Consider the following 130,000-nt stretch of genomic DNA (forward strand, 5'->3'; position numbering starts at 1 on the left):
TCTGCTTTCCTCTGATTGGCTGCCCATCACAGACAGAGGGTTTACTCCCACATCACTCCCATACTGCCCCCCAGTCCTCAGCAGCACATGTAAGCGTCCGTGTGCCTGTCTGACATGTTTCTGTGTCTAGGTGGAGACGAGGGGCCTCGGCGGCAGCGCAGCAGCGTCTCCGGGGGGAAGAAACCTCCCAAACGAAACGCCCTCTACAGACGCCTGCAGAACTTCCTGTACAACGTCTTGGAGAGACCCCGAGGATGGGCCTTTATCTACCACGCCTATGTGTACGTACCTGTCCGCACACCTGCGTGCGCGCACCAATGTAACGAGCAGGAGAAAAGTGGGATTTAGCAGGTGGGGACAGCTGGGCGGTCCTTAATATTCCCGCCCTCTCTTCCCCACAGCCGTCTCTCAGAGTGAGGTCACCTCACTAATGTTTATTTTCCCTGAAATGCAGATCTTTCCTGTTCTGTGTTCAGGTTCCTGCTGGTGTTCTCCTGCCTGGTTCTGTCTGTGTTCTCCACCATCAGAGAGTACGAGAAGAGCTCCGAGGACGCGCTCTACATCCTGGTAACCACGCAAACATCACGCTCGACCGTCGCCAGTGTGCTTACATTTGTGTCCACATATGTCCATGTGAATATTTTAGATCGACCAACTTTCAGGCCTTTTTCTCAAACACTGAAACTCGAGGCAATGTTTGAACATGGATATTTCCAAAGACAAAAGCCTGAAATTTCCACTCGGAATGAAACTGAACCAGGATCTTTGGAACAGACAGGAAATGTCAGAGTGATGCTAATTATAATATATATAATGATATTATGATAATAAAACTTCATGTAGCATCAGACTGTGCTGTGTGTTAAATATGTGTTCTGTTTTTAGTTTACAGTAATACTTTAAACTGAAATATTAGACTCAACAAAGTAGGCTGGTAGAGTCAGTCTACATATTTAACACGGTTAAACTCCAGAATTTGGACGATCTAATAATATATTTTTGTTTTTGTGGTACAACAAAGTCGTATTTACTGATACACAGCATGAAACCTGAATGAAAATGTCATTTTCTTTATGACCAACAAGTTCTTGATGAAAATCATTCTACACACTTTGTTTTTAGTATTGTGAAATATTTATATAAAAATCACAAATGTTACTAGTTGTCTTTTGCAGTATGATGCAAAAGACAACTAGTAACATTGACACCCTGCCCCCCGAGTCCTCAGCAGCACATATATAAAGTTTTTGTCATATTTGAACTGCAGATAGTTTGAATGTGTCGGTCCCAGATTAGAGATCCAGGCAGGGAAAGGGTCACACTTCCATCTTTTTTAAGACCGTCATGTTCAAACACTGATGCAGATTTCACTGTTAAAAAAACGTCTGAGAGAGACGCACCATCTTTCAAAAAAATACAGCTTAAAAACTTGTGAAGATATAAGAAGTGAAAAAACCCCAAAACAATATGTTTTCAAATTTTGTACCATATTTTTTATGCAAATCACAGAAAGCAGAGCAGAAGGCTTAGCTCAGTGGTGTCCAACTCCAGGCCTCAGGGGCCGGTGTTGCAGGTTTAGACATGTCAGCTGATTTAATGACCTCCTCAACATGTCCTGAAGTTCTCCAGAGGCCTGGTAATGAACTCATCATGTGATTCAGGTGTGTTGACCCAGGGTGAGATCTAGAACATGCAGGTCCTCGAGGCCTGGAGTTGGACACCCCTGCTTAGCTAGTGTCTAAGGTTTGGCTCAGCGTGGAGCTGATCGCACACGTGATGGTGCTTGAAGCGGAGATGAAACGAATATAAAATAAAGTTATTGATGGTTCTGTTCAGCTGCAGTGTTTCATTCTTCACATAAAGCTGGATATATTCTTCTGAGCACATACGTGCTGCTCTGATCTTTAACAGCGTGTTGTTGTGGTGTAACAGGAGGTGGTGACCATCGTGGTGTTCGGGGTGGAGTACATGGTGAGGATCTGGGCTGCCGGGTGTTGCTGTCGGTACAGAGGGTGGCGAGGTCGACTGAAATTCGCCAGGAAGCCCTTCTGCGTCATCGGTGGGTCAGAGCTGAGTGTGTTTGTTGGTCACGTTCAATCTGTGTCACGTCTGCTTCATTATCTCTGAGCTTCATCCACAAATGTCCCCGAGGACCTTCTAAAGGTCTTTACTTCCTCTGCAGAAGGTTTGTAGAGTTTAAAAGTCACGCCGAAGTCGATCCCACCGCTTGTTTGCTGTGTAGCCTCTGCTACTCTGTTCCTCTTCTTCACCCTCAACTAGAGACAGTTCAGTTGGTGGTGAGAAGGACCTGTGGAGGCGGAGGCTGTGGTTTCACTTCACTCCCTTCAGCTCAGCATCTCCAACTGTGTTTAGGGTGGAGCTGGACCATCCAGCCTTACTGCTGATGAACTCATGAGCTGCTGATGAAATCAGCTGCTCTGCAGCATTCAGGCGTGTTAACACAGGAGGAAAGACATCAAAGTGATCTTAGAGAAGCAAATGTTGCCCATCAGTCTCAGAAGGGTTTTAACAGTATTGCCAAACAAACTCCATCGTTGTCCATCGTTGTACAGAGAAAGAGATTATCCACAGGTGAAAAACATTAGAGACAGGAGGGGACCTCAAGGTCAGAGCGTACAACAAACCCCAGAGCTCTGCCTCACAGCTAAGGCCTCTGTTGGCAGGGACAGCACTGCACAGCACACTTTTATACAGCACATCTAAACACAACAGATGTTCACCAAGTGCTGCACAGCGAGTACACAATGCAACACAAATGATGTAGGAGTTATCATAGGGTTGGGGTAACTGGTCATTCGCCCATAGGTGTGAATGTGAGTGTGAATGGTTGTCTGTGTGTTAGCCCCCCCTCAGGAGTAAAAGTACAACAAAATAAATGAATAATAAAAATTTGAATAATTAAAGTTAGAGTTATAGTTTAAGTTAGTCTGAAGCTGAAACAGCTGATGAGAGGAAGTATGTTTGCAGTTGGGAAGATGATTCCAGAGTTTCGGGGCTGGGAATTCACGGTTGCTTGTATGAGTCAAGCAGTCAGTCTGGAATTATTAGAAGGTGCTGATCAACAGAACTAAGCTGGAAGTTTAAGACTGAGCTAAACATGCATGTGCCAGGAGTCCAGCTGCTGCAGTCGTGTTACGGATGTTTTTTATACAACATGTAGGTATGGAGGGACAGTGGGAAATGTCATGGTCTGTCAGTGAGTGGGATAAATCACTAAAACATTGCTTTCATTGAGTTTGAGGACTTTTTGTGAGAGCCAGGTTTTAACATCAGCTCAACAGCAGGTTAGAGAGCAGGAGGCGGGTTTAAGAGGGAAGGAAATCTGGGTGTTGTCTTCATAACAGCTTCTTCGTGGGAGTGAACGCTGGTGCGACTAGCTGCTGCTGGCATGTTGGTGAGCCTTGTATTACCTGTTGTTAATGTTTGTTAACTCCCACCCATAACCTGTGTTCTCACTGGTCCGAAGCCCTCCCGTGGTTCATCTTCAGCAGCTTTGTGGATTAACGTGTTGTTTTGGGGGTCTGTGCTCATCTGGACTACCCTGCTTTTCCTACGTAGTCCACTGGCCACAGTCGCCCTCTCCGACTCTCTGCCAGCGTTCTGTTGCTGTCTGGATGTCATTGGTCTGTGTGGGTTCTCTCCAGGTACTCCGACTTCCTCCCAGTCCAAAGACACACAGTTAGTGGGGTTAGGTAAACTGGGGAGTCTACATTGGCCGTAGGTGTGAATGTAAATGGCTGTCTGTGTTAGCCCTGCCTCTTGCCACATGGTAGCCTGGGTAGGATCCAGTCAACAACATGTCTTGTAGTTCTCCAGAGGCCTGCTAATGAACTAATCCTGGGTGACACAGAGTGATATCTAACACCCGGAGGACACCTGGAGTTCCCCACCCCTGCTGTACAACAGCTTATCTCCCCACCTCTGACCACATGTGAATATCTTTAATGTTAATTTAACTTCATTTGTCATCTCATTTTGCAACATCAGGGGCATTAATTTGAACACTCTTTTGAGTCGTACTGACTGCCTCCCGAGTATAAATCCTCTGTCCTTCCCTGATTAAACGCTCATTTAATGATGGACTTGATGACATTTTAGACGCCTTGGCTCCTTCTGTGTTGCACCATGGTTTATTTCAGTCAGCTTAAAGCTAAAGGTTGTTGCCTGGAACATAAAATCTATAAAAGATCTCGACTCGTCCTCCACAAACAAATCAAACCCTATCAAATTGGTATTTATGTCTGTTGTTGTTTTATTCAGTTCAGTTCTTTTTTATTTCAAACATATACATTCACCAACGTTTCATAAAATCATTCCATACAGTTGTTTGAAAAGGAGGTTTACAGGTTTACATCCTCATCATCTAAATTTGAACAACAAAAACGTATACAATGCCTTCAACTTAGAACATAACATCTCAAAAAAATATTTTCACATGTTCAACTGAAACTATATTTAGATTTGCTAATTTGCAGAAGAAAATAAACATGAGTTTGACTGCTGTCTTGGGTTAATTGCATTTTCTTCATTCTTATACTTATTTAAAATTTCTTTTTTGAGTTTTATTTTAAACTGGTTTATATCACTGCTGACCTTTATTTCTTCTTTTAACTCATTCCAGAATTTAACTCCCGCTATTGAAATAGACATCCTTTTCAACGTTGTTCTTACTCTTTGTAATTTTAAATTCCACTTCCCTCTAAAATTATACCTCCCTTCTCTTTCTAAGAACCATTTACTTATTTCGATTGGGAGCATCCCTTTCCTTACCTTATATAGTTTTAAACTTCACCAGATCCTGGAATTTTATAGCTTGCGTCCTAATAAAGAGTGCGTTTGTGTGAGCCCTATACCCCTCCTGATTTATTAGTCTAATGGCCCTTTTCTGCATTATGATTATAGTCTGAATATTACTTTTATATGTATTTCCCCAAACCTCTACACAATAACTCATGTATGGTAATAGCAAAGCACAATATAACATATACAATGTTTTACTCCACATTCAATATCCATCATTTTAGATTTAATCTCATTTATTTGTACATATTGCTGTCGATTCATCACATAGCTGTTTATCCAATCCAGTAGCACACCCCTGAACCCATATTTTTCCAGTTTGATTTTTAGAATTTCCTGGTCAACAGTATCAAATGCTTTTTTTAGATCTAGAAAGACTCCTAGTGCATACTTCTTGTTATCCATACATTCTGTTATTTCTTCCATTAAATCCATCAATGCCAAAACTGTTGATCTATTATTTCTAAACCCATACTGGCAATTTGCCAACAAATCATGTTTATCCACAAAGCTATCAAATCTTTTTAGAAATAGTTTTTCCAGTATCTTAGAAAACTGGGAGAGTACCGACACTGGCCTATAATTTGTAAAACAATGCTTTTCACCTGATTTATAAATGGGAATAATTTTTGCAACTTTCATTTTTTGTAGAAAAACCCCGTCCTGGAAAGACAAATTAAAAATATATTGTAGTGGTTTTACAATACCATCAATTACTCTCTTTACCGTTACCATATCAATATCATGACAGTCAGTACTCGTTTTGTTCTTAAGTCCACTGACAGTATCATATATCTCCTTCTCTTCCACTGCTCTTAGAAACATTGAACTTGCATTCCTTTCAATGTTTCCTCCCTTCCTATCATACCAACCTTTATTTCTGCAGCCAGTTTTGGCTCTATATTTACAAAAAATTTATTGAATCCATTTACTATTTCGTTCATTTTACTAATAGTATTTGTCCCTTCCATAAACTACCCAGGGTAGTCATTAGTCCTTGGTCCATTTTTTATTATACTATTTAATACCTTCCATATCCCTTTCATGCTTTCTTTATTATCTTCTAACTTTTTGATGAAGTATTCTTTTTTACAAGTTCTCTTAATTTATTTTTATACTTTTTATATTTCTTTTCCGATTCTGTAGTTCTCTTTTTAATGAATTCTCTATATAAGGTGTTCTTTTTTTACAGGCATTTTGCAGTCCCTTTGTCATCCATGGTCTTCCTGCATACTTATCTTTCCTGTTGACTTCAATAAGTAGGCTGTTTTCCTCTAAAAAAGCCATGAATATGCTTAAGAATGCCTCATAGGCTTTATTGACATCCTTGTGTTTATATACAATGGTCCAATCTTGTTTTATTAACTCATTTTTGAGACACTGCATTGTCTTTTCTTCTGCGTAAGGTGACGTTGAGTGTTTTGAAAGGTACATAAAAGAAAATGTATTATCATCATTATTATTAAAAGTGATAAGTAACATGATGATTTCAAAGACAGACCCAAGCTGCAGCGTCTGTAATGAAAACAGAAAACCCCGTGGGTTTGTGCCAGTGGGGCAATGTTAGAAGAATAACTACCAGTGCTAATGGAAAGGACCAGTTCATGATGGTACAATTAGAAAAGCCATCTCTGACCTACCTGTTACCTGTCTGTCTGCAGACATCATGGTGCTCATAGCATCCATATCAGTCCTGGCTGCAGGGACTCAGGGAAACGTCTTCGCTACGTCGGCCATCAGGTCACTGCGGTTCCTTCAGATTCTCCGAATGATCCGTATGGATCGCCGAGGAGGAACCTGGAAGCTGCTGGGATCGGTGGTCTACGCTCACAGCAAGGTAAAACTCGTATGTCTGAGTGACGCCAGCTGACGTGGCGCTGACTTGTCGGTGGTTACAGATCAGCTAATGCTCACTGTGATGAAACACTGAGAATCTGGAACAGGACACGAAAGTTTAAAAACTGACTGAAATCAAAGAATCAGAATATTTACAGATCTAAGATTGGTCCACTATTTAAAGTATTTATGACTTTATTGGATGTTGAAAGTGAAGGTTGAATAGAAAGGGAGGAGATGGCACGCAGCAAAGGGCCACGGGTCGGGCTCGAACCCGAGCTGCTGCTCTGCAGTTGTGTGGTCGCCCGCTCACCCACTGAGCTCAGCTGGCACCCAGACTGATGGATGTCAAAGGTCAAAGCTTGTGCTTAACCCCACCAGGTCTACAGTATTAGAGAAACCACAACACTGAGCTGCAGTATTGGTTTATTACTTTCATCTGTATTGATCGGAGTTATTGATTAGATCAATGTTTCACATATACCTCAAAATAGAAAAGAGTATAAATAAAATTTAGAGTCAGTCTATTTTTGTTGGTTACCTGTTTACTAGGGGTGTAACGATACTCGTACCGATATTGAACCGTTCGATACAGTGCTTTCGGTTCGGTACGCATACGTATCGAACAATACAAAATTTGTAATTTATTTTATCAACTTTTCTTCTGACGATGCTGTCTGTGTTGAGTGCTCAGTGGATCTGCGTTCGACTACTCCGCCTAGGCTGCACTGTCGAGCACAGATTCACTGAGCGCAGCGCAAGCTAGCAGACAGAAGCTAAGCTCATTGCAACATGGCAAACTGAACCTCCCCCACCCTCATTCAGATCTGGCGTTTGGAACTATTTTGGTTTTCATGTGACGTATGACCCTGAAGGTAAGCGAGTCATGGACTAAAGTAAAACAGTATGTCGGATGTGCCACGCAATGCTCAATTACATGGGTGGGAACTACTGCGTTAGCGCAGTTAGCTCGTTAACGCTCGTTAACAGTGAGTGATTTCTCGATCAGATAGATTTATTATTTTATCCCTTTGTTGTTTCAGCAACATTAAATTTAAAAACTGTACGTTTGAGTTAAAATATATATTTATAATTTTAATAAATGATAAATTCAAAAAGCATGAACATTTTTTTTTGTATCAAAAAAATATTGAACCGTGAATTATGTGTTTCGCTGCGCCCCTACTGTTTACCTGTCAGAGTATCCTGGAAGATGACCAGATCTCAGGAAAGTTTGGTCTACAGCAGGGGTGTCCAACTCCAGGCCTCGAGGGCCGGTGTCCTGCAGGTTTTAGATCTCACCCTGGGTCAACACACCTGAATCACATTATTAGTTCATTACCAGGCCTCTGGAGAACTTCAGGACATGTTGAGGAGGTCATTTAGCCTTCAAATCAGCTGTGTTGTATCAAGGTTACATCTAAAACCTGCAGGACACCGGCCCTTGAGGCCTGGAGTTCGACACCTGTGGTCTCCAGTGTTAGGAAGCAGGCTCAGAGTGATCGTTGGACCTTGGACTTTGGAGTGATCGTGGGGGTTTGACCATCCAGTCTTTTGGATTTGGTTTGTAGACATGTGGGGACGCAGGACAGTGGGGCTGCTGTTATGAGCCATTAGGTGTATAGCGAAAGTGCGAGCTGTGACTGGGAGAACTGACAAAGGACTTAAGAACGCATGAAGACGTTCAGCCATGTGTGGATCCGAATGCGTGATTGTGCGGACCAGAACCTGTGTGGAATGGAACCTGCTGACGATGCTGAATTATCTACGTTCTGCAAAGGAATCTGACTTCGTATGCGTGTTCATCAAAGGATGAACGTATGGCCAGTGCTCACTTGTCTGCTGCTCTGAACTCTGATCGCCTCATGCAAACTCACTGCCACACCCCCAATTCCTTTTGGAGTGATCCTCGACACGGAGCGGACCAGCCCAGTGTTTCTGGGTGGAAGGCCCCACTGACAGCCTTCAAAAGAAGCACGCCAGTGGAAAGCACCGGGGATCGTCTGGCTCTGACGCAGGAGGATTTCTTTGTGGATGGAGGTGGCAGTGAGGCGCTGCTCCAGGCTGTACTTTGTGTGCAGCTGTGCACAGCTGGTTTGAGACGCCTTTCGTTTGTCACTGCAGTGGACTGGTGAGCGATAAAACGTGGACCAAACATGAGCCGTGAACTACACTTAGGTTAAAGGATGAGTATTTTCAGTGTGTGAATCCGTTTGAGTTTTATGAGAGAAACCGTGGTTTGTTTCATGCTGAGGGTGGTAAGCTCTGTTACATGTTTACATCCTTTGTGAGGTTTGCTGTACCTGACTGCTACCCCCACACCTTCATTATATAAACTGACAAATAGAAAAATGACACCTCGGATGGGACTCATTCATTAATTATAAACCCATTAAATAAAGACAGAAAAAACTTTATTTGAAACAACCCAACAGAAACACAAAACTGCTCCCAGTGCTGGGTCACCCTTGGAAATCCAGACGGTATCAGCAAATGAAACTCTCCTCCCATAATTCACTGCGGGCTATGGATCTGAGTGAGCTCGGTGCTCCTTTAAACTTGTCCAACTCTCCTCCTGGAAAATCGATTAAAGAACACAGGAAGTGAATCTGTTCACGTCATCAAATATTGCTGATCAGGATATTCTGGAACGGCCTAAATAACTGTGGAGAACCAACACGACTAGGAGGAGGAGCTAAAAACGAGCACTGAACACACAAAAAAAACAGTTTTTCAAATGGAACAAATGAACACAAATCTCACAGAAAACAACTTGTCAAACGAGTGAAGTTTAAAGGACCAGTACACTCAAATAACCACAAAACTCATACCTGATGTCATCCAACCGATAAAAGAGGATCCTTCTCTCTGTCCCGGCACCTGGACATGCAGGGTTGCAAACCTATTCAGACGACATATTTGGAGAGAAACATCTAAGAGTGGCTGGCCAACCCAGGTTGTAACCAGCTAACCGTCCGAGGTGAAACGAGGAGTAGAATGGGGGGAAGAGGCCTATCAAAGTGCCTTTTCCAACATTTGGAAAAGCTGATGAGTCTGATCCTCTTCAGTACGTAGAGAGGGGGGAAGACTTCTTGGGCCTCAACCCACTCACTGACGAGGGGCTTATGGCTACTCTTTGTAATGTTCTACCTGGAACTTCAAGGGATCCCATAAAATCCAAACCTGGAAATAATGCGTTCCTGTCAGGAGACTATGAGGATGAGCTGGCTGAGAGAGTGCGGAGCACAGTCCAAAAAGAGGCTGAGAGCATCAGAGACTTTGCCTACACGTATCAATCACTCTGCAAACGCTGGAAGCCAACTATAAGTTATTTATTGTTTACTCTATTTAATTTGTAAAATATGTGTACACACACACACACACACACGTAGAAAAATATTTAGTATACACATCCAGAAATGCATATACTATTATATATTGTAGAGATGGACCGATCCGATATTACGTATCGGTATCGGTCCGATACTGACCTAAATTACTGGATCGGATATCGGCGAGAAATAAAAAATGTAATCGATCCATTAAATATCAAAAAAGCACCTCACAAAACTTGCGACATGGCGTAACTCGTCTCATAACCGTAGCACGTCGGAGCAGTGTGGTCACGTGATACAGCGGCTGTGTGTATTTGTAGTCTCGCTACCAAACCAGCATTTCATCTCCGAGGAAGTGATCCCAGAGAGAAGTAAAGCAAGTGTGTAAGTTCCTCTCTGAATGTTTGTAAAGCATTCCCACGTTAAGCTTAACAACTGATATATGGAGCAAGTGCCTCTCTCTCTCTCTCTCTCTCTCTCTCTCTCTCTCTCTCTCTCTCTCTCTCTCTCTCTCTCTCTCTCTCCTGCCGCTACTTCATGAAACTGCTTAATGATCAGCTGATCGGCTTTTCTGTCGGGAGTACGTCTCTCTGGTTTGTTTTTGGCCCACTTTGCACCAGAAAGAGGAAACCAGCGGCTGAACAACAGCAGCACGTTTAAGCTTGATAAGCTGTTGTTAGAATTTATTTAATATTACTTTCTACTCCAGGATCTTTTTCTACGCAGCTGACGGCTGGTAACTGTGCAGGGTTTAGCCAGGGGGGCCGATAGGGCATGAACAGGGAAAAGGGGGCACAAAGACACACTTTTCTTTCTTATTCTCATTTAAAATGTCTAGCTTTTAATAAATAATTATCTGAATCTTACACCCAAAGTTTTAATCTGATGTAAAATGTATAGAAGTCCATTACTGCATATAGTAACTGTTAAGTCTAATATACCCTAGTAAGCTATAGTACTTTTTCCTTTGGGAAAGTACCATCTGTGCAGTCTGCAATTCTGTTGAAGAAAGATGTTGAATCTATTTAATTATTCTTGAAAAAATAATTTATTTCTGTGCATTTTTTTTTCACACTGCATCAAATTAAAGTTGATTACATCGATTAAGCATCACAAAGTGGAGGGTGGAGGGTGGTTCCCTATTTTTTATTTTTTTTTGCTGGTAGTTTGCAACCCTATTAGTTAGGTTGCTTAATATTTCTGCTAAGTACTCTTTAAAACACCAGAATAGGGAGGATGGAGCAGGTTTAAGTTTATTAGATTGATCAGTGTTGCTGAACTATGAAATATTTTGGGCGCAGTGTACTTTTTACACACAGGTATAACAGAATAGCTTTAGTGCTGTTGTTTATTTAAACTTGACTATGAACTTATACAAAATGCAGCAAGATATTAAAAAACAGTTTTATTGATTAAAAAACACACTATATCGGATTCATATCGGTATCGGCAGATATCCAAATTCATGATATCGGTATCGGTATCGGACATAAAAAAGTGGTATCGTGCCATCTCTAATATATTGTACATATATTTATTAGTTTCAGATGTAGCCATTCTTGTATTTTGCTTGTTTACATTATTGTATTTTGCACAACTCTGTTGCTTGTGAAGCTCGCACACAAGAATTTCACTCACATGTGCTGTACCAATGTACCTGCACATGTGATGTGACAATAAAAGTGATTTGATTTGATTTGATTTGAGGTGATGCTGTTAAAATGATTTTGAAAAACATTAACCCTCAACTAGCCAGTCAACTAAGGAGCATCTGGGTTAGTTACATCTGGGGATGAAGTTGTCCACCTCAGACGCAACAACTGGAGAAGGACCAACACAATCAACTGCAATATGTACGGAGAAAAGGTTTGTGGAAAACAATCCAGAAACCTTCTTCCAGTGAAACCTTTACACTGCCAACCAGCAGAGCCCAGCTACCTCCAGCCCATCATGTCCTGCCTCCACCCTGATTTAACGTCGACTGTGCTGTTAACGTGTACGGACATTTTCACTGTATTTATTATAATGGAACCAACATTCCTACCTCTGGTCTCTCCCTGTGTGCACTACCACCGATCATCACGCTGCTCCTTTATATGGCGTATATAACTTGTACAGATCTGTGCAGGAACATCGTTAAGTCTCTTTTTTGGTTTCTCTGAAGGAATTTCAATGTAAAAATCTACAGGCTGCTAACACAGAGATTCCAAACTGTCTTTTATTGTTCTCGTAACAGGACAATAAAGATCTATTCTATTTTATTCTATTCAAGTTGGTGCTGCAGAGGTCACCATGCACCAGCTTCATGTCCATGGTGGAGAGCTCATAAACGCAGGGCTCACCCTTCAAATTCATCAAGTCCACAAACTTTTAGAAATTCAGGGTGCACTCTCTGACCGGCACCTCCAAAACTCGATGTCATAAACGGTCAGGTCATGTAGTCGAAACTTTTTTCTTACTTTTAGACTAGTTCACAGGTGTAGTTGTTTTTTTCTCTTAACGGACGAGGAAATTAGTCTTAAGGGAATATCCTTAACTTTCAGTGTGTCATAGATTCTGAACCTCGAGCTGTGGAGGAGCTTAAAGTAGCTGCTGTGCTACTAGAAGCCAGTTGAGGCGTTTCAGCACATGAGCAGGATGCCTCCCGGGCTCTCCTCTGTCCTGACTTTACCCTCTAGTCTCTCGCCCACTGCAGGAGCTGATCACAGCCTGGTATATCGGCTTCTTGTGTCTCATTCTGGCAAGTTTCCTCGTTTACCTGGCAGAAAAAGAAGATAATGAACAGTTTGAGACATATGCTGACGCCCTCTGGTGGGGACTGGTAAGATGAATGCACATACACACCCACACCTCACCTGAGATCAGGTGAGGTGCTGTTTGCCTGTGATTAGTTATCTGAGCTGCAAAGCAGCAGGTATAAACAGCATCACTTGCTGATGGCATGAGGTTGGCTTTACTGAGCTGTAAAATCTCGGGATTGATGTTGTTACAGCATCACCTTGATCACAAATGACGCCACCGTCGAACTCAAACACAGCATAAAATTCAATGAAATAGTAAGACGGGTGAAACAGAGACATAAATGATCTACAGCAGCGGGTGTGAAATTTATGGTTTTCAGGGTTTTTATCGTTAACTGTTTCCCTGGATCTTTCCCGTGTTATAGTTGTGTGTCTTATTTTGAAATAAATATTTATCCATTACCATAGCAACCGGAGAGCATTAAGGGGCAGAGAGGAGGATGTTACTCTGTGTTGTTGGTGCATTTCAGGAGGACGCTGCTAATAAAGTTACACAATTACACAGTGAATTCACGCTTATTGTTACAAAATCCCACTGCTTTTGTCTCGGTTGTATTATTTTATTTTGTTGTATTTATCCGCCACACCTTAAAGGCCGGTCCGTGAAAATATTGTCTGACATTAAACCGTCCGTGGAGCAAAAAAGGTCGGGGACCGCTGTACTACAACATACCTCGCTGGCTGACCCATGCTTTGAGCACGTCACACATACTTTTAAGAACATTTGAACTTCCTCCAACTTAAATTGGCCTCTCCTGCTTCAACATGGCCGTGCACCTCACTCAGGTGCACCAGCAGAACCAATGCAGTACAAAAGTTCCTACATGAGAATTCCCGCAATAAATGACCGAATGACATATAAAATATGCATAGTGCAAAACAAAATACATGAACTAAAAGCATGGCAGTAAAAAACACGTTCACCTAATCAGTACAGACAGAACATCCAGCACAGGTGTGGTACAGGTGTGTACACCTGAGCTGAAACAACTGGTGTTTCCTCCTCCGTGATGGGACGATGTAGTCTGTTTGTTTGTGTCTCAGATCACCTTGACAACCATCGGTTATGGAGACAAGTTCCCCATCACCTGGAATGGACGTCTGCTGGCTGCAACCTTCACTCTGATTGGAGTTTCATTCTTTGCTCTGCCGGCTGTGAGTCAGTTTTTTATCTACCTGGGTTTACCTGAGACACCTGTTCGTACCAGCTCACCTGTCTGTGTTTCTCTTCAGGGGATTCTGGGTTCTGGCTTTGCTCTGAAGGTTCAGGAGCAGCACAGACAGAAACACTTTGAGAAGAGACGAAATCCCGCAGCAGGACTCGTACAGGTGAGCCCATGCTCTGACATCACACTGACTTTGTGCGGTGAGAATCTACACTGGCACCCTCACGTGAGACCTTTTAGGAGTCAGCTGCTTCCTTCCTGTGTCGACAGGCGGCCTGGAGGGTTTACGCCACAAATCTGAGCCGAACCGATCTGACATCTACCTGGGATTATTACGAGAGGACAGTGTCTGTCCCCATGTATAGGTAAGACTGCACCTGTGCACCTGCAGCCAATCACTCCTCAGGGATTCTGAAACTGTGTGATTGTAAAATTTGTGTCTGCAGGTTGATCCCTCCTCTCAATCAGTTGGACTTACTAAGGAACCTCAAGAACAAATCCGGACTCTCATTCAGGTCTGAAAGTTTCCACACAACGACTGCACCATAACTGCACCAGTGAGCCAAAAACCCTCCTCGAACTAACCTGAGAACACCTGAGAACATTTCAGGAGCTAAAATGCTAACAGACACTTTGCATTTAATAGTTATTATTAACCTCTGTCTCTCTTCCACAGCATGTCTTTATCCTGTCTTCCTTCTCTCACCCCAACCAATCACAGCAGATGGCCCCGCCCCTCCCTGAGCCTGGTTCTGCTGGAGGTTTCTTCCTGTTAAAAGGGAGTTTTTCCTTCCCACTGTCGCCAAAGTGCTGCTCATAGGGGGTCATATGATTCTAGAGTCTTGACCTTACGATACAAAGCGCTTTGAGGCGACTGGTGCTGTGATTTGGAGCTAACTAAATAAAACTAAACTGAATTGAATTTAGAACATCCAAAACCAAAGGGTGATGTCATGCTGACCATGTCACTGTTTGGCTCATTGGTGTTTAACTGAAGAACAATAATAATCTTTAATAATCTGATGAATAATCGTCTTTAAAGTCAGTGATTAATGGCAATCTTTATCTCCCTGCAGGAAGGATGTTCAGCCTGAACCTTCTCCCAGGTCCGTGGTCTCTTCTCCAAGGACTCACATCAGATTTCCCAACATCTTATTCAACCATTGCTTTAGAAACGTTCAGCTGTCACAAAAAGCCTTTTAGATCCATGTTGCCTTACATCCTTCTATTTGAATATTTCCTTTGGTGAAGTTCAAGAGGTGAACCCTCTGTTGTCTAAGTCATCAGCAGCAATCACCCTAAATTTGTTTTAAATGGTTCCTCTGAGTCTCTGCAATCAGGGAACAAAGAAATATTTCCAGGTTTAACACCTGAGTGTCTGTCATGGTACTATGAGGAGCTTGGAAAGAAAGCACCTGGAATTCTTACATGTTTGTGATGACCATGCACCTCTTATCAAAGAGGTGTCTTGGTTGAGATTCGTTGACCCATTATTAATCACGTTCCTCATCTCATGAGCCAAGGAGTGAAAAAAGGTGTCGGTCGTTATCACCAGAGGTTTCGGGTGAAACCACTGTAAGACCAAACCTGATGGGGTGAGGTCTCACATCTGAATAACACTGTTGAATGAGACGTGAAATGTCTTCCAGTCTTTGTCTTTCCAAGCTCCTTAGTTTTTATCACCTATGAGGACTAAAGTGTATCTGTTTGGTTAGTTATGTAATTATATGACCATAACCCAAAGGGATTTAAGAGCTGATCATTTTCCAGATGTGACTAAAATCTCCTGGTCTTTCTCCTCCCTCCCACAGTCAGAAGGTGAGTCTAAAGGAGAGGGTCTTCTCGTCTCCTCGGAGTTCAGGAACCAAAGGCAAAGGTTCTCCTCAGCACGGTGGGTGTTGATATTTTTTAACGTTCATGTTTTTGGTCTGGGAGTAATCCTGATACTGATGTCATCTACGTGCTAAATGAGGTTCCCCGGAGGCATCTTCCTTGGGGAGCTCAACCCGGGGTAGCGGTCACGTCCAGTTGGGGGCTCTGTTGGCTCTCAGGTGACTGTTTCCTTGCGGCTGCGTGCAGCGGGGCTAGGGGAGGGTCTGTGCTGACGGACGTGGGTTACTGACCTGGCAACCTGGCTGCCCCTGGGTGGGTCCGGGATGGGCGTGAGGTTCTGGGGGCGCTCCGTCTCTGGGCTGGGGCCCGGGCCGGGCCTCGGGGGCTTGGGTCCTGGTTGGTGTGTTGCCGGGGTTGTGGGCGGGTGGGTGCATGGGGGCCCGGCCCTGGAGCAGGGTGCCGCCGGTGCGTCGAGCCGCCTGGGGGGCTCTTCAACTGGTGGGGGGGATGGTCACATCTTGCAGGAGCTTTCTTCTCTTCAGGAACTCTCTGCAGGAGGGGGAGATACAGGAGAGGTGGAGGAAGATCTCAGCCTGGGCGTTTACCGTCTTATGTAGTCTGGAAGATGTGTGGATGGTGGGGTGGGTGCAGTTTTCTCTGTGGTGGGGTTGGGTGGACTGTCCAGGGCTCTGTGGAGCCGGGCGGCGCTGCTGCACTGGGCCCCGGTCTGATGGGCCTGGGCCCCCCTTCCCTGGCGGGTCGCGGAGGGTGGGAGTGCCTACTGGGGTCAGCGGGGGAGCTGGCCCCAGGGAGGGGTTACCTGCCCCTCCCTTCCTTCCCTCCCCATCTCCAGCTGCCTCCCTCTTCCCGCTCCTCCACAACCACCCACACATGCAGGGCCTTGGAGTAGGGGTATGTCACCAGGGTGCAGAGGAGGCTACCCCCCCCCCCCCCCCCCCCCCCCCCCCCCCCGTCCCCTTCTGGCTGCCTCTGCCTCAATTTTATCCCACAACTTAGACATTCACATTATTCACACTCTCATTACACATACATATAGGATCTTGGGGGTGGGCACAATCACGGAGTCCAAATCACCATCAGGGTGTATACCTCACCCCTGACGTCGTTGCCCACCTCTCAATTTTAAATACACTTAGTCATTGAGGGCTAGCAGGAGGGACTATGCGCTTACCTGCTGCTCCTTGGCAGGTAGCTCCATGCCCTCCTGGGTTTTAATTGCACCTTAGAACACATATGCATCAACACTACAATGAGCGGGTGGAGGGAGGTTTGGAGTCTTCTCTCACCCCCATTCTCTGCGGCCTGCTGGAGCGGGAGGGCTAGTAGGAGGAGTTGGCCGTCCGACTGCGGTCTGGGGTGTGGGGCCTCCCTGCTGCTGCAGAGTCGGGGTGGTCTGCCTCTCCCCACCGCAGGGAAAAGGGTAACACCACCTGGGTCTGGGTGCAATTCCCCCCTCCAGGGGCAAGGGTACCTAGACCCGGTTTGTAGAGTATGATTGGGGAGTGTGATTGTGTGTACAGCGTCTCTTTATGTCTGTCTCCACGTTGGTTGAGTGTGGAGTGAGTGCATATGAGAGCATGAGGGTGGGAATGGATGTTTGTGTCTGTGTGTGCCTGTATGTCTGTGTCTATATGTCAGGTTGGGTATCAGACGCCACCTCTCTGGGGACACCTCAGGCCCTCCAAGGTTTGGAGGCCTATCTCCACCCACCACCACTTCCCCTGCCGGTGGCGGACTCCCTCAGGTGTCGGTGTGTTGGTGGTTCTTTGTGTCTGGGGGTGGGCGTCCGGGTACACACCGGCTCACTCCTTGGCGGCCGCTTGTCGGGGCCTGGGGCTCGCTCGGGCCCCTTTGGAGGTGGGGTGCCCCCGGCCTCTCGGCCTGGGGCTCGGTCACTCAGGCACAGCTGGGGGCCGGCGGAGCTCACGGGCGCGTCACTGCCACTCCCCCTGACTTCTGCTCCGCGGCTGCTGGGCGAGCCCTCATCTGGGACTCTCCTCAGCTCTTACTGGAACAGTGGCGCGGCTGCCCCTCTGTTGGTCTTCCATGGTCTCTTGTGTTCTGGGGGCCTCTGGATGTCTGGAGTTTTGATCTCCTCCATACCCGCTTCACACCCTGGAGGACGGGGCTGTGGCCCCCCCACACTCCCTAGCAGATCATTACATGGAGAAACCTTTGGAATGCAAGCATGCTGATCCACACAGGTATGCACACATGGGTATTCACAGACGCGGACTAAAGCTTTCTTGGCTGCTGCCTCAAAGCACACTGTGCGCTGTCTATCTTGCGTGCTGCACAATATCGTTTATTATTTAGTAAATATTGATATCTATGACTAGCTAGTTTATTGTGATGGTGCTTTGTTTTCTCTATTATTATGTTACTCTTTGTTGTTTGCTGTCTCCTCTGTTTGTTTTTTTTGTTTGTTTGTTTTTTTTTCTCCATACAGGTGACCCAGGAGTTCTTTTTTTTTTTTTTTTTTCTCTCTCTTCCCCCCCTTCTCACCGTCTCTTCTCCCCTTTGGTTTTCTTTCTTTCTCTCCCCCTCTTTCTCTCATTCATTCCCCCTGTCCTATTTATTAAAAAAAAAAAAAAAAATGACAAAGGATGAACTGAAGCTCTGCCATCACGTAATGTCGCATACTGCTGTTTCTGATGTCATTTAAAAAAAAAATAAAATAAAATAAATAAATAAATAAATGAGTCTTTAAACACAGAGTCAGACAACACGCCATCCACTGATCGTTGGTGGTGATGGGGGGGGGGGGTCGGCCTATTTCATAGGATGGGTGGAACCCCAGGACTCTCAGGCTGTGAGGCAACATAGGTAACCACTGCACCCCTGTGAGCTGGTGGTTACTGGTTTGTGCACATCAAGGACTGGCAGTCATATCCAGGAGGAGCCATTTAAGCAAAGAACGTTACTTGTAATCAGGACCTGAAGTAGCACTCTGTCTTCCTTCCTTCTTACTGGTTCCTCCCGTTCGCCCAGGAGTTGCACCTGGAATGGGTCCTGCTCCTGGCATTGGTCCTGGAGTACCTGGAGGTCCTGGGGGAGTCCAGGCCTTGCGGCGGTCCCCCAGCATAGAGCCCAATTTGGAAGAGAGTCCCAGCAAGGTTCCAAAGAGCTGGAGCTTTGGAGAACGCAGCAGAACTAGGCAGGCCTTCAGGATCCGGGGAGCAGCATCCCGTCAGAACTCTGAAGGTAAGACCGGCCAATCACACTAAACACTAAAATCACATGTTCAGAAAAATCAGCAGCTTGTCCTGTTTGCCAGGACACTCTGTAAGATGTGGTCTGTCTTTACTTAAGCATTAGTCACTAAACTGCTGTTATTTTGAGATTAAATGTTTGGTTTAAAAGACTTCATCATCATCATCGTGTTTGTCAGCCTGGAACCGAATCCACCCGAAGGAATCAGCGAATCAGGGTTCACCTGCATGGCAGGACAGTTTTTATTGGATTCAAACTGATCCAGAGTCTGCTGCTGTCTCACCTCCATCAGCAAACTTCCTCTGATCTGTCCGGTCAGAGTTCGATCATCAGATTAAAATCAAAGGTGAAATTAGGAATCTGAGCTCCAGTGATGATGACTCAGGGTGAACAAACTCTTCTGGACCGGACCGATCCGATATACAGCATCGGTATCGATCCGATCCTGACCTAAATTACTGGATCGGATATCGGGGACAAACCCGCCGCCCCCATGCTGCGAGCATTCGCCGACACGGAGTGCGGATCCAGTTTAGTCTGAGTAAAGACATTAGATGTGGAAGTAGTGTGTTTTAGTTTTGTGAAAAATATTTGTGGTTACATTACCATTCAGTTTGAGGGTTACAACAGAAAATTATTATTTTAACAAATGAGTGATAATTATTTTTATCCTGTGACTTTACTGTATAAAACCCTCCAACGTTTCAGGAGAAGTTAGTCGTTATAAGAAGTGTCTGTGAACTAAAAATCAGGAATGTGGGATACTGTTTGTGTGTGATTTGGAGAGCCCAGCATGTGCTCCCGACGCAGGGACGACACATGGCCAAACAGTTTCATGGTTCAGAAAAAAACTATTAAAAATAAGTGTTTATATGTATGTAAATGACACAAAATTTAGCCTCAGGTTAAAAGTGATAGAAACAGCTCACACTGACATCCATCCTGATCAAAGGTGAGTGTCATGAAGTGTTTGCATTTATTTGCACTGTTTTCCACTCTGGATGTCTGTTTATGTTCAGCTTTAAGTGTAAAAGGCTCCACTTTTTTAGTTGTTGAATATAAAGATTATTTTGTGCTGATATTGCACTTTTTTCAGAACAAAGACCTTTTTGAAATCTGCATAAAATTGCAATTTAAATTATTTTTGAATTTTACTTTAAATACTTAGATTTAAAGTTCTCCTAAATATGTAAATACAAAGATCATTATTGCTGAACTGTGAAATGTTTGGGGTGTGGTGTATTTTTTGCATACAGTGTAACAGAACAGCTTGTTTTGTTTTTTAAAATGTGAGTATGAACAGCGAGACATTAAAAAAACAAATCATATCGTATCGGCAGATCCATATTTATGATATCGGTATCGGACATAAAAAAAGTACCATGGCGCCATGTGTGGGCTCACAACACTACAATGGTACAGGTGCAAATGTGCAAGGCTTCACAGTGGATGTGAGCATGGCCGGAGCCGTTTCCACACTGCTGTGGGACGAACATTTGTGTCAAATAAAGAATTTCTTCTACAAAAATGGAAGAGGAACCCAGCTCTTTGTTTTCATTAGACATCACCTGAGGTCACTGTGACACATGCAGGACAAATGAGAGAGGGGAAAAACAAAGAACGAGGGAAGAGGAGAAGGTCGTGAGAGGAAACTGGAGGTGTGACTGATCCACGCTCATCATCTGAGCATCAGTGGAGTCTTGGTGTGTGAATGATTCTGACTGGTTTAACTGGTTCTAGCTACAGTTTCAATGGTTTTTATATCAGCATTTAGAGCAGACTCTCAAACCTTGCCCACAGTGGATGCATTTGTAGCTGACAGTCGGATGATCCTCTGGTGGACTTCCCCCTTCTTCTGTGTCAGTCAGTGGTTCCTCTCTGTCCTCAAAGCTGAGATCAGTTTAACCTCCTAGGACCTGGCGTCCACATACTGTATGTGGACATCACATTTTGGGTCGTCTAGACTAAAATACTAAATGTTGCTCTACAAGTGCCTGATATCCACTTACGAGGACATTATACTGCCACTGCTCGATCGAAATTTGAAACTAATGTTCTCTTATGTCGATCTCATGTTTCTCAGAAACAAAAATCCAGTAAAAAAAAAAAATCAGGTAATTCTTTGTTTTTACATTCATCAGGTCCCAATCAGCCCAAATAGCAAAGAGAAATTAAAAATGCTGCCATGAAAGAGTTTGGGTTTAGGCGGTTAACAAAAGGACCCGCCCACCTCGAAGTCATTTCACGTGTCATTGTTTACCTGAATGCTTTTGATATTTATGTTCTCCGTTGGCTGTGCAGCCTCTTCCTGTGTGCACGTCCCTTTAATGAGCAGTTAGCTATCCGGTTGTTCAGTGATGACGCGACGAATCCTACTTCCGGGCCTAAAGTAGTCTGCGTTTAATATGGCTTTTGTGTTGTTAACATAATTAATGTTTTGTATTTTCTTCTATTTAATCTCAAAAAGCTCCTAAAACAGTCAGTGATCACTGTTGACCTCCCTCGGCTTTTATTACCACTAATCATTTATTTAAGCTCAGTTTTTAAAACCTTAGGATGTAACTACAGCCCAGCCCATGCAGCAGTATATGAATGACTAACCTCGTATTGTGGATGGATTATCTCAGTTGTTCTCCTGGCTGAAGTTTGGTCCTTTTACAGCATCCTGCCATGCGATTACATTTGTTCCTGACCACCGAGAACACTCACGTTAACTTTTATCGAGTGGAAAAAGTTAGCTTGTTTATATTATGCTAACATAGCTGTGTCGCTAGCGGTCACGTAGCACATCATTATATACCAGCTAGCCAAACTTCAGTAACCCTACAAACGTCACTGCTGTTTAATTTTCTGTCTTTATTTATGCTGGAAGTGATAACAGAGCTGTACGTTTTAATTTGTTTCCAAAACCCCGCAGTCAGGACATGCTATATTGTATTTAGATAGAAGCTAGCGAGCTAACTCCCTGCTAACTTCTAACTCTGTTAAATGTCATAAATTCCGTTTTCATGGATGCCTGGATGTTAAACTCAATTGTTACACCTGGTAGAGCAGAACGCTGATCATTTTATTAAAGATGAAAGACTTTAGACAGTTTTTCAACTCTCAGTAATGCCATAGTGATCGTTTGATATATGGACCTGCAGCGGAGTTTAGGTCCAGACACGGCTAGTGACGTCAGACTTAACGACCGGATAGGATGTTTCAGGAACTGTAATCTGAGACGTGATATCAGACTTCTAGCATTCAAGTTCAAGGCGTTCATGTAAAGTTCACGCAAACCCTCTATTTCCAGCGTTATAGAAAAGCTCGTGGGATCCCTTTGGTTCTGCTCTTCAAATAAACTTCCCTCTGCTTCTAATATTTACACATTCAAATTTTATTTATCACATACACAATCATACTCAGTACGACATGCAGTGAAATGCTTGTTGCTGTGCAATGCCCGACCATAAAAAACTAAACATAAAACTAAACTAGCCAGAAATTTTCATAATATACACGTTTAAAATGTAAAAATTTACAGTAAAATTGAAGGTAAAAAATTATAAATAAAAACAAATAGAATGTGCAGATAAACAAATTTAAGAAGTTATAAAACTGTGCAAATAAACCGTGTGGGAATAAACAGTTGCTGATGTACAGGAATGAGAGAGAGTCCAGTCCTACACCTGGTTGAGGGACCAGATACCTGAGGGAAGAAGCTCCTCCTCATGCTCTCTGTTTTGGCCTTAAGGGAGCCGAAGCGCTTCCCATAGTCCATTGTTGGGTCCATTTACCATACCACCTTTATAAAGCAATTTGAAATAAAAAATGTGTTTTTAGAAGAGTCTTAAAGTCAGAAAGAGAAGAGGCCTGCCTAACGTGCGAGGGCAGATCATTCCACAATTTTGGAGCAGCTACAGCACAACCACAGCCACCTTTAAATTTATAGTTAGTCTTTGGTACCTTAACGAGCTGCTGATTGGCAGACCTAGGGGAGCGGGCAGGTGTATATGGCTGTAGTAGTTTGGGGGAGGGGGGCAGTCAGGCCATTAAGAGATTTATAAAGGATCCTGAAATGAGTTAATTAAAAATGTGCTCAGATTTTTATGTGCCAGTTAAACGTCGCACTGCAGGGTTAGGATTAGGCGCAACCTGCAGATGCCTGATGGATGCATCACTAACCCCACAATAAAGTGTGTTACAGTAATCCAGCCTTGATGTATCAAAGGCATGGATTACCGTCTCAAAAAGCTTCCTTGATAAAATAGGGTCTATTTTAGATGAAGTGCCTCACATTAAAAAAAGCTAGATCTTACAACCTGACTGTCAAGTTTAAGCTCTGCATCCATTTCAGATCACAGCGTTCCTCATCTTCCAGTCACACTGAGCTAGGCTAGCACATTCTGTGTGTGCTAAGCTAGGCTAGCACATTCTGTGTGTGCTAAGCTAGGCTAACACATTCTGTGTGCTAAGCTAGGCTAGCACATTCTGTGTGTGCTAAACTAGGCTAGCACATTCTGTGTGTGCTAAGCTAGGCTAACGCATTCGATGTGCTAAGCTAGGGTAGCACATTCGGTGTGTGCTAATCTAGGCTAACACTTGCAGGTATAAAATTTGGTAATTGTTTGGTTTTCTGGGTGACTGTGATGATGAGTGTGATCTTCCGTGATGAAGGTGTTTCCTCTCTCCTCTTCCTCCTGTAGTGCTGATAGAGATGCAGGATGAAGAGTTCAGACAGAAGAGCTCCCCAGGTCAGCACACACTCACACACACCAGAATACACAGAGGGAGGCCATCAGGGCAGAGGTAAACAGGGACATGGGGTTTCAGTCTGTGTGCAGAGCTTTGGTTACCATGAGCGTTTCAGCAGGATAAAAGTGAGTCACATTTCCTACTTTGTTTACATGCAGTGGCGTCTTGTTGGGCATTATGACGTGAGGGGCTGTATTGCCACCTGCAGGTCATGTTTGTGACAACATTTTAGTTTTGTTTTAGTTGTTTGTTTGTTTTTTTTGTCCAGACATCAGGTGAACTAGTTTGAGGTCTCTGGTTGTAATGACATGTTGGGTCCCACAGGTTCTGCAGTCCCGTGTGTGTGTGGTCAATTACACCCATTGTGTTTGTTGCCGTTTTAGAGGCCAGCCTTCCTGGAGAAGAAATGGCTGATGACAACAAGAGCTGCCACTGTGAGTTTGTCCCTCAGGACCTGACCCCAGCGTTAAAGGTTACCATTAGAGCCATCTGGTACGAACAGTTTCCTGCAAATATTCGTTTTTCTGCCACCATTCATCGCTTTGCTCACCCTTTATTTGCTGTTTATTCTGCACTGAATCATGTTTTTATTCACATTACTTTTATTTCTTTTTTTGTATTTTTTTTTAAATTTCTACTCACCCCAGGGTCAAAGGTCCCCATCAGCTGTTGGGTAAGAGCAGTCAGTCTGACCTCAGTTAGCTTCATTGCTTTATGTTGTTTCACTGTGTTCTGTTGTGTTGTAAAAGCACCTCTGCTAAGACATTACAATTATTATTGTTATTATCATTTCTCATGTGTTTTTTGTTGGTGTATTCAGGCATATCAGTTATCTGAAGTTTCAGGTCTTGCCTCAGCAGCTCTCCAGCAGTCCAGCTGTCTGGTTCTGGAATCTGGATCAGAACTAAATTCTGAGACATGCAGCAGCTCCAGTAGAAATAAAACCTCCTCAAAGAGAACCAGCTTCCCTCAGGACGTACGCTGAATCTCCAGAAGTGTTGGCTGTCCTTAGTTTGCTGTATGCTGTATGCTACCCCCCTCAGCTCACTTCAGAGCAGAGACTAAGAAACAGCATGTAAACAAACAAGCTGTGGGCTAGCTTCCATGTTTGTTTTGATCCTGAAGCATGTGGGAATGGAGGGGCCCTACCTCTGGGACTTCCATGACCCACCTTCTACAAGGCACAGAATAAAACCAACATTGTAGTAAGATATAGAAATATCATGGAGCAGCACGGTGGTTAGCACTGTTGCCTCACAGCAAGAAGGTCCTGACTTCAATTCCACCATCAGGCTGGGGTCTTTCTGTGTGGAGTTTGCATGTTCTTCCCGTGTTTGTGTGGGTTCTCCCACAGTCCAAAGACATGCAGTCAGTGGGGATAGGTTATTCGGAAACTAAATTGCCCATAGGTGTGAATGCAGGAGTGAATGTGAGTGTGAATGGTTGTCTGTCTCTGTGTGTTAGCCCTGCGACAGACTGGCGACCTGTCCAGGGTATCCCCGCCTCTCGCCCTAAGACAGCTGGGATAGGCTCCTGAAAAGGATAAACGGAAGCGAATGGATGGATGGAATATATAAATGTCTATAAAGTGTGATAAAAGGATGAACACAATGTGGCCTACCCTAACGTTACTGTTCTTTCCCAGGTATCGCTGACGTTTTTAAAGATAACCATTCAAAGTTCTGGTTGACTCGACTGTCAGAGAACGAAACAGTCTTTGCCTGCTCTTTGTAGATTTGATCTGGTCTTCATCTTTGGGCCAAGCTCAAACCGTTACTTTTAACGTGTTTCTCCATTGTGGTGACCCTGAGCCCAGAGCTTACCAGCAGGACTGTGAGCCACAGTTTTCAGGACTGAAGCAGAGATATGGACCATTCCTTATCTCCATTCCACAGACTGTAGATGGATGTGGTCAAGACTTGATTGACCTCATTAGCAATCCAGGCACTCATGCCAAAGCATGCCGGTAAACTCAAACTAGTCACCAGGACTTGGATAAAGAAACCACACAGCACCCTGTACAGAAAAGCCCCAGAATATCTTCTAAGTATTCAGATTCGGTTTTTTGATTTCAGACAAGTGGTGTGACTGCTGGCTGTCTTGTTTCCTCTCTTAGCATCATGCGCTTCATGGTATCCAAGAGGAAGTTTAAGGAAAGTCTTCGTCCCTATGATGTCATGGATGTGATTGAACAGTATTCAGCCGGACACCTGGACATGCTCGCCCGTATCAAGAACCTCCAGTCTAGGTAAAACTGCGTGAAGTAAGACTTTATGAGGTTTTGAATGGCTTGACTCACTCTGTCTCCTGACTGGCAGGGTGGATCAGATCGTTGGCAGAGGAACACCAATTGCAGATAAGGATCGTCCCAAAGCAGCCAGTGAGGAGCTACCTGAAGACCCGAGCATGATGGGACGCCTGGGGAAGGTGGAGAAGCAGGTAACCAACAGACTATAAAGAGTACACCTGGTGGCTTTTCTGCTATGGTTTCAGACATGAGTCTGTTTTGCTGGTGTTTTCTCACTTAGGTCCTGTCCATGGAGAGAAAGCTCGACTTTTTGGTTAATATCTATATCCAGCGAATGGGAATCCCTCAGGCTGAGACCGACGCCTACTTTGGATCCAAGGAGCCAGACCCAGCACCACCCTATCACAGTCCAGTGGATCAGCTGGAGAAGAGCCAATCCATCGCCAAGATCATGCAGTCAGTGTCTTTTTATTCATTCATCATGTCATTAATGTAAATGAAAATACAAGTAAAGGGTAGCGTCATCAAAGTCACAGTAGTGATGAGAAAAATATAATAAATATTTCCCAATTTTAATCTAACTTGAACCTGACCTAAAGGCCCGACCATCCAATTCAATTAAATTCAATTTATTTATACAACGGCAAATCACAACAACAGTCGCCTCAAGGTGCTTTATATTGTACAGTAGACCCTACAATAATACATACAGAGAAAAACCCAACAATCATATGACCCCCTATGAGCAGCACTTTGGCGACAGTGGGAAGGAAAAACTCCCTTTTAACAGGAAGAAACCTCCAGCAGAACCAGGCTCAGGGAGGGGCGGGGCCATCTGCTGTGATTGGTTGGAGTGAGAGAAGGAAGACAGGATAAAGACATGCTGTGGAAGAGAGACAGAGGTTAATAACAGATATGATTCAGTGCAAAGAGGTCTGTTAATACATAGTGAGTGAAGAAGAAACACCCAGTGCATCATGGGAATCCCCGGCAGCCTACGTCTATTGCAGCATAACTAAGGGAGGATTCAGGGTCACCTGGTCCAGCCCTAACTATATGCTTTAGCAAAAAGGAATCTGTTATCTTCCACTTGACCTTAGATCTAGCTGTTCATAAACAACTTCCTTTTGATAATCTCAGAACTTCCTGTTGATAAAATGGCGGTTACTTACTAATGTGTTTACATTTTGCACACACAGAGGGTTGCCAGTTGAACATGTGGAGAAGGCTCGGGTTGTGACGAAGATGGTTCGCTCCAGCAGTTCCACCGGACACAGGAACTACAATGCCCCCACATGTCCTCCCTCCACCTCCTGGCAGCCCATCAGCTCCCAGCTCCACCAGCAGGCTCCGCCCCCTCCTCATCGTAGCCAGGGTAATACTCCAAGTCCGGTGGGGGATGGGTCATTGGTTCGACTGCCCCCTCCTCCATCTGGGGAGAGACACAGTGGGAACCGATCGAACCGTCACAGCACCGGAGACCGAGGGGGGGCGGAGAAACAGGAGAGGGCAGGAGAGGGGTCCAATGGGATGGGAGGAGGAGGCGAGGAGGGGAAGCCTGACAGTGACACCTCTATCTCCATTCCATCGGTGGACCATGAGGAGCTGGAGCGTTCTTTCAGTGGCTTCTCCATCTCCCAGTCCAGAGACAACCTGGACTTCCTCAACAATGGATTCTACTCCTCCAACAACCTGGGAGATCGCCATGGTGGGGGAGGAGCTGCCTGCTGCACCGCCGTCCGGTCCTACATCGCTGAGGGGGAGTCAGACTCCGACTCCGAGCTCTGTGCCCCGTCGCCGCACTCGGACCGGGCCTGGACTGGAACCAAATGAAGCTGCGAGAAATCCAGAGTCACAACCAGCAGAACATTTAAAGTATTCATCAAAATGTGAATAAAAAGTAAACATAAAGATTTAAACCACCAGCTGGAGGCTCACAGCAAAGGATTATTGTGTACAGAGCTCAGCGGCCGCACCCATGATGGTACGATTTACGTGACAGATTCTGCACGGCAAACATCTGTCCACACTGTCACCAACTGGCACACTGCTGGGACACGCTTTCACCTGATTGGTTGCTTGTTTCTATGTATAAAATAATCACATAATCTCAGCTCGCCAATACATTTGTTAATCGTTTAAACAAAGAAAAGTTGGAAAGATGGACCAGACTGCTGTTTGTTTATCTACTTCCTGTCCAAAGTTTAGGAAGTAGATCCGGAGCTGCTGGGTTTTAACTTTCAGGTGAACCACGAGCTTTCAGGTAACTTTGGCTATGTATGGGATCTGTATCTTATTCTGCTCTCTAGAGGCTGCAGCAGTATCAATGAACTCTGTTTATATGTTTTTTAATATTCTGGTTATTTAACTAAATGTGACTCTGCACGGTCACTGGAGCATCTTCTTACTGTGACACTATCAGCTTGCACCTGCTCATCTACTACATGTAATCTTTAGCAGGTTATTGTTTTTTCCCCAGGTGTTTGTGGAAGACTGTATGGACGATTTGATAGGTCAGTGCTAACACACATGCTTATGTATTTTGAAAGATAATAAATAAGACATAATCTTCCAGTAACTCCATGCTTCACAGACCTGCTGCAAATTTACTGCTGCTGTGATTTCAGAGTAGACATCAGGGGAAGATTACTTTTAATGCTTGTTGCCAATCGGGCTCTCTAAATATGGTAAGCATTGCTGAAAACTTAAATTTTAGCGTTTTTCAGCTTATGAAAAACAAAAACAAAAATCATACAACCTGAAAAGGTCATCGGCCAGAATATTTTCAGTTCCCTTTTTATGTTGAATGTCTAGAGTGTATTCCTGCGTCAGCAGAGCCTGTCACGTTGAATATACGTGAAAGGAAAACGATCAGTGTGCACAACGATAGGCAAAATACTGGACTGCAGGTAAACTTGGAGGTGCTGAAGAGCCAACAACAAACCCATAGTTTCCTTTTCAATAGTGGAATAATTGAGCTGATTTTTGTTAAACTTGCAGGAGAAATAGCAAACGGGGTGGTCCAAACCCTGCACATCTTCCAGCAACAGCACTGCTCCAGCCCCAACTTCCAATTTGAAAGGTCAGGTCAACTCAGGTGCAGCGAGCATGGGGTGTGGCAAAGGAGGGATTTAGCACTTTCAAAAGCACCCTGACACTCATCTGACAAAACAAAATCAACCTTTGGACAGTAGATTAGAATCAGAAAGACTTTATTTTTTATATTATTATTCCCAAGGGGCAATTAAGACTAGTTAATGGTTAATGGTTGGACCGTGGAGGAGAAATTTCTGCAGATTTGCTGTAATAACCAACCATTCCCAGAAACCTATGCAGCTCACGCATTGTTTTAGTTGTGGAATAATCTTTAAGCGCAACAAAGTTGGACTTCATGGGCTGTACCTGCCCATGTCAAATGATCTTGCCGAGTTTCCGGATAAACCACCAGGTCATCCAAATAGGCACTGCAGTTGGAGAGGCCACTCAGAACTTTATCAGCCTCTGAAAGGTAACATGAGCATTACTGATATCAAATGCTATGAGAGTATAAAAAGTCATCTGATGATGGCTTAAATGTTGGAAGCATGTTCAGTTAAGGAGACTTGCTAGTAACCTTTAAGGTTTTCCAGTTTGGGTACAGCTCCAGGGGCTCTGATCTGTTTCAGCAGATATTCAGTTTCCTGTTTTGTTAGTGAGTGCTTTACAGGCAGTGTTGGAGAGTAACGGAGTACATGTGCCGGTGTTACGTATTTAAAATACAAAATATGAGTAACTGTATTCTGTTACAGTTACCGTTTAAAACGGTAGTATTCAGAATGCTTTGCTGAAATAAATGGGTTACACAGCGGTATTTTCCTGTTTCATATGTTCGGCTATGTCCTCTCTATTTTTGGTAATTCCATGCCGGTGGAAACCCAAACAAAACACGCATTAAGAGGCGTATTAGCCAGAGGTCCCTTTACTACGGTTCGGAGCCGCGGACCTGTTTTATATACGCGCCGAATAGTTTTTTATACGAGATCGCTGCAAAAAGTGCAGTCTTACCTAATGTCCACCTACTGTTACTCATTTATATTAAGATTTTATATAAAATGAGTGTTATAGAGTCTGACAGCTGCTGGTAAGAATGACCTGCGGTAGCGCTCCTTCCTACGCTGTGGGTGTAAAAGTCTACTGCTGAACGAGCTGCTCGGTGCTCGTCCAGTCTCACGCAGGGGATGGGAGCTGTTGTCCATGATGGATGTTAGCTTCGACAACATCTTCTCCTCCCCAACCTGCTCGATGTACTCCAGCAGACAGTCCACAATGTCAGTGTTGTCTGAGAACTTCTGGATATGGCAAGTGTCTGTGTTATAACTGAAGTCCGCAGTGTACAGGGTGAAGATTAAAGGGGCGAGTACTGTTCCTTATGGGGCCCCCGTGCTACAGACTACCACCTCAGACACTCACATACTGGGGTCTTCTGGTGAGGTAGTCAATAATCCACGAGGACAGCTGATGGTCCATTCCCACCAATCCCTGCATCTTCTCCCTTAGCACTGAGGGTTGGATTGTATTGAAGGCAGGTGACCGCTGTTAGATTTGTATTGTTGATTGTCATTTATGCTTAGAAATATTTACTTATATATGCTTAGAGTTTTGTAATTAGTTGTAGATTGGTAGAGGTTTTGATCCTTGATAGTCTGCAAACTTTGTGTGTATTAGACAGCACTTTGGGAGCATGAGAGGTCATACCGTGTCTTATTATTTTATGGTAGGATTAACGTAGTTGCGTCTGTTCTAGTCTAAGTGCTCTTTGTTTAGATGAACTGCAGGACTTCCTCACCGTGTTATCTAGGATGAACCATCTAGGGTGAGGGGGAGGCTACCCTCTTCCTGACCAAGGATGTTTGACCCTTTGATCAGCAGTCCCCACACACACACACACACACACACACACACACACACACACACACACACACACACACACACACACACAGGCAAGGTACTCTTTGTGTATGTAGACGTCATATGTTAATGAACTTATGCATATTCATGTAACCTCAATAAAAGGACAGTGGTATGGAAGGGACGGACGAGACTAACTGGAGTCAAGCGGTTGTCCAGTTCTCTCCCGTGCACGAGAAACATGAAGAAGTTTGCCTACTTGTGTCTTGCTTGCAGTGTAATTATGTTGTCTTAACGTTCCAGCGAATAGGTTCAAGCTACAAACCTATCATTAATTGGTCCTTCGAGCCGGAGGGTCAGCGCTCGTTTGCATGTATTAGCTCTAGAATTGCCACAGTTATCCAAGTAACGGATGAGCGATCAAAGGAACCATAACTGGTTCCCTGGTGGTCTAGTGGTTAGGATTCGGCGCTCTCACCGCCGCGGCCCGGGTTCGATTCCCGGTCAGGGAACCAGTTATGGTTCCTTTGATCGCTCATCCGTTACTTGGATAACTGTGGCAATTCTAGAGCTAATACATGCAAACGAGCGCTGACCCTCCGGCTCGAAGGACCAATTAATGATAGGTTTGTAGCTTGAACCTATTCGCTGGAACGTTAAGACAACATAATTACACTGCAAGCAAGACACAAGTAGGCAAACTTCTTCATGTTTCTCGTGCACGGGAGAGAACTGGACAACCGCTTGACTCCAGTTAGTCTCGTCCGTCCCTTCCATACCACTGTCCTTTTATTGAGGTTACATGAATATGCATAAGTTCATTAACATATGACGTCTACATACACAAAGAGTACCTTGCCTGTGTGTGTGTGTGTGTGTGTGGACTGCTGATCAAAGGGTCAAACATCCTTGGTCAGGAAGAGGGTAGCCTCCCCCTCACCCTAGATGGTTCATCCTAGATAACACGGTGAGGAAGTCCTGCAGTTCATCTAAACAAAGAGCACTTAGACTAGAACAGACGCAACTACGTTAATCCTACCATAAAATAATAAGACACGGTATGACCTCTCATGCTCCCAAAGTGCTGTCTAATACACACAAAGTTTGCAGACTATCAAGGATCAAAACCTCTACCAATCTACAACTAATTACAAAACTCTAAGCATATATAAGTAAATATTTCTAAGCATAAATGACAATCAACAATACAAATCTAACAACCGCGTCATCCACCCCGATGTTAGGCTGGTAGGCAAACTGCAGCGGGTCTAGATCTCTCCCAACTGGTGGGCGAAAGTGGTGTAGTATGATCCTCTCCATGGTCTTTATCAGGTTTGAAGTCAGGGCAACGAGTCTGAAGTGGTTTGGCTCCTTGGGTTGCGTTGTCTTTGGGACAGGCACCAAACAAGAGGTCTTCCACAGAATGGAGACCCTCTCCAGGCTGAGACTGAGGTTAAAGATAACCTCACAGAGTTGATCTGCACAGTCCCTCAAAAGTCCGGAGCTGAGTCCTCTGCCTCCTCAGTTGTGGTCCCAGCTCTGCCAGCGAGAGCTCAAATTGCCCCCCTGACATCCTGAAATATGTCTGTAAGCTTCAGCTCCTGGATCAAACCAGGAAAATCCCCCTGCTGCTGCCTACTAAATGGTAAATGATAAATGGCCTGTATTTATATAGCGCTTTACTAGTCCCTAAGGACCCCAAAGCGCTTTACATATCCAGTCATCCACCCATTCACACACACATTCACATACTGGTGATGGCAAGCTACATCTTGCAAACACATATTTGTGCTGCAATGTCATGCACAAACTATTGGACCCTTAAGATCAAACCTACGTCATTCTTTTGGTCCATTGCAGTGCGGTAAGCCATCAAACACCCTTATTTGAAAATCAGAATTACATAAAATTGATTGTTTGGCCAAAAATGGGTAAATGACGTAATTAAAAAAAAAATACAATTTACATGTGTTGAGTTTAGAATGAAAGCAGTTTTACCTAATTTATATGATTTAGTACTATCAACAGCAAGGAATTAAAAAAGGTGGTTATAATGGGTTTCATTACAAGTTTCATTACATTTGCACAACACAGCAGAAATGGTCACAAATGGCAAACAATGCAACAAAAAAACCCCCAAACAACACATTAAAAAACAAAACAAAACAAACAGCCGGGGCCTTCATCTGCCCATTAAATGTCAAACATCGCATTGACCCGTAGTCCCTGCTCATCAGCACATGCTTTTAAAAAGAGCTCCATGTCCTCTGCAAACTGGAAAACAAAGAGGAGGAAGTCCCTCTACACAAACACAGTGCAGATGACAGGCCAGGCAAACATTGATGTGTTTGAATGCCTCCTCATCATGTGAGCCTTGAAGTTTTTTTTAAGAACACTAAGACCACAGTGAGGGCGTTTCATTTTCATGGACTTTCTATAAGCCGCAGTTTCATTTAGCACAGAGGGAGGAGCACATGAATGTTCTACTGAAGATTCAGGAAATGGTTTAGATGCTGGAGACAAGACATCAAGAGGGAGGCGGAGGTCCTCGGAGAGTGCAGCGGGAGGGAGGCGGGGCTCCTCGGAGAGTGCAGCGGAGAGCAGTCCTGATAGTAGTGGCTGACTTGGCATTGAAGAATGCTGACATGACAATAAATGCCGTGCCATATCCCCACGCCGTATGGTGGTCATGTTACAGACAGGGCAGTGAAAGTGTCCTGCATCAGCATAACATTTTGTCTGTGAGAGAGGAAAACCCCCACATGTAATTTAAATGCAGTTGTATAGAATGCAATCAGTTTATCCAACAATCAGATTGTACATATTAAGAAAAACATCCAAGCCATCCTCAGTAATGAAAGCAAAATGGTGTGGATCACAAGAGCTGTCAAGAAATGTGGTGAACAGGAAATAAAAATATTCTTAATAAAAACACACTTTATTCTCTTGCTGATGCACTGAACTGTACAATGTGAAAAGCAACTTGTAAGTCAACAAAGAGACTGCAGAAGTGCTGAAAAGAAGGGCATATTTATAACTTTAACTATGAGGTATATTTAACACCAACATACCTTTAAAGGCAAAGCATTTTTAATGTGTCCATTTATTTGCTCCTCAATCTTTGCCCTGACAGCAGGGCTGAAAGTGGGGCACAGAGGGCAGTGAAACAGGCAACACGTGGTGCATTTCTGCAATTCTGGCTTGGAGGCAGAACTCCAAATTGATATGTGCATCTAAAACAGAGAAAAGTACACACATTCCTTACTAAAGTTTAGATTCCTCTGTTTAAAAATACTCGAGTAAAAGTAGAAGTATTCACTCAACTTTTTACTCAAGTGGAAGTAAGAAGTACAGGCTTTTGTACTTTAAGTACAAAAATTCTAAGTAATCTTGCTTCCACAGTGCGCGGGGGGGAATAATGTAATGACCCTGATTTGAAAATGTCGGGAGTACAAAGTGCAGGTACTTGTGCTAAAATGTAAGAAGTAGAAGTATAAATTAGGCACAAAAAAGTACAGCGGTAAAGTACAGATACCAGAAAATTCTATTTAAGTAATGAAGTATTTGTACTTCGTTACTTTCCGTCTCTGAAGCCAACAAAAAAATCATATTCTAATGCAAAATGTGTATTTTTTTGGCTTGTCGCCCACAGAAGCCCTTAATCCAGCTCTCTTACTTTAACCAGGGCCAGTAAACGGACACATCTGTGTTTCTCTGCGAAGCACGATAAAAAAAACACAATTTAACAATGAGTGTTGTTGTAACGCAAACAGAGTGCCAACATGATCAGTGTAAGCAAACTAGATGATTCCTAGAATTATGAAATTACTAACGGCAAATGTACATATGAAAGACTCTGTCCCAACCTTTACGATCCACTTGCAAGGTTTCCACTGTATCCACGTGTTTCTGGCTACTGTGGAGGTTGCAATATGGCGCTCCACAGTGGCTGCAGCCAGACCCTTCTCTATTTGCCTGAGCTCCAGCTAGATGAAGAGTTTGAAAAAAGTTTAGTGCATCAGCTAATTGTTCTGCTCTGATTGGTTGATAAAAGTCACCTGCTTTAACACAAATGGAGGACTGAATGTAAAAACGTTGTTTGCTGTTTAAGTGGACGCTGCTAAGCCCATCATCTTTGTTTCCTGTTTGAAAACCAGGAAATATTTTTTGATATGATAAATTTTGGATTTGTCCTTCGTTAATGTTCAGTTAGGAAGGTAAATGTTAGGAAGGTAAATGCTGGACATCAACTATCATCTAGGTTCAGTTCCATAATCAATTTTTCATCATTGTTTTTATTGCAGATTTTCCTTTAACAACACAGTGTCTCGACATTAGACACAGAACAACAAAACAGTACAAACACAAAACGTACACAACAGCTCTTAAATAAGGCATAATACAAGATACAAAATATAACATACAAGAGGTGGTGAGTCAGTCTTACAGCGCCCGGGTGATGATCACGTGCGTAGTAGTCCTTTGAATAAGATAGCGGAAAGGTCCGGTCCAATATAGTCCAAAAAGGGGTGCCACATCCCGTAGAACTGACCCACACTGTGGTGTATAATGTGTGTGAGGTATTCCAGAGGAATCAGTTCGAAAATTATTTTTGCGCCAGCCACAGACAGTGGGAGTCCTATCGTTGATCCATTGTAAGAGGATATTTTTCCTGGCTGCAAATGTTAGAGTGTTATACAATCTTTTGTTGGCCGCCGCTTTTAGGCGGTCACTTGGAAGACCTAGAATCAGGGATAAAGGGTCCATCTCTATATCAACGTGGAAGATTTTCCCCAGTTCACCTGTAATGTCAGCCCAGTATTCTTGAAGCTTGAAACAGGACCAAAAACAGTGAGTTAAAGTCCCTACATCAGTTTTGCACTTAAGACACACAGGGGAAAGAGAGCGGTTGAAGAGGTGTCTGCGGTGAGGGGATACGTGCAATCCCTCCGGGGTCCGAGGGATTGCACGTCCGAGGACCCCGGAGGGAAAGCAGGGTTATTCATTATAGGGGTAAAGGTTGATGTTATTCTCGATCTTCTCGATGACAAGATGGCGCGGCCACGTCCAGACGCCTTCCTGACCGCGCCGCTCCGACTATCCACTTTTCGTGTTTTTTACTTATTTTTTGCTCTGGTTTACATCCCAAAATCCTCTAGTCTTATAGTATACGACAGCGGATCATTTGTAAACATCGATGCCAAGGTTGCACATCTAATCTTGGACACTTTTAAACCTGACCCTTCCTGGCCGCCAGAGATTCTACGCGGCGCGGAGAACAACAAAGGACGGGCCGCTCATCCGAGGCGCAGAACAAAGAAGCGCCGGGGAAAACGCGCTGGTATTAGGAACAGACTGAGACAGCAGGCGCATCGCGCACCACTGCCCAGTATCCTACTGGCCAATGTACAATCCATGGAGAACAAGCTTGATGACCTAAGAGCAAGGGTCACCTTCCAACGTGACATGAGGGACTGCAACATTCTGTGCTTCACGGAGACATGGCTGACCCCCACCGTGCCGGACCAGGCCGTAACTCCGTCGGATTCATTCTTTGTGCTCCGCGCGGACAGGACGGCAGAGTCGAACAAAACCAAAGGTGGGGGAGTGTGTTTCATGGTAAACAGAAAGTGGTGTGATGCCAGGAGCATTTCTACTCTCTCCAGCGGCTGCTCGCCACATCTGGAGTTCCTGAGCATTAAGTGCCGCCCTTTCTATCTGCCCCGTGAGTTCACCTCAGTCATCGCCACGGTGGTCTACATCCCACCCCAAACGGACACAGGTATGGCTTTGTCCGAATTACATGATGTGCTGAGCTCGCTTCAAAACAAGGACCCGGGCGCAGCCCTCATTGTAGCAGGAGACTTTAACAAAGCGAACCTCAGACAAGTCATGCCAAACTTTTACCAGCATGTCTCGTGTCCAACGAGAGGGGATCGGATTTTGGATCACTGCTACACGCCATACAAGCAGGGCTACAAAGCTGTCTCACACCCGGCTTTTGGGAAGTCTGACCACAACGCCATCTTCCTCATCCCCCAGTATAAACAAAGCATACGGAGGGAAGAAGTAACCACGAGGGAGGTAAAACGGTGGACTGCCCAATCAGAAGCTACGCTACAGGACGCACTCAACGACGTAGACTGGGACATGTTCAGAGCATGCGCAGTCGACATCAACGAGTACGGAAGTAGCAGTATGCTTCGTCAATATGCTAGCGGAGGAGATTATCCCCACTGCCAGAGTCACCACATTCCCAAACCAGAAACCGTGGATGGACAGATCGATCCGCACTGCAGTAAACGCCAGGACCGCCTCCTACAACGCGGGTCTCGCCGCTGGCGATATGAGCGCCTACAAAGCGGCCTCATACGGCGTGCGGCGCGCGGTGAGAGATGCCAAACGCCGGTACCGGGAACGCGTGGAGTCCCGCTTCCACCAGGGCGACACACGGAGTATGTGGCACGGACTACGCACCATTACGGACTACAAAGCCAGGGACACTGCGCCGATCAACGCCGACTCTGCATTCACCAACGAGCTGAATCGGTTCTACGCCCGTTTCGAGGTTAGCCAGGCGGCTAATGCTATCTACCGCCTGACTACCGAGGACAGTGACCTCATCAGCGAGAGACCGGTGACCAGCATCGCGGAGCATGACGTCCGAGCGGCACTGAGGAGAGTGAACACAAGGAAAGCGGCGGGGCCAGACGGCATCACCGGCCGTCTGCTGCGCTGCTGTGCTGACCAGCTAGCAGGTGTGTTCACTTACATCTTCAACGAGTCCCTGGCGAAGTCTGTGGTCCCCACATGCTTCAAAAGATCCACCATCATCCCTGTGCCCAAGAACAGCAAACCCTCATCCCTCAGCTCTACTCCCTCTACACTTCAGACTGTGTGGCCACCCATGGCTCCAACACCATTGTGAAGTTTAAAATGACTGTTCAGTACAGAAATGAAGCCCAACAATCATGTTTTACAGTCCTGTGGTCTCAGCCTCAGATACTCAATAAATCACACAGAGTTCATGTAGAAACAAATGAACAAAATGTGTTCTCCTTCATTTCTGTCAAACAAAGCTGTATGAAACGTTTCCAGTGGTTTGTATCATGGTTGCTAGGCAACCTGGGCAGCGCGACAAAGGCTAGACCGTCCCATTTCACAAGCCTCGCACTTCCGGCCTTAGCGGTCTTTGAGTACGCCCCTTGAGGACCGTTAAGGCTGCGTACTTTAAGGCTGCAGACCCTGAATTGGGATACAGCCGCAGTTTGTTGCTGTGACTTCACTCTGAGGTAGTGATGGTAAATTTGATTCTTTTTACTGAATCGAGTTTTAATGAGTCACTCACCAAAGTGAATCGTGTTTTTTGAGTCATTTGATTCACTGAGTCAGTTGACCAGAGAGTGCAAAAAATGTACATTTTCACTCAAACTTAATTTGTTTCTCTTTTCATGTAAATCCTACTGCTAAGATGAATGATTCTAAAAGAAAACAACTATTTTATAGAGAAAAAAAGAGCAAAAACATTTCTAAAATTAAGCAATTTCCTATCAAAATTGCTAAATAAACATTTATTTTGTTTATTTTTATTTTATTAGTATTTTCCTTAAATGCGTTAAATATATATTTTCTCATCTAAATGTCCACTGAAATGTGAGCCAGGGGGCGTTAATGCGCCTTAACATTGGTTGCCAACCAAGAAGAAGAAGAAGCTGTGAGCCAGGAGGGAGGGGGTTAGTGAGTCCTGAGTGATTCGCTTACGCTTACGATTCGGCACAGGAAGGGAGGGGGTGAGTAGCTCAAATGTGCTGTTAGCATGTTAGCAGAGCGATGCTACTGTGAACCGAGGAGCTATTTTCTTGATGTGAGCTTCTACTCAGGGTTTTTTCTTCCAGTTCAGAGCAGAAAATTTTTTGTTAAGATACTGGATGTTGTGTTTTTCTCCACAGTTTTAATTATAAGCTAGATACATTGCTGCTAACAGCAACAGGGATGAGTCAGTGAGTCAGTTGGGCTTGTGAATCATGATTCATGAGTCAGTAAAGTGATTCTCGAGTATTGAACGATTCGTTCATAATTCGCGCATCACTACTCTGAGGGAATCATGGGAGGAAGTGTTTCAAAGTCCACCTGAGTGTGCGTTTCTAACACCCTCGGATCACAGAGAGTGTGTGTGTCTGTCATTGTGTGGACCAGCATGGAACAGCAGAAGAAGATTCTGTGTGTGGGGCTGGTGTGTCTCGACATCATCAATGTGGTGAACAAATACCCTGAAGAAGACACTGACAGCAGGTTAGCATCCAGGCTAACTCTCACAGCAGGTTAAGCTGCAGGCTAAAGCTGACAGCAGGTTAGCCTGCAGGCTAAAGCTGACAGCAGGTTAGTATGCACGCTAACTCTGACAGGTTAGCATCAAGGCTAATTCTGACAGCAGGTTAGCCTGCAGGCTAAAGCTGATAGCAGGTTAGCCTGCAGGCCAATTCTGACAGCAGGTTAGTATGCAGGCTAAAGCTGAGAGCAGGTTAATATGTTAATATGCAAGCTAACTCTCCAGGTTGGTACAGCTTATGTTGAACCAGCTGTTTAGAGAAGTGGATCTCTAAAAATTGATTTACTGTGACATTGTATACAGTCAGGATTAGGGGTTTACGGGTAAGAGGTTTTGGTGATGTTTAGGTGTCGGGGTTGGCAGTTTTTTTAGGTCAACGTGTGGGCAAAGGTCACACTTTCATTACGTAACAGATTTCAGTGCAACACTATCGACATTTGATACTCCATTTATTTTTTTATTTTAAAAATGAAAAAGCCAGAATATGATGTAAATGCATCTCCTTGGTGCTGCAACAAGCCCTAACCCCACAAACAGGGGTGTCACTAATCTGAAGAAGAGAATTCATCTTTTACCTCTCTCCTAACATGAGGACATTAGCATCACTGGTTCTCCTGTTCTCTTCACTCGTGTGAATGAGGCCAAGCGGACTGATCTTCTATTATCTAAGTTTTCCTGGCTGAGGCCCTGGCACTAACCTGACTATGACCCAGCTGTCCCCCAACCCTTTGCTTTTAAGTGTGGTCGATAACTGTAGCAAGGATTGCAGGCTGACAGTTTCTCCAGCACATGAACGTTTTTATATGTGTAAAACAGCATACAGCATACTGAGTGGCAGGCTTTTCAGCCCCACTCTCTCCAGCTCAGTGCTCCTCACTTCTCCTGTATAGCACACACCTCACTTCTCTGAGATCCTACTCATAGGGACGACATGATTAGGCCTTGGGGAACAGCTGTGTGCGTGAGGCTCCCCTGACATTGTGAACCCACTGCTCTGCCACAATGACTTTGTTTGTGATGCACTGGTGCTTGTTTCTCATTGGCGATGAGAAACACACTCCTTTGACTTTAACGTTAGCAGCTTCTTTTTGTTTCTGTGTGTAATGTTTGACTCCATGAAGCCTTTCATCACTCCTGCCATCAGACTAAGACCATCAGGTACCGGAACAGCTTCTTCCCCACAGCTGTCAGACTCCTGAACTCTGCCTCCTGACATCTGACCCACGTTAAACTCATGGACTGACCATACACACACACACAACCACCTACATACACACACAATGGACAACTGTACCCTCAAACACACAATAATAACATGGACTGAACCACCACTCACAACCACTAGCACTTTATATAGCCTCTGTAGAAATTATCCACACCCTCACTTACCTTAACTGCACTACTGTGTAGCTCTGTGTAAATAATCATTCTGTACATACGATAATTTTTAATCCTACAACTGTTTATAACTTGCATAGTTCACATTTCTGTATAGCTGTATATCTCAGATTTCTGTAAAGTTATTTATTTCATATTCTGTATAGTTTTTCATATTTATATCCTGTTCATAGCCTGTACATAGTTTGTACTCACTACAGCCTGTACATACTTATAGTTATAGAATATTCATAACATACTTCATACCATGTACATTATAACATACCATAATAGACCCATTTCTGTAATATACTCACATATCTATATTATTGCTAATATATATTGTAATATATCTATATCACTAAAGCACTTCTGGATGGATGCAAACTGCATTTCGTTGCCCTGTACCTGTGCATGTGCAATGACAACAAAGTTGAATTCTATTCTTATTCTTATTCTATTCTATCAGTATTGAAAATTAATGATTGCCCCTCTGATGGATGATGTCATTACTTTGTACCTACAGATGTCTGTCGCAGCGTTGGCAGCGGGGAGGAAATGCTTCAAACTCATGCACAGTGCTGTCGCTGCTCGGAGCGCCCTGTGCCTTCATGGGCTCCTTGTCAGCTGGTCCTGTGGCCAAGTGAGTCCTTTTCAAATGCTCATCAATAAATCCATTTGTTCAGAAATACAAGAAATACACAGTCATCAATGTTTGAGGGCAGAATCCAGACTGTTAATACCACAGTTTTTTACTGAAACTGTGGTATTTTGGAGATTCTACACACACATACACAGAAATGAACATTATCAACCTACTGAAATAAAAGACTTTCTGCTACTTATCTGGGATATTTATCTGCTCAGTTGTTTAACTGACTGTATTCTGATTAAAAAGTATTGCTTTAATTTTTAGCAGTATAAAGAAAAATGATACTGGCAGCCACCAGTCTTTAATTTGGTGTTTGTGTGATGAAAATTAAAAAATTCGAAGTTGATTCCTTCTTATTGCATTGACAAAATTCATTAAACTTCACCTCATACTTTAACCTCGATATCAAGTCGGTGAGACTGGAAAGTGTTCACAATGTTTAATAACTGCACCAGTGGCATCAGTTTGAAAGTGACTTCCCTTCTTTTTACATTCATGAGGAAACTGGACCTCTTACCTTAACCTGAGATTCAAACTTGTTAGAGAATTTTAGCAAATGCACGCGAGATATGAATTTTAAAATCTTACGATGCCTGATTCTGAAATTATCACGTTAACAGACCTAGGCGTCCATGCTGCCAGCCTGGCAGGGTGACAGCAATACCACATCAGAGCAGGTTAAAGGTGTGGAGATGGTTCTTGATGTTTGAAGCTGTGGTGAAGTACAAAGGGGGAAACTCCTCTGGTGCTCACATTTACAAAGTGCTCTTCAAAGGGTAAAAAAAAGGCAGCTCTTTGTTCACCAGCAGTTTCACCTGAGCACTAAAAACAGGAGATTTATCATCTTTATTTAACATCCAGTCAGAAAGTGCATTACTAACATACTTGTTACCACCTCTGACTTTAATTTTTCTGTCTGCCATGTGGAGGATCTGTGTTTCAGGAAGCCAAGTCAGTGTAAACAGTTACCTGTCTGTAGTTTTATTTTGGAAGATTTTCAGAAGTACTGCATCGATGTGTCTCTGCTGTCTGAGCACCCTCAGTGCTTCCTTCCAGCCTCCATGGTCATCAGCAACACCAGCACAGGAAGTCGCACTATCCTGCACATGAACAGGTGTGTTTGTGTCACTAACGGCATCTGTTTCAGGGTCATCATAGAGGAGCTCCGCCCCTCCCCTTCTGCCAGTCAGAGTTCGGGTTTCTGCCAGAGTTTTATTTTCGAGGGGACATGATCTTTCCTGTCTGTCTTTCTGTCAGTTTCATCATGGCTGACTTCTCGCAGCGGGACATCGATGTGTCAGCGGTGGTTTTGCAGGTCGAAGGTCAAACTCCATGTGCTTGTTGTGTGGTTTGTCCATCCACTGGAACTCGAACCGTCGTTCTCTCCGATACGTAAGGCATCAGGTCGTCGAAGAGCTGCGATTTTCACAGCTCACGTTAGATATTAATTAATAATGATTATTACAATGATCGAGGTTTTCTTCCAGCCTGTTTGATCAGTGTGTTATTTCTGACATTATGCCCGGCTAATCAGCACCGCAGTGAAATAATCAGTCTTCCCTTTGTCAAAAATACATTTTTAAATAAAATTCTGCAGAATCTTTCCCGTTTCTTTTGATTCTCTTTCTGGTCACCTGAACAAACCCATCAGTGGTTCAGGTGAAGCTTTACTGATTGGATTGCACCACGCCCTCTCAGACTCTAAGCTCCATCCATTGGCTGCTGAAGGTGGATGAAACAAATACACTGATGAGTTTAGAGAATCTGTCATCAGGAAGCATGAAAACCTAAATGTCAGCCTAAATCTGGTCTAATGACAACTGGGCACATGAGCCACTGCAGAGCAATGGCTCCACCAATCAGATGAGGTGAATAACAGATGACTTTTTATCAGGTCAGAGGCGAAGTTGGAAAAAGTGGACCAAACTCTTTAAAGGAGTTAACTAGAGCAGTTTGTGTGAAGGTCGCGTAGAGGAAACTGATGATGTTGGTATTCTTTTCGTTTTGACCTCAACAACCACTGTAGCTCATTCATTTCCAGTTTCTGTTAAAAAACGTCCTGGTTGAGATATCCACATCGAATGTTAGGTGAGCAAAAGAAAAGCGTGAAGCAGTCAGTAAAACCTTCAGGCAGGTAAACTGTTTATAAAGCAGCTTCCTTTTTCTCGCTGAGCCTTGTCACAAACTTTTCTGTTAGCTCTGCAGTGGTTTCTAGGGATAATTCATCATAAATTATTTAATTTCTCCCAAAGTATAAACAAGTTTATTAATCAAAAGTCAATCTGTATGGGTTTTCTTCCACTATAAATAGAATAAGCAAAGATAAGCAAAACTGTGCAGGTGTTGTTGATCACACTTGAAGCCTAATATGGCGTCTTGTTGCAATAAACACCAAAGTATGCTTTTCTACAGTGGGCACCAGAGATGGGCAGTAGCGCGTTACTGTAATTCGATTACTTTTTTCAAGTAACGAGTAAAGTAAGGGATTACTATTGCAAAAAAGGTAATTAGATTACCGTTACTTTCCCGTAAGCACCCCACGTTACTGTGTTACTAAAACCGTGATTTTTTTGCGAGGGTGTCTCATGACAATGATGTAAGCGAGTGCGACGTTCGTGGCAACAGCTGTGTGCAGATCAAGAATGGATAATATATCGAGTCTGGGAGCGAGTATGACCGCGCAGCATTTAAAGCGTGGAAGTACTGACCTTACTTTGAGTTTAATTCTGTAAAAAGTGACAAAAACATTAGCTTCTGCTGTTCACTGCGTGGGAAGAAACTTCTTTTTACAGCGAAAAAAAACCCTAAACATCCGAGCAAGCACTGAGTACGCTACCAGTGAATGGGAAGGAAATTCACAGACAAACTCGCAGATTCTTCCACTGACCGCTGAGACACACCTGCACCAGGGCAAACATCCGCCTACCCCACTTTTTACTTGCACCTATTTGAAAGACTGAGTGTAAACACAAAAAAAAAAAATTATTTTATGTGCTGGAATGTGCAGAAAATAGGTTTAAATGTTAAACAAATTTCTTCCAGTCAGAGAATGTTGCAGATAATTAAATCTTTGCTTGATGCATAAAGTTAAAAGATTAAAACTAATAAAACAAATTTTAAAAAGAGCCTTTTCCATTTGATTACATTTTATATGATGGATTAGGCAGAAAGTAGAATTGGGCTGAAAGATCTATCGCCTTATTACCTATTCAGGTTGTAAATCGTGTTTTTAAAAAGTAACTAAGTAATTAATTACTTTTGAAAATAAGTAATCAGTAAAGTAACAGGATTACTTTTTTGGGGAAGTAATCAGTAATTAGTTACTGATTACTTTTTTCAAGTAACTCGACCAACACTGGTGGGCACTGAGGGACAAAGGCCTGAATATAAGAGATATTCATGGTTTAATGGTGAAATTTTTTTACATTGTTGTAGGAAAATACGAAATGAGTGGAGTGATTTATTGAAAACTGTGCAAACATAGCCACGATTCCACTGTGAGTTTTCCTATCCAGGTATCCATTTTATTGCACTGCCAGTGTGTTTGGGCAGATATTACTGCATGCTGGATCAAGATTCAAGATTCTTTATTTGTCACATGCATAATTATACAAGTACAACACACAGTGAAATGTGTCCTGAAAACGCTCCTGGGCTGTGCAAAAAGAAAACATTATACACAGTAAGTAAATATGTGCAAGGAAGACCTTACATGCAGTAAATGGGGCGACCATGGCTCAGGGGGTTTGGAAGCGTCTCTGTAACCGGAAGGTCGCCGGTTCGATCCCCGGGCTCTCTGTCCTGGTTGTTGTGTCCTTGGGCAAGACTCTTTACCCTACTTGCCTACTGGTGATGGCCAGAGGGGCCGATGGTGCGATATGGCAGCCTCGCTTCTGTCAGTCTGCCCCAGGGCAGCTGTGGCTACAACTGTAGCTGCCTCCACCAGTGTGTGAATGTGAGAGTGAATGAATAGTGGCATTGTAAAGCGCTTTGGGTGCCTTGAAAAGCGCTATATAAATCCAATCTATTATTATTGAGTGAATTATATAATTAAGTAAATTTAAATAAAATAAAACAATCTGGAAATTTAAGTTGAAAAACTGAGAATGTACATTGTGCGAGAGGGATGCTGATGTGTCTTGTGCCGTAGTGTGGCAAGAAAGATCAGGCATGATATGAGGATATGGTAAGAAAAAGTCCTGTCTCAGTCACTTATGGATGCTGTGAGTGGGGGGGCATGTCCTGATTTAACACCAGGATGGCCTGGGGAAAGAAGCTCCTCTTGAGTCTCTCTGTTTTTGCCTGGATGGTGTGGAACCTTCTGCCTGATTGCAGAAGTTGGAACTGTTCCTGGGATGGGACGAGTCCTTCAGTATCTGAGCTGCTCTGGACCAGCATCTCCTCATGTAAATGTCCTGTAAGGAGGGGACAGCAGCCCTGCAGCAGTGTTTTGCCGTACGGCTCACTCTCTGAAGAGCTTTTTGGCCTTGACAAAGCGGTTCCCATACCAGGATGTGATGTTCTCTGTGAGGATGCTCTCCACAGCGCCTGTGTACAATACAGTACAATTTTATTTATATAGCACATTTAAAAAACCCACAGGTATGCCAAAGTGCTTCACAGAGTTAGAGCAATAATAAATACAAATACAAAATACAAATAAAATATACTAACAGGCGGGTGACATAACTAACCAATAATACACCAGGCATAGTAGGCACAACCCGAAAGGCTGAAGGTTAAAACATTATAAATATTAATAAAGCGAAAAAGATAACTTACAGTACACCAAAAATGCGGGCTCTAGGAGGCGGGGAAAGCAAGGCTCTCCCCGCTCTGAACTCCTTCAGTTGTCGTAGGTGGTACAGGCGCTGCCTAGCCTTTTTGGACTGGACCTGAATGTGTGCAGACCATGTCAGGTCTGAGGAGATGTGGACACCAAGATACTTGAAGGACTGCACCCTCTCCACTGGAGCTCCTGATGATAATGGGCTTGTGGTCTCTGTGCTGACTCCTGAAGTCCAACACCAGCTCCTTGGTTGAGCTAGAGGTGGTTGTCCTGGCACCACGATGCCAGATTCTTCACTTCATCCATGTAGGCCGCCTCATCGTTGTTGGAGACGGCGCCCAACACCACTGTGTCGTCAGCAAACTTCGCAATGGTGTTGGAGCCATGGGTGGCCACACAGTCTGAAGTGGGAGTAGAGCAGTGGCGAGAGGACACGCCCCTGTGACGCTCTGGTGTTGATGGTGATGTTGTCAGAGACACACCTACCCACCCTCACCACCTGAGTTCTGCCAGTGAGGAAGTCCAACACCCATGCACTCATACGACTGTTGAGTCCCAGATCCCTCAGCTTTTTGAACAGTCTGCAGGGCACTATTGTGTTAAACACTGAACTGTAATCTACGAACAGCATTCTCACATAGTTACCCTGTTTCTTGTCCACGTGGCTGAGTGTGGTGTGCAGGACGTGGGCGATGGCGTCCTCTGTGGATCTGTTGGGTCGGTAGGCGAACTGGAGCGGATCTGTGGTGTCTGCGATGGAGGAGGAGATGATGTTCTTCAGCAGCCTCTCGATCACCTTCATAACCACCGAAGTCAGTGCAACTGGCCGGTAGTCATTCAGGAATGAGGGCTTGTTGTTCTTGGGCACAGGGATGATGGTGGATCTCTTGAAGCATGTGGGGACCACAGACTTAGCCAGGAACTCGTTGAAGATGGAAGTGAACACACCTACTAGCTGGTCAGCACAGCAGCGCAGCAGACGGCCGGTGATGCCGTCTGGCCCCGCTGCTTTCCTTGTGTTCATGCTCTTCAGCCCCACTCAGATGCTCCGCAATGCTGATCACTGGTCTCTCTCTTTCTCTCTCTGATGATGTCACCGTCCTCAGTTGTCAGGCAGTAGTTAGCATTAGCCACCTGGCAAACCTCGAAACGAGTGTAGAACTCATTCGGCTCGTTGGTGAATGCAGAATCAGCGTTGATCAGTGCAGTATCTATGGCTTTGTAGTCCGTGATGGTGCGTAGTCCATGCCACATGATTCTTGTGTTGCCCTGGTGAAAGCGAGACTCCACGTGCTCCCGCTACCAGCATTTGGCATCCCTCACCACGTGCCGCACACCATATGAAGCAGCTTTGTAGGCGCTCATATCCCCAGTGGTAAGACCGGTGTTGTAGGTGGCAGTCCTGGTGTTTACTGTTGTGCAGTTCGATCTGCCCACCCATGGTCTCTGGTTCGGGAATGACACAACTCTTGCAGTGGGGGATGATCTCCTCCGCTAATATGCTAGCGAAGCTAACTGCTACTTCCGTTAACTCGTTGATGTTGACTGCACATGCTCTGAACATGTTCCAGTCTACGTCGTTGAGTGCGTCCTGTAGCATAGCTTCTGATTGGGCAGACCAGCGTTTCACCTTCTTCGTGGTTACTTCATCCCTCCATATATTTTGTTTATACTAAGGAATGAGGAAGATGGCGTTGTGGTCAGACTTTCCAAAGGCCGGGTGTGAAACAGCTTTTTAGTCCCGCCTGTATGGAGCCAGCACATTTCCTCCAGCGCTGCTTTGTTCTTCGACTCGGGTGAGCATCCTGTCCTTTGTTGTTTCACGCGCCGCTTAGTATCTCGGTCAGCCAGGACAGATCGGGTTTAAAAGTATCTAAGACTACATGTGCAAACTTGTTACAGATGTTGAGGAGCGATCTGCTGTCGTAAACTATAAAACCATAAGATTTTGGAATGTAAAACAAAGCAATAAATAATTAAGCAGCTAAAAAAGTGCATAGTCTGTGTGGAGCAGTCAGGAAGGCGTCCGGACGTGGCCACGCCATCTTCCATCTGTCTCTGATGGAACTTTTCTAAGTTTATAACTCATCAGTTTATCAAAGATCTGAAACACCACTGACTAACCTGCAGCTGAAACCATGACAGAGCCTCCTTCGTGCCTCAGATGGTTGCAGACTCTGACTGTCTGACCTCCTGACCTCCTCGTACATACTGACCATGATGTGGATCCATCGCTCCATCAGACCTGTTCCTCTGATTTTCAGTCCAGCTCTTATGTAATTTTCATGCCTTGGCCATTCCTCCTGTGTTCCTTCATTGAGAATAATTTCCTGACAGTTGCCCTTCCACTGAGACCATTTCTAATGAGACTTTAATGACAGTAGATGATCAGCTGAAGTTCCAGATTATCTGTCAGGTCTTTGCTTTTTTCCCCTTACTTAAGGACGTGACTTTCAGATACTGTTCATCTTCTCTGAACAGTTCTTTTTTTGTCCTCCAAGTTTCCTCAGCTTTTTAACACTAGGGATTATTTTCACTCTGGCCTGCAACAGTAAGGGCAACAGGCCTTTTTTTTTTTCTTTTTTTTTAAAGAGGCTGAGTTCTCAGTGTATTTTTATTTTGACAACATTTTGAAACTGACCTGCAACAAAACTAATGAATTCATTATTGTGACATGATAGGGTGGGGCAAGGTCTCACAATGGATTCACCCAAGACCTTGGCTGATGGTGACCCATGCTCATTTTTCATCTTGGCTCATGTGATTGCGTAGATGATCAACAGTGGGTCCATCACCCTCTTAGGGACACTACCAATAGGTCTTAAAAATCACCAATTGCTCTTAGAACTGAAGAGGCATCTCGGATGAGAGGTGAGACGTGTTGAGAAACGTAAAGAAGTCCACACGGTTTTCTTTCCAAGCTCTTTAAATTATTGTAAATGTACAAGAGTGAAAGTTTATCACACCATCCACCTCTGCCTGTAATCCAGCATTCCCCTCAGCAGATATAAACACGTTTACAGCAAATACAAAAATTGTTTCGGTCTATTTTGTCTTCCAGGGGTCAGAGCAGGCAACATTGAGGGAAATTTAAAACTGCTGGCTAAATGTAAACATGAATTCAGTAAAATTGTAATTCACTTCAGCAGTAATGACACCCGTTTACGTAATTCCGAGGTCACCAAAATCAATGTTGAATCGGTGCGCAACTTTGCCAAAACAATGTCAGACTCTGTAGTTTTCTCTGGTCCCCTCCCCAATCAGACCAGGAGTGACATGTTTAGCCACATGTTCTCCTTAAATTGCTGGTTGTCTGAGTGGTGTCCCAGAAACGATGTGGGCTTCATAGATAATTGGCAAACCTTCTGGAGGAAACCTGGTCTTGTTAGGAGAGACGGCATCCATCCCACTTTGGATGGAGCAGCTCTCATTTCTGGAAATCTGCCCAAATTTATTAAACCCCCCAAAATATGACTATCCAGAGTTGGGACCAGGAAGCAGAGTTGTAGTCTTACACGCCTCTCTGCTAGACCTCAGTGCAGCCATTAGAGCGGGACTCTCCTGGGAACAACAAGCAGAAGCGGAGGTGCAGCAGACGTGGAGGAGCTGACCGAAGGCGCTTGGTTAGCAAAAGAAGGTTAACCCTCCCGGTCATACTCCTTGCCAATGTTCAGTCTTTGGAAAATAAAATAGACAAACTCCATGCTCGAATTTCCACGCAAACGTCAGGAGTGCTCCATACTGTGTTTTTGCAAAATACTGGCTGGGGGAGAGAACACCCGATAACACCAGATGGCTACGGGGTCTTCAGAGCGGGCGAAGTGCTCCGGGCAGTGGCAAGATACGCGGCGGAGGAATGGCCGCCCTCATCAAACAATCGTGGTGTACTGACTGTAAGATCATTTCAAAATCCTGCTCTGAAAATGTGGAATTTCTGACTTTGATAAAGGCCTTGCTATTTGCCCAGAGAACTGCAGTGCATCATTGTGTGCAGTGTACATGCCTAAACTACATCAGTTTGTAACCTTCCCCACCACAGGAAATAAAATACTGGATCACTGTTACAGCAAGATCAGAAATGCCTTCTCAGCTGAACCAAAACCTAATTTCAGAAAGTTTAATCACCTGGCAATCTGGCTAAAACCCATATATAACAAAAAGCTCAAGACAAAACCAGTCACAGTCAGGCCTATTAATACCTGGACTGACAGTGCAAAAGCCAGTCTGCTGGGCAGAGCTGCTTAGAGACTACAGACTGGAGCATCTTCAAAGGAACAGCTAACAATATCCACGAATACACAGAGACTGTAAGCGACTACATAAACTGGTGTACGTGTATTTGTACCCCTCCCAGGACTGTGCGCAGGTTCCAAGGCCAAAAACCCTGGCTTAATGGAGACATTAAACTGGAAATAAGGGAGAGGAGGGAGGCCTTCAAGGCAGGAGATCAGATGGAGTATAAGAGAGCCCACTACGAACTGCAGAAGTCCATCAGAGTAGCAAAGTGAGCCCACTCAAAAAGAAAAAGAAACAAAGAAAAAAAACATCTTGTCTTTATCTTATAAAAAGTGTAACTTGACCTGGAGAGCTCTGCACAAGAATTCCAATGTGCATGGACTGTTGGTCCTGTGCACAAATGGCAAATAAAAATCTTGAATCTTGAATCCTACAGTATTTAAAAGTAGAATGGGAGGCAGAGCCTTCAGTTTTCAGGCCCCTCTTCTGTGGAACCAGCTTCCAGTTTGGATTCAGGAGACAGACACTATCTCTACTTTCAAGATTAGGCTTCAAACCTTCCTTTTTGCTAAAGCATATAGTTAGGGCTGGACCAGGTGACCCTGAATCCTCCCTTAGTTATGCTGCAATAGACATAGGCTGCTGTTATTAATCTCCGTCTGTCCTCCACAGCATGTCTTTATCCTGTCTTCCTTCTCTCACCCCAACCGGTCACAGCAGATGGCCCCGCCCCTCCCTGAGCCTTGTTCTGCCAGAGGTTTCTTCCTGTTAAAAGGGAGTTTTTCCTTCCCACTGTCGCCAAAGTGCTTGCTCATAGGGGGTCATATGATTGCTGGATTTTTCTCTGTATGTATTATTGTAGGGTGTACCTTACAATATAAAGCGCCTTCAGGCGACTGTTGTCGTGATTTGACGCTATGTGAATAAAACTGAATTGAAAGTCTCTATAGGAGGATGTTTCTATAATTCACCTGTTTCAACTGTATTAAGACTAAAAGTTTGCATTATAAAGGTGGGGCCTCTCTGACTGACTGGTGGATGGCAACACAGTCAGCTTTACAGGGAGTGCAGAATTATTAGGCAAGTTGTATTTTTGAGGAATAATTGTATTATTGAACAACAACCATGTTCTCAATGAACCCAAAAAACTCATTAATATCAAAGCTGAATGTTTTTGGAAGTAGTTTTTAGTTTGTAGTGTTTAGTATGTTGCTTTGTTGTTGTTTTTTTTGTCTTTTTTGCTTGTTTTCTATTCTTCTCTCAACAGGTGATCCAGGAGATTTTTATTTTTTTTCTCCCCCCCTTTCTCACTGTCCCTCTCCCCTTCTGTTTTTCCTTTCCTTCCTCTTTCTTTCTCCCTCTCCTATCCCTCACTCATGTCTGTCCCGTCTGTAACATCTGAAAATAAAATATAATAAATAATAAAAACAAAGATTGACCAAATGGACCAATACGGCAATGCCACGATGATCCATTTGGCAAAGTAAATCCATTGGGTATCCTTGTTGGTCTTCAGACAACAATTCTGATGGCTAAAGAACCAAATGGGACAGGCAGAAAAAAAAAAAAAAAAAAAGGAAGTAGTTTTTAGTTTGTTTTTAGTTTTAGCTATTTTAGGGGGATATCTGTGTGTGCGCAGGTGACTATTACTGTGCATAATTATTAGGCAACTTAACAAAAAACAAATATATACCCATTTCAATTATTTATTTTTACCAGTGAAACCAATATAACATCTCCACATTCACAAATATACATTTCTGACATTCAAAAACAAAACAAAAACAAATCAGCGACCAATATAGCCACCTTTCTTTGCAAGGACACTCAAAAGCCTGCCATCCATGGATTCTGTCAGTGTTTTGATCTGTTCACCATCAACATTGCGTGCAGCAGCAACCACAGCCTCCCAGACACTGTTCAGAGAGGTGTACTGTTTTCCTTCCTTGTAAATCTCACATTTTATGATGGACCACAGGTTCTCAATGGGGTTCAGATCAGGTGAACAAGGAGGCCATGTCATTAGTTCTTCTTCTTTTATACCCTTTCTTGCAGCCACGCTGTGGAGTACTTGGACGCGTGTGATGGAGCATTGTCCTGCATGAAAATCATGTTTTTCTTGAAGGATGCAGACTTCTTCCTGTACCACTGCTTGAAGAAGGTGTCTTCCAGAAACTGGCAGTAGGACTGGGAGTTGAGCTTGAGTCCATCCTCAACCCGAAAAGGCCCCACAAGCTCATCTTTGATGATACCAGCCCAAACCAGTACTCCACCTCCACCTTGCTGGCGTCTGAGTCGGACTGGAGCTCTCTGCCCTTTACCAATCCAGCCACGGGCCCATCCATCTGGCCCATCAAGACTCACTCTCATTTCATCAGTCCATAAAACCTTAGAAAAATCAGTCTTGAGATATTTCTTGGCCCAGTCTTGACGTTTCAGCTTGTGTGTCTTGTTCAGTGGTGGTCGTCTTTCAGCCTTTCTTACCTTGGCCATGTCTCTGAGTATTGCACACCTTGTGCTTTTGGGCACTCCAGTGATGTTGCAGCTCTGAAATATGGCCAAACTGGTGGCAAGTGGCATCTTGGCAGCTGCACGCTTGACTTTTCTCAGTTCATGGGCAGTTATTTGGTGCCTTGGTTTTTCCACACACTTCTTGCGACCCTGTTGACTATTTTGAATGAAACGCTTGATTGTTCGATGATCAGCTTTGCAATTTTGAGACTGCTGCATCCCTCTGCAAGATATCTCACTATTTTTGACTTTTCTGAGCCTGTCAAGTCCTTCTTTTGACCCATTTTGCCAAAGGAAAGGACGTTGCCTAATAATTATGCACACCTGATATAGGGTGTTGATGTCATTAGACCACACCCCTTCTCATTACAGAGATGCACATCACCTAATATGCTTAATTGGTAGTAGGCTTTCGAGCCTATACAGCTTGGAGTAAGACAACATGCATGAAGAGGATGATGTGGACAAAATACTCATTTGCCTAATAATTCTGCACTCCCTGTATAGTAGCTTGCTGTCTGATAGGCTGCACCTGCTCTGTGGTTGTTCCATGAATTTTATACAGCAGAGCAGTTTACCAGTCCTGCTGGTTTGGTGTCATAATGATGTGATAGGAAGGTTAACATGAATCTGCTAAATGCAGGGAGAATCCAGAAAAAATGGTTTGACCTGAGTTTTGAAGAGATGGAAGTGGTTGTTTTAAAGGACCATAAGCTCTGACCTCAATTCCTGTCTGTCAGGAACCTTCCAGATGTCACAGCAGAGGATTTTTCAAAAGTTCACCTTCATCAGTTCAAGTGGATCCACTGGGAGGTGAGTAAAGTCCAGTAAACGAGCCAACCCAACCTAGTATTAAACTGACATTGGTAATCAGAATTTTAAATTAAGATCATAAACACAACCTGTTAATGATGAGTAACCAATCAGAAAACACCTGTCACCATCTTAACACCTTTCCAGCCTGCACTCCTCAGAGGTTTGTGCTCATTTAGAAACAATATTTTCACCAGAAGACTTAAAAAACAACATTAATTTGAAATTGATCAATGATGATTAATTCATTAAACAAAAGCGCACTCTAACCCACTGGAAACTGTTTTGTCTCATAAATCTTGTTTGTTTGCTGTCACACTTTAACTCCTGTAGGGCCGAAACGCAGAGGAGCAGGTGAAGATGATCCAGCAGGTAGAGCGATATAACAGCATGTTGCCACAGCAACAGAAGATCACCATTTCTGTGGAGATAGAGAAGACCAGAGAGCCGCTGTACCAGCTGTTTCCTCATGGCGATGTGGTGAGAGCTTCTGTGCCAGAACCAGGAGAACATAAACTGCCCACTCTATCAGACAAAATGTTATTGCATGTTTTCTGTCACGTGTTGCAAATTCATCGCGGTTTCATGTCTTTAGGTGTTTGTCAGTAAGGACGTTGCTCGTGATTTTGGGTTTGAGTCAGCTGAAGCTGCCCTGAAAGGACTTTACAGTCGAGTCAAACAGGGGTGAGTGGTCACAGGTCAGCAGTGTAACATTAGTAACAACCATAGAAATAAAAATATGACGCCATCCTTCCTCAGGGCCATCCTGATCTGTGCCTGGGCAGAAAAAGGAGCTGATGCTTTGGGTCCTGATGGTGTGATCATTCATTCTGATGCATTTCCTCCTGAAAGTCTCGTTGATACGCTTGGAGCTGGGGACACCTTCAACGCTGCTGTCATCTACACACTGTCCAAGGGTGAGACTTTTAAACATCTATGTAGCAGGAAGCCAGCAAAACCTCAGTATTCTGTAGCAAATAGCTTTATTAATAAAGTGCTGATCCTGATACACGCCAGAACAAAACCTGTTTTAACATATATCCGTTGTTGTAAGTGTACATGGATTGGCTCTTATATAATCCTTTTCTACGCTACTTGAGCACTCAAAACTTTATACAACATGCCTCATCCACCCATGGACAGACAGTTTTCTATCCACAAGCTATGCGACTTGGGGTCCTATTTTGGCATGCAGACTGGAGCAGCCAGGAACCCAATCACGACCGTTCTGATTAGTCGGTGACCTGCTCCCATGACCCCACGGAGGAAAAGATGAGATGGAAACATTTCAACACAGGACCATCACAATAAGACTGTTAATTAAATTAAAACTGTTAATTAAACTTCCCTTTAATTAACTTTGATTTATACAGCACCAAATCACAACAACAGTCTCAAGGTGTTTTATATTGTAAGGTAGACCCTACAATAATACATACAGAGAAAAACCCCCTATGACCCCCTATGAGCAAGCACTTTGGCGACAGTGGGAAGGAAAAACTCCCTTTTAACAGGAAGAAACCTCCGGCAGAACAAGGCTCAGTGAGGGGCGGGGCCATCTGCTGTGATTGGTTGGGGTGAGAGAAGGAAGACAGGATAAAGACATGCTGTGGAAGAGAGACAGAGGTTAATAACAGATATGATTCAATGCAGAGAGGTCTGTTAACACATAGTAATGCCCTTTAATTCCCCTTTACTTTTAAATAAAATAAATCAGTAACACCTGAGGACTGATTAATTTAAAAGATCAATGTTTTCTGTCTATAGGTGGAAGTTTGCAAGATGCCCTAACCTTTGGCTGCAGGGTTGCTGGCAGGAAGTGTGGTTTCCATGGTTATGACAGCATCAGCAAAGTCTTCAATGACATGCAACCACAAAGTTTGTTTTAGGGAAACCCAGTCCACAAAAGCACATGACCACATGAAAAACAATGTGTAAACATAAACATGTGTGTTAACGTGAAAGTGTTTGAAGGCACAACTGAAATTTTATCTAATTTTCAGTTTAAGGAAAATCATCTGTGGTATAAGGGATCTGCATAATTACAATTAGTAACTGACATTTAACATCCATTAGTTCATTCATTCACAGATCAATAACTGGATTATTGTTCAATAAATGATTAACTGAAGTGAGAGAAGCAAACGTTTCTTTGGAGTGTTTTTACTTGGTGGAATTAAATCTCACTGATCAGTGATCGGGTTGATTGTTTTTGTCCTGATAGTTTGTTTTTCATTAAAACAATTACCACTCGATGCTCAGACACAGCTTCCTTTCATTCTCTCTACAAATAACCTTGTCAGGGTACTCACTCGCAAGGTCTGGTTTCCTGCGCAGAAAGGAACAAAAAGCCAAAGACGACAAACATGTTTTTATTGAAGACCCAATTCTACTAACGATTTCCAGTTTAACAACCAGGCGTCAAACAACTGTTGTACTCCAGCTTCTCACAGGTGAGTTAAACATCCCAGGTGCAACTGGCAGTGGCAAGCAGGAAGGGCCACCTCTAAAACACAAGGCATAATTGGCACACATACACATGAGTGAGAGCGATGGAGAAAGGAAATTGAGTCATCAGAACCACAACAATAGCAGAAAACTTGCTGAGCACCAGTTCAGCTCACTGGGATGAGCAGGTGACCATATGCCTCTCAGTTTTAAGAAAGGCTAGTGACCCCTGTTATAGAGTCTGACAGCTGCAGGGATTATATACAAATATTCAACTGGGGGTTAGGGTTTAACCAGGTCTAAAAAAATTTTTAAAAGAAGGCTTTATAAGATAGACCTTCTGAGTATCACTACAAAGATTACCAACAGTGGTCCTCATACCACAGTTTGATATCAGCAAACACTGAGAGCATACATTGATATGACACCACAGCCATGCTATCATTCAAACACTGATAACAGCATAAATCGAATTAAATCGGGACTTGATGAGACCTTTCGAGTATCACTAGAAATATTATAAACAGTCGTCTCCATACCACAGTTTGCTATCAGTAAACACTGATAGCAAACCACATCCATGTTAGCAGTGTATAAACAGATGGTTTAGCATATATTAGCAAAGGTATCAATAAAGGACTACTGTATTAAACACTTTTACTAACCTCAAGCAGATGGACAGGCGCTCTGCAGGTGGGATTGAGCGCCTGTAGTTGTTGTCTAGGCGGGCGATGCTTGGACCGCCGTGGGACAGCAGCTCCTCAAACTGGGCCAGGGAAAGACAGTGGTATCGCTGAAAGTGGCCGTCATCCAGGCGCAGCTCCTGGAGCAAGTGGTGAAACTCACCAAACTGCTCACGCTTCTGGAGGACTTGATGGACCCAGGTACGGCGAGGACGTCCTTTACGCCGCTGCTCTGCTCTCCACAGTAAATAGAAAAGGGAGACTCTCTATTCAAACGCTAGATCAACAGCTGCCATCTTGCAAACATACCATCTGGCACTACTTCCTCCAACATTTCCACAAGTAATTCGCGTTGGACAAACGTTGAGGTGCGAATGTGCACGCGTCAAGCTGGCACGTTTTGGTCGTGTCTGTCGCGTTCGGTGTGAACACACCGTAATGACAGAATGGCAGCTGTTTTTTATGAGCGGAAGTTTTAATTCAGTTCAATTCAATTTTATTTATACTGCTCCAAATCAAAACAAGTCACCTAGAGGCACTTTATATTGTAAGGTAGACCCTACAATAATCAAAAATAAACTGCTGACAGGTGTCAGGTTTAGCTTTCAGTTTATTTTGAACAGGTCCATAATCTTTAATGTTCAGGTAAGTACAGGTGAGACAGGTTTGCCAGCAACAGCACAGATGAAAGATAAAATCTCCTGAGTGGTTTCCAGTATTATCATGTAGTTTTAACCTGTTTACACTTCCTAATGAGACAAAAAGCGAAAGATTCATCAGGTCAAAGACATCTAAGTACATCAGACAGCGAAGCATTTTCTCCCCAATCGGCTTGACAGTGATGAATCGTGTTTCATGTGTAAACTGAGCCAATGAGGAGGCTTCCAGCTACCTGACATTCAGGTGTAAATAGAAACAACATGAATCAACATGAAGTGAGAGGTTTTAGAGAGAACATGAAATATAAATTGATGTTCTCGGGCAGAACGTCAGTTCTTTAGAATAAACTAACAAAAGGTTAAAGATATAAACCTTGACAGCTACCACGTGATCACTTTTCTGCCCACTGGAACAACACCCTCAGAGGAGGGGCAACTTTCGAGTTGTTCTGACACAGTGTTGTCATGGATACAAGTGTTTCCCTTCATGTTTAATTCAGTCCTTCGTATTTATATTGTATGACCTTCACAGCGTCAGCGTGCATGTGACCTATGGTGAACAACACTGTCTGAACTATAATTACCTGTAATCTTGAAGATAATCTACGAATAATACATTAAACTGTGAGAAGGAGTAATAGTGTCTGTAACTGTAACCTTGTTAGTTTGGACTCATTGCAAGGTGTAAGGCTCACTGTGCTGCTGTCAGTTCTTTTCTGATCTGTTCATCATATACTCATCCTTTTAATGATGTGTTGTATATATTCACATTAATTGTAGATCTATGTAAACCCTGCGTATGAACATTTAGGCAGTGCTGGTGGTGGCGGTGGAGTTGGCAGTCTGTTGCTCCATCTCTGAGCTTCCTACCACCATTTCTCTCAGCCCTTTGCTGAAGTGAAGATTTGCTCCGATCACGATGAAACCCTGCAGAGATGGAACAGCTCCTGTCAGCCAGGGGGCAGCACTGAGTTTATTTCTGCATAAATCTGACTTTAAAAAAAAGAAAGCCTAAAACAAATAAAATGATAATACAAGACTTTATTATAAAAAATGTGTGACGCCCACAAGTGTATGGTCACAATTGTAATTTTTTTGTAAATTGTTTTTTTTGATGGTGGTATTTAGGGATGGGTATCGTTTAGGTTTTATCCGATACCGGTGCCAAATCGGTACTTTTGAAACGGTGCCGGTGCTCAAACGGTGCTCAAACCGGTGCTTAAAGAATGGAGAACACAAAATTGGTCCAAAAACCTCTCATGTTCAGCTGTTTTTTGTAAAAAGATAACAATGTTAGCCTTTTCTGCAGCTATGGGGCATATATGGTATCACTCTTGGCTGGAAGCAGTGCTTAAACAATGGGAAAAACACAAACTTTGTCCTAAACCTCTCATGTTTAGCTGTTTTCCACTTTTTCTTTGGTCATTTTAGCCTTTTTGGCCAGGGTGAAGGGAGCATCTGCCATCAAACAAGAAGACAGCCGCATGTAGCTATGATGATGTTTGCTAGTTCACTTTACATGCATGCATACAACAAGTGCACTCATGGGTCAAAATGTTCACCAGTACTGAATATCCAGTGACATGGGAACAGTAAAATAATTCTATTTAACCTCAGACACACACAGCTAGATGCTCTTCGGGGTCAGTCGGCTCACTGAAATGATTTATCTGCCACCTCGGTTGTGGTCCCAACTCGAGAACAAGAGCTCAAACTGCCCGACTGACATCCTGAAATATGACCGAAAACTCCTGGATCAATCCAGGACATTCTGTTGCCTATTCCGAGGAATCGGATGACCCAGATTCTCTGTTTCTTCCTTTTGTTTCTTAGCAACATCAGGATCATCATCACTTCACGTGTACTCTGTGTTTGTCAGTGCATTTTTGGGGACAAATTTTCCATAAAAGCACTTTCGATGTGCATCTATTTACACAACAGGTTTGCATTCAAAATATTTGAAAATTTATTCAATTTTTTTTGTAATCCACTCAATGTGTTACAACTAATCAAAATCAATTTTATGTTTTATTTTCATAAATATGAAAAAAGTCTAAAACTCCTCAAATAGTCGAGGGGTAAAATCACACTCACGTTATGATATTCAACCACCTCCTCAATGAAATCCACCCCATCAGCCAGCGGGATCCGAACGCCTCTCTTTGTCCAGTCTAAGAGAGCACACACAAACAGAGCGACACTGTCACGGTGTGTTCAGGGTCTGTGAGTTTTTTGATTGATGAATTAGGTTCTTACTGTTGATCAGTGGAACTACAGACATCTGCAGCATCGTCTTTAGAGGAGCCTGCAGAGGAATCAACTGCAGACACACAGAGAGGTTTTAGGGTGTATACGCTTCATGTTTTGGTCAGAACGTGTAAAAATCAGGGAGAAAGTGTTTGTTCTGTAGTTTTGTGTCTTGTGGAGATCAGAGAAATATTTTTACTGCTATTGTTCATGGTCATCATCATTATCATTGCATTAATAACATAATCTACAGCATTGATATTGCATTCAGATGTTTAAATATATTGGCACCCAATCAGCCTTTATTACAGGAGCAGTTATAACCCCTTTAAACTGTTGAGTTAAATCTATAATCTTAAATGCTTTTGAATGCTTTTCATAATCTTAAATGTTTATATGCAGATTATATTGCATTATAAAAGAAAGGCCTAACTCTGAGTACACTCTGTGCCAAAGTAGACAGGAAGCGCAGGCTTTTGCAGAGCGTGCTTGTGAAAGTGAAACTAAAGCAGAGTCTAAGTGTAAGTTACTTTGAAGAGCAGTTTGGATGGGGCTATTTGAATAACCAGGTTATTCATTGTTATCTTTTATTCTTTTATATTCTTTTATTAAGTTTTAAGTAGTATCATTTGATTAAAACATTTATTCGATATATTACACATATAGTTTCAGTTGTGTACGTGCTGGCCTTCTGTCTGGTGGAAAGGTTACAAGGTTTAGCTGGTGAGGTGAAACTGAGTGCATTTCAGGTTGACACAAACACACACCCACACACACACAGTAGATGGACTCATTTATAGGTGAAAGTTCTCCACCATTTGACCTTAGAACTGAAGAAGCTTCTCGGATGAGAAGTGAAACGTCTTCAAGCAACTTAAAGAAGTCCAGATGCTTTTCTTTGCAAGCTCCTTTGACTACGATGACCTGGATGACTGAGAACCTTCACAGACATAGGTGAAAGTTTAATTATATTTTGCTTGTGACCAGGGTTTTAATAGTTTTGCAGTTTTCATTAGTTTTTATTTTAATTCAGTTTTGATTTCAGATTTTCAATTTTATCTCAGTTTTAATTAGTTTTTACCAATTGTTTGCTAGTTTAGTTTAGTTTTTATTTTTTTGAAAATCCTTAGTTTCAGTTTAGTTTTGATTAGTTTCAGTTATAGTTTTAGTTGTGTTTGCAATAATTAAGTGTAACAAAATCCCAGTTTCATCATGTCAGTCATGCTCTTCTGCTCATCCTTGGGTAGGTTGCTATTCCAGCTACCTGCACCCTGGACAGGTCGCCTGTCTGTCGCAGGGCTAACACGCAGAGACAGACAACTCACATTCCCACCTATGGGTTCTTTAAATAAATAAAGGCAGATGAACAACCACTGATACCAGGCAACTAAATGTATATCTTGGCCCCAATGAGACTATTAACTCTTGCAGCACCGGGTGTTCATAATTTTGGTTCAAGTGAATTGATAAACTTTTTGAAGCCAATTGACTCACACAGTTGTGTAGATGTCCTCGTCCTGTTGTCTCGGGATGCATCACACTGCCTTGCCTGGGGTTAGCTTCTGTTTCTGGGGATGAGGGTCGAGTGTGCTCCCTTACCTTCTCAAGGTAAGCTAGGTTAGCCTTCTTGTGTGAGCTTTTCAAGCGCACTTTAAGGTTTGTGGGATTTTTTTCCCTTTAGAAATGTCCCTCATAATTTGTCTCTTTCCACTACAAGACACTTGCTTTATCCAAAACACAGTCATATTCAAAGTAATCCCAAATTGGACTCTGGCGCTTTCTCCCGACTTTTCCTGACATGATTCTGGCGTGGACGGAGCAGCAACACAGACGACTCGACTAACGTGCTGCCACCTGCTGGCGTAATGAGACACAGCAAGAGAAAAATCTGGAAACGAAACTTTATTTTCACCCAGGACACGCACACATCAATGAAACTAAACACATTTTTGCTATAAATTCAGTTAATTTTAGTTAGTTTTGTGAATACTCATTACAGTTTTAGTTAGTTTTCCTTTTTTTGTTTTTATTTTTATTTCCGTTAACGAAAATGTTTTTCACTTCTAGTTTTCGTTATTTCGTTAGTTTTCGTTAACGATAATAACCTTGCTTGTGACTGCAAAATTGTGCCTGCATGAGTGACAGTTTCTTGCAGAATGTGTGCCTGATGTTCCAGACCAAAAGCGAGCGTCCGGCAGCGACAGGAAGACACCTGGCATGGAGACGAGGCGATGTTGTTTTTTCAAACTGTGTTAAAAGTCATTGTGGTTTTGAAACTTATGCATGTGATGACGCATGAGGGGGCGTTATAAATTTCCCTGATGATATAAAACAACTGATTGTGTATTGTTCGAGAGAGATCGATGCTGCGTACAGTGTTCATCTCTCCACGCGTGTGTTCATTAAAATCATCGTTTGACTTAACCCGGCCGGACCAGTGTTGTTATTTTGGATTTCCTCCTATATCCCTCCTCAATATTTGAACCCTTAACAGTCTCCTTGCTGTCTCATTGAACCAATTACTGTAAGATGAAAACAAACTTACCGCCAGAGACTCGAGAGCTGACTGGTTGGAGAAGATCTTAAACCTGAAAGGTGAAAAAAAAGTCGATAAATAATCAATAATCAAGTTGTGCTATAAAATGGTGGATCATTACGAAGCCAGTTTTAACCAACATGGCGATGGTGTTGGTGATGAGTTCGTTCTGTTGGAGAACCGGTGTGAGAGCATAATGTGGTGGGTTAGAGTTTTTCATTCCTGTAGAAGGTGAGCGATGACAGGTGTAGTCCGTGGTGTCAGGGGTGTGTGTGGATGAGAGGAAGAGAGGACCCAAACGCAGGAATAGCAGGTAGGTGAAGATTGGTGATTTATTGTAGACAATGGAGAAATGAACAGACCATGAGATGGCTGACTGCCTGGACGACTGAAAGACTGGCTGAATGGCTGACTGAGCATAGGGCACACACAGGAACGACAACATCAATGACAAGACAATGACCAGGTTGAAACTGAGGGCTTAAATACACCGGCTGAATAGTGACTGATTGGAGACTGGTGAGTGAACAGCTGAACACAGAGTCCAGAATGAATCAGTCCTGGTGGGTGGCCGTGTGGCCAGGGGTGGCATTGGAGTCGATCTTGTGGGCGGCCACGTGGCCAGCAGTGACGCTGGAGTCGATCTGGCGGAAGGCGGCGGCGGCCACTCAGCAAGTCCAGAGGCTGGCTGCGAGGAAGACAGCGGTGGCCACTCCGCAGGTGTGGAGGCTGGCCGCGAAGAAGACGGCGGCCTGGTGGCCGGTAATGGCGAGGAAGGTCAGTCAGCGGCCTGGAAGGTGGCCACCGATGCCAAACCCAATGTGGACAAGGCGGTGGCAATCGCTTGATCAGGCGGTGTGGAAACCTCTGGCTGAGGAGAGAGAGAGAGCTCACAGCTGGCTCTGGGTGCTGTGACTGCAGATTGGGGAACAGAGCTAAAAACGGACTGGGAGACTGACTTGGAAGCTGAACAGCAGGAGACTGGACTGCAGACTGGAGGACAGGAGACTGAGCTACAGGTGACTGAACTGAGGATGGGGACAGTGCTGCAGCCTGAGACAATAAACCGGGAACATGAGATGGAAACAGATCTGCTAATTTACTAAGGGAGTGAGCTAGGGCCTGAAAACCTGGATGAGGATGTGGATGAGGTGGTGAACAGGCAGGTCAACATGCTAGCTCTTCCAATCCATCCTCCAGAGCGCGAGGGCAATGCCTGGAGAGCCTCAGCTGAATCTCAAGGGACGTCAGGTTAGATCCTGGTCTCCGAGGGCTGCCCAGAGCCAGGCGAAACCCCTCGAAGATGTGCTGTCTTTCAATTCAATTCAATTCAATTTTATTTATATAGCACCAAATCACAACAAAAGTCGCCTCAAGGTGCTTCATAGGTACAGAGAAAAACCCAACAATCATATGACCCCCTATGAGCAAGCACTTTGGCGACAGTGGGAAGGAAAAACTCCCTTTTAACAGGAAGAAACCTCCAGCAGAACCAGGCTCAGGGAGGGGCGGGGCCATCTGCTGCGACCGATTGGGGTGAGAGAAGGAAAACAGGATAAAGACATGCTGTGGAAGAGAGACAGAGATTAATAACAGATATGATTCAGTGCAGAGAGGTCTGTTAATACATAGTGAGTGAGAAAGGTGACTGGAAAGGAAAAATCCCCCAGCAGCCTACGTCTATTGCAGCATAACTAAGGGAGGATTCAGGGTCACCTGGTCCAGCCCTAACTATATGCTTTAGCAAAAAGGAAAGTTTGAAGTCTAATCTTGAAAGTAGAGATAGTGTCTGTCTCCTGAATCCAAACTGGAAGCTGGTTCCACAGAAGAGGGGCCTGAAAACTGAAGGCTCTGCCTCCCATTCTACTTTTAAATACTCTAGGAACAACAAGTAGGCCTGCAGAGCGAGAGCGAAGTGCTCTAATAGGGTGATATGGTACTACAAGGTCATTAAGATAAGATGGGGTCTGATTATTTAAGACCTTGTATGTGAGGAGCAGGATTTTGAATTCTGGATTTAACAGGAAGCCAAAACAGGAGAAATCTGCTCTCTCTTTCTAGTCCCTGTCTGGACTTTTGCGGCAGCATTTTGGATTAGCTGAAGGCTTTTCAGGGAGTTTTTAGGACTTCCTGATAATAATGAATTACAGTCGTCCAGCCTGGAAGTAATAAATGCATGAACTAGTTTTTCAGCGTCACTCTGAGACAGGATATTTCTAACTTTAGAGATGTTGCACAAATGGAAGAAAGCAGTCTTACATATTTGTTTAATATGTGCGTTGAAGGACATGTCCTGGTCAAACATGACTCCAAGGTTCCTCACAGTGTTACTGGAGGGCGAGGTAATGCCATCCAGAGTAAGAGTCTGCTTAGATACCATATTTCTAAGGTTTTCAGGGCCGAGTACAATAACTTCAGTTTGATCTGAATTAAGAAGCAGAAAGTTAGCGGCCATCCAGGTCTTTATGTCTTTAAGACATTCCTGCAGTTTAACTCATTGGTGTGTGTTATCTGGCTTCATGGACAGATAGAGCTGGGTGTCATCTGCATAGCAGTGAAAATGTATGCTATGTCTTCTAATGATGCTGCCTAAGGGAAGCATGTATAATGTAAACAGAATTGGTCCTAGCACTGAACCCTGTGGAACTCCATAATTAACCTCAGTGTGTGAAGAGGACTCTCCATTTACATGAACAAACTGGAGTCTATTAGATAGATATGATACAAACCACTGCAGCGCAGTCCCTGTAATACCTACAGCATGTTCTAATCGCTCTAATAGGATATTATGGTCGACAGTATCGAACGCTGCACTGAGGTCTAGCAGGACAAGCACAGAGATGAGTCCACTGTCAGAGGCCATAAGAAGATCATTTGTAACCTTCACTAAAGCTGTTTCTGTGCTGTGATGAGCTCTGAAACCTGACTGAAACTCTTCAAATAAGCCATTCCTCTGCAGATGATCTGTTAGCTGTTTGACAACTACTCTTTCAAGGATGTTTGATATAAAGGAAGGTTGGAGATTGGCCTATAATTAGCTAAGACTGCTGGGTCTAGAGATGCTTTTTGAGTAAAGGTTTAACTACAGCCAGCTTGAAGGCCTGTGGTACATAGCTGATCATTAGAGATAGGTTGATCATATTTAAGATCGAAGCATTAATTAATGACAGGACTTCTTTGAGCAGTTTTGTAGGAATGGGGTCTAAAAGACACGTTGATGGTTTGGAGGAAGTAATTATTGAAGTTAACTCAGAAAGATCAATTGGAGAAAAAGAGTCTAATTTAACATCAATGGTACTAAGAGTAGCTGTAGATAATATTACATCTGTGGGATGATTATTGGTCATTTTTTCTCTAATGATAAAAATTTTATTTGTGAAGAAGTTCATGAAGTCATTACTGGTTAACGTTAAAGGGATGGTTGGCTCAACAGAGCTCTGACTGTTTGTCAGCCTGGCTACAGAGCTGAAGAGAAACCTGGGGTTGTTCTTATTTTCTTCAATCAGTGATGAATAGTAAGATGTTCTGGCTTTGCGGAGGGCTTTCTTATAAAGCAGCAAACTATTTCTCCAGGCTAAATGATGATCCTCTAAATTTGTGACACACCATTTCCTCTCCAGCTTACGAGTCATCTGCTTTAGGCTACGTGTTTGAGAATTATACCACGGAGTCAGGTACTTCTGATTAGAGACCTTAGTTTTCACAGGAACTACAGTATCCAGAGTCGTACGTAGTGAGGAGGTAAAATTATTAACAATTATTAATAACAGTTTCCTCTGGAACTTCTCCACCCAAAGGGAAAGCACTGCCTCCTGCTACTTGAAAAGGTCCGAGTCCGCTGGGTCACAAACATGTCTTCGTGGCACAGGTCTTGTCATTCTGTCAGGGGTGTGTGTAGGACTCGCAGGTAGGTGGAGACTGGTGAGTGAACAGCTGAAGATAATTGAACTAACACACAGGGAAAGGCTGGCACAAAGAACAGGGAGTGAAAACAGAGAATAAACCGGACATGAGACAAACTGAAAACTCTGAGTCAACGACCCAGGAACCCTGTCACGTGGGCAGTGGACGTCATCAATGAAATGCTTGTAGAAGCCACTCCCACACCATATCACATCAGACAGAACTCATCGCCATGGTAACCCAGAAATGGAAAGAGTACGCCGTCTCAAACTCAGGAGAGTCTACTCCAAGCACAACATCCCAGTGTACTTCAGACCCAGCCACACACTCAGACACAAACTTCACAACGTGGTGTAGCTGTGCAGTGTACCGAGGAGTGCTCAGACCTCTACACTGGAGACACCAAATAACCACCTCATAAATACATGGCACAAATACAAGAGCCACCTCGGGACAAGACTCGGCTGTTCATCTGCAACTAAAGTTCAAAGGTCACTCTTTAGAGGATGACAAAGCTCATATGGATCTGAGCTGCTCACATCACATGGACGTCATCATAAAAGCAGCGAGCACTTCCTTCTGCGCCGGCTGAAGAGGTTTGGAGGTTTGTACTCTGGACCCCACAATACTTACCAGCTTCTATCAATGCACCATTAAGAGTATTCTGTCTGGCTGCATCACAACCTGGTACGGCAGGAATGCTCTGTAAACAAAGATCTATGGAGGAGGTCAGATGATCCCACCATAAAATAATAATAACATTTTATTTACATTTTTTATATAGCACCTTTCTAGACAGAATCACAAAGTGCTGAGATAGCAATGGTGTCACATGAGAATACTTGGAGGATTTTGTCAACAGCGTAGCTGCAGCGTTTTGGAAAACCTGCAGACGATCCAGAGAACCTTTGCTTAGACACATAAAGAGTTACTATAGTCCAAGCGTGAGGAAATAAATGCATGTGTAGCTATCTCCAGTTCAGGGCGAGATAAAATAGGGCAAGGGCGTAGATTTGGCATGGACGGAAGGGACGTGTCCCCACCAATATCCAGCGATTATTGAATTGTCCCCACCAATAATTTGATCTCTTCGAGTAAAGAACAACAAGAAAAAAACGATCTGTCAGCGTCTCATTCACCCAGCGGAGCAGAAAGAGTTAAATTACGTTCTCTGCTGGAGTCCTACGTCATGTGACAAATATGGCCAATGTGATTGGCTGAGCCTTTCAGGGAACTGTTTAGTTTTAGCAGCGGCAAGCCTGCGCTGCGAGGAGGAGAGGAGGACGGCAGCAAAAAGGAAGAACCTGGATATAAGAAAGTGTTTTTCAAAGAAACCTGTAAGTCACTTAAACTCAAGTTCACTCATATAATGTGTCCGTCACAATAACGTTATAGGCTATGCTAGGACATACATGCCAACACTCCCGATTTTTCCGGGGAATCCCGAATTTCAGTGCCCCTCCCGAAAATCTCCCGGGGCGACCATTCTCCCCAATTTCTCCTGATTTTCCACCCGGACAACAAAACTGAAAACCATATCCCAGACTGGCCCAGCCAATTCCAGTTTCCAACAATGGCTACTAGTACTGCAGCTACTTAGTTTTAATATTACTCTTATTTCTCTTTCTGGGTCGCAAAATAAACTTTTAACACATTTTCAGGCGAGAATGTAGCTGTGTGTCAAATAACTTAAACATGTTATTGTTTGGCCTTTTTCAGTGCTTTAGTTGTGTTTTATTTGTTGGTGAGTAAATCGTTTTGGCTGAGATTAAAGTTATTAGATTAAATAAAACTTTATCCCTCGGGAGGATTCCTCCGGGTTTTCACACAGCTGTGTGAGAACTCCGGTTATATTTTAGACAGCAAGGAGCAGACGGCAGGTGACGTAATTCTGAAGGCTAGACCGTCCAATTTCACATTTCCGGTCTACCTGGCTTCCGGAGGACCCGGCCCACTTAGACCACAAAGGCCGGGTCCTCAGGTGGACGCAGCCTCTGAATTTGGACACCCCCGGCCTGTTTCCGGTCAGACAATAATAACGGTGATATTTAACTTATTTTATCCGATAAATAAACACTGTAAGATTCAAGTTTTTTGTATATATATGTACATGTATACCCCCCCCCCCCCCCCCCCCCAGCCCCTTTGAATGTCTCCCTAAAAAATCCAGTTTTTTAGATAATATAAAATCATTCAACAAGAATGATTTATTAGACAGAGATCGAGCGTTAAAAAGCGCCATATTCAGTAGAAGCCTCTGTATTTGCGGAGGCTCGAGTTAAAGGAAACTCAGGGTTTGAACCATCACGCTCGTAGAATCCGCTCACCGTGGGAAGAAAAAGCCAGCCGGCAGAAGAGTCTGGATAAACCCTCCTCAGGCAGGCCGGTCTCAAAGAGCCGGGCCCAGCGTATCCAAACAGGGACGTGGAAAACAAGTCCCCCTCCATGGAGCTTCTCTGAGCTCAGGAGACAAGGCACGCTCGGCGTCGCTTACCAGCCGAACCCCACCGCCAGTAAAGCCTGAGCTTTACCTGAATACCTCCTCTTCTCCTTCTCCGTGGCGAAAATGCCCGACGAAGATCCAGCTGATGGAGGAGGGTGGAAAATGCCGAAAGGAGGACGAAGAGACATTGTGAGGCATCATAGAGGATCGGATGGATAGCAAAGCCAGACGATCATACACCAAGGCAGCCAATACATCGTTAAAACTAATTGAGAACAGCAGAGCAGAAAAAAATTATACAAAAGTGGAGCGCGACAAACTGCACCCGGCAGCGGCAGAGCCAAACACAGGCGCCATCATACCAGAAGTTCTTCAACAGCTTCCAGAACATACTGGAAGTTCTATGCACAGCATAGCACCAGGTCTGAGCTGCCGGTCATCCAGGACCTCTACAGGCCCAGATGATCCTCTCTGCTCCCAGCCCACCCAGCCTAACACTCTTCACAGGACCAGATTCAGGGACAGTTTCTACCCACAGGCCATCAGGCTGCTGGACTGCAAAACAGGTCAGAGAGGTATAACAATCGAAAATGCACAACATGAGGAAAGATGAGGAGAACAAAGAACTCCCTCCAGGCTGAGCTCCAACAGGGAGATCCAACAGAAAAAAAACCCTTAGCACATGAATCATCACATCTCACAACATAGCAGACAGACGCTTCGGAGGCATTTGGAGGGGATGGGGGGGTGAGTGTAGGTCTGTGTCAGTGTACATGCGTATGTGTGTGTATGTGTGTGTGTTCCTCATTCAGCCGAGAGAAAGTGTCCCTTCTCCCGGTTAAGCAAAGTCAACAATCTTCAGTCGACGCGGGTGACCTTGAACGAGGAGGGAGAAAGTCACAACACAGTCAAAGGAGTTTGCAAAGAAAAGCGTCTGGACTTCTTTAAGTTGCTTGAAGACGTTTCACCTCTCATCCGAGAAGCTTCTTCAGTTCTAAGGTCAAATGGTGGAGAGTCCCAGATATAAACCTAGTGGGAGTTTCCCCCCACAGAGAGACAAAAGGACCCCCTGATGATCCTCTAATCGCCTGAGCCAAGGTGTGAAACTGGGCGTGGGTCCCAATCAGCCAGAGTTTCGGGTGTGTTCATTGTGAAACCTGGCCCCACCTTATCATGCGAATTCCTGAGGTCAGATGGCCCAGGATGTGAGTGGGCGTTAAGGCGTCTGGGAAGGGATCTCAAAACTGGATTAGGGTTAGGGTTACCCGTCTTCAAGCAACTTAAAGAAGTCCAGACGCTTTTCTTTGCAAGCTCCTTTGACTACGATGACCTGGATGACTGAGAACCTTCACAGACACGTGACAACACAGTCTTGTTATCTGAAGGAGAATTGTTATTCCCCTTAGCTTTTGCCTTGAGCATCCAGCTGGCGCCGGGGGCCGCATGAGATGAAGATGGCAGTTGTTTTGGTTAGTGCGAACAAACTGCATCCAATTTAAGAGTTGGTCTAATGTCCGTCACTGGTCACCAGGTCTCAATTCCCGTTGTTCTTCTTCAAGATGTTATGTTATGTTGTCTCGATCCTGGGTCTTATGACCCGGTGTTTTGAGTTTTAGTTTATTTTGATGTTTATAGTATGTGATTAAACTCATTAGCTTTTCTAGTTCATTTGTTTTTAGATTCCCTTTGTGTCTTCCAACCCCTGTGAAGTCTCCCTTGCCCTTCATGTGTTTCATGTCTGTCTTACGTTGTCAAGTTCATGTAGTCATGTCTGCGTCTCATTATGTTTCCTGTTTTATTTTGAAGGGGTCCTGTGTTCCTATGTTCAATGTTTTTAGTTTTACTTTCCCCTCGTGACGTCGTTATGTTCATGTGTGTCAGCTGTTTCCCCATGTGTTTCCATTTCCCTCATTATCCTCCTGTGTGTATTTAGTCTGTGTGTCTTCAACCCTAACCCAGCAGGTGGATGAGGGAAGGAGAGGCAGGAGGAGGAGAGACCCGAGGCGGCCGCCGGTCTGAGTGTCAGGTGAACTCCAGGTAAGAAGTTATGACCTGCAGTCTATCTGGGTCAGATATAAACCAAGTTTAGGTGGAGTTTATTTTCGTTATGCTGACTTTTTACCGTCAGTTGAGTTATTGTAACTGTATTGTAGCTAGCATGACGGAGTTTCTATACAGCTGGGTGGGTAATTGATGTTACTGATAATGAACTTTATTTTATTCATAAGGTCAGTTAGTAGAGTTGCCAACTGTCCCATAAAAAACGGAATCATCCCGTATTCAGTGAAAATATTACGTGTTTCTTATTGAGGTGAAAAGGAACACAAAGCTGCAGTTTTTCTGCGTCGTTACGCTGCACAGCTGCCTCTTCTCCTCTCATTCTCCCCCCCTCCTTCTCCTGTTGCTCCTTCAATCATGAAACTGATCAATGATCAGCTGATCGTCTCTCTTGTTTATTTATCGCCCACTTTGCACCAGAAAGAGGAAACCAGCAGATGTCGCGCTAAACAACAGCAGCACGTTTGATCAGCTGTTGTTAGAATTTATTTAATATTAATTTCTAGTATCAGCTGATGTTTGCTGGAGCCACAGCTGTAAAGCTGCTGGTCATGATGTCGGTTTGGATATGTGGTGAGAGGGAAACATGAGGATGAAACCAGGAGATGTCCTTACTGGATCATCAGAGCTGAACAGGTGATGGAGAAACAGGTTTACCTTTTAGGTGACATGGATGAGTTGAAGTTATGAACTGTTTCTGAGAGACAAATAACACCAGGATCCTTTTCTAAGTAGCTGACAGCTGGTAACTGTGCAGGGGCGTGTCTAGCAAAGTGTTGCCAGAGGGCAGGTAGGGCATTAACAGGGAGAGGGGGGCACAAGGAAATACTTTTCTTTCTTATTTTCAGTTAAAATGTCTCGCTTTTATTTTTTTTATTTTTTTTTATTAAACAATATTTTTTATTGCTTTTTGCAACAGCATATAAAGGTTTGTTTTCACAGTAATATGCCGCAGTAATAAGAACACCACCCCCACACACACACCTCCCATCCCTGCTCTCTCCCAAACCTACATCAAATAAAAACACATGAAATATGCATACATTAGTACAGTATGAAATGTTTCGCTTTTAATAAATAATTATCTGAATCTAACAACCAAAGTTTTTATCTGATGTAAAATGTATAGAAATCATACATATACCAACAAGACTGTACATCACTGTCACCACAGCGTCTGTTTTCATTCAAAGGCTTTATGGCTTTAATACCTGGGGGGCCGGTCTCTAGTCAAAATGCCCGGGCTGATGTTTTGTCCCAGTCCAGCCCTGGGCACGACACGCAGTGAATTAATCTCAGAAGGTGCATTAAAAAAATAAATGGCCGCACCAGTGGTGCACATCGCAAATTAGCTCACATAGACACATTAGTTGTGCCGCTTCTTAATGACAGTATCTTAGCTAACAACCCCAACTACCAGATTCAACTTGTAATTAGCTAAAAATAACTTAGCCTACCAGTGAGAGGGATGTTGCTAGCTGGCAGTTTTTTTCAAGCGATGTTTAAATTTCCACATTCTGACACTTTAAATTCTTCAGCAGCTGTCCGCTCAGCGCAGCATCAGCACCACGGAAAAACACGGATACATCCGTACTCGAGACAGAATTCACAATGTGTTTTCAGGACTTTCAGGCGTATGGACCAATATTTTCTTTTCTGATCAAACCAGAAAGCTTTAAAGAGCAGCTGGGTTTGTCTCACATTAACTGGCTGAGTTAATGCCAGTTAATGCGACATTGAAATGCAGTTGATTGAACAGAAAAGCTCGACTCTGTGGGGTCAAAGTTTGCAGAACTACGAACACAGCTGGAATCCACAGCTGTGCGTGTTCATGGAGCTGCATGTTCACCTGCTGGACATCACTGCCTGACAAGTTTAACTGTCTTCTGAACATTGCAGAGGCCTTATTGACAGTATTTGGCTCTACATGTCTGTGTGAGCAGATTTTCTATCACATGAGTCCTCAGGCAGCCTCTGAATGCTGGACACTTGGAGACCTGTGTCTCTGAGTGGGAGACCAGAGATCACATTCACATGTGTGTCTCTGTATTAACAAACATGTCATCATATTGGCCCAGTTTTTCTTATCATTGTTGTGAGGAGACCATAAATAGCATTTGTATTTTCTGTTGTACAGTTCATTTGCTGTTATGGATAAAAAGTCTTTTTTTTGTTTCATAATAGCTGATAACTATTCGCTGACAGCTGCCAACATCTGCACACAAATATAATCCTATAAAGTTGTTCTATACAGTGTGTAACTGTTCATGTAGAGCGTTATTAAATTTATTGCTAATGCAGTCATATGGCACACTGACTTCTGAGGAAATTTTAGATGCGCTCGTCATCAGAAAGGTTGCCGACCCCTGGGTTAGAGAATAATCGAGACTATATAAAAGACATGAGAAGCCCAGCAGGGAAGATAAGGGAGAGAGAGAAAGTGCGGCCGCCTCCCTCAAGAGCCAAGGAGTTACAAGGATATACTGTGTTTTGTATTAGTATTACCTTGTGTGCAATTTTGCTTTTTTTCTACATGAAATATTGAGGGGCCTCTGAGCCTAAGAATTTCTTTGCTGGTAGTGATGTGCCACTCTTACATATATAGGATAAAATAAAACTTGAAACTTGAGACTGATTGATTTTCACAGTAAGGAAGATCAAGATTCAAATATTGCTACAGGAAAAAAATCTTGCTACAGATTTCAATGTGCAAACACAATCGAGTGAGTGTGGGGTGACTGGGTTAGGCCAATCTGATATTTAATGAACATGTTGCAGAAACAAAGAAGTGAACCATGCAAACCTGCGTAGGTCAGTGTGAACAGACAGACGTTTTCCTCTCATGGAAACTTTGGCATTGAACTTGGTCTCCTGCAAGAAGGGAAAAAGACGCTTTTAGTTTCCACCTCAAAGTCTGTGAGTTTTTTCTTGTTGAAAGGCTCAAAGATCATAAATGACAAGAAGGCGCAAACACTGAAGCCACAGGGATGCTTCAACCACATTTCTGTCACGGTTCTGGGTCATGTTGACCCAGCTTTCTGTTTTTCTAGATTATGATTTATGGTTTGATTTATCAGTGATACTGTTTTGATTATGATTATTATTTAGTAGGCTTTGGTCAGTGTCAAGTCTGTCTCTCTCTGTCTAGTCCGTGTCTTAGTAAAGTGTGTTTTGTTTCCTGTTTTACTTTGAAGGTTCTTGTTCCTGTCTGATGTCAGTGTTCCAGCTTTGCTCCCCCTGTCTCGTTAGGTCTTATTTCTCCCAGCTGTGTTCCCCTTCTGTCTCTAATTCCTTGATGACTCCCTCAGTGTATTTAAGCCCAGTGTGCCTTTGTGTCACTGTCGCGTCCTTAACGTCTGTTCACCCTCTCTCCCTCTGTGTGCTCTGTTTTCCAACCTGTCTAGTTATTCGGTACTCCCAGTTTAGTTAGTGTTTTTCTGTTCTGCTTCATCCCAGCAATAAAGCTGTGTATTTTGAGTTTCTTCCGCCTCCTCGAGTCCTGCCTGCCTAGACACAGACAATTTCAGAGTTTCTTTAGGGTCTTCGTCTTCATTTCTTTGCCTGGGACAGATATATTCTCTGTATGATGTTATATAAGTAAAGCTTAGTAACTTTTAAAAGGATTCAAAGGAGTCTTTACAGCATGAACTGAGTGTGTGGGGCATTGACTTAATGACCTAGGAGCTCAGGAAGAATGATGGGGTTTCAGCAGGTCAGAGATATACTGGGAAGCTTCACCATGTAGGGCGCTACAAGTTAAAACTAGAATTTTAAGGTGAAACCTAAAATACATTTAAAATGGGGTGGTTGTAGCTCAGGTGGCAGAGCAGATCAGCCACTAACCAGAAGGTCGGTGGTTCGATCCCAGGCTGCTCCAGGCTGCATGCCAAATATCCTTGTACCCAGGGCAGCTATGGCTGCAATGTAGCTGCCATCACCAGTGTATGAATGTGTGTGTGAATGGGTGGATGACTGAACGTGTAAAGCGCTTTGGAGTCCTTAGGGACTAAGTAAAGCGCTATACAAATGCAGGCCATTTATTTTACATTGGCAGCCAATGAAGAGAAGCCATGGAGTGACTTCATGGAGTGACATGTGAGCTTCAGCTGGTGACAGGTAAAAGTCTTGACGCAGCATTTTGCACAGTCTGAAGACAAGTCAAAGCTAATTTGTTAAAACAGAAGAAAGACGACGGTCACAATAATCAGTAAGAGCAGTTCAGCCTTTTGACACCAGCAGTCTGAGTTTAGAAATATTCATTAGATGATAAGGAAGTCATGAGAGGTTCCTGCGGTGTGTTTTTAAAGAACAGCTGTTATCCTCCCTCCGGTTAGGGTGGATTTGGAGTTTGTCTTTCTGCCTCAGATTAAAAGCCATCAAACACATATAATCAGCCTTTTAAAAGGACCAGTGCAGCCATCCAGTCTTCACCAGATTATCAGGTCACCAGCGTGGCAACCAGACCAGCCCAGCTAAGACAATTTCTATCAAAGGCAGAACTGTTATTTCAGATATCACTGACTCATACAAACAGTAAAAGATCTGTTAGATATGACATGACCCATTTTAAAACAACACCAGTAATCCTAAACAAGTCCTTAAGAACGTTATCATGACGCAGTGATCAGCAGTATCAAACCAGACCACAGAGTGTGTGTGTGTGTGTGTGTGTGTGTGTGTGTGTGTGTGTGTGTGTGTGTGTGTGTGTGTGTGTGTGTGTGTGTGTGTGTGTACGTACCATGGTCATGCTGCTCAGCTGAACCGGAGGCTGACCTGGAGGCAGCACCATCACATTGACGATGGCAGTCATGACAACCGTGGCTCCAGACGTCTTGATGGAGGTTTTGGGCGGAGAGTTGACGGCGAGCTGGAGAGACAGTGGAGCATCCACCAGTGCCGGGTTCTACCCAGAGTACACAAGGAGAACAGAAAATCAGGCTGGTGTTACACACTGAAAAGTTTAACTTTATTAACTTGTTAAGCCCCAGGGTTATTCCTAACATTCCTGCTGGAAAATGACGTGCCCAGAGCTAACTGACTATTTCTCAGCAATTACAAACTGTGTAAATCATCTTGATATCAAAATAAAGCTGACACTTGTGAGACTTCATCAAAAACACAATGATATCACAGCAGAGGCCACTGTTTCAAAGTAATTGAGGATAAAACCATATCTTCATCATATCATACTTGTCTGATCGCACTCAGTTCATTCAACTCAAATCCTTTACTTCTCAGCCCTTTCCTCTGACGTGCCCCAGGGATCTGTCCTGGGCCCCTTCTTTTCATTATCTACCGCTTGGACATATTTTCCGTAAATACAATATCCAGTTTCACTGTTATGCCGATGACACCCAGCTTTATCTGTCCACTAAACCTGATTCTGCTCTTCCCCCATCCTCCCTCACCCTCTGTTTAGCTGAACTAAATTCATGGTTCTCTTCTAATTTTCTTAAACTCAACAGTAATAAATCCGAGCTCCTCTTGGTCGGCTCTAAATCTACATTATCCAGAACCAACAGTTTCTCTGTTACTATCAATAACTCGCCGGTCTTCGTTTCTTCCTCTGTGAAAAGCTTGGGTCTCATCCTCCACAGCACTCTCTTTCAATTCACACATTAATAATATTACTCGGTCTGCATATTTTCAATTGCGCAACATTAATCGTCTCCGTCCTTTTCTCTCCCCACATGCCGCTGCCCTTCTTGTCCATAGCCTTGTTACTTCCCAGATTGATTATTGTGATTCACTTCTTTTTGGTCTTACTCAAAAATCCATCCACAAGCTCCAACGCGTCCAGAACTCTGCTGCCCCTATCATCACCAGGACCCCTTCTGTCCACCACATCACTCCTGTCTTGCAGCAGCTTCATTGGCTCCCGGTCAAATATCGCATCAATTTCAAAATACTCTTGTATACATTTAGGGCTATTCATCATCTCTCTCCTCCATATCTCTCTGATCTGGTTAAGATCACCGCCCCATCTCGTTGTCTCAGATCTTCTTCCCTTTCTCTCTCCGTCCCTTCCCCCCGTCTTGCAACCATGGGGAGCAGGGCTTTCAGCTGCTCCACGACTCTGGAATTCCCGACCTCCTGATTTAAGAAACATCTCTTCCTTCTCTCTCTTTAAGTCCAAACTCAAAACCCACTTGTACAAAATAGCTTATCCCACATAACCTCTCCACTCTGCTATTTTATTTGTTTATGTCTTATGCTTTTATGATTCTGTAAACTTCTTGCTTTTATGTTGCTTTTACTCTACTATGTACAGTGACCTTGAGTGTTTTGAAAGGCGCTTTCAAATAAAATGTATTATTATCATTATTATTATTATTATTATTATTATTATTAAAACACAAAAATATAAAGCCAAATATTGTACCTATGTTTGTTGTTGCTGGTGTTTGGAATTAGGATGCTGCGGCCGTTCATATGTATATTCAGCAACTGTATGTGCAAATAAAATATGCTGCAAAGCACAAATATGGCTTCGGGTCTGCCGTGGAGTTTCACATAAGCATTTTGCAATTTTGCCGAATTTTGCAGTATTTGGGAAATGAAGCACACAGAGATACAGCTAGGCAGGAAGTTTTTAACTTGACTGAAGCAAGACAGCAAAAGTAAGAGGGAATTGATTTCAATGTTTTTCACATGTGTGTCAGGGTTCCTTGACCCAGTGTTTCAGTTGGACTTCGTCACTGTTCAGTTCCCATGTATGTTTCCTGTTTTGTTGTGTTAGCCTTTTTGTCCGTGTGCATTATGTTTTACTTCATCTGTGTCAGTAGTTAGATTTAGTTCAGCTGTAATCTCACCTGTTTCTAGTCATGGTGACCGTTGGGTGAACATGGGTTCCATGCTTTGTGTTTACATCTTTTTGACTCAGTTGGTTTCTCTCAAAACGTAAAAGAACCCACCCACCACTTTAATCACACTCTAGATCTTGTTTTAACTTATGGCATAGAAACTGAACATTTAACAGTGTTTCCTGAAAACCCTCTCCTGTCTGATCATTTCCTGATAACATTTACATTTACAATAATTGATTACACAGCGGTGGAGAGTAGACTTTATCACAGTAGATGTCTTTCTGAAAGCGCTGTAACTAAGTTTAAGAATATAATCCACCCACTGTTATCATCTTCAATGCCCTGTACCAACAGAGAGCAGAGCAGCTATCTGAACGCTACCCCAACAGAGGTCGATTATCTTGTTAATAATTTCACCTCCTCACTACGTACGACTCTGGATACTGTAGCTCCTGTGAAAACTAAGGTCTCAAATCAGAAGTACCTGTCATGATTCGGCTGTGTGGCAGGCAGGAGAGGACCCAAACGCAAACTCACGGAGACAAAATATAAACTCAAAAACACAGCTTTAATGCTGGCAAAAAGTGGAACACGAAAACAGTACTAAACTAAACTGGGAAAGCTAAACATAAAGTAAACCAGGAACCACGGGGAGAATCACACACAGCATGAGGGAGAACGCGACGCCGAACAGAGGGAGACGCAGACAGAAATACACAGAGGGTTAACGAGGAAAGTGGGAACACACGGGGAACACAGCTGACACAGATAACCATAACGAGACAGGGCGGGGTGAACATAACACTGACGGGAGACAGGCAGAGTCAAACAGGAAGTACAGAGGTTCGGACAGGAGGAGAGAGAGCACGGGGAAAACACAGACATAACGGGCTGGGGAAACATGGAATAAAATATAAGGAGAGACGAGGGCTCACAGATACACAGAGGGGAACACAGGGGGTAAAAGCCACGAAGGGAAAACACTTAGGGAACAACACAACAGGGCAACTCAGGAAATATGGCCTAAATAGGGAACAAAATACAAACATACAAGAAAACTAAGAATACTGGGCCAACATGGCCCAGGACCATGACAGTACCTGACTTCGTGGTATAATTCTCAAACACGTACCCTAAAGCAGATGACTCGTAATCTGGAGAGGAAATGGCGTGTCACAAATTTAGAGGATCATCATTTAGCCTGGAGAAATAGTTTGCTGCTTTATAAGAAAGCCCTCCGCAAAGCCAGAACATCTTACTATTCATCACTGATTGAAGAAAATAAGAACAACCCCAGGTTTCTCTTCAGCTCTGTAGCCAGGCTGACAAAAAGTCAGAGCTCTGTTGAGCCAACCATCCCTTTAACGTTAACCAGTAATGACTTCATGAACTTCTTCACAAATAAAATTTTAATCATTAGAGAAAAAATGACCAATAATCATCCCACAGATGTAATATTATCTACAGCTACTCTTAGTACCATTGATGTTAAGTTAGACTCTTTTTCTCCAATTGATCTTTCTGAGTTAACTTCAATAATTACTTCCTCCAAACCATCAACGTGTCTTTTAGACCCCATTCCTACAAAACTGCTCAAAGAAGTCCTGCCATTAATTAATGCTTCGATCTTAAATATGATCAACCTATCTCTAATAATCAGCTATGTACCACAGGCCTTCAAGCTGGCTGTAGTTAAACCTTTACTCAAAAACCATCTCTAGACCCAGCAGTCTTACTTCCATAGGCCGATCTCCAACCTTCCTTTATATCAAACATCCTTGAAAGAGTAGTTGTCAAACAGCTAACAGATCATCTGCAGAGGCTTATTTGAAGAGTTTCAGTCAGGTTTCAGAGCTCATCACAGCACAGAAACAGCTTTAGTGAAGGTTACAAATGATCTTCTTATGGCCTCTGACAGTGGACTCATCTCTGTGCTTGTCCTGCTAGACCTCAGTGCAGCGTTCGATACTGTCGACCATAATATCCTATTAGAGCGATTAGAACATGCTGTAGGTATTACAGGTACTGTGCTGCAGTGGTTTGTATCATATCTATCTAATAGACTCCAGTTTGTGCATGTAAATGGAGAGTCCTCTTCACACACTGAGGTTAACAACTCCAACATCATTGTCAAGTTTGCGAACGACACTACAGTGGTGGGTCTTATCACCAACGGTGATGAGACGGCTTACAGGGAGGAGGTCAGCGCCCTGACCCACTGGTGTCAAGACAACCATCTCACCCTCAACGTCGCAAAGACAAAGGAGTTGATAGTGGACTTCTGGAGGTGCAGAGAAGTACACACCCCCATCACCATCAACGGCGCTGCTGTGGAGAGAGTGAGCAGCTTCCGGTTTCTTGGTGTACATCTGGCTGAGGATCTTACGTGGTCAGGACACATAAACAAAACAGTGAAGAAGGCGCAGCAGCGCCTCTTCTTTCTCAGGAGACTGAAAAGATTAGGCATAAGCGCCCGCATCCTCAGGACGTTCTATTGCTTCCTTCTACTGGATGCATCACCACCTGGTACGGCAACAGCACTGCTTACAACCGCAAAGCTCTCCAGGGAGTAGTGCGGTGCTCTGAACGGATAATTGGAGGTGAGCTTCCCTCCCTCCAAGACATCTACAGGAAGCGGTGCCTCAGTAAAGCGGGAAGGATCATCAAGGACTCCAGTCACCCCAGCCATAAACTGTTCAGACTACTTCCATCCTTCTGACAGTCTCCACGGCCTCTGTGGTGGGTATGCAAGTGAAGAGAGAGACTACATCAAAGGACACCATCGTTTCATCTGGATCCAGGGTAAGTTTCTGGACCTTGTCGGTGAAGTCAGTGGAGTTCTTGATGTGGTGTGGGGTGTTCTCCACGAGAGGTGCAAGGATGGTAGCAAGGTGTTTTGCAATGTTATAAGTGGCTGAGTTTATGCTACTGACTATGGGTCTGAGTGGGACAGCTTCCTTGTGGATTTTAGGAAGTCCGTAAATGCAGGGTATGGTATCCCCTGGGTAAAGACGGTGATATGTAAGGCGGTCAGTGATTTTGTCCTTTTTGAAAGTCTTGAATGCAAGCTATAACTTTCTTTTTGTAGCTGCTTGTGGGGTCTCGCTTTAAGGCTTCGTAGGTATTGTTGTCACTGAGGAGAGTAGTGATCTTTGTGTGGTAATCTGTAGTATTTAGGACCACGGTGCATCTTCCCTTATCAGCTGGTAAAACAGTGATGTTGTGATCTTTGTTCAGGGAAGAGTACCCAGCCACTGGTACAGATATGTGGACGACACCTGGGTCAAAATCAAGACACAAGAAGTGGAATCCTTCACTGCGCACATTAACGCTGTGGATAAAAACATCAAGTTCACCAGGGAAGACACAAAGGACGACTGTTTGCCTTTCCTGGACTGCGCCGTGCACATTGAAGAGAACGGCAACCTCAACATCGAAGTTTACGGGAAGCCCACACACACGGACCAGTACCTCCTCTTTGACTCCCATCACCCTCTGGAACACAAACTTGGAGTAATTAGGACCCTACACCACCGGGCAGAACATGTTCCCTCTAAGCCTGAAGGAAAAAAGAAGGAACACACACATGTAAAGGAAGCACTCAAAATGTGCGGCTATCCTAAATGGGCGTTCTTAAAGTCAGCAAAGAGGCACAGAAAAGAAGACCAGACACCAGCGAGGGAGGATAAGAAGGACAGACGCAGCAACACTGTCATCCCCTATGTAGCCGGTGTATCAGAGAAACTCAGGAGAGTTTTTCCTTTCCAGTCACCTTTCTCACTCACTATGTGTTAACAGACCTCTCTGCATTGAATCATATATGTTATTAACCTCTGTCTCTCTTCCACAGCATGTCTTTATCCTGTCTTCCTTCTCTCACCCCAACCAATCACAGCAGATGGCCCCGCCCCTCCCTGAGCCTGGTTCTGCCGGAGGTTTCTTCCTGTTAAAAGGGAGTTTTTCCTTCCCACTGTTGCCAAAGTGCTTGCTCGTAGGGGGTCATGTGATTGTTGGATTTTTCTCTGTATCTACCTTACCATATGAAGCACCTTGAGGCGACTATATAAATAAAATTAAATTGAATTGCAGAATCTGTTTACCAGTTCTTTAATTGTTTGTTGTTTTAGCTGTTTGGTGGTTGTTGAAATGCTTTTGTGAGTTTTTAGCTGGGATTCTGACATTTCTGCTTTACCCAATATCTGGTGGTGCATCCCATTAAACAAACCTCTTTTTTAATGAGCCTTTACTCTTGCACTTCATCTCTGTTCTGTTTCTATTGTGTTGCTCTTGTGTTTCAGTCATGTTTCTGCTGTGTCTGCTCACCAGCATCATGATGAGTCCAAAGTAGGTGGTTCTCAATAACATCTCCAGATCTTTGGGCATCTGAGCAGGTACAAGAAACAAACAGCAAACAGGAAACTAGTGACTTCTGTGATGGTTTTAGATGTTCTGGTTTTTATGGTTCTGGGTTAGGGTTAAGTCTAAATGTTTTGTTTATGCTGGTTGACCTTTTCATTGACTATGTGCATCTGAAAGACTCCGGCCGTGTAGTAGGAGAACAAGCCACTGTCGAAGAAGAACTCGGACAGTGCCAAGTATACCATCCGGTCATACTCTTTGATGACGGGTTCCACAGCATAGTTCACCAACGAGACGTTCTGGTGAGAAAGGTCGAAGAACATCCCCTATGGAAACAACAGACACAATTCATTTATGGCCTCTATAAAAACTACATCAGGTAATCTCAGGTAATCTTCACCCTGAAGTGCATGTCGAGGCTCCGGGACGTCACCACGGGATCATCAATCAGCGAATAATCGATTCCAATAAACTGATCAACTTCTGTCCTCACTGGGATCGTCTCCAACAGTGAGTTCACAAGAACCAGAGCGGCATGATCCAGAGCCGGGCAGATCTGAGCGAAAGAGATAGAGGAGACCGGTGAGAGAGGGAGTTATGGGACAGGTGACACAGGTGACACAAAGGAGACAGGTGAGGGAGATGACACAGGTGAGCGCAAGAGGTGAGGGAGAGAGGGATGGGTGAGGGAGGTGAGACAGACGGATGGGGAGACAGGTGAGGGAGGAGAGACAGGAGAAAGACAGACATGTCAGAGAGCGACAGGTGACCAGGTACCTTTTGGTTGAGGAGGAAGCGCATGCCTGTTGTCAGAAATCTGGCCAGGAAGCCATAAACTCTCCTTTAAAAAAGACACAGAGCTTCCTGGTTGGCTGATACTGTCACATAAGTCACATCATGCATTTAATGTTTATTGTTTATTGAATCACTGTAATTGATTACCCCAGCGTTCCACTGAACTTTGCACTCATTTTGCTGATATTGGCATCACAAGTGATGTTATTGATCTTCAGCCGTCCCTCCTCATCTCTGATCAGGTTCAGAGCTGTGTTGATGTTCACGCCCTCAGCCGACGCGTTGATGTTTCCTGTGTCGTAACTGAGAGGCAATAACATTATCATCAACAACAACATCATCTGCAATTAGTGTTCCTGTGAGCAGCAGCTCTAGTGGAGTGATTTGGTTCTCTATGGTGGAACTGCTTGGGTTGAACCATGTGTTCTGGAGGAGAACTCACAAGAACCAGTACAGGATCCGTCTGTTGAAAGTCAGTGAGATCGATGAGTTCTGAACGTCGAACAGCAAACCAACATCAGGGATGAACTGCAGATCAGCGTGAGTCAGATTCAGCTCTGTAATCTTCACACTAATACATAGCCGACAGAGAGGTGATGTTACTAAAACACATGTGGATGGGTCTAAATGATCACTTCAGATTTTGTGGGGTCACGTACTCAGTGATGGTGTACTGGAATCGTCCGTCTTCCCCCTTCATCTCCGGCATGCTGATGTTACTTAGCTCCTCTTCAACAAATTTTTGAGTTTCATACTTCACTGTAAACACAAAACAAACCTGATGATGACATTTCTAAAGTAGACATTTAAAGAGCTTTGGCAGAGAAAGTTCTTCAAACTTCCAAATAAATAACTAAATAGATAACTACCTCATCAGTAACTCTCTGGAGTTTAGAAGGACTTAGCAGCTGAGCTCAAAAATGTCCTGAAGGTTCCCAAACTCATTTAATCAGAAGAACTTTTCAACCTGACCAGTGATGTTTGGGAGTGGCAGAAAGAGCACTTTGACCAACATGTCCTCCATGTCATCCATCAGCTCCTTGTTTCTGTCAGTGATGGCCTCTGTGATTGCTCTCCTTTCTAAAGTTCTGCACACTGTAAACTTGATACAGTCCCGATCAAAAGATGCCTTTAAAAGGCAAAATCTGTGCAAAAATGTGGATTCATTGTCATTTTCTGTCAGGTAGTCAGACTGTCATGATGTCATTCTGACTTTTGTGTCTCCCTCTCTGATGTCCATGACGTTCTGATGGCAAAGACAAAAAAGCTTTCCCTTTCTGAACGTGGTCGGGTTGTTGAACTGCATAAGCAGTCACAGCACGCCGTCACTGCTGAGGTGGGACGCCGTAAGACAGTCATTTGGAATTTCTTAAATGATCCTGAGGGTTATGGAACAAAAAAGTGAAAGACCCAAAAAAATGTCACCAGCACTGAGCCGGAGGATCCGATTGGCTGTCCATCAAGACACTTGACAATCCTCGACCCAAATTAAGGCCGTTTCTGGTGCCGACTGCAGCCCCATAACCATCAGATGGCATCTGAGACTGAAGCGCTTCAAAAACAAAAACTCTTCCTCAAAGGCCTCGTCTACTTGGACATAATATGCTAGTCAACTCAGAGTTGTCACTAGCTGAATAAAACATGGTGGACTCATCGGTGTACATTACAAGATGAGATTTACCCAGGACATACGGCAGATCATTCATGAAAACAGAGAAGTGGGTCGAGGCAGCTGCCCTGGGGTAGACCACGGCTCATGACGAAGCCCTCTGAAAAATACTGTTATAATAAACCTTTTACCTTCTTCCACACAAATAACTTTTCATCCAGTACAAAGCAGCTGCTGAAAATCCATAACATTTTAGTTTATCAATCAAAAGATCACAATTTATTAAATCAGATGCAGCACTGAAGTCCAAGAATACTACCCAGAAGCCTTTCCCATCATCTAGATCTTTATACCAGTTATCTGTCATGTGAATGAAGAGCTGGTGGAGTGACCAGGTTTGTAAGCATGTTGAAACTTAGTGAGTCAATAAATAATAAATAATACTGAATTTGTCCATAAACAACTCTCTCCATGACTTTCATTTAAACAGGGAGTAATGGGTCTGCTATTGACACCATTAAAACCAACATTCTTATTTTTTGGAATGGGAATTACACTCAACAAAAATATAAACGCAACACCTTTGTTACTGCTCCCATTCCCCATGGGATGGATGTAGAGACCTAAAATTCATTCCAGATACACAATATAACCATCCCTCCCAAACAGTGGTCACAAATCAGTCCAAATGTGTGGTAGTGGGCACATCTGCTATATTGAGATAATCCATCCCACCTCACAGGTGTGCCACATCAGGATGCTGATCTGACATCATGAGTAGTGCACAGGTGTACCTCAGACTGCCCACAACAAAAGGCCACCCTGGAATGTGCAGTTTTGTCTCACAGCAAAATGCCACAGATGCCACAAGCAATGAGGGAGCGTGCAATTGGCAGGAATGTCAACCAGATCTGTCGCCCGTGCATTGAATGTTCATTTCTCAACCATAAGCCGTCTCCACAGGCCTTTCAGAGAATATGGCAGCACATCCAACCGGCCTCACAACCGCAGACCTCGTGTAACCACACCAGCCCAGGACCTCCACATCCAGCAGGTTCACCTCCAAGATCGTCTGAGACCAGCCACCCAGACAGCTGCTGGAACAATTGGTTTGCACAACCAAACAATTTCTGCACAAACTGTCAGAAACCGTCTCAGGGACGCTCAACTGCATGCCCGTCGTCCTCATCGGGGTCTTGACCTGACTCCAGCTTGTCGCCGTAACAGACTTGTGTGGGCAAATGCTCACATTCGATGGCGTCTGGCACGTTGGAGAGGTGTGCGCTTCACGGATGAATCATGGTTCACATTGTTCAGGGCAGATGGCAGCTGAGAATGTCCCAGTTCTTGCATGGCCAGCATACTCACCGGACATGTCACCCATTGAGCATGTTCGGGATGTGCTTGACCGGCGTATACGACAGCGTGTACCAGTTCCCACGAATATCCAACAACCTCGCACAGCCATTGAAGTGGAGTGGACCAACATTCCACAGGCCACAATTGACAATCTGATAGACTCCATGCGACGATGTGTTGCACTGCATGAGGCAAATGGTGGTCACACCAGATACTGACCGGTTCTGGGTCCCCAGACCCCCAATAGCGCAAAAAACTGCACATTCCAGGGTGGCCTTTTGTTGTGGGCAGTCTGAGGTACACCTGTGCACTACTCATGATGTCAGATCAGCATCCTGATGTGGCACACCTGTGAGGTGGGATGGATTATCTCAATATAGCAGATGTGCCCACTACCACACATTTGGACTGATTTGTGACCACTGTTTGGGAGGGATGGTTATATTGTGTATCTGGAATGAATTTTAGGTCTCTACGTCCATCCCATGGGGAATGGGAGCAGTAACAAAGGCGTTGCGTTTATATTTTTGTTGAGTGTATTTTCAATTCTTTTCACTGGAGTGAAAATAAGCTGCATGAAAACATCTATTAAATATGTGACTTACAGGAAGAGACACAAACTTGGCCTTAAATGATTAGGTCTTAAAATGGGTCTTAAATAATCAGGCCCCATCTTATCTTAATGACCTTGTAGTACCATATCACCCTATTAGAGCACTTCGCTCTCGCTCTGCAGGCCTACTTGTTGTTCCTAGAGTATTTAAAAGTAGAATGGGAGGCAGAGCCTTCAGTTTTCAGGCCCCTCTTCTGTGGAACCAGCTTCCAATTTGGATTCAGGAGACAGACACTATCTCTACTTTTAAGATTAGGCTTCAAACTTTCCTTTTTGCTAAAGCATATAGTTAGGGCTGGACCAGGTGACCCTGAATCTTCTCTTAGTTATGCTGCAATAGGTGTAGGCTGCCGGGGATTCCCATGATGCACTGGGTGTTTCTTATTCACTCACTAGGGATGGGTACCGGTGTCCGGTGCCATGATGGCACCGGTTCTGACATAAACGGTAGTAACCAGACCGAAAAGCAGTGCACATTTTGGTGCTTTATTTCGGTGCTTTTTTTCGGTGCTTTTTTTCCCTGAGCTGTGATACACTTCTAGCCAATAATTTTACGTTTCCGAGGATAGTAGGCGGGTCCAGGTATGTGCGTTCTTTTAGAGCAGAGCTACAGATTAAAAATGTCCAAGGCAAAGCGGTCAAAAGTCTGGCTGTACTTCACAGCAAAATATGCAAACTCAGCAGCCTGCAACAAGTGCTTTAAGCTGATACTGTGATACTGTCAAAGGAGGTAACACCTCAAATCCGATGAAACACCTGGCGACGCATAGCGTTTTTTTTAAAAGCCCAGAAATGCGCCGTATTTGATAGCTTGCTGCGAGACCTCACACCGAGCGCATCTACTGCAGGTGGGTTGCCTGTTATGCAACATCCCCCAAAAACACGAAGAGGAGAGTCCTGGCCCCTAGCCCTGCCAGTGTAGCAGAAATGATGACGGATGATGATGCAGCAGCAGCCGTTCTTCTCTGCGTGAGTAGCTTCATGTTGTTCGTGTGTAATTTACGTTGAGTAGGCTAACCACGTTATTACATTAATGCATGTAAGGTGAACTAGCAAACATCATCATAGCTACATGCGTCTGTCTTCTTGTTTGATGGCAGATGCTCCCTTCACCCTGGCCAAAAAGGCTAAAATGACCAAAGAAAAAGTGGAAAACAGTTAAACATGAGAGGTTTTTGGACAAAGTTTGTGTTCTCCATTCTTTAAGCACTGCTTCCAGCCAAGAGTGATACCATATATGCCCCATAGCTGCAGAAAAGGCTAACATTGTTATCTTTTTACAAAAAACAGCTGACCATGAGAGGTTTTTGGACCAATTTTGTGTTCTCCATTCTTTAAGCACCGGTTTGAGCACCGTTTGAGCACCGGCACCGTTTCAAAAGTACCGATTTGGCACCGGTATCGGATAAAACATAAACGATACCCATCCCTATCACTCACTATGTGTTAATAGACCTCTCTGCATTGAATTATTAGTCATTATTTATCTCTGGCTCTGCTGGAGGTTTCCTCTTGTTAAAAGGGAGTTTTTCTTTCCCACTGTCGCCAAGTGCTTGCTCAAAGGCGGTCATATGATTGTTTTAGGATTATAATGACTCATATACTCACACATGTCCAGTCCTCTGTCAGTGATACGTATTTTACAGCCTGCAGGTTCAGCAGAGGCCATGACAGACAAAGACCAGAGGAAGAGGAAGTGCACGAAATAGGAAGTCATCCTGAACCTGAATATGCCAACCTGAAACAAAGAAGAGTTCACATAAAATAATCCCACCTTTGTATTTCCATCTGTAAGGACAATAATACAGGTTTTGTAAGATGTCCTGAACATGCCATTTTTAATGTTAAACCCTTGAAATAGAGCTGAAAGAAAATGTTTGGACCTACAGTGGAGGGAAACCTAAAATAAGAACTGTGCACTGAAAAGTGCTTCTAAGGTTCTGATTCTGGTTCTTGGTTGGACTGTTTGGTAATTGCGTTTAGATGTGCACAGATGTTGTTTTCATTGTTAAATGTGGTTTTCTGGCCTTTTTAAAGAGTCACAGTCATGCTTTATAACAACATTTGTAGGATCATGTATTTCTGGTCCATCGTTTCTCCACAGCAGAACGTCTACCATCGAGTCAGGGTTGAGTCATCAGGAAAAGGAGGCAGGAGGTCATTTATGAGGTTTTGGGGATTTTTTAATAGACTGTTCAGAGGAGGTGTTTGTACCCTGAGCTGTGACTTACAGGCATCCTCACTTTATTTTTTTCTCACTCAGTTTTTTTTCTCAAGCCAACTGCTCAAAGATAGCACAAAGTGTTTTATGAACCTGAAACAAGAAGCTGCGTTGGGGGTCAAAGATGATGATGGCCACATAGATCTGTGGAGTGAACACATTTCTCCATACAAACACAGTTCAACTTGAACTGCAGTAACCTCTGTTCCTCTGTTGCAACAACAACCCTCCCCCTGCTCCGAGTGCCTCTCAGCAGCTCCTGACCTGATTTCTCTGCTTTTCTGACAGGAAGGGAAATTGTTGACTTTCTGATTAGAAATGTCCACTTTGTGGTTCCTTCTTTTACTTTATTTTAGATTTAAACTGTTTTTAGACTGCAGTCAAGCAGTCAAAGGTCTTCAGCATTGTTACACCCCGGCCTAGCATGAAAGAACACTTCTTGGTTTCTCTTTAAGCTGAAACGTTCGCTCTAATCACATTAAAATGTCCGCCTATAAAACCAAAGTCACAGCTCCACAGCTGTTAGAAATAAACACCTCTAAATCTAAAACACTGAACCATCCTGAGCTCTCTCTACTCACATTAATGAACTTTTTTGAGTTCTGGTCTGATGTTGGTCTGTCTCCAGATTCCTTGTACAAAGAGTTGCCATAAATTGCAAAATTCTGATGTTCTTATCATGGGTTGATTTCCTTCTTTAAAATGTGGACTAAATCCTCTCAAAGATGTAAACAGAGCAACTTGGACCTTAAAAGCGCTCCTGACATGAGAAATTGTAGGAGCACTTTAAGAGGACAAAGAGTTTCCTCAGCAGCGATCGGTGGAAACAAAGTGTTGTGCTACAGGAAAACCTGGATGGCAAATAGAGCTCCCAAAATCCCATCAGTTTGTTTTGTCAGGCTTTGGAGGATCCAACCCTCTCTGAAATGTGACATGCAGAGCCAATAAAAACAAACTGAATGGACAAAGTGTTGATATTAAAGGTAGATGGACTCATCAGCTCACTGGCTAACACACAAGAAAACCTTCAACCTTAAAAGCAGCTGCTTGTCTCCTACAGTCCATACCGGCTGGTGGAAGCAGGTGGAGATGACTCACTGACTTCATGCACTCAAACATGTGATCGTGGGCTTACAGTCAATTCATATATATAAACATGAGTATATAAAATGTTTGATGGTACAAACAGCCCCAGCAGTTACAGCACTTTCAGAAAGACATCTACTGTATTCAAACGTATTCCCCACTGCTGTATGATCCACTATTGTAAATGTAAATGTTGTTAAGAAGATGGGTTTTTTTGTCCTCTTTCTTTCTCCCTTTCCTATCTCTCACTCATGTCTGTCCCATCTGTAACAACTGAAAATAAAATAAATAATAAAAACAAAGGTCGATCAAATGGACCAATACGGCAATGCCACGATGATCCATTTGGCAAAATAAATCCATTGGGTATCCTTGTTGGTCTTCAGACAACAATTCTGACGGCTAACCAAATGGGACAGGCAAAAAGAAAAAAAAAAAAAAAAAAAAAAAGATGGTTTGAGGTAGGTTATTTGGAACTATCTTCTACCTCACAAAGTGTCAGTGCCTAAAACCCAAATTCTCTTTAATGGCCACCAGGGGGCGATGCCTGTGGCTTCCAAGACCCTTCCAGTCCTAAAGAAAGTCCACAGATGCTCTGACATGTGTAAACACTTTGTTGATGAGTTCGTAGTGCATCTTGACAGATTTTAAAAGATTAGATGTCATGATGAGCCTTGAACAGAGAACAATACCTGAAAGACCACACACACATTACTCATCAGGTTTGAAGCTTCCAGCAAACTTCCAAAAAGCAGAGCATCCTCACAAATATTGACACAAGCTCAGTCTGTAATCAGTGTGTTTAATAACAGCTCAGTGCCAAGAGCCAATCAGCATCCAGCTGCTGCTGCACCCACATCTAAACATCTGGCTCACCACTAACTGCTAAGGGCTAACCTTTAATTACACTCCTTCAGAGTCCTCATTCATTCAGCTACTGAAGCTCAAACACAGACTCCACACCCAAACGCTGACCTCCAACCTCTGACCTCCCAGTCTCAGAGGCAAACAAAGCAGCAAATTTTCCCCAACAAACAATGAAAGAGTTAAATCAGTGACCTCATAACATTTTAATTCAGCCTAATAAGTCCAGCAGTTTCAGTTTAACCCTGTCCTGTCCTGCAGTCTCTCAGTGACGCTGTGGCGACGGGCGAGCTTCCTCCTGCTCTACGAGTCAGAAGCTTTTTAAGGATCTCACATCTCAATAAAATCTCTCCACCAGACACACGGTCCGTTTTGAAACGTTTTCCTCAGTGAGCTGAAAGCCTGGATGAGGATTATACTGGAGCAGGAGGTTATGTGGTGGGGGGGGGGGGGGGGGGGGGGGTACAGTTTAAACCTCCACATCCTCAGACCTGCATCTACTGAGCTGCAAATTCAAACTAACAATCACAATAAAAAAAAAAACCTCAGATGGGGCTCACCTGTCCATGATGTCACGCTCTCTGTTTGTTTACCTGCCTGTCTGGTGTCAGCTGACCTCTGTCTGTCTGTCTCTTCTCTGAGTTGAACTCTTCCTTTTGTGTCTCCCTCTCTGATGTCAGCTGTTTTTCCTGCCTCTGAACTCTGCTCTGAATGTCTGAGTGATGAAACTCACAGATCAGCAGCTGGAGGATGAAGAGGAGGAGGAGGAGATCACGTCGAAGTTTCTGGTTTTCTGTCCCTGTTCACTCTGAGCACCGATCTCTCTGTGGAGACTTTTATCCCGAGGGAGTCACAGACTCCTCCCCCTACCCCTCATGCTTCCCCTTCCTCCCCCTCCCCCTCCTCTGTGTTTCTCTTCATGTTTTAGCTATACATTTTCTCATTTTCTTTTGGAGAGGTCTTGAGTGAGCTGAGGGTTTTTTATTGTGTAAGGGTTCAAACCAACAACAAAACAAAAATACTGTCATGCACTCATCATTGGTGGTTTTATCTAACAGAAACTGACTTTAAAAAAATCAGAATGTGCCTCACAGTAAAAACAATAATATTGGCATAAAATAATCAGGTGTTTAAAAACCAGGACATTTATTATTAATGTTCTTTTTACATAATATTTTAAATAAATTTAGTTCCTTATTCAGATTTCAAGGATTATTTTGAACATACAAAGCTACTTGAGTCCTCCTGGTCTCAAACTGGGAGCTTTCCTGTGTGAGGCATAGCCACACCATAAAATAACTAAATAAAAAAAGTAATAATAATTTTAATCCATATTAAAAACAGTACTGTTCTGGTAGTTTGAGCAAAAGAAAAAAAATAAAATAACAAAATAATATTAATTTCTCATCACATCAATCTACAGATTATAAAACTGTAAGTAATAAATGATCAAAGTATTACAATGCAGTAAATTAAATACTTTTGTTGTACCTTTAACTTAACATTCAATTCAAATTAATTTTACTTACATAGCACTAAATAAATGCTGCAGATGCTTCTATTTCATTTGTATTATAAAGAACCCCAGAGAAGCCCCAACAATCAGACAACTTTCTTTAAGAAAGTTTGGAGACGGGAGTGTGATGGATGGGAGTCCAGCCTGGAAGTAATAAATGTATGAACTAGTTTTTCAGCGTCACTCTGAGACAGAATATTTCTAACTTTAGAGATGTTGCACAAATGGAAGAAAGCAGTCTTACATATTTGTTTAATATGTGCGTTGAAGGACATGTCCTGGTCAAAAATGACTCCAAGGTTCCTCACAGCGGTAATGCCATCCAGAGTAAGAATCTGCTTAGATACCATATTTCTAAGCTTTTCAGGGCCGAGTACAATAACCTCAGTTTGATCTGAATTAAGAAGCAGAAAGTTAGCGGCCATCCAGGTCTTTATGTCTTTAAGACATTCCTGCAGTTTAACTCATTGGTGTGTGTTATCTGGCTTCATGGACAGATAGAGCTGGGTGTCATCTGCATAACAGTGTAAATGTATGCTATGTCTTCTAATGATGCTGCCTAAGGGAAGCATGTATAATGTAAACAGAATTGGTCCTAGCACTGAACCCTGTGGAACTCCATAACTAACCTCAGTGTGTGAAGAGGACTCTCCATTTACATGCACAAACTGGAGTCTATTAGATAGATATGATACAAACCACTGCAGTGCAGTACCTGTAACACCTACAGCATGTTCTAATCGCTCTAATAGGATATTATGGTCGACAGTATCGAACGCTGCACTGAGGTCTAGTATATGATCTATATCCTTAAACATTCAGAAGGACATCTACTGTAATGAAGTCAACTCCCCACTGCTGTGTAATAATTTATTGTAAATCCAAATGTTATCAGGAAATGATCGGCAAAGGGAGGGAACACTGTTAACCCTGTCATCCATGAATTATTACAACCTCAGTCAGGATTTTTATTCACCTTTAGGCATGAAAAAAATATTTTTGTACTTCATTTTTTTAAACATGTACTTTCAAATAGTTTTTTACATGTCCGCTTAGGTGGACAACATACGTTTTGATTTGTGAATTTGACAAATGAATAAATACAAATGTGTTGTGTTTATGTGCAAGTATACCTTCGACACTGACACAAATACAAGAAGGCAGCCTTTGAATTGCTGTCCACTGTAGTGACCAGCCAGCATTTTAAGGAGAATGTCACTCCTGGTCTGATTGGGGAGGGGACCAGAGAAAACAGCAGTCTGTCGTGGGTGTGTTGAAAAATGATTACAAATACGAACAGGTTGGCGGTGTACCAGAGGCCTCTATTTTGGACTCTGCTTCCGCCTCATCATCAGCCAGCTGGCCTTTTCCCCCAACTGCTCAGGACAATCTGCTTGGGCAGAGTTAAAGGCTGCTACGCGACCTTTGGCTGCACCGACTACAGCGACCTGGTTAGCTATAGGTTTTATAGGTGTGGAGAGACAGGTCTTCAATTCACTCATCCTAGCCTTAAATGTTTAAGATGAAATGAGATCATCTTTTATTTATTTTTCAGCTATTTATTAATAAGTGACTTTATGTATATATATATATATGTATGCATGTATATATGGTGCTATTCTTAGTTGTGTATTGTCTGTCTTTTTACTGTTTGTGTCACGGTTCTGGGTCAGTTTCGACCCAGTATTTTCAGTTTTGATTGTTAGTTTAGTTTTGAATGATTGTTGTGGTTTTGGGTGCTATGATGATGATTAGTATTAGAGCTCCATGTTTCTGTTTATTTGTGTTTAAGATTTGTGTTCTCATGTTTTGTGTGGGTTTAGTTCAATGTGTCATTTTCTGTCTGTCTCTCAGTGTCGAGTCTGCGTCTTTGTGTAGTGTTCTTGTTTCCTGTTTTATTGTGAAGGTCTGCGTCTCATGTGAGTGTGTGTTCAGTTTTACCTCTGTCTCGTCTTGTTGATTACTCCCAGCTGTGTTCCCCACCTGTGTGTAATCTCCCTGTGTTTCTCTGTGTGTATTTAAGTCGCATCTTCTGTCATTGTAGTTGCTGGTCTGTCTGTGTATCCACCCTGCTTCATCTGTGTGTTTTCCTGTCAACCGCCATCTGTTTCAGCTCGCTCTCATTTGTGTTCAGGTTCTGTAGTCTGTTTGTTCCCAGTATAGTTTAATCTTTGTTCCGTTCGCCTTTTGTCCATTTTTATTTTGTGTTTAATAAACCACCCTCACACCTTTACAAGTGCCTGCATTTGGATCCTCCTTTATTTTTCCACACGGCTCATCTCACTCGCCGTGACAGTTTGTTTATAATGGAGCACTGTAACGAAAAATAATTTCCCCTAGGGATCAATAAAGTATTCTGATTCTGATTTGTCCCACAGTGGGGACATTTTGAGTGTTACTGCAGCAAAGATTATAATATTAAGAATACTTGTTAGATTTGAATGGTTATGATTTTATGGGATTAATATAGAAATATAGGAGGCCAAGCTGAAAATGTTTTAATCTTCACTGAGCGCAAAGCAGGATGGTCACGATTAGAAATGCACACATTAAAGGGACAGTCCAGGGTCAAAGAGGCCAGAGGGAGAGGCTGAGATGGTTTGGACATGTACGGAGGATGTTCACTTATTCTTAGCAGGGTCATGGAAGAGGGGCTGGAGCCTATCCCAGCTACCATAGGGTGATGTACACTAATGACAGGTTGCCAGGAAACAAGCTTTTATTAAAGGGAATGTCTTTCTTCAGCTTTCAATAATAAACTTCTTAACCAGATTAAACTTGATTTTAATCTCGTTGGTTGAATTTTAGACTTTTTAACTGACAGATCTTAGTGTGTGAGAGTAAACCTTTCCAAACAGCTGAATTCTTCTACTGGCTCACCACAGGGTTTTTGTCTCTCCCCTTTACTATATATTTTGTACACTAACGACTGTCCCAGTAACAGGCGTTTCTTTAAATATGCAGATGACACAGTTATTGTAAACCTCCTTCATGGTGGAGAGGATTCCCGTGGGCCTGTTGTGGATGAGTTCTCTTCTTAGTGTGATCATTCCTTCTTAAAGATCAACACCTTGAAAACTAAGGACATGGTGACTTCAGGAAGACATCCTCCCATCCTGCACTAACAGTGGTAAATGGTGCAGCCATTGAACTGGTGGACAGTTGTAAATATTTGGGGGTTGTTCTTGATAAGACTCTGTCCTTTCAGTCACATCTTGATGCTACAGTGAAAAAAGGTCCAACAACGACTGTACTTTGTGTCATGATCGGGAGTCTGCGACTCCGTGTTTATGTTATTATTATTCTGTGGTTTTGGTTATTTTGGGGTTCTTGTACTTTCCCTGTTCACGTTTCATGTTCCTATGTTCTGTGTTCCCCAGTCTGTGTGAAGTCTGTGTGTTGTGTCATTGCGTGTATGTGTTTCATGTTTTATTGTGAAGGTCTGCGTCTTATGTGAGTGTTTTCAGATTGCCTCCGTTGTCTCGTCACGTTAATCACTCCCAGCTGTGTTCCCCACCTGTGTGTAATCTCCCTGTGTTCTCTGAGTGTATTTTAGTCGTGTCCTCTTTCTTAGTAGTTGCTGGTTTGTCTGCATTATTCCCCTCCGCTATTCTGTGTTTGTTCTTCCGGCTTCCTGGTGATTCTCCCTGCAAGGTACCCTCGTTCGTGTTCTGGCTTTGTGTTAAGCTTTAGTTTTCCCAGTTTAGAGTATTTTCTGTTGTGTTCCTCGCCCCCCCCTTCCTGTTGTGCTGTATTTCACCTTTTGTTAATAAAGCTCACTCACTACTTAGCAGTCCTTATCTTGGGTCCTTATCTCCATTCCACACGTCAGCTACGCCAGGTGTGACACTTTGTAAGGAAACTGGGAGGTTTTAACGTTTCATCTGAAATGATGACCCTTTTTATAAACGTTTTATTGAATCTGTTTAAATGTTTTGTATCATTGGTATGGTACTGTGTCTTTGACCAATAAGACCAGACTTGCTAACCTGGTTAAAGTGGCTGGTCAGATTTCAGGGAGGTCTCAGGTCCAGCTTGTGGACTTTTATAACAGACAGGTGCTGAGGAAGGCAACCTCGGTCATGTTATGTTCAGACTGTCCTCCCTTTAATGATCTTCAGCTGCTTCCCTCAGGTTGTTGGTATAAAGTGCCTGCAGTGAAGACCAAGAGACATAGTGTCCTTTGTACCTGCTGCTATTATCATGGTTAACAACACTAAACCATGAGTGTTGTTGCCATTGCACTTTGTTGATGATAACATTTGGGCCGTCCTCTCTGGGGGGGGGGTTTCCTGTGAGTTGTGCTTGTTTACTTTTATCTGTGTGTGGACAAACTGCAAATCAATTTCCCACTGGGGACAAAGTTACCATTGACCACTGACCAATCTGTTGGGTTGCCAACACATAGGCAGACAACCATTCACATTCACACCTATGGGCAATTTAGAGTCACCAGTTAACCTAACTCCACTAACTACACGTGTTTGGACTGCAGGCGGAAGCTGGAGTACTCGCAGAGAACCCATGCATCATCAAAACAGTCAGGCTTTCCTAATGTGACTGAGATTTTCAGCTTCAATGAGATGAAGTGTAATATTTAATGGAGGATAACCTGCGACATAAAAAGCAAAATCAGAGAAAATTTGGGATTAATGTGAGCACACTGAAGGATTTACAAAGGCCAAAGAATTAAATTATAAAGAGAACCATGGAGTTCAATAATATCTACATTCTTTATAGCCACTCTCCCTACTTTGCACATGTTCAAATCAGCTAAGCCTCTCTGACTCTGAGCTGTCTCTCTGATGGACTCATTTCTAATTCTGTCCAACCCCTCTCAGTTCCAGTGAACATCTGGATCATCTTCAGCTCTGCCACCACCATCTCCAAACCATCCATCACAGAATCCAAGACAGTCAGGTGTTAATGATGATGTTAAACTGCTCAGCGGCAGATTTAAATAATCCAAGACATTCCATTCATTTGAGTGCAAAGGTACAATAATCCAGTGTGATGGTTGGAGGCTCGTTTGGAAAATGGCTTTAACACCCTTATTTACGTATTGTTTGAATGGGACGCTCTGACGTGTGCTTTCTGAAGCACCGTCAGATGTATTACGCTGGCTGTAGTTTTACGCTCGAGCTGACGGGGGCAGCAGTGCGCCTCAGAAGTGCCGGAAAGCCTGGCTAAGGAAGAAGAAGTCAACCGGAAACAAACGATTGTGTTTCCTGTTTTCATCAACACACGTGTGTGACTGTGTGGACAACGTCTTCAGAACCCGTTCAGACCCGGACATCGGACCACCATGTTGGAGCAGCTCGGTCTGATCGGGACGATCCGGGACGAGGATCCGATTCCCGACGAGGCGGAGACCGAATCCGAGCAAGAGGTGAGTCGGATCCGGGACCAGAGCCCATCCGCTGGTATCGGTGTGAGTAATTTTCGGTGAGGTTCAGCGGCTCGCTGTCATTTCCTGCGGACTGTCCCGAAGAACAAACATTATCTGACACTGTGAAATCAATGGAATTAGTTACCGTTCACCGTAATATCGGCCCGTGGGACCTGGTGTTGGACCGGTACCACAGAGCATCGCACAGCTCCGGTGCTCCGCGTAAACTGAGGAGAGCTGAGTGCAGTAATGGCCACTAATGCAGCATCACCTCTCCCGGTCAGTCATAAACACATAAGTAATGAAGCCAACTATGAATCCAAAACCAAACGGAGGTTAAAGGTCAGAGGTGAGCGGCGTCTCTGTGCTGCGGGCCGGACGGGGGCTTCTCCCTTTTCTTTGATGTTTGGTGGTTTCAGCTGCGGGCAGTGTTGGGGAGTAACGGATACATGCACCGCCGTTACGTATTTAAAATACAAAATATGAGTAACTGTATTCCGTTACAGTTACCGTTTAAACAGGTGGTATTCAGAATACAGTTACTTTGTTGAAATAAATGGATTACAGGCGGTCTTTTCCTGTTTCATGTTCGGCTGTGCTCTCTATTTTTGGTTTCCACGCCGGTGTAAACCCAAACAAAACACTAAGAGGCTCTGATGTCTGTGTCTCTGTCTCGCGGCCCATGTCACCTCTACTTGCAGCAGCATAATGACGTGAAGAAATATTTTTAAAAATAATTTAATATGAAGGCAACAGGAAGAGAGTTACAGGCATCGCCCTAAAGCATGCAGCCTGATGGGCAGTGCAGTCCATGCTGCAGGGAGGATGGACCCGTGATGTGTCTGTGAGCAAGGAGGGAGAAAAAGGGAAAGTACAGCTGTCACGGGAGCTGGAAGCATGTAAATATAATAATAACCACTGCAGCCAAACAGAGAGGCTGACCAGCCCAGCTGTAAGTAAGCTATTAAGACTCGACTGTACACTGTTCGTGTTTTGACCTCTGGGCAAGCGTCAGATCTGACTGCTCAGCAGGAGGTCTGGATCTTAAAGGCTGTGTCTGCAGTATCAGTTGCTGTGGGGATATAAAGAAGCGTGTTGTGAACTCCTCTCATAATGCTGAAATTACAGAATTAAACCTGAAGTTACCTAATGTTGCATCTGTATGCACTTTCTATGGAAATGCCACCGTCTGCGAGGTTTATTGCTAAAGGGTTACTGGGAGGGGTCACTCACCTGTCGGTTGTCTCACCTGTGCTGTGTCTGTGTTCCAGGAGGAGCCGATCGTGCTGAAGAAGAAGAAGAAGAGTCGCGGGTCGAGAGATTTTAACTGTGACTTTGAGTTTGGAGAGAGAGACGGGCCGAGCCACGACGATGACTGGGCGATGGCCGATGTCATGAAGCAGCTCAAGAAGAAGGTAGAGAACAACCTGCTGCGGAGCAGCACAGTTACTTCATCGCACACATGGAACAACGGGAAGAGCATGACGCTCTCCACCTGTGTGTTTGTTCTCACGTTCTGCGTTCTGTCTGCAGAGAACCTTGACAACTCTGGACCAGAAAATAGAGAAAATCCGCCGAAAGAGGAAAGCTGAGGTGAGTGTGAGGCTAACGAGCCTGAAGATTGGAGCAGATTCTCTTCAGAACATGAAACCTTGTTTCATGTTCTAAAGAGAATCTGCTCTATATGAATCTGCTCTATATGGATCTGCTCTATATGGACATCATATTCCACATGAAACCTTGTTTCATGTGGAATATGATGTCCATATAGAGCAGATTCATATAGAGCAGATTCTCTTTAGAACATGAAACCTTGTTTCATGTTCTAAAGAGAATCTGCTCTATATGAATCTGCTCTATATGAATCTGCTCTATATGGACATCATATTCCACATGAAACAAGGTTTCATGTGGAATATGACAGCATGAAGTCACATGACAGAAATACCCACAGTGCTTTGCAGTAGTAAATCTTGCACAGGTTAAGCAGAAAAGGACAGGTGAGTTGACTGGCCCCTTGTATCAGTCTGTTTTCTGTGCGTCAGGTGTTGTTTTTGTTTTTTTTTGACCTTCAGGAGAAATCATCTCAGAGTGACGCTGCTGAAGCTTCATCAGAGAACCACCAGGAGGAGGAGGATGTGAAACCTCCAGCTGGAGAGACAGATGCTAGTGATGAGGACGAAGATAAGGACGAAGATGAGGAGTTTGGCTCGAGCGACGAGGAAATTTTGACCAAATCAGGTAAGAAAATTATTTTTAAATCCAGCAGGAAGAATTCTTTCAGACGTTATTGTTTGAGCCTGAGACCGATGAGTGGCGCTCTGATACAGTTGTTAATACTGTCAGCGGAAGTTTTTTTTTTTTTGTTTTTTTACTTCCCGTTTCCTGTCAGACATGCTCAGAGACAAGGAACGACGGGGGAAGAAGAGGAAGGTGGCAGAGGAGGTGAGGAAGACAGCCGAGTAAATTCACGTGTTCATGTTGAGGGTTACATGTTAACAGCCATCTTTGTGTCCAGGCAGCAGAGTCGTTCTATGAAGACGCGTCGCAGTACGATGACCAACTGACTTTCGATGACATGAATCTGTCCAGGCCGATTTTGAAGGTAAGACCAGCACGTCTGCTCAGACCTGGACTCCTGCTGCTGTGTGACTCGTTGTTGTCTGAGTAAACTCGTGTTCCTGCAGGCCATCACTGCTCTGGGCTTTAAGCAGCCCACTCCGATCCAGAAGGCCTGCGTCCCTGTCGGTCTGCTGGGCAAAGACCTCTGTGCCTGTGCTGCTACTGGGACAGGTAACACTGGGTCCCATTTATCATACTGGGTCCAGTTGATCTCAGTTTAATTGGACACGTGAATTCCTCCTTTCTGTGCAGGGAAGACGGCAGCCTTCATGTTGCCTGTGCTAGAGCGATTGGTTTACAAGCCCAGAACATCCCAGGTGACCCGCGTCTTGGTTCTGGTTCCCACCAGAGAGCTGGGGATCCAGGTTCACTCTGTTGCCCGTCAACTCGCCCAGTTCACGTCTATCACCACCTGCCTGGCTGTTGGTGCGTCTTTTTGTCGTGGTTCAATCAGTGTTCGATCTGACTCTGGACCCGGTCCGATTCAGACTTGGTCTGGGCCTCATCTGTGTTGATTTGTCTTCAGGTGGGTTGGACTTGAAGTCTCAGGAGGCAGCTTTGCGGGCTGGCCCGGACATCCTAATAGCAACACCTGGTCGGCTGATCGATCACCTTCACAACACGCCGAGCTTTGAGCTGACGCACATCGAGATCCTGATCCTGGACGAGGCCGACAGGTAAAGAGCGACGGGGGAATCCGTCACACCAGAAACCAGAATCTGCCGAGACACTTACGGTTGTGTGTGGTTCCCTCAGGATGCTCGATGAGTACTTCGAGGAGCAGATGAAAGAGATCATCAGGTTGTGTTCCTACAACAGACAGACCATGCTGTTCTCTGCGACCATGACAGAGGAGGTATGCATGCTTAACCATGTGTGCTGCTGTATCATTTGACCACCGAGTGACTGTCCTGTGACACGTGTTTTCAGGTGAAAGACTTGGCAGCGGTGTCATTGAAGCAGCCAGTCAGGATCTTTGTTAACAGCAACACTGACGTGGCGCCGTTCCTGCGGCAGGAGTTTGTCCGAATCCGACCTCACAGAGAAGGAGACCGCGAGGCCGTGGTAGCTGGTAGGTACTCGTGATACTGCAGTAACATAGAGGTACTAGTGACAGTTCTACAGTTGTTCCTGTGTTTGTTTTTGTCAGCTCTGCTGACTCGGACGTTCCAGGATCACGTCATGTTGTTCACTCAGACGAGGAAACAGGCCCACAGACTGCATATCTTGTTGGGACTAATGGGATTGAAGGTTGGAGAACTGCATGGAGAACTGAGTCAGAACCAACGACTGGAGAACCTCAGGTGCACGCACAACTGGGATTAGAGAATAAGTTACCCTCCATATTAGAATGGCCCCAGCACTTGATATTTTTAAAGAACACACTTTTTCTCCAAAGTGTTTTAGGAGTAGTACCAGACTCAGCCTGTAGTCAGTTTTTGGTCGCTTCTTTATTTTGTTAATTTTATTTATCGTCTGTTTTATTCGTGTTTTACTACTAATTTTATTTATTTTTTACCTTGGGCGCGTTACCTCTTATTTATGTGTTTATATGTGTAAAAACCACAACCAATACAGCCTTCGTTCTCACAATATCACACAATTGACTTTCCCTAACCTTTGGTCAGCCGTGTTGACTTTAAAGTGCTCTATAAAAAAAGAAGCTGAGGTACGCTCAGAACTACAAGTTGGAGAAACTCGGGTTTAGAATAAGGAACTTTGCTCTTGTTGTTGTTTTGCAGGCGTTTCAAAGATGAACAGATTGATATCTTGGTGGCGACAGATGTGGCAGCCAGAGGTTTGGACATCGATGGAGTCAAAACAGTGAGTGTTCTGCAGGAGAACCGTAAGGTTATGGCAGGGTTACTATGGTGACGTTCCTACAACCACTGAAAGATGAATAAAGACAGAATTCGATGTTTAATGAAATATGGTCATAAAAGAAGAAAAGTCACATGACTTTGTTCTTCAAACACGATTCAAAGTGGATTATAGTCTGTTACCATGGTAACCAGAGTAAACAGAAGCGTTAAAGCTGCTTTTTAAAACGTGTTTCGCTCGCCTGCCCCTCAGGTGATAAACTTCACCATGCCTGGCACGGTCAAGCATTACGTGCACCGCGTGGGGCGGACTGCGAGAGCGGGCCGATCGGGGCGTTCGGTGTCTCTCGTCGGAGAGTCCGAGAGGAAGATGCTGAAAGAGGTCGTGAAATCAGCCAAGAGCACCGTGAAGGCTCGCGTTCTGCCGCCAGGTAAACAATCCCAAACTGTGAGCAGGTGGCCCAGGTGAGGAGTGTCCTCCAGGTGAGAGAACCCGTCACTGAAATGTGTATTTGTGTCATTCAGAAGTCATCCTGAAGTTTAGAGACCTGATTGCCAAACTGGAGAAAGACGTGGAAGCTGTGATGAAGCTGGAGAGAGAGGAACGAGAGCTGGCTGCGTCTGAGGCCAAGGTACACCTGGATACCTGCATAACTGTCACTAAAATACCTGTTTTTAATTTAAAAGCAAAAGAGCTGAACTGCAACAAACAGCATTTTTATTTAAACCATGTGTGTTTGTCTGTGTGTAGCTGAGTGTGGCTCAGAGGCGTCTCACTGACTCCGCCTCCTCTGATCAGTCACAGCGGGTTTGGTTTCAGACCCAACAGGAAAGGAAACAGAGCCGCAGTAAGTACTGATTCACACTCTGTAGTATGTCGTAATCCTTCGTTCAAGTTGACGGCTGACCAGGAAGTACTGTGTAGTAGTGCTGTCGCAGTACTCGGGTTTTAAACTCGATCCTGTTATCAAAGGAGAGTGACGTGCTCTAATGGGCGATCGTGGCTCAAGAGTTGTGTGTTCGTCTTGTAACCGGAAGGTTGCCGGTTCGAGCCCCGGCTCGGACAGTCTCAGTCGTTGTGTCCTTGGGCGAGACACTTCACCTATCGCCTACTGGTGTTGGCCAGAGGGCCCGATGGCGTGATATGGCAGCCTCGCCTCTGTCAGTCTGCCCCAGGGCAGCTGTGGCTACAACTGTAGCTGCCTCCACCAGTGTGTGGATGAATAGTGGACTACAAGGTCATTAAGATAAGATGGGGCCTGATTATTTAAGACCTTGTATGTGAGGAGCAGGATTTTGAATTCTGGATTTAACAGGAAGCCAAAACAGGAGAAATATGCTCTCTCTTTCTAGTCCCTGTCAGGACTCTTGCTGCAGCATTTTGGATCAGCTGAAGGCTTTTCAGGGAGTTTTTTGGACTTCCTGATAATAATGAATTACAGTCGTCCAGCCTGGAAGTAATAAATGCATGAACTAGTTTTTCAGCGTCACTCTGAGACAGGATATTTCTAACTTTAGAGATGTTGCACAAATGGAAGAAAGCAGTCTTACATATTTGTTTAATATGTGCGTTGAAGGACATGTCCTGGTCAAAAATGACTCCAAGGTTCCTCACAGTGTTACTGGAGGCCAAGGTAATGCCATCCAGAGTAAGAGTCTGCTTAGATACCGTATTTCTAAGATTTTCAGGGCCGAGTACAATAACCTCAGTTTGATCTGAATTAAGAAGCAGAAAGTTAGCGGCCATCCAGGTCTTTATGTCTTTAAGACATTCCTGCAGTTTAACTCATTGGTGTGTGCTATCTGGCTTCATGGACAGATAGAGCTGGGTGTCATCTGCATAGTAGTGTAAATGTATGCTATGTCTTCTAATGATGCTGCCTAAGGGAAGCATGTATAATGTAAACAGAATTGGTCCTAGCACTGAACCCTGTGGAACTCCATAATTAACCTCAGTGTGTGAAGAGGACTCTCCATTTACATGAACAAACTGGAGTCTATTAGATAGATATGATACAAACCACTGCAGTGCAGTACCTGTAATACCTACAGCATGTTCTAATCGCTCTAATAGGATATTATGGTCGACAGTATCGAACGCTGCACTGAGGTCTAGCAGGACAAGCACAGAGATGAGTCCACTGTCAGAGGCCATAAGAAGATCATTTGTAACCTTCACTAAAGCTGTTTCTGTGCTGTGATGAGCTCTGAAACCTGACTGAAACTCTTCAAATAAACCTCTGCAGATGATCTGTTAGCTGTTTGACAACTACTCTTTCAAGGATGTTTGATATAAAGGAAGGTTGGAGATTGGCCTATAATTAGCTAAGACTGCTGGGTCTAGAGATGCTTTTTGAGTAAAGGTTTAACTACAGCCAGCTTGAAGGCCTGTGGTACATAGCCGATTATTAGAGATAGGTTGATCATATTTAAGAAGCTTTTATGACTGGACTCTCACACAAATGCAAAACAGAAGATGAAGCAGAGCATTCTCATCCCCAACGCGTAATACCGACGATTTGTCCTAAAGCATCTCATAGTAACGCTTCCGCGTCCTTATATGTTCCGGATTTTCCATTGAATCCAACAGAATCCCACTCACAGCAGTAACACACACTCCAGCCGTGTATTCCAGCCCTAACCTTAACTGTATGAAACCTTTACATGTATGGATTCATTCCAAATGGCTCTCATGGAGCCAAACACGTAACACACTGACGTCACATAGCATCGGTGTGTTACGAGCTGGGATGAGAACGTGTTGATCTCGCCTTTGGCTTCACCTGCATTACGACGGTGCCAAGGTAGGCCTCCCCAGCAGGATTAGTTTGCGTCGGGAGCACGCGCTGGGCGCTCCAAATCACGGACAAACAGTTGTTTATGTTCTTAAGACAACAGAAATTGTCAGCCAGCATTTTTTCCACGACTGCTGAGGACAGTCTGCTGGGCGAGAGCTAACAGTAGCTACAGTACTCCTCCAGAGCTATACTGAAACTAGCACCACTAACAACGGGCTGGGAGGTCAGTTTATGATCATTGATCAACACCTGCTGATCAATAATAATAATAATAATAATAATGGATTGGATTTATATAGCGCTTTACAATGCCACTATTCATTCACTCTCACATCCACACACTGGTGGAAGCAGCTACAGGTGTAGCCACAGCTGCCCTGGGGCAGACTGACAGAAGCCAGGCTGCCATATCGCGCCATCGGCCCCTCTGGCCAACACCAGTAGGCAAGTAGGGTAAAGTGTCTTGCCCAAGGACACAACGACCAGGACAGAGAGCCCAGGGATCGAACCGGCAACCTTCCGGTTACAGATGCGATTCCCAACCCCCTGAGCCACGATCGCCCCAGTATCAGTTCATATAGTTAATATATCAGAGTATTGATTAGTACAGTGGAGTACCATTTGTGTAACGGTAGTACTTTGTTCAGTGTCAAAGGCTCTGCAGGAGTTTGATCTTGCCGTTAGAGGGAAGAAGAAGAGAGAGAAGTTCCTGAAGGACGGCAGGAAAAAGGAGCTGACGGTAAAAAACGATCCAGCATTAATCAGTACTCACCTCCGATCAATCACCTGCTTACCTGTTACCTGTCTGTCAGTCTGAGGAGCGTGCTCAGTTCGAGATTTTGAAGGCCCAGATGTTTGCTGAGCGAGCAGCCAAAAGAGAGCGCCGACCAAAGAGGGCGAGGGCGATGCCAGAGGATGAAGCGCCAACTAAAGGTATGATGCTGTAAACACGCTAACAAACACACTAACCCTGATAATGTCCTCGCTCTCACCAATCCTCTGTGTGCAGCAGCCAATCAGAAAGCAGGAAAAGGAGGCAAGAAGTCGGTGTTTGACAAAGAGCTGACAAACACCAGCAGTAAGGCCCTGAAGCAGTACCGAGCAGGGTACGTACAGGTAGCCAGCTGTTTCACTGTCTGTCCATCTGTCCCGTCTGTCTCACTGTCTCTCTCCCTTACAGACCGTCCTTTGCAGACAGGAAGCGTCTGGGTGTGGACAGGAAGCGACCTGGCAGTTCCAGGTAAGTTTCACCTGTTCTCTCTGGTGTCACACTGACCTGAATGAGGTAAAGATGGCTGACACTCTGCTCTATCTGCCAGGTTCAGGAGGAAGTGACAGAGCACGCGGGAAACGCCTTGTTTTTTTTCTATTTGTTTATTACAGTAGTTTTAAATAAAGTTTCAATGTGTATTAAACCCATTGTCAACGGGGTTTTTTGTTGTTGTTTTTTTTTAATCTTTGGGTCATTCAGACGGGCACAAAACAAACCAAACTAAAGGTCACATGACAAAACGTGAAAAATGAAATGTAAACTGGAAGCTGAGGAAGAACGGGGCGAGGTGCGGCAGATCAGCTGACCTCAGCACACCAATGGAAGTCTGTTGTATGGCAGGTTTTCATTGGCTGAATACTGAGCAATGACAGCAGGTGGCTGTGGTTCAGAAGTTAAAGCGGGTCAGCTGCCACTTCAAAGACTGCCTGCTCTGGTCCACAGGTGTCCACAGGCCAGATATTGAACCACAGACCACTTCTAAAAAGGCAGGGGAACAGAAGCAGTTTGGACGCAGAGGACCAGAGGAGGGCGCTACAGCAGGAGAGCGCTGACAGTTATCAGCTGAATTTTTTTAACCACCGTTGGTTTAAAATGGAACATTAAAACACTCGACTGCTAACTAGCTGCTCCTTACAGTCGGTTTCGTTCTGCGTCCGAGCTCGTGTGCGCTCCTGAAGTGATCTGTGCGTTTGAGCAGATATGATGTCCGGCCTCAGTTTGTGTGAAAGTCACGGAGAAGACTGGAGACGCTCCAGTCTCGTGGAAGCGTTCAGTGTGGACACGCCTCCGTGCGGCCGTCTGCAGAAACAATACGAAGTGTGAGTTCAACAAGTCGGTGCCTGAGACTGCTTCAAACACATCTCCGTGCAGACACGGCCAGCGTTTACCGGACAAAGTTTTTGCAGTTTAACCTCACTGCTCACCACCACAACAGACTTTATAGGTGTAACTGAAGAAGTGCGGACTTGAAGCTTGAGACGTTTTAGATTGTACGCACAATCCTCCATTATTAGAGACTCTAACGCAGCTGGACAGGGGTCCGTTCCCTCATTATTTCATGGTAATACTTAACAGCAGTGGGAAACTACGCTATCATTTATTCCTCATCACAGAGGAACCATTTCGAAACTCTATGATACTATCCTGTCTTTTAGTAACCACTCTAATGTTAAGCTTAAGTGTCCATGGGAAGGGGAACTAGGAATTCGAATACATGAGGAGTCTTGGGAACAGGCTATCACGAGGGTACGATCTTCCACCTCCTGCGCTCGTCTTGGACCTATTCAATTTAAGGTCATACACAGGGCGCATTTCTCTAAGTCTAGACTTTTTGAATTGTAACTAGAAGTGGAAAACAAATGTGATAACTGCCACGGCTCTCCTTGTCACCTTAGCCACGTCTTTTCTGTGTCCTGAGCTGGAAGGTTTCTGGACAGGTATTTTGCTATTATGTCAGCTGTTCTTGGGGTAACTCTTCATTCCTGATTGCTGTATTTGGGATTCCTGATCGCTCACTTACACTTGACTCTACACAAAAAGATATCATAGCCTTCACATCCCTGTTAGCGAGACGTCTAATATTGTTGCAGTGGAAGTCTGTTAAGTATCCAACTAGTTCCCGGTGGCTTAAAGATGTTATGTTTTTTTTTTTTTTTTTAAAAAACTTGAAAAAAATAAAATGTACGTTGAGAGGTTGCACAGCCAAATTTTTCCACAAGTGGCAACCCTTTATCTCTTATTTTACTGGTGTAGAGGTATTGCCTGGTTAATTGTATTTCGGTAAGTGCAAGTACTGTGTTGTTTTCTTTTTTCAATAAATAAATTACAAAAAAAATTGATTCAAAGTTTTTATTTGTAATTTATTGCTTTTCACTGTCATTTTAAAGATGAAGGCCAAAAATTATTTCAGTGTGAGTGCACATTGAAAAAGAAAGCAATCGGAGCCACAGCAGGAATATTAGAGACTTGAGAAATGATAAAAGACAACTGAAGAGCATGACGACAGAAATATATTCTCAGAAAAACAACACCTAACCAAGTCAGGAGGATCACTGTAGGTCTTCAAAATGGAAAGTTAACTCATTCACTGCCAGCCATTGGCAGTGAATGAGTTAAACCCATTGACTCATTCACTGCAATTGACGGCTATAGACGTCAATGGCAGTGAATGAGTTAACAACAGGGTGCGAGCCTCCGGTGACAGTCAGGAACAGCTCTACACTGTCTTGTATTTCAAATATGTTTGTCTTGTTAGTTTTGAGCTTCTTAAATCAGGGCACTGAGTATAAAAATGTCATTTCAAAATATCAAGTTAAGTTTGATTATGGAGAAACTTGTGGCAAGATGGCGTCGTAGTGTGAACACCCGTCTCGCTGTGCTCCGGTGAGGTCCCTCGATTATCCGTCTAAAATACGTGTTCACCTGGTGAAACGTTACAAATGTGCGTGGGAGTAACTCTATAATGAGTCTGGACGACTATTTTTCTAAAATGCCTAACGTCAGGTCTAAGAAAAAGACAGCTCCGGTTGTGCAAGCTAGCGACATTGTGGGTCCTATGGCGGCTGAGCCTGAAGAAGCTAACGCCAGCGACACAGAAATCTCCGCTGACGCTGAGGAAACTGGGAGTGATATCGACCCGAATATCCTTGCGGCTTTGAGTAAGATAACTGACAGCATTACAACTTTGTTGGATGTTAAAGTTGATACTGTGCTGGCCGCAATCCGTGAACAGACGTCTCGGATCCAGGCTCTGGCGACACGGGTGGGAGACGCCGAGATACGGATTTCAGGCGTGGAAGACACGGCAGGTGTATTGCAGGCGAAAGTGGCTCGACTCGAAAAACAAGTAACTGACATGGCAGACCACATGGACGATTTAGAGAACCGCAGCCGCAGATGTAACCTTCGCCTGGTCGGGCTTCCCGAGGGCACGGAGGCAAATGATGTTGTCGCCTTCGTGGAGTCATGGCTCCCCTCCTATCTCGAGCTCACAACTAAAAATGGGAAGATCAAACTAGACCGCGCTCACCGCTCTCTAGCACCGAGGCCGGGCCCCAGCCAGCGCGCCAGACCCATCATTATGAAGCTTCACAACTTTGCTGATAAACAACGTGTGATGGCCACAGCTCGGCGCCTGGCTACGCAGCCGAACCAACCAACAGGTCGGATCAAAGTCTCCTTCTTTAATGATTATTCAGCGGCGGTAGCCAAGAAACGCAAGGCTTTCGACGAGGTGAAAAGCTGCCTGAGGAAGAAGAATGTGGATTATGCGCTTCTCTACCCCGCCACACTGAGGCTGTTTGCCAACGGCAAGGAGAAGAGATTTAACACACCGGAGGCAGCTGCGTCCTACGCGGACTCGCTGCCCTGAATCCCCGTAACCACCGGAGTACTCCTTTTCTTCACACTATGCCTTATGAACCGGTGTGAGTACTTGCCGAATCTAGGCATATGTGACTCTCTTTTTTCGTCCTCGCTGCTTATAAGCGACCAGGTGAAATCTTCCACCCCATCGGGCACCGGACGGACTGTGTTTTCGTCTATGGGTAGGCGTGAGTTACGCGCGTGCAATGCCCTTCGGCTTCCCCGACGGGCAGGAGGAGATTGGTTTTTCCCTACATGTTTAGTAGGGCTGTTGCCAAATCACTGTTCTTTGAATGTTCCGTCACACAGCTCTTTTTTTGTTGTTTTTTTTTGTTTTTTTCCCTGTTTTATTTTCAACCAGGGTGTGGTGAACCCTTTGGCTCAATATGCTTTGTATGATACATGAATGAGTCTAATAATGAGTAGGCTGCGAATATGCACCTGGAATGTACGAGGGGTTCACAGCCCTATTAAGAGGAGGAAGATATTTACTTGTCTAAGAAAGGACGGTGTAGATGTTGCTATGTTACAAGAGACACATCTTGATAATAATGAGCACTTGAAGTTGCAACAAGGATTATATGGACAAGTGTTTTTTTCATCCTTCACTACAAGAAGTAGGGGAGTGGCAGTGTTGATTAGGAAAAATGTACCTTTTGTAGTAACTGATTGCGTTAAAGTTCTGAAGGGCCGCTACGTGATAGTCAAAGGGATTTTGCAAGGCCAAAATATTTTATTACTGAATGTTTATTTTCCACCTGCCCACCCGACTACCTTTCTTACCAAAATGTTTCTGGAATTAGCCCCATTTCTTCCTAACTCTACCGTTATTATTGGTGGTGATTTCAACTTAATGTTAAATCCGCTTATGGACAGATTTCCACATAGCATTGCAACTCCCTCTCCCCAGGCCAAAGGGCTTCACGCTCTATGCGACGAGTTTGGACTTGTTGATGCTTGGAGATATACTCACCCCTCCAATAAGCAATACACATTTTTTTCGGCTCCGCATAGGTCCCAAACTAGAATTGATTACTTTTTTCTCCCGGAAACTGACTTGGGTTCGGTAGTATCGTGCGACATAAGTATAATCATCTCAGATCACGCTAGAGTAATCATGGATCTCGATCTTAAAGCTGCGCTTCATAGGTCCCGTCACTGGAGGCTTAATACCATTATTCTTAAGGACGAGGAATTTACCTCTCACTTCTCTGCCGAATTTAAAGCGTTTTTGGATATCAACACCTCCTCAGCTAGTACTGCCTCTGTTTTGTGGGAAACATGCAAAGCTTATGCGAGGGGCCTAATTATTTCGTATTCTGCGACAAAGAAGCGACAACGGATGGAGGAACAAAAATCTTTAGAGAGCGAATTGATGGATAAGGAGAAAACATATATTGCCTCCCCATCACCACCATTATGGCAAGAAATAACCGCACTCAGGTCAGCGCTGAATTGCCTTCTTACCAGAGATGCAGAGAAGAAACTTAAATACACCAGACAGCGGTTCTACGAGCATGGAGATAAGGCCGGTAAATGTCTGGCGTACTATGTTAAGAAGCGCGCAGAATCTAATACCATTGCAGCGATATCTGATGAAGGTGGCCACAAGATATATGAAAACAAACTGATAAACGACTGTGTTAAGAAGTTCTACAAAGCCTTGTACTCTTCTCAACAAGTCCCGGAGGGGGAGCAGCTGATGCATAATTTCTTTACCCAATTCGACTTACCAAATTTGTCAGAGGAACAGAAGACTGCCCTTAACAGCCCTATAACTAAGACCGAAGTGTTTAAGGCTATTAAATCACTACGAAGTGGAAAGTCGCCAGGGCCTGACGGCTTCTGTTGTGAATTTTATAAACAGTTTCGAGATATTATTGTGGAACCGCTTCTTGATATGTTCAACCACTCCTTCATTACGGGTGAATTCCCGCAGACACTGAAGGAAGCCAACATTTCCCTAATTCTAAAGAAAGGGAAGTGTCCTGATTTGTGCGGATCCTACAGACCTATAGCCCTCTTAAATGTGGATAGGAAACTGCTTTCTAAAATTCTGGCCTCCCGCTTAGAAATTTTTTTACCTGTGCTGATAAGGGAGGACCAGACAGGCTTTATAAAAGGCCGAAACTCAGCCACCAATGTTAGACGCTTACTGAACGCTATTGTAGCTTTCAAGCAAAAATCTATTGACGGCCTGGTGCTTTCTCTCGATGCGGAGAAAGCATTTGACAGAATTGAGTGGTCTTATTTGTTGTATACTCTAGGCAAATTCGGCTTAGGGGAGAATTTTATAAAATGGGTCAAAGTTATCTACAATAATCCACAGGCAGCAGTCCTGACTAATGGACTTAGGTCTGATTACTTCAACACTCATAGGGGAGTTATGCAGAGCTGCCCCTTATCGCCCCTTCTATTCGCTCTGGCCATAGAGCCTCTTGCTGAGGCCATAAGGGCGACGCCCACAATACGTAGTTTAGAGATTGGACAGCTGTGTCATAAAATAACCTTATACGCGGACGACATCTTGATTCTTTTGACTTACCCTGTAAAATCCGTACCCAGTCTCATTGAGGTGATTGACAGGTTTAGCCGTTTCTCTGGCTATAGAATCAATTTGGCTAAGTCAGAGGCCATGCCTCTCGCTACTCTTTTCACAATGCCGGCTACTGTTCCTTCTTTTCCTTTTAAATGGTCTCCTAATGGATTTGTGTATTTGGGGATCTTTATTACCCCGTCTCTCGACCAATTGTACAAAGCCAACTTCACACCCTTATTTGGCAAACTCAAACAGGACCTAGAGCGGTGGGCGTCACTTTCTGTCTCCTGGCTAGGACGCATTGCCCTGATCAAAATGAATGTGCTGCCCAGGCTATTGTATCCTATCCAAATGATCCCCGTCTTGTTCTCTAAGAGAGTACTGAAGGACATAAATGGTTGGTTTACCTCTTTCATCTGGAACAAGCGCAGACCCAGGCTCAAGATGGCAGTGTTGCATCTGCCAAGCTCCAGGGGCGGCTTGGATCTACCTAATATTAGATTGTATCAGCTTTCTGCCCATTTAAGATTTGTGAGCGACTGGGTTAGGGGTAAAACCTCAATCTGGTCGGATATTGAGACAGCTCTGTCACAATGCAAACTGAGCGATCTATTATTTTGTAATGATTTTAACGGAATTAAGGCCCTTTGTACAAATCCTGTAACAATCAACACCCTAAAAGCGTGGCGAATTGTCCGCCGTCTTGAGGTTCAAGGTTCAAGGTTCTTTATTTGTCACATGCATAGTTATACAAGTATAACACACAGTGAAATGTAGCCTGACACGCTCCTCGACATGTGCAAAAATTGGGGAGGGGGGGGGGTGTAGAGGAAGAACATAAAAAACACCCAGCACGCCCCTGCGGGCGGTTTATCCTTCAAGCTCGGGTCCTCTACCAGAGGCCTGGGAGCTTGAGGGTCCTGCACAGTATCTTAGCTGTTCCCAGGACTGCACTCTTCTGGACAGAGATCTCCGATGTTGTTCCCGGGATCTGCTGGAGCCACTCGCCTAGCTTGGGAGTCACCGCACCTAGTGCTCCGATTACCACGGGGACCACCGTTACCTTCACCCTCCACATCCTCTCGAGCTCTTCTCTGAGCCCTTGGTATTTCTCCAGCTTCTCGTGTTCCTTCTTCCTGATATTGCTATCATTCGGAACCGCTACATCGATCACTACGGCCGTCTTCTTCTGTTTGTCTACCACCACTATGTCCGGTTGGTTAGCCACCACCATTTTGTCCGTCTGTATCTGGAAGTCCCACAGGATCTTAGCTCGGTCATTCTCCACCACCCTTGGGGGCATCTCCCATTTTGACCTCGGGACTTCCAGGTTATACTCGGCACAGATGTTCCTGTACACTATGCCGGCCACTTGGTTATGGCGTTCCATGTATGCCTTGCCTGCTAGCATCTTGCACCCTGCTGTTATGTGCTGGATTGTCTCTGGGGCATCTTTACACAGCCTGCACCTGGGGTCTTGCCTGGTGTGATAGACCCCAGCCTCTATGGATCTTGTGCTCAGAGCTTGTTCTTGTGCTGCCATGATTAGTGCTTCTGTGCTGTCTTTCAGTCCAGCTTTGTCCAGCCACTGGTAGGATTTCTGGATATCAGCCACCTCCTCTATCTGCCGGTGGTACATACCGTGCAGGGGCCTGTCCTTCCATGATGGTTCCTCGTCTCCCTCCTCTTTCTTGGGTTTCTGCTGCCTGAGGTATTCACTGAGCACTCGGTCAGTTGGGGCCATCTTCCCAATGTATTGGGAAGATGGCAAGTAACCCTGGCGGAAGGGGCTACATGAATAGGATGAGGGACCTATGGACATATATATATATATATATTATATATATATATATATATATATTAGGGGTGCAACGATATTCGTATCGATATTGAACCGTTCGATACAGTGCTTTCGGTTCGGTACGCATATGTATCGAACAATACAAAATTTGTAATTTATTTTATCAACTTTCCCTCTGACGATGCTGTCTGTGTTGAGCGCTCAGTGGATCTGCGTTCGACTGCTCCGCCTAGGGTCGACAGTGCAGCCTAGGCGGAGTAGTCGAACGCAGATTCTCTGAGCGCTCAACACAGACAGCATCGTCAGAAGGAAGAGCGCAGGGCAAGCTAGTGAGACAGAAGTTAAGCTCTCCTTACAACATGGACGTTCCCCACTTTCATTCAGATCTGGTGTTTGGAATTATTTTGGTTTCCATGTGACGTATGACCCTGAAGGTAAGCGAGTCATGGACTAAAGTAAAACAGTATGTTGGATGTGCCATGCAATGCTCAATTACATGGGTGGGAACTAGTGTGTTAGCGCAGTTAGCTCGTTAACGTGTTGGCCGTCTAGCCCCATGCACGGGGCGATCGGCGGTAGCTCGTTAACGGAGATTTGCCGTGTTGTGGCGTTAGGGTCATTTCAACGAGATTAACCTGAAAGCACTAGTGGGAACACAACGAATATGACTGCACATTTACGCCGACATCATCCTAGTGCAAAGACAAGTGGAAGCAGAAAAAAAACAAGCACGCATGCTACTAACTTTAGCCGAGTCATTTAGACAGCTGTTAGCACATGATTCTCCTTATATGTTTAATATGCTGCTGAGAATATAGCCCAGAAGAAGCGGATAGTATAGCTTTTATTTTGGAAAGAGACATTTCTCTGTAATAAACTCTCTTTTCCAAAGATGAGTGATTCCTCAATCAGATACAGGGCTCGCAATATCGCTAGCCCGACGTCCCGGGGCTAGCGATTTTTTCAGTCGGGGTACCAAAATCTATCTCTGCCCTGCCCGTCTGGCTTTTGTAGGAAGGAAAAATATATGTCAATGCTTTTGCATTCTTTCGGAAATGTAGCTGGGTAATTATTTCATTGGCATTGGTGAGCCACTGTCAATATGTGACATATTGAAATCGCGTTTGAATTTGCGCTTGTTTTTTTGCTTTCACTTTGCAATTGCGCAAACTGTGTATAGAGAGCGACAGCACTGATCTGTGAGTGATGATAATTTGTGCACCAATTCCTCTGACATCGTCTTATTAATCGTTAGCTTACTATGCAAACATGACAAGTGAAATCTCCCGCAGCAAGCTTAAACATGTGAGAGGTTGATCGCGCAGAGAATCACTGAGCTTATGTGAGTGCGTGTGTAAAAGCAGCAGGATATATATTTGACTACGATGACCTGGATGACTGAGAACCTTCACAGACAGATATATATTTTAGTTCTGCTGAGCCAAATAAGACAGGTCAGGGTGAAGAAGTGACAGCCAAAGAAAAGCTTACCACAAAACGGAGAAGTTATGACAAATCAGACTATAAGGCAAAAAGAAAGTGCAGCTTTATGGTTTCATGGACAAAAGAATTTCTGTGGCTGCAATATGACGAGCTAAATAACCAGGGCTGCACATAAGTGGGGCAAAAAAGTATTTAGTCAGCCACCGATTGTGCAAGTTCCCCCACCTAAAATGATGACAGAGGTCAGTAATTTGCACCAGAGGTACACTTCAACTGTGAGAGACAGAATGTGAAAAAAAAAAATCCATGAATTCACATGGTAGGATCTGTAAAGAATTAATTCGTAAATCAGGGTGGAAAATAAGTATTTGGTCACCTCAAACAAGGAAAATCTCTGGCTCTCACAGACCTGTAACGTCTTCTGTAAGAAACTTTTCTGTCCCCCACTCGTTACCTGTATGAATGGCACCTGTTTGAACTCATCATCTGTATAAAAGACACCTGTCCACAGCCTCAAACAGTCAGACTCCAAACTCCGCCATGGCCAAGACCAAAGAGCTTTCGAAGGACACCAGGAAAAGTATTGTAGACCTGCACCAGACTGGGAAGAGTGAATCTACAATAGGCAAGCATCTTGGTGTGAAAAAATCAACTGTGGGAGCAATCATCAGAAAATGGAAGACATACAAGACCACTGATAATCTCCCTCGATCTGGGGCTCCACGCAAGATCTCATCCCGTGGGGTCAAAATGATCATGAGAACGGTGAGCAAAGATCCCAGAACCACACGGGGGGACCTGGTGAATGACCTGCAGAGAGCTGGGACCAAAGTAACAAAGGTCACCATCAGTAACACACTACAACGGCAGGGAATCAAATCCCGCAGTGCCAGACGTGTTCCGCTGCTGAAGCCAGTGCATGTCCAGGTAGTGGGTGGGGGGCTCCCCACAATGAGGGAGAGAGGCAATGGGCAGGGGCACCACCAATCCCATGAGGCACTGGCTGGTTAGGGTGTGGGGAAAGAGCAGGGTTAGGGTTAGGGGAGATCAAAATTGGGAGCACGGACCCCGAAGGGGGCCGGGCTCCAATGCACAGACCGTACCTGTTCCCATCTCGGGTGTCCAGGATTACCCCAACCTCACTCAAAGGAGCTGTAAGGTGGGATCCCGTGGATGGGGTTAGGGTGTGGAAAAGGAAACAGGGTCCCAGCAATTGCTGGTCCCCTGTTGGTGCACTCTCACTCGACTGGAGTGGGCATTGATGCCCCCTGATCAAAAAATTACCCATCTTGGGTTATAGTTGCTAGCTGTTTGTGATTGAGCCCGTCGCGACGTTTCGGCGTTGTTTCGCCTTCATCAGGCTGGGCTCAATGATGTAGGGACTGTCTTGTCCTCTATTTATATGTTTCCCTTAACTTAGGTTTTCTTTGTGACTTTCTTGTCTTCTATTTCTCTGTTTCTTCTTACTTAGGTTTTTTTCTGCATTTTCTTAGCTTTTTCTGTGCTTTTTTCTGTTTTTCTCAACCCTGCTTGGGGAGTTCTATTTTCCTGTTTGTCTCAACCCTACTTGGGGAGCTTTTCTTTCATGTGCTTTCTTCTTAGCTTTCTCTGTACTTTTTTCTTAGTTTTTCTCTATTTTTCTTCTCTGTGTACCCTTTGTGACTCTCTTGTCATCTATTTCCATTTTTCCTTTTTATTCTCTTGTTTTTATTCATGGCACCCCCTATTCCTTAGTCCACTCTTTCTTTCATCTTTATATTTCTGGCACCCCCATCTTTAGTAACCACTCTATTTAGGCTTCTTTTTCTGTTTTTCTGTTTTTCCATTTTTTAGGCTTTTTTTCTGTTTTTCTGGGGGGTGGGGGGGAGGGAGGGGGGATAGGTTAGGATTAGGGTAGGAGATATGGGCAGGGGCATCACCCACTCCACCGGGACCTGGCTGGTTAGGGTGTGGAAAAGGAAACAGGGTCCCAGCAATTGCTGGTCCCCTGTTGGTGCACTCTCACTCGACTGGAGTGGGCATTGATGCCCCCTGATCAAAAAATTACCCATCTTGGGTTATAGTTGCTAGCTGTTTGTGATTGAGCCCGTCGCGACGTTTCGGCGTTGTTTCGCCTTCATCAGGCTGGGCTCAATGATGTAGGGACTGTCTTGTCCTCTATTTATATGTTTCCCTTAACTTAGGTTTTCTTTGTGACTTTCTTGTCTTCTATTTCTCTGTTTCTTCTTACTTAGGTTTTTTTCTGCATTTTCTTAGCTTTTTCTGTGCTTTTTTCTGTTTTTCTCAACCCTGCTTGGGGAGTTCTATTTTCCTGTTTGTCTCAACCCTACTTGGGGAGCTTTTCTTTCATGTGCTTTCTTCTTAGCTTTCTCTGTACTTTTTTCTTAGTTTTTCTCTATTTTTCTTCTCTGTGTACCCTTTGTGACTCTCTTGTCATCTATTTCCATTTTTCCTTTTTATTCTCTTGTTTTTATTCATGGCACCCCCTATTCCTTAGTCCACTCTTTCTTTCATCTTTATATTTCTGGCACCCCCATCTTTAGTAACCACTCTATTTAGGCTTCTTTTTCTGTTTTTCTGTTTTTCCATTTTTTAGGCTTTTTTTCTGTTTTTCTGGGGGGTGGGGGGGAGGGAGGGGGGATAGGTTAGGGGAAATCAAAGTTGGGGGCACGGTCCCCGAAGGGGGCCGTGCTCCAATGCACAGACCATACCTGCTCCCATCTCAGGCGCCCAGGACCCCCCCAGTGGAATTCCAAATGGAATGTAATAGATGCAGTTAGAGAGGTGGGGGGAGGAGGGGTGTGGAGGTTAGGCTTAGGGTCCACTCAAGGGGTGGGGGATGACCAACTCTCGTGTCTAATCAGAGTGGCAAGTGGTTAGGTTTAGGGCAGGAGGTCAAATTATTATAGAGGTCACTGAGGTTAGGGTCAGGGTCAGTTTCAGGGCCAGGATGTTCCCCTGTGAGACATGAAAGAAGCCGAGGTCCCAAGTACAGTGACAAAATATCCATAAATTCACACATAACAAAATTGAAATATTAACTATATACATGGTGTTGGATTAATACCTCCTAAAACCCTTTTCATTGAGGCCATGTGGATAAACTGTATTCAGTTTAGCAATCCACATCCTCTCAGCTCTCCATCTCTGTTGTGTTGCCCACCTCGAATTGATCTGAATGACCGTCGCTGTGACAGAATCCCAGCCATGCAATAAAAAATGTTTGACCAGGTGGGTGTGAATGTTCTTTTTTCGTGTGATATTGTACCTGTGTTGAGTGAATCTGGTGAGCAGTGTGTTACCTGTTTCTCCCACATACTGGATCCCACATCTCCTACACGTAATCAAATATACACAATTTTTTGACCTGGGTGTCCCTTTGCACAAAGACAGAAAAACCTGGCCATTGGAGTGGCTGCGGACCAATCTGTGATGTTGGAAAAATTGTCCTTGATGTCTCTGTCTAGGCACAGAGAGAGGTGTGATTTGGGCTCTAATGAGGAGATCACCCAGATTTTTATGCCTCCTGAAGGCAGCAATCACTCTGTGAGTATGGAGTGTCTGGACATCCTGAGACAGGTTCTGAAAATTGTTCTTAATAGCCCTGACCAATTTGCAGGTGCAAGGGGCATAAGTGATGACCACTGGAAGTAAAGGGGAAACATCAATTGGCTTTGTCAGCAGAAATGATTTGAAGCACCTCCTTAGGAAAGACCACTGGTACCCTCTAGTGGAGAGAGCAGAGAATAGGATTTTGACAGCAGTTCCAAAATCAGATTTTTGTGTGCAGATTCTGTGGAATCTAAGCAGTTGGGATTTGACAATTCCTGCAAATGTGTGTTTGGGATGAAAGCTTGTTTTAAATAATAGGGCGTGAGTGTCTGTGGGTTTAAAGAATACCTTTATGTCCAATTTGTGGTCATTTATGAAGTTTGTGCCCTTAAAGGTGGTTGTGTCAAGGAAATCAATAGAGGTCTTACTGATGGTTGATTTAAGCTTAATAGAAGCATTGTGGTCATTTAAAATTTTAAGAAACATCTCAAAGTCCTGCTCAGTATGTTGCCAGACACCCCATATGTCGTCCAAAAAACGATAATAATGCAGTGGCTTCTTTATGCATTTATCTAATGCAGCAGTTTCCCACTCTGCCATGAAGATGTTTGCATATGCTGGGGCAAACTTTTTCCCCATAGCCGTCCCCTTGATTTGTAAATAGAAGTCACCATTGAATTCAAAATCGTTCCTTGTGAGGTTTATTTCTAAAAGTTGTAGTAATTCTTTTTCAGGCCTTTTCTTATCCGGGTATCTTTGAAAGACTCTCTTAATGGAGTCAATGCCTTCACCAATGTCAATGTTTGTGTAAAGGCTGTCAATGTCTATGGAAAACAGAAAAGCATCAATGGGGACTTCTATTTGCTTCACTTTATCCACAAAATCATATGTATCTTTAATATAGCTTGCATGTTTTGTGGATAAAGGAGTCAGGAAATAGTCCAGGTATTCAGCTGTATAATACGTCTCACTATCACAGTCTGAAACGATTGGTCGCCCTGGGGGCACCTGAAAGGGGACACTCCATTTCGCCGGATCCTTGTGGATCTTAGGCAGCATGTAAAAAAGTCTTCCTCTTGGCTCAGCGGAGCCCAGTAAATAGTTCTTTTGTTTTAGGTTTATAAATTTCTTTTGGTTCAAATTATTAATAATCTTTTCCACTAGTGGTACTGTTTCGTGGTAAATGGGTTTTTTTAGTTTCAAATAATATTTTTTGTCGTTCAATTGTCTGTAGCCTTCCTCCAAATACTGTTCTCTATCCAAAATTACGACTGCGCTTCCTTTGTCTGCTGGTTTAATGATAATTTGTTTGTTTCCTTTCAATTCTGTTAGGGCCTTTATTTCTTCTACTGTCAAATTGGACTTAAGTCGTCCTACATTAAAGTGGTTTTGAAAATATTCATTATCTGTTTTGATCAAATTAAGAATTTGGGATGGAAGCTGAGCATTGGGTGGTGACCAGTATGATTTTGGAGTGAAGGGCTGAGATCGAGACTCATTTTTATCTCCATAAAAGGCAGCCAATTTGATCCTCCTATGGTACTGCTGAATGTCATATTTACACTGTAATTTTAGATTTTTGTTATAGCCTTTTGTGGGGATAAAAGTCAGGCCTCTATTCAATAGGGTCCGCTGAGCAATGGAAGGACGGAATTTTTTGGACAAGTTCATAACACCATTTACAACATGTAAATCACTTGACCCCTCCCGTCTCAGGCTTGTGGGGATTCCCCATTTACATACTTCTCCCAGTGCTGAAGCATTGCCTCTGCAGTTTCATGCGACCAGTGAACATCATCATCTTCTGTGGAGAAGCTGTCTGGGGTGAGGGCTGGAATGTGTTCTTTTAAACCTGTAATAAAGGTGTTCATATGCAGCAAAGTGTCCTGTTCGATCTGAGGGAGAGCAGAAGAAAAGTTAACCTCAGGCACATAAATGTCTGCCTCAGGGAATTTCTCCCGGGCTGCCTTTAGGACTCTCTTTAGTTCTAGAACAGGCACATTTTTGTCTCTCTGGGACCTGTTATTAATGCCAAAGGACAGGATCAGATGTGTCACCGTAGTGTCAATAGTGGCCTTCTGTAGGATGAACTCTGCATGCCACCATTTGGCACCCGGGAAACTGTCAATCTGAAGGCTGTCGGCTGCAAAGGGAGGCAATTTGCTAACATTGGAATCGCCGACGATGAGCCAGGGGTCCCTGACGTGTAGATGCCAGTCTGTCAGTTTCCTGTATGTGTTGGGATGTCTGGTCGGGGTCCGCACCTGCTGTCCCGGTGAGGTTGGTGAAGAAGGAAGAGATGGTGGAGGAGATGGTGATCCTTCCGCTGGCTGAATCTGGAGCCGAGTTTGCACACAGGAGCTGAGTCTGTCTAAACCGCTGCGAGGTGGGCCCTGGTGAGAAGCTATTTGTGGTTTCAACACCTTCACAGGGCCAATGCGTCTTGCCTTAACGGGGGTGGATTCCCCCTGTGTGAGGTCCAGCACCTCAGCGTGTGACACCTGATCAGGTTGTGGCGTTTGGGTAGAGGGGGAAAGTGGTCGTTCCTGGCATGTTGTCTCTTGGAGCGAGGCAAAGAGTCTGCACACTCTCTGGTCTTTCGGAGTCTCCAGATTTGGCTCCGTTAGTTGTAAAGGCTCCAGAGGAGGGGAAGGTGTCGGTTCCCTCTCTGGCTGCTGCTCCGTCTCACCGAAGGGCGACCAGTCCCCCGCGACGTGGTCCGTCATCGTTGCCGTTGTTGTTTTGGAAGTTCTGCATGGTCCAGGCGGGGCGTGCACCTGTGCAGAAACAGTCACCATCCGACCAGCGCCGGTCTGTATCGGGGCGGGTTGTGTGTTACTAGCATTAGGCTGCGTTACCTCGCTAAGGAGTTCAATATTGTCCTGCTGCAGTCTCATCACACAACCTCTTGGCCCCCGTGTAGTTGTCGTGGTGGTGTCCTCCTCATCTGTAGCAGTGGTAGGTCCCAGGTCACTCCACTTGGCTACGATCTCAGCTCTGGCCTGTTCCAGAGAGTCTGGTAGGAGGCGGCGGCCCAGGTTCCTCCTAGCCCAGGAGGCGGCTATTTGGAATGGGCCCTCCCAATCCTGTTTGGAAAACTCAGAGAGACATTTGATCTCCTCCTCAACACTCTGAGTATAATGTTGCCGGAGAATCATCATGGTTGTGCTGGCCCAATTTTTCGCGTTCTCCTCAATCCTGGTCTGTGTTTTTTTCGTGGGGACTGCTGGCTTAATGACAGTCTTTAAATTGTGTGCTATTTTATTTAGCGAAGGGGGATAATTGTCACTAGTCACATTCTTTAAGTGATGTACGGCTTTAATCAGTCTGTGAATGACGCGGACTTTCGCAGAAAAGTCTGGATCCTCCGACGGTATTTTATGAACAGGAGGACCAGCTCGTTCAATTCGAGTGTTTCTCACATACCGGTTGTCCTGAGCTGGTCTCCGTTCAAAGCGTCGGTCCCGTCCGGTCCGATTCCCTGGTCCGGTTGCAAAGCGACCTGTCGTCTGCTGTCGTCCCCTCTGATGTCGCTGTGGCGCGTGGAAAAAATCTGGATCATCACTGCGGTGCTCCTCTCTCACGGCAGCTGCATGAATCCTCCGAGTCTCTCGAGATGGGTAACTGGTGTGTCGGGGCGGTCTGCGTGCGTTCTCCACGGCTGTCCAGCCGCGCTCTCCTCCCCGACTCCTCTGTTCGGCTGCATAACGGTCCGTCGCGGGCCGTTCTCTCTCCCATCTCCGTTGTGGTGCGCGGAAGAAGTGTCGCTCACCGCTGCGGTGTTCTCCCCTTACGACCGCCGCGTAGGTTCTCCGAGCCTCCCGAGATGGATAACTGCTGTGTCGGGGCGGTCTGCGTGTGTCCTCCACGGCTGTCCAGCCGCGCTCTCCTCTCCGGCTCCCCCGTTCGGCTGCATAGCGGTCTGTCGCGGGCCGTTCTCTCTCCCATCTCCGCGGTGGTGCGTGGAGGAAGTGTCGCTCACCGCTGCGGTGTTCTCCTCTCACGGCGGCCGCGTAGGTCATCCGACCTGTACGAGATGGATAACTGCTGCGGCGGGGGGACCTGCGTACGTACCCCTCAGCTGCCCAGCCGCGATCTCTTCTCCGGTCTCTGCGCCGCCGAACAACGGTCCACTGGTCATCCGTTGTGAATGTGGGCATGGTTGTGTCTCCACTGATGGCTTTAGCTAAAACCTCTCGACTCCACCGGTCGTGTGGGTAATGCTAGGCGGTGTTGTGCCCACGGATGACTCGTGCTACCGACTTTATGATAAATGAGCGTTTATTTATTGCTCAAATGGAATTAAACATAAACTGTAAAAAAATATATACAAAAGATATATATACAAGAATAATAATACAAGCCAAGGTCGCGACGTTTCGGTTTGTGATAAACCTTCTTCAGGCTGGCTTGCTCAGAAACAGAGAATAGTGTAAAAACACATGGATATAGTCTATTTCGCAGGTGTATATACTGCGCAAGTCCATTTTTAAATCTTGCGGGTCTCAACAACCAATGAGAGGAGGTCATGCTCCGTACGTCAGAGGTCCCTTTGAAAAAGTCCGAGTTGATTGGTTCTTCGTCCGTGTGTTGCGTTCAGGGACATTTGTGAAGTACAATGATTAGTCAATCGAGATATATACAGTTTTCAAAACAAGTTACTCTACATGTGAGAGTTAGAGGGATACCATCACAAACATTATAGTGTTGATGATATGAACAGGTCCAAATATATACATACAAAATGACCTTAACTTATGAACAGAAACATATAACGTTTTCATAATAAATCCACCTCCATATGAGGGTCAAAGAAAAAATACCATAAATGGAATCAACAGAGCATCACAGTGAGGGGCCCCAGAATAACCCAAGCGGGTAGTCAGGCGGCACAGGCCGGTTAGGGGAAATCAAAGTTGGGGGCACGGTCCCCGAAGGGGGCCGTGCTCCAATGCACAGACCATACCTGCTCCCATCTCAGGCGCCCAGGACCCCCCCAGTGGAATTCCAAATGGAATGTAATAGATGCAGTTAGAGAGGTGGGGGGAGGAGGGGTGTGGAGGTTAGGCTTAGGGTCCACTCAAGGGGGTTAGGGTTTGGGGAAAGAAAGGGGTCCCAGGCAGAAGTCTGGGTCCCCTGATGCACGCTCACTCGACTGGGGTAGGCACTGATGCCCCCGGATCAAAAAATTGCCCATCATTGGGTAGTAGTGGCCATTAGTTGTTCTATTGAGCCCGTCGCGACGTTTCGGCGTTACTTCGCCTTCATCAGGCTGGGCTCAATGAGGGTAGGGACTGGTTTGTCCTCTATTTATACTTTTTCTTTTCTTAGCTTTTCTTTCTGACTTTTTTGTCTTTACTTTTTTCTGTTCCTTCTTACTTAGGTTTTTTCTTGGCTTTTTAATTTTTTCTGTACTTAGTTTTTTCTATGTTTCTCTCTTTTCCTCTTTTCCTCTCAACCCTACTTGGGGAGCTTTCTTACTCTCTCTCTTTTTTTCTCAACCCTACTTGGGGAGCTTTCTTTCTATCCTTTTTCTTTATGGCACCCCCTATTCCTTAGTCCACTCTGTCTATCATCTTGTTTTTCTGGCACCCCCATCCTTAGTAACCACTCTATTTAGGCTTCTTTTTCTGTTTTTTGTTTTTCCATTTTTTTAGGCTTTTTTTCTGTTTTTTCTGGGGTTGGGACAGGGAGGGGGGGATAGGTTAGGGTTAGGGTAGGAGATGTGGGTAGGGGCATCGCCCACTCCACCGGGACCTGGCTGGTAAGGGTTTGGGGAAAGAAAGGGGTCCCAGGCAGAAGTCTGGGTCCCCTGATGCACGCTCACTCGACTGGGGTAGGCACTGATGCCCCCGGATCAAAAAATTGCCCATCATTGGGTAGTAGTGGCCATTAGTTGTTCTATTGAGCCCGTCGCGACGTTTCGGCGTTACTTCGCCTTCATCAGGCTGGGCTCAATGAGGGTAGGGACTGGTTTGTCCTCTATTTATACTTTTTCTTTTCTTAGCTTTTCTTTCTGACTTTTTTGTCTTTACTTTTTTCTGTTCCTTCTTACTTAGGTTTTTTCTTGGCTTTTTAATTTTTTCTGTACTTAGTTTTTTCTATGTTTCTCTCTTTTCCTCTTTTCCTCTCAACCCTACTTGGGGAGCTTTCTTACTCTCTCTCTTTTTTTCTCAACCCTACTTGGGGAGCTTTCTTTCTATCCTTTTTCTTTATGGCACCCCCTATTCCTTAGTCCACTCTGTCTATCATCTTGTTTTTCTGGCACCCCCATCCTTAGTAACCACTCTATTTAGGCTTCTTTTTCTGTTTTTTGTTTTTCCATTTTTTTAGGCTTTTTTTTCTGTTTTTTCTGGGGTTGGGACAGGGAGGGGGGGATAGGTTAGGGTTAGGGTAGGAGATGTGGGTAGGGGCATCGCCCACTCCACCGGGACCTGGCTGGTAAGGGTTTGGGGAAAGAAAGGGGTCCCAGGCAGAAGTCTGGGTCCCCTGATGCACGCTCACTCGACTGGGGTAGGCACTGATGCCCCCGGATCAAAAAATTGCCCATCATTGGGTAGTAGTGGCCATTAGTTGTTCTATTGAGCCCGTCGCGACGTTTCGGCGTTACTTCGCCTTCATCAGGCTGGGCTCAATGAGGGTAGGGACTGGTTTGTCCTCTATTTATACTTTTTCTTTTCTTAGCTTTTCTTTCTGACTTTTTTGTCTTTACTTTTTTCTGTTCCTTCTTACTTAGGTTTTTTCTTGGCTTTTTAATTTTTTCTGTACTTAGTTTTTTCTATGTTTCTCTCTTTTCCTCTTTTCCTCTCAACCCTACTTGGGGAGCTTTCTTACTCTCTCTCTTTTTTTCTCAACCCTACTTGGGGAGCTTTCTTTCTATCCTTTTTCTTTATGGCACCCCCTATTCCTTAGTCCACTCTGTCTATCATCTTGTTTTTCTGGCACCCCCATCCTTAGTAACCACTCTATTTAGGCTTCTTTTTCTGTTTTTTGTTTTTCCATTTTTTTAGGCTTTTTTTCTGTTTTTTCTGGGGTTGGGACAGGGAGGGGGGGATAGGTTAGGGTTAGGGTAGGAGATGTGGGTAGGGGCATCGCCCACTCCACCGGGACCTGGCTGGTAAGGGTTTGGGGAAAGAAAGGGGTCCCAGGCAGAAGTCTGGGTCCCCTGATGCACGCTCACTCGACTGGGGTAGGCACTGATGCCCCCGGATCAAAAAATTGCCCATCATTGGGTAGTAGTGGCCATTAGTTGTTCTATTGAGCCCGTCGCGACGTTTCGGCGTTACTTCGCCTTCATCAGGCTGGGCTCAATGAGGGTAGGGACTGGTTTGTCCTCTATTTATACTTTTTCTTTTCTTAGCTTTTCTTTCTGACTTTTTTGTCTTTACTTTTTTCTGTTCCTTCTTACTTAGGTTTTTTCTTGGCTTTTTAATTTTTTCTGTACTTAGTTTTTTCTATGTTTCTCTCTTTTCCTCTTTTCCTCTCAACCCTACTTGGGGAGCTTTCTTACTCTCTCTCTTTTTTTCTCAACCCTACTTGGGGAGCTTTCTTTCTATCCTTTTTCTTTATGGCACCCCCTATTCCTTAGTCCACTCTGTCTATCATCTTGTTTTTCTGGCACCCCCATCCTTAGTAACCACTCTATTTAGGCTTCTTTTTCTGTTTTTTGTTTTTCCATTTTTTTAGGCTTTTTTTCTGTTTTTTCTGGGGTTGGGACAGGGAGGGGGGGATAGGTTAGGGTTAGGGTAGGAGATGTGGGTAGGGGCATCGCCCACTCCACCGGGACCTGGCTGGTAAGGGTTTGGGGAAAGAAAGGGGTCCCAGGCAGAAGTCTGGGTCCCCTGATGCACGCTCACTCGACTGGGGTAGGCACTGATGCCCCCGGATCAAAAAATTGCCCATCATTGGGTAGTAGTGGCCATTAGTTGTTCTATTGAGCCCGTCGCGACGTTTCGGCGTTACTTCGCCTTCATCAGGCTGGGCTCAATGAGGGTAGGGACTGGTTTGTCCTCTATTTATACTTTTTCTTTTCTTAGCTTTTCTTTCTGACTTTTTTGTCTTTACTTTTTTCTGTTCCTTCTTACTTAGGTTTTTTCTTGGCTTTTTAATTTTTTCTGTACTTAGTTTTTTCTATGTTTCTCTCTTTTCCTCTTTTCCTCTCAACCCTACTTGGGGAGCTTTCTTACTCTCTCTCTTTTTTTCTCAACCCTACTTGGGGAGCTTTCTTTCTATCCTTTTTCTTTATGGCACCCCCTATTCCTTAGTCCACTCTGTCTATCATCTTGTTTTTCTGGCACCCCCATCCTTAGTAACCACTCTATTTAGGCTTCTTTTTCTGTTTTTTGTTTTTCCATTTTTTTAGGCTTTTTTTTCTGTTTTTTCTGGGGTTGGGACAGGGAGGGGGGGATAGGTTAGGGTTAGGGTAGGAGATGTGGGTAGGGGCATCGCCCACTCCACCGGGACCTGGCTGGTAAGGGTTTGGGGAAAGAAAGGGGTCCCAGGCAGAAGTCTGGGTCCCCTGATGCACGCTCACTCGACTGGGGTAGGCACTGATGCCCCCGGATCAAAAAATTGCCCATCATTGGGTAGTAGTGGCCATTAGTTGTTCTATTGAGCCCGTCGCGACGTTTCGGCGTTACTTCGCCTTCATCAGGCTGGGCTCAATGAGGGTAGGGACTGGTTTGTCCTCTATTTATACTTTTTCTTTTCTTAGCTTTTCTTTCTGACTTTTTTGTCTTTACTTTTTTCTGTTCCTTCTTACTTAGGTTTTTTCTTGGCTTTTTAATTTTTTCTGTACTTAGTTTTTTCTATGTTTCTCTCTTTTCCTCTTTTCCTCTCAACCCTACTTGGGGAGCTTTCTTACTCTCTCTCTTTTTTTCTCAACCCTACTTGGGGAGCTTTCTTTCTATCCTTTTTCTTTATGGCACCCCCTATTCCTTAGTCCACTCTGTCTATCATCTTGTTTTTCTGGCACCCCCATCCTTAGTAACCACTCTATTTAGGCTTCTTTTTCTGTTTTTTGTTTTTCCATTTTTTTAGGCTTTTTTTCTGTTTTTTCTGGGGTTGGGACAGGGAGGGGGGGATAGGTTAGGGTTAGGGTAGGAGATGTGGGTAGGGGCATCGCCCACTCCACCGGGACCTGGCTGGTAAGGGTTTGGGGAAAGAAAGGGGTCCCAGGCAGAAGTCTGGGTCCCCTGATGCACGCTCACTCGACTGGGGTAGGCACTGATGCCCCCGGATCAAAAAATTGCCCATCATTGGGTAGTAGTGGCCATTAGTTGTTCTATTGAGCCCGTCGCGACGTTTCGGCGTTACTTCGCCTTCATCAGGCTGGGCTCAATGAGGGTAGGGACTGGTTTGTCCTCTATTTATACTTTTTCTTTTCTTAGCTTTTCTTTCTGACTTTTTTGTCTTTACTTTTTTCTGTTCCTTCTTACTTAGGTTTTTTCTTGGCTTTTTAATTTTTTCTGTACTTAGTTTTTTCTATGTTTCTCTCTTTTCCTCTTTTCCTCTCAACCCTACTTGGGGAGCTTTCTTACTCTCTCTCTTTTTTTCTCAACCCTACTTGGGGAGCTTTCTTTCTATCCTTTTTCTTTATGGCACCCCCTATTCCTTAGTCCACTCTGTCTATCATCTTGTTTTTCTGGCACCCCCATCCTTAGTAACCACTCTATTTAGGCTTCTTTTTCTGTTTTTTGTTTTTCCATTTTTTTAGGCTTTTTTTCTGTTTTTTCTGGGGTTGGGACAGGGAGGGGGGGATAGGTTAGGGTTAGGGTAGGAGATGTGGGTAGGGGCATCGCCCACTCCACCGGGACCTGGCTGGTAAGGGTTTGGGGAAAGAAAGGGGTCCCAGGCAGAAGTCTGGGTCCCCTGATGCACGCTCACTCGACTGGGGTAGGCACTGATGCCCCCGGATCAAAAAATTGCCCATCATTGGGTAGTAGTGGCCATTAGTTGTTCTATTGAGCCCGTCGCGACGTTTCGGCGTTACTTCGCCTTCATCAGGCTGGGCTCAATGAGGGTAGGGACTGGTTTGTCCTCTATTTATACTTTTTCTTTTCTTAGCTTTTCTTTCTGACTTTTTTGTCTTTACTTTTTTCTGTTCCTTCTTACTTAGGTTTTTTCTTGGCTTTTTAATTTTTTCTGTACTTAGTTTTTTCTATGTTTCTCTCTTTTCCTCTTTTCCTCTCAACCCTACTTGGGGAGCTTTCTTACTCTCTCTCTTTTTTTCTCAACCCTACTTGGGGAGCTTTCTTTCTATCCTTTTTCTTTATGGCACCCCCTATTCCTTAGTCCACTCTGTCTATCATCTTGTTTTTCTGGCACCCCCATCCTTAGTAACCACTCTATTTAGGCTTCTTTTTCTGTTTTTTGTTTTTCCATTTTTTTAGGCTTTTTTTCTGTTAGGGTTAGGATGAGTGTTTGGGCCCCTCCTCCAATTGGAGGCGGGCGGTGCACGGGCCATCCCTCGGTAAGGGGCCTGGACCTTGGATTGTCCACGGCGTCCGCCATGGCGCACCAGGGTCCAGTCAGAAGTCCATCCAACCATGGTGAGTTGGATGGAGGCGAGTGTTTTTTTTAATTGGTTTTTCTACCAAAGTTTAAATTAAATTTTTAAAGTAAATTTTTAAAGCTTTAACTTAAATATGTAATTTTTAACTTAAATTTTTTAAAGAAATAAAATAAAAAAATGAATTGGTTTTGAAAAAAACCTTTTAGTTATCAAAGAAAAAAGAAATCAAATTACAATAGGCCAAATAAATGAATTTGTGTGCCTATGTGGCAACGTTTCGACCTGTGAAGGTCTTCTTCAGGCCAGGCACACACTAAAATAAATGGAAAACAGGCTTGCTCTCAGAGGTCTGCTCTGTCCGGTAGTTTGGAATGAAATGAGCAGCGAGTGCCATCCCCTTCTATTTATACCCTCCCACTTTTTTTCAGTTTGAATTTAGTTTTAGAAAGCCAAATTAGTGTTTTTACCCTTTCGCTTTTAATTTTTCGAATAGAATTTTTACAAATGTATTTTTTAATCACTCCTCACTGGCAAAAACATATTTTTAGAAAGATTTTAACTTTTTAACCATGTAAATAATTTATAATCGTAGAAACAATTTTTTAACCACATTTAACCATGTCTACTGTATTTTTTTATTATTGTGTATGTAGTATTTTGTTGTAAGTCATGAATTGAGTGTTTTTAATTAATTGTAAGTAATTTTTATCCAGTAATTAGGGTTAGGGCCAAATCAAAAAATATTTAATTATGAATTATGAACCCAATTAATTAGGGTTAAGGCCAGAACATCAAGTGGTTAGGGTTTGTCACGTGGGTTGGGGCTAAAGTAAGGAATAGGGTTGGGGCCAGATTAAGGTTAATTAGGTTAGGGTTAGGGCCAGATTAATGGAGTGGTTAGGGTTAGGGCCAGAATATGGGTTGGGGCTCATTTTTTAAGGGTTTTGGTTAATTAGATTAGGGTTAGGGCCAGATTAATGGAGTGGTTAGGGTTAGGGCCAGAATATGGGTTGGGTCTCATTTTTTAAGGGTTTTGGGACAAATTAGTATTCAAGTGGGTGGGATTAGGGCCAAATT

General features: G+C 44.1%; 4 protein-coding genes and 1 pseudogene across 12 annotated transcripts in view; 4 read left to right on the forward strand and 1 right to left on the reverse strand.

Annotated features, from left to right (window-relative positions):
* The window catches only part of LOC308403140 (potassium voltage-gated channel subfamily KQT member 2-like), a gene marked incomplete at its 3' end in the record, with an annotated part of 15,169 nt that extends 841 nt beyond the window's left edge, over positions 1-14,328 (forward strand). The window contains exons 2-9 of the mRNA XM_080892394.1: positions 131-281; positions 477-567; positions 1,933-2,059; positions 6,483-6,658; positions 12,688-12,813; positions 13,838-13,948; positions 14,027-14,122; positions 14,230-14,328. Of these exons, the coding sequence (XP_080748520.1) occupies positions 131-281; positions 477-567; positions 1,933-2,059; positions 6,483-6,658; positions 12,688-12,813; positions 13,838-13,948; positions 14,027-14,122; positions 14,230-14,328 (977 nt within the window). The remainder of the gene's footprint in view (positions 1-130; positions 282-476; positions 568-1,932; positions 2,060-6,482; positions 6,659-12,687; positions 12,814-13,837; positions 13,949-14,026; positions 14,123-14,229) is intronic.
* A 3,487-nt stretch (positions 14,329-17,815) lies between these two features.
* On the forward strand, positions 17,816-31,073 carry LOC308403139 (potassium voltage-gated channel subfamily KQT member 2-like; annotated as a pseudogene). The gene is made up of 7 exons (XR_013974837.1): positions 17,816-18,017; positions 18,805-19,017; positions 23,715-23,762; positions 24,147-24,255; positions 25,880-26,202; positions 26,292-26,467; positions 27,211-31,073. The product of XR_013974837.1 is annotated as a potassium voltage-gated channel subfamily KQT member 2-like (transcript).
* A 7,622-nt stretch (positions 31,074-38,695) lies between these two features.
* On the forward strand, positions 38,696-55,508 carry khk (ketohexokinase). Of its 5 annotated transcripts, XM_080891148.1 has the most exons (9): positions 38,696-39,190; positions 41,131-41,247; positions 42,236-42,370; positions 42,514-42,648; positions 53,533-53,605; positions 53,939-54,085; positions 54,201-54,289; positions 54,365-54,522; positions 55,373-55,508. In XM_080891148.1, the coding sequence occupies exons 1-9, from the start codon at positions 39,096-39,098 to the stop codon at positions 55,492-55,494; spliced, it is 1,071 nt and encodes a 356-aa protein (XP_080747274.1). In that variant the 5' UTR covers positions 38,696-39,095; the 3' UTR covers positions 55,495-55,508. The 5 variants fall into 5 exon arrangements, with proteins under 5 accessions (XP_080747274.1, XP_080747275.1, XP_080747277.1 ...); XM_080891149.1 differs by lacking the exon at positions 42,236-42,370 and having other exon boundaries at positions 42,404-42,648; XM_080891151.1 differs by lacking the exon at positions 42,236-42,370 and having other exon boundaries at positions 38,697-39,190.
* Positions 55,509-57,328: 1,820 nt separating this feature from the next.
* On the reverse strand, positions 57,329-91,132 carry pltp (phospholipid transfer protein). Of its 3 annotated transcripts, none has more exons than XM_080891145.1 (15): positions 90,855-91,101; positions 87,732-87,861; positions 83,202-83,301; positions 82,985-83,113; positions 82,690-82,845; positions 82,525-82,588; positions 82,148-82,303; positions 81,897-82,073; positions 81,712-81,771; positions 75,321-75,485; positions 73,386-73,453; positions 62,188-62,230; positions 59,652-59,715; positions 59,490-59,566; positions 57,329-58,322 (listed from the first exon to the last, which is right to left on the reverse strand). In XM_080891145.1, the coding sequence occupies exons 2-15, from the start codon at positions 87,838-87,840 to the stop codon at positions 58,203-58,205; spliced, it is 1,488 nt and encodes a 495-aa protein (XP_080747271.1). In that variant the 5' UTR covers positions 87,841-87,861; positions 90,855-91,101; the 3' UTR covers positions 57,329-58,202. The 3 variants fall into 3 exon arrangements, with proteins under 3 accessions (XP_080747271.1, XP_080747272.1, XP_080747273.1); XM_080891146.1 differs by having other exon boundaries at positions 58,182-58,322; positions 91,028-91,132; XM_080891147.1 differs by having other exon boundaries at positions 58,182-58,322; positions 90,888-91,101.
* Positions 91,133-97,018: 5,886 nt separating this feature from the next.
* On the forward strand, positions 97,019-105,870 carry ddx27 (DEAD (Asp-Glu-Ala-Asp) box polypeptide 27). Of its 2 annotated transcripts, none has more exons than XM_080892820.1 (21): positions 97,019-97,199; positions 98,471-98,614; positions 98,733-98,792; positions 99,275-99,440; positions 99,592-99,644; positions 99,718-99,804; positions 99,887-99,992; positions 100,074-100,247; positions 100,348-100,498; positions 100,578-100,677; positions 100,752-100,893; positions 100,972-101,125; positions 101,564-101,645; positions 101,895-102,072; positions 102,167-102,273; positions 102,393-102,489; positions 105,087-105,178; positions 105,252-105,372; positions 105,449-105,545; positions 105,620-105,679; positions 105,759-105,870. In XM_080892820.1, the coding sequence occupies exons 1-21, from the start codon at positions 97,116-97,118 to the stop codon at positions 105,772-105,774; spliced, it is 2,271 nt and encodes a 756-aa protein (XP_080748946.1). In that variant the 5' UTR covers positions 97,019-97,115; the 3' UTR covers positions 105,775-105,870. The 2 variants fall into 2 exon arrangements, with proteins under 2 accessions (XP_080748946.1, XP_080748947.1); XM_080892821.1 differs by having other exon boundaries at positions 105,452-105,545.
* The last annotated feature ends 24,130 nt before the right edge of the window (positions 105,871-130,000 follow it).

The sequence above is a fragment of the Rhamphochromis sp. 'chilingali' genome (genome assembly GCF_963969265.1).
Source record: "Rhamphochromis sp. 'chilingali' genome assembly, chromosome: 9".
NCBI lineage: Eukaryota > Metazoa > Chordata > Actinopteri > Cichliformes > Cichlidae > Rhamphochromis > Rhamphochromis sp. 'chilingali'.

What these genes read in the sequence shown, in the direction of transcription:
- khk (XM_080891148.1), top strand. Translation starts at nt 39,096, where the DNA reads ATGGAACAGCAGAAGAAGATTCTGTGTGTGGGGCTGGTGTGTCTCGAC. An exon ending in TCAGCTGGTCCTGTGGCCAA is followed by an intron (nt 41,248 to 42,235) that starts GTGAGTCCTTTT and finishes ACCTGTCTGTAG; the next exon opens with TTTTATTTTGGAAGATTTTC. An exon ending in ACTATCCTGCACATGAACAG is followed by an intron (nt 42,371 to 42,513) that starts GTGTGTTTGTGT and finishes TCTTTCTGTCAG; the next exon opens with TTTCATCATGGCTGACTTCT.
- pltp (XM_080891145.1), bottom strand. Translation starts at nt 87,840, where the DNA reads ATGACTTCCTATTTCGTGCACTTCCTCTTCCTCTGGTCTTTGTCTGTC. An exon ending in TGACAGAGGACTGGACATGT is followed by an intron (nt 83,302 to 87,731) that starts GTGAGTATATGA and finishes TTGTGTTTACAG; the next exon opens with TGAAGTATGAAACTCAAAAA. An exon ending in GTTCACACTGACCTACGCAG is followed by an intron (nt 62,231 to 73,385) that starts GTTTGCATGGTT and finishes TTCACCTTTCAG; the next exon opens with GTTTAAGATCTTCTCCAACC.
- ddx27 (XM_080892820.1), top strand. Translation starts at nt 97,116, where the DNA reads ATGTTGGAGCAGCTCGGTCTGATCGGGACGATCCGGGACGAGGATCCG. An exon ending in GGATGAAGCGCCAACTAAAG is followed by an intron (nt 105,373 to 105,448) that starts GTATGATGCTGT and finishes CTCTGTGTGCAG; the next exon opens with CAGCCAATCAGAAAGCAGGA. An exon ending in CTGAAGCAGTACCGAGCAGG is followed by an intron (nt 105,546 to 105,619) that starts GTACGTACAGGT and finishes TCTCCCTTACAG; the next exon opens with ACCGTCCTTTGCAGACAGGA.